General features: G+C 34.1%; 13 protein-coding genes, 1 long non-coding RNA gene and 2 pseudogenes across 17 annotated transcripts; 7 read left to right on the forward strand and 9 right to left on the reverse strand.

Annotated features, from left to right (window-relative positions):
* Positions 1-6,311: 6,311 nt before the first annotated feature.
* Positions 6,312-7,771, reverse strand: LOC145634243 (uncharacterized). Its single transcript, XM_081685663.1, has one exon. The coding sequence runs from the start codon at positions 7,568-7,570 to the stop codon at positions 6,680-6,682; it is 891 nt and encodes a 296-aa protein (XP_081541789.1). The 5' UTR covers positions 7,571-7,771; the 3' UTR covers positions 6,312-6,679.
* A 17,500-nt stretch (positions 7,772-25,271) lies between these two features.
* On the reverse strand, positions 25,272-30,647 carry LOC145634244 (uncharacterized). The gene is made up of 9 exons (XM_081685664.1): positions 29,920-30,647; positions 28,970-29,057; positions 28,522-28,783; positions 28,286-28,390; positions 28,035-28,163; positions 27,466-27,515; positions 27,263-27,360; positions 26,783-27,067; positions 25,272-25,929 (listed from the first exon to the last, which is right to left on the reverse strand). The coding sequence occupies exons 2-9, from the start codon at positions 29,037-29,039 to the stop codon at positions 25,420-25,422; spliced, it is 1,509 nt and encodes a 502-aa protein (XP_081541790.1). The 5' UTR covers positions 29,040-29,057; positions 29,920-30,647; the 3' UTR covers positions 25,272-25,419.
* A 1,601-nt stretch (positions 30,648-32,248) lies between these two features.
* Positions 32,249-36,548, reverse strand: LOC145634245 (putative glycosyltransferase At3g07620). The gene is made up of 5 exons (XM_081685666.1): positions 36,429-36,548; positions 35,029-36,060; positions 34,749-34,885; positions 33,976-34,324; positions 32,249-33,190 (listed from the first exon to the last, which is right to left on the reverse strand). The coding sequence occupies exons 2-5, from the start codon at positions 35,776-35,778 to the stop codon at positions 32,522-32,524; spliced, it is 1,905 nt and encodes a 634-aa protein (XP_081541792.1). The 5' UTR covers positions 35,779-36,060; positions 36,429-36,548; the 3' UTR covers positions 32,249-32,521.
* Positions 36,549-48,110: 11,562 nt separating this feature from the next.
* On the forward strand, positions 48,111-50,368 carry LOC145636197 (putative flavin-containing monooxygenase 1). The gene is made up of 4 exons (XM_081687687.1): positions 48,111-48,539; positions 48,821-49,058; positions 49,365-49,528; positions 49,705-50,368. The coding sequence occupies exons 1-4, from the start codon at positions 48,111-48,113 to the stop codon at positions 50,125-50,127; spliced, it is 1,254 nt and encodes a 417-aa protein (XP_081543813.1). The 3' UTR covers positions 50,128-50,368.
* A 1,248-nt stretch (positions 50,369-51,616) lies between these two features.
* Positions 51,617-59,851, reverse strand: LOC145634246 (putative glycosyltransferase At3g07620). 3 transcript variants are annotated; one of them, XM_081685668.1, is made up of 6 exons: positions 56,340-56,471; positions 54,270-54,994; positions 54,038-54,168; positions 53,194-53,542; positions 52,229-52,993; positions 51,617-52,115 (listed from the first exon to the last, which is right to left on the reverse strand). In XM_081685668.1, exons 2-5 carry the CDS (start codon positions 54,918-54,920, stop codon positions 52,325-52,327), a joined length of 1,800 nt encoding a protein of 599 aa, XP_081541794.1. In that variant the 5' UTR covers positions 54,921-54,994; positions 56,340-56,471; the 3' UTR covers positions 51,617-52,115; positions 52,229-52,324. The 3 variants fall into 3 exon arrangements, with proteins under 3 accessions (XP_081541794.1, XP_081541795.1, XP_081541793.1); XM_081685667.1 differs by lacking the exons at positions 51,617-52,115; positions 52,229-52,993; positions 53,194-53,542; positions 54,038-54,168 and adding exons at positions 57,718-58,066; positions 58,381-58,517; positions 58,748-59,503; positions 59,812-59,851 and having other exon boundaries at positions 54,861-54,994; positions 56,340-57,064; XM_081685669.1 differs by lacking the exon at positions 51,617-52,115 and having other exon boundaries at positions 52,131-52,993.
* Positions 59,852-60,006: 155 nt separating this feature from the next.
* LOC145635544 (protein FAR1-RELATED SEQUENCE 6-like) lies at positions 60,007-64,450 on the forward strand. Its single transcript, XM_081686850.1, has 2 exons — positions 60,007-61,512; positions 62,711-64,450. Exons 1-2 carry the CDS (start codon positions 60,296-60,298, stop codon positions 63,765-63,767), a joined length of 2,274 nt encoding a protein of 757 aa, XP_081542976.1. The 5' UTR covers positions 60,007-60,295; the 3' UTR covers positions 63,768-64,450.
* Positions 64,451-65,145: 695 nt separating this feature from the next.
* On the reverse strand, positions 65,146-68,870 carry LOC145635545 (sugar transport protein 14-like). The gene is made up of 4 exons (XM_081686851.1): positions 68,403-68,870; positions 66,854-67,176; positions 66,102-66,731; positions 65,146-65,851 (listed from the first exon to the last, which is right to left on the reverse strand). The coding sequence occupies exons 1-4, from the start codon at positions 68,542-68,544 to the stop codon at positions 65,402-65,404; spliced, it is 1,545 nt and encodes a 514-aa protein (XP_081542977.1). The 5' UTR covers positions 68,545-68,870; the 3' UTR covers positions 65,146-65,401.
* LOC145635546 (uncharacterized) lies at positions 67,064-68,475 on the forward strand. Its single transcript, XR_014113855.1, has 3 exons — positions 67,064-67,194; positions 68,181-68,238; positions 68,346-68,475. It is a non-coding gene; the product is annotated as an uncharacterized LOC145635546 (long non-coding RNA).
* An 11,151-nt stretch (positions 68,871-80,021) lies between the features above and the next one.
* Positions 80,022-84,330, forward strand: LOC145634247 (ninja-family protein mc410-like). The gene is made up of 3 exons (XM_081685670.1): positions 80,022-80,193; positions 81,703-82,568; positions 83,377-84,330. Exons 2-3 carry the CDS (start codon positions 81,713-81,715, stop codon positions 83,826-83,828), a joined length of 1,308 nt encoding a protein of 435 aa, XP_081541796.1. The 5' UTR covers positions 80,022-80,193; positions 81,703-81,712; the 3' UTR covers positions 83,829-84,330.
* A 1,406-nt stretch (positions 84,331-85,736) lies between these two features.
* LOC145634248 (putative RING-H2 finger protein ATL12 pseudogene) lies at positions 85,737-87,360 on the forward strand (annotated as a pseudogene).
* Positions 87,361-98,442: 11,082 nt separating this feature from the next.
* On the reverse strand, positions 98,443-107,743 carry LOC145635547 (protein phosphatase 2C and cyclic nucleotide-binding/kinase domain-containing protein-like). The gene is made up of 15 exons (XM_081686852.1): positions 107,320-107,743; positions 105,722-107,028; positions 104,100-104,231; positions 103,780-104,007; positions 103,546-103,671; positions 102,857-103,002; positions 101,952-102,183; positions 101,552-101,868; positions 101,359-101,446; positions 101,177-101,243; positions 100,347-100,624; positions 100,135-100,200; positions 99,895-100,016; positions 99,309-99,465; positions 98,443-99,216 (listed from the first exon to the last, which is right to left on the reverse strand). The coding sequence occupies exons 2-15, from the start codon at positions 106,748-106,750 to the stop codon at positions 98,971-98,973; spliced, it is 3,234 nt and encodes a 1,077-aa protein (XP_081542978.1). The 5' UTR covers positions 106,751-107,028; positions 107,320-107,743; the 3' UTR covers positions 98,443-98,970.
* Positions 107,744-110,205: 2,462 nt separating this feature from the next.
* On the forward strand, positions 110,206-118,679 carry LOC145635548 (putative lactoylglutathione lyase, chloroplastic). Its single transcript, XM_081686853.1, has 9 exons — positions 110,206-110,575; positions 111,389-111,590; positions 111,672-111,796; positions 111,926-111,990; positions 114,607-114,819; positions 114,900-114,947; positions 116,200-116,307; positions 117,294-117,434; positions 118,327-118,679. The coding sequence occupies exons 1-9, from the start codon at positions 110,446-110,448 to the stop codon at positions 118,366-118,368; spliced, it is 1,074 nt and encodes a 357-aa protein (XP_081542979.1). The 5' UTR covers positions 110,206-110,445; the 3' UTR covers positions 118,369-118,679.
* An 8,268-nt stretch (positions 118,680-126,947) lies between these two features.
* Positions 126,948-131,421, reverse strand: LOC145635549 (casein kinase 1-like protein 3). Its single transcript, XM_081686854.1, has 15 exons — positions 130,990-131,421; positions 130,826-130,866; positions 130,524-130,593; positions 130,240-130,388; positions 130,039-130,134; positions 129,885-129,955; positions 129,714-129,775; positions 129,571-129,634; positions 129,393-129,477; positions 129,171-129,297; positions 128,963-129,045; positions 128,818-128,872; positions 127,767-127,903; positions 127,487-127,654; positions 126,948-127,400 (listed from the first exon to the last, which is right to left on the reverse strand). Exons 1-14 carry the CDS (start codon positions 131,063-131,065, stop codon positions 127,493-127,495), a joined length of 1,278 nt encoding a protein of 425 aa, XP_081542980.1. The 5' UTR covers positions 131,066-131,421; the 3' UTR covers positions 126,948-127,400; positions 127,487-127,492.
* Positions 131,422-133,380: 1,959 nt separating this feature from the next.
* LOC145636207 (uncharacterized) lies at positions 133,381-133,788 on the forward strand. Its single transcript, XM_081687699.1, has one exon. It carries the CDS (start codon positions 133,381-133,383, stop codon positions 133,786-133,788), a length of 408 nt encoding a protein of 135 aa, XP_081543825.1.
* Positions 133,789-135,740: 1,952 nt separating this feature from the next.
* On the reverse strand, positions 135,741-138,616 carry LOC145636217 (AAA-ATPase At3g50940 pseudogene; annotated as a pseudogene). Its single transcript, XR_014114088.1, has 3 exons — positions 138,087-138,616; positions 136,613-137,096; positions 135,741-136,163 (listed from the first exon to the last, which is right to left on the reverse strand). The product of XR_014114088.1 is annotated as an AAA-ATPase At3g50940 pseudogene (transcript).
* Positions 138,617-140,105: 1,489 nt separating this feature from the next.
* LOC145634249 (putative xyloglucan endotransglucosylase/hydrolase protein 26) lies at positions 140,106-142,045 on the reverse strand. The gene is made up of 4 exons (XM_081685671.1): positions 141,872-142,045; positions 141,395-141,495; positions 141,128-141,321; positions 140,106-140,720 (listed from the first exon to the last, which is right to left on the reverse strand). Exons 1-4 carry the CDS (start codon positions 142,038-142,040, stop codon positions 140,300-140,302), a joined length of 885 nt encoding a protein of 294 aa, XP_081541797.1. The 5' UTR covers positions 142,041-142,045; the 3' UTR covers positions 140,106-140,299.
* Between the last annotated feature and the right edge of the window lie 2,134 nt (positions 142,046-144,179).

Here is a 144,179-nt window from a genome sequence, read left to right on the forward strand (position 1 = left end):
TTTGCCATTGGTGTTAATTAACTATTCTGTCCATACTTGACGGGTGTATGGAGAAAATCGTTACGTACATTCCCGAAACAATAGATTGAGATTGTATATATTTACTTGTAGATTATAGGTTTTTTTTTAAAAAAACAAAAAGTTATAAAATATGCAAACAACTGAACAATGCGTGTTAGCTTGGTGGTAAGAAAAGAACCTTCTAAATTTGAGGTGTGGGAGTCGATCTTCACTAGCCAAGGACACTTTGAGGATGTAAGTATATTCTTTAAAATAGTCCTATGCTGCTAACTCGAATCAGGTTCACCTATGAAAAGTTTTGAGCTGGTAAAACAAGTTCTTATCCTGTTATCCGAATTAATTTCATGTAGTGACTGATCTTCTTAATAGTCAATCAGTTTAACTAGACATAATAATCATCAAACCTAGAACAAGTTAAATGTTTTTCCTCTTTTAACTTGTAAATATATATATATATATATTTTATTTATTTATTTTTTAAAAATCCCTTCTCACTAGTATATACATTAAAACTCGTTGAAAGATTTTTATTTTATTTTATCATCAACAAAATAAATCAAAAGGCTTTTAACTTTGAAATAATGATTACTTGTTTTTCCCAATTTGGAATTGGAAGCACATATAGTTGCATTCTTAAATGATGTAACAAAACGACTAAGTCTCGTCATTATTTTGGTGAAAAGATGATTGGCTTTAGGGACCCATATATATTATATACTTCATATATATTTTATCGTTACAAAAAATAAAATAAAATAAAATATAGATTTATATAAATAAATTAAATGGAGTGTGCATGGCACCTTGGATTTGCATTGATCTCCACATGTGGAAAAAACAATAGCATGGGTGCCCAATATTTGTCAACCTACACCATCATGCACAACGTGTAACTTGTTCTAATTAATAAATTAAGGGTTTGGTTAGTGAGTTTGACTCTTAATTAATATTGTTACCTATAAACCTATTTTAATACTAGAATAGTACGTGAATATTATTGTTGATGAATTAGGTATTCTAAATATGAAAGTGTTGTTATTGTGGAATCAATTTGGATTTGGTTGATGGGGGAATAAGGAAATTAAGTTAATCAATGATGATTTGAAATTAAATATGTGAATGAAGAAATGAAGGAGACCAGTTAATCAAAGTTTCTAGAGATATATGCATTGATAATTCCACTCAAGAATATTTGTCATGTATATGAGTATACAATTATTATATACCTAATGTATAATTCACCTTGTATGATTCCATGAAATGCATAACTAATTTTGAAAACAAATACTTATTTATAATTAAGCGTGTATATCCTAATATCGTCGTTCAAGTTAATTAGACTCGATGGTGACAGGATAATCGGAGACCTTTTTTCAATGAAATGTTAGACTAATTAATTAAAAGAAGTGAGATAAATTCCAAAAAATTGAACCTTTTTCCTATGCTTTAGAAATACCAAGTTGCAACAAGCTAGAAAATTAGTTTCAATGATATATATGGTGTGCCCTTCAAGAGGCACCATCCAAACTTTTATCATACTATATAAAAAGTAAATGGAGGAAAGCATAATTATCAAGTTGAATATAACTAATTAAAGTGGCCACCTTTTTTGTGCTGCTAAAGCCATCAAAGATTAATTACTATTTACTAGCCATAATGTCAAAAGAGCTGAGATACATATTATGTAACCTTGATGATCACAAAATAATTATGATCTATTTGAATTGAATTGTGTAACACAATAGCAAATTTGACTTCTTTAAAAAAAAGCCTAGATATATTTATTATGCAATACTACTTTTTCTATGTGATGGATAATATTTTTTCTATGCCATTGATGGTTTTGGGTCTCCACTCCTGCATATTAATTAATTATATCAAAAGATATTATGAGTAGAGGACCATACAATGAATTCGACCTACAAATAAAATTGTTTTATAATGTGTTCATAGTTGATATGATATGTTTCTATAGGTATGATATAATTTATTGCAAATAGTCAATTTTCCTAAGTTGCTTTCCGGTATATTTACATAGAAAGGTATCGAGCAGCAGACTATGTAAGATTACTTCACTAGCTGGGTTATTCAAATAGATTAGGATGTACAAAGTATAGCTTGTAACTATTACGGAGTATTTTTTTTTTTTTTTTTTTTTTTTTTTATCATTTTTATGATATTTTAATATAATAATTTGTATTATTTTATGCACAAAGTAAGGTGTATAACAATTAATTCCGAATAGAGAAAGTACTATAGATTTTCCTTAATTAGCCAAAGACGCAAGTACTCACTTGGATGTACTCTAATCTAGCATTGAACCATTTTCACGAAAAAAAAAAAAAAAAAAAAAAAAGCAGCAAGTACTCCATTATAAAAGAGTATATGTGCATGATTATGAGATTTCTGTCAATAATAACAAGCTAAGCTGTTTTTCTTTGTCTCTTTTATATATTTGGTGCATAATTTTGTGATAATTGTACTGAATATTCTCTGTGCTCCAAATTGATAGTGATTGTTTGCGTGATCAATATGTAATCCATTGGCTTAATAAGCCTAAAAGTATATATATAGTTGCTTATATTAAATGATTAAATGATAGCAAGCAATCATGTATGAAGTATATATTAGTATTATATACTTTCACCAATTAGCTAACATCTTTACCTTGAAACTAATTAATTCACAAATCTCCTTTATATGTCAAAAACTAGTTATTGTTTGTTAAAAGCCTGTTTTGATTTACTGAACTGAATTGAATGAAGTTGAATTGAACTGAAATGAATATTTTATGAGAAGGAAATTAGGTACCGAACTGAAATGAACTAAACTGATTGAAGTTGAACTAAACATAAATTAAAGTGAAGAGAACAAGCCCTAAGACAGTTATGTTTGGTAACACAAATTAAAATAAAATAGAGTCAAAACTAATATTCCGTAATAAGTAAGTAAATAAAATAAAATGAAATGAAAATAAAAATACGTGAAATTGGTAAACTAATAAGACATCTTATATGTATGACTGAATGTAATTCTTTTGTAGAATTAATTGCTTATGGAAAAAAAAAATAACTTATGAGTAATGAGTGGGGGCTCAGATGGTTTCTTGGCTGCCCGCTAAATTTTATGTAAATCTTTTGAGTTTATACTAAAATTCTTTTTTTAAAAAAACAACAATATAATAATAATATACACAAAATTTCATATATAGCTACATTGTGGGGCTAGGGTTATTTGGTAAGGGGCTACTCGATTAGGATTACTCGATCGGTTAGAGGTTACTCGGCCAAGGTTACTCGATCGTTTATCGATGATTCAGTCGGTGAGGAGTTATTCAGTCAATGTAGTTTTTTTATGCATATGTGTCAGCCGCCCACACGGTAAATATGTTGTTTTAATAATAATAATAATATATAACATGAAAGTTTGCTTATTTTTTGTTCTCTACCTACTTGTAAATTTTTTCAAATTCATCATTAAACCTAAATTTAAACAACTTAATTAATTCATCATATCATCTTACCCCCTCGTACTATTATACCTTGAAATTATTATTGCAAAGGAACATTATTGGCATATTCTTGATTAGTTATGTTGAGTGCATAAACCTTCCATATATAAAAGCATGTTCAACCTACATCCAAAATACACTCAACAACACATACTAAAAAACAGGCTAGTAAATTAAATAACTAATAAGCTATCTATTGATCCACATTCACCCAACAAGGTGCAATCTGCATCAGTCCATCCCCTTTCTTTTGAGACATTAAATTCTCCTATTACATCACCTTTCATATTTTTTTTGCAAATCAAATCAACTATCTATTCTGAATTCCTTCTTTTTTTCAAAAAGTTTTGTTCATGGCCTGATTTTCATTTCTCATACTAGATTACACATCATCGCTAGGAAAAAAAAAGTCCAAAACCCATTTATTTTCGGACATTGTACAATCTTCATTTTGTAGATATGGTACCATGCATTTGCGCTTTTACATAGTTCACACACTCCACTTTAACTATATGAAAGGAAAATCATAGTTTATCATTTGAACTTTTGTTACATTATTCCCTATTGTAAAATGTGAATCACGAAACTCTACATGTCAAGATATTTATGAAACAAATAGAAATCGGAGAGGAACCGGACCCTAAAAAACCATTTTTTTTTTTTTCCACTACACATCATATCTTATAAATGAAGTAGGATGAGTAAGTAATTAATCAAATACCACCATTATATTAAATATATGTATAATACACCAACCACCTAATAACTTAAAGAGAAGATGCAAAAATTTGGAAGAAGGAATAGATGTTAGAGATGATATAAAATGGGCCCTTTGAAAATTAAAATAAAGAAACCAATAATTCAAAATCCTGTAGTTACCACTTATACGTGTAACACTATCATGTGCCACTATTTAATTGACGTGTTTGTTGTGACCATTAATAGTGAAATATTCAGCAGCCATTTAATTTAACGCTCTCTTAACACTTTGTTTACATATTTTCTGTGATATAATTATAATATTTCTAGCTGTCTACCACTCTAATATTATCTGTCTCATTTTATGGTAGCCAAGTAAAATAAGCTATGACATAAAAATCAACATTAATTAGCTTCTTTTAGATTTTTTTTTTTTAAATTAAATTAAATTTATGGAGTACATACAATTAAAATGGTGTACGGAAAGACAATTAATTAATCTAGTAGGAGTATTAGTTAATTTGGGTTGTTGCTTAAGAGGTGGTATGAAGTAACATTATGTGTATTAATTTAATTAATTATAATTTATTCCATTTTTCCAATAGTAGTTTGGAGATTTTATTTAAAAACTATCATTCAAGTAGCTAGTCTAGGTTATTAGTTACATATGGGATTAGATATTTGCCTATATGTATTCCTTTACAAACTCGGATTGGACATATTGGCGTATATTTCGTAGTATAGGTGACTATTTAGTCCTGCCATTAACTTTAGTATCCGAAATTAATATTAATTGACCATGAAAATTATTAAATCGGAGTATGGTGGAGCCAAAGAACATTACCTTTACGGTGGAACGGTATCGAACAATTATTGTTTGTATTATTGTCGTCGTCATTGTTGGTTCATAACAGGTACAAAGGGCTATGATAAAAATTGACATCGATCAAACTCTAGTTATAAAAACTTTGAGAAAATGGTTAAGATCTTTGGCTCATTAATTGATGTAGTCCTATATATATACATATATGGAGTAAATTTTAATCAAAAGTGAAATTGTAAAGTTATCTAGTTAAAAAAATGTAAGATCAATTCAAATTTTAGAAATTGATGTGTTCCAACAAAATTAACTAAGCTACCAACCTTGTCCCTCCTAACACCTATATCAAGTTCTATATATTCTAAAAGAGATCAAACACATGAAATTTACATGCATCGACCAAGAATAAAAAGACAAAATTACCCCTAACAAAATGGAACAATCACAAACGTAAATTGATTTTTTACAAAGATTGAGTTCCGAGGTTAAGGGTAATTTAGTAATTTACTTCGGCATTTATTATTTTTTCCCCTACACAACAATTACAATTATGTTTGTGCAAGTAATTAAGCAAACAGTTTTTGACAGACGTGACAGTTCTATAAAATGAACCTCCACATGAATTTTATTGCATTTTTTTCTTTCTATAGTAATTTTGTATTCAATTTTTAATTTCTTTTTTCAGTTTTTAGTTACTACTACGGAGTAATGTACTTTCACATGGTTAAATTCAAACAAATGTACGCGAGTAAAAGATATGGAAAATACGGTAAAATGATCCTCATTTTAATACTCTACCACTATTAATGAAGCAAGAGAAGTAAATACTTTTTGCCATTCATTTATTCAATACAAATGCAATAATATGGTACAAGTACTCTGCATCTATTAAAATCATAACAGACTATATCACCTTTATATGTAAGCTACTTTCTTCGTCACCTTATGTACACTATTGGTAAATTGATAGTGCATTGTAATAACAACATGTTGTCCTTACCTTTCAAGTTTTGGTCAAAATGTGTAGCAAAAGAGGGATGGTAGGAGAATGGAGATGATTAATAAATGATCGTGTCAACCCATATCAAACCTACTTAGTCAGGCCAGTGCTAGCTATTACTCGCTCTGTTTTCATATATTTGCCTGTTTTAGAATCTATAACTTACCGAACCTAAAGTCTTTTGATATTGGAATAGTCAAATATATATCTCGAAATTAGGCCGGCCGTTGAGTAACATAATGTAAGTTTTTAAGTTGATATGAGAAAAGATATATACTAGAAATAATAATGTGTCATCACAAATTGCATTATGAAATATAAGTAATTGCATACATACATACACTAGACTATTGAGCAGTTGAGACTTGGTAAACTCCGTGTTAAAAAAAAAACTCATCGATAATCACAATCACTAAAAATTTTCCCTGGAAAAATGGTGGGAAGGGAAAAATTTATAAAATAAAAAGAAAAATTAAAAAAAAAAAGTATCTCTATTTAATTCCCTAAATATATATATCTGCCATCACTTAAAGGCAATTTAAGGAGGAGGGAAGAACATGTCTCTCTTTTTTTACTTTTTTTTTTTAGAAAAAATAAAAATTATAAGAAAAAAAAAATGCTTTTGCATTTAATGATGCCATAACAAAGCGTCAAAAGAGGTATTATAGCTCAAACCTTGTTCCCCAAAATACCCCTCAGTAGCACTTGTATTTTCATTATTTACCCAGCATTGAAGCAGTGGATCCGAGTCGTAGAACTCGTACATTAACCACGTTCTGTCCACGAACTCCGCCGAGTCGAACCCGAACTCATCTTCCAAACTTGGCAGCTCTACTATTTCTCCTAGTAGTTGTTCCTCGTCCCCTGACACGATCGTGGAGTCTGAGGACAATGCGGTTGTTGATGAGGATGTGGAAGGCGAGGCTGGTGCCACATCCGCAGTAGCAGCACTGCTGCTATTCGTTGCATGCTCCTGGGTGGTGGCACCAGCGGGAGCAGCAGCAGTGCTGCTACTGCTGCTGCTGGTGCTGACAGTAGCGCCATTGTCTTCCGTTGTAGTTGTTGTTGTGGCGACGGTGTTTTCTTCTGTTGCTGTGAAGTTGAACTCGAGGGCGGCTGCCTTGGCAGCCGCAAACTGGACATCGCGAGGGGAGTTGGAGAGAGGGCGGGGGAGAGAAGGAGCGAGATCAGGGAAGTTGAGCACAGCAGATGAACCCTTGATACTCAAGGCGGCCACGTCATGTGCACGAGCCGCCATCTCAGGGGATGAGAAAGTCCCGAGCCAAATCCGAGACTTCTTTCGAGGTTCTCGGATCTCGGAAACCCATTTTCCCCAAGCTCTCCTACGAACACCCCGGTACACGGGGTGCTTCGTATCCCTCTGTCTCTTCTTACTATTACTACTACTATTACTATTATTATTCTCATCTACATTTATCGCCATCGCCTCATCGTTATACGTCGATGAGGCGTCCGATGAGTTCTCTGGGTACATATGTTGATCATATTTTGGTGCCATCTGAATAGATTAATATTTGAGAGTTGAAATTATAAATAAAAGCCAATTAAGAAGGAAGGGAGAGAAAATAAAGTTAGTAGAGGTTTTTGGGGGGAGAAGGGATTTATATAGGGAGGGAAAAGAGTGAAGAGTATGGACAAAGACACGAGGTTTACGCCTATAGAGGTGAGGCGGGGCGTGTGGGATACAGGACTTGGAGGGAAATAACTCAAATAAGGGGAATATCTAGTTACTTGATTAGTGTTAATTAATCTTAATTATTCTTCGTTTTAGTTTTTTAATCATGCTTTGAATCTACAAAGTCAAGCTCTAAATTTTCATTAATTAAAAAACTATTATGTGATTGTATAATGTAGAATCTCTTTGCCGTGTTATATTTATGTACTCTGTATATTTTATTGTTCTGATCATATAGTGTGATCTTTGTATTATTTTATTAATAATAATATATTACTTCCGGTTCGTATTTTATGCAACTTTTAGTGCATTATTTGTGAGGTATAAAATATTTCAAAGTTGCATATAATACGAACCGAAGGTAGTAATTAATATACTCGTTCTTTGATGCTTTATACTCCCGGCCTCCTCTTTCATACACCGTAGTTGACCTTCTGTAGTATCGGATGCAGGTAAAAGTTAAGGTTTGTAAGAAATTAAAATTTTGACTCATGATATTACCTAGGAATCAAAGATCGAGGTTTGATTACAAGAATAATATGTACTACAATATTTATTTGATCATAGATTAGGTATAAAAATTTAGATAATTTGGTTTAACGTGTTTTACTGATTCGATCAATGCATTTTTAGAAGAACTCGACAAGCTGTTAATGTTATTTGTACAAATAGATGTCTTAATACTCCGTACTTCATAATCCGTGTTAAGATAATACATTTAGAAAAATGTACTTCAGTTTTGACAATTCTTCAATACCTTTTTTTTTATTATATATTATGATAAATGTCTTAATATGAATACTTGTATATGATTGAGTTGAAAAAGTAAAAAATTAATTTTGTAATGGTTGAAGATATTTCCTTTATTATTTGCTGGAAATAAGTACAACCTCTTACTTTATATGGAAAATCAGAGAATAGTAAGATTCAGTCCAAATAGAAGAAAATAAAAAACAAGAAAAACACACCTTATTACAATTAAAATTGTTGGAGAGATTAGGTGCTGCCGGCCTGTTGTTTGTAAGGAAAGAGATGTGCACTTTCAATGGAACACCTTATGATACACCCCAAAGCTATGTTTTTTTAATTGCTAAATAATAAATTTGATAATGAGAACTTATAAATTTGGCCTTTTTTTTCTTTCCCTTTTTTAATTATTTGGTGTTGTAGTATATATTTTCTCTGTTTTTTTTTGTTAGTACGTTTTGAGTTTTACACTATAAACAAACTTTTATTTTGACTATGAAGAACGAGTAATATTTTTGTGATTTATATATATATATGAAAAAAAAACATATATATGTGAGATTTTTTTAAAAAAACATGTATTATTTTATATTGGTATAAAAAAACGTACTATTTATACAATAGCAAGTGTTTATAATTTTTACACATTTATAATTAGAAGCATATATAAACAGTTGAATTTGTGCATGACACATAACAAAAGACGAAACTTATCAACTAAAACAACAAAAGGAAAGTCTTTATCATTAATGAAGGAGCACACAAATTAAGATGTACCATGAGTAAATAGTAAGGGACCTTATACAGTAATTAACAGTGAGTTTATTTAAATTTTTATTATTTTTTTATTAACTATTTTAATTGTACGGGTTGGCCCGGTGGGCCGGGGTGGCTACCCTACAAAAGTGTGGACTAAGATGTGGGGGGGTCCCTAATAGAAGAAGCTGAAAATGAGTACCCCAAGAATGTGAGAGAAGCTTCATGCTTACAGCTGGCACACGTTTTTTTTTTTCTTTTTTTTTTGTTCTTATAATTTTACAGTCAATAAAAAAAAATTATTTTTTACATCCTTTTTTTTTCTTTGACTGAAAAAAGTTTTGGTAATTTTGGTTTTTGTTTTTTAGTAGTGATGGTTATAGGTCCATCTTGTCTAGATGGGTCGGGCTTAGTATTGGGCTTAATTGATTCGACAAATGAATTAAATTTTGATTTATATCAATCATTTGTCAAGAAAAGTTTATGGTTGCAGCTTTGTGGGCCTCGTTTAATGGTAATTAAATGAATTGAACTAAACTTTTTAATTGGATTATAAATTTTAAAATTTTAATTGTTTAGTGTTATTAAGACTTTTTTTTTGAACGGTAGTGTTATTAAGACTTTAGTTGTATTGAAAATCTAGATCTCGTCGTAAAGGATGGTTATAAGTGTTGTATGATTTTTAACAAATGAATTCTCCCCTCTTCATTCCATTTGAAAAAAAAAACTTTAATTGGGTTGGTTTTGGGTTATTTTAAATCAGACAATGTTGCATGAAATATAAAAAAATTTTATATAATTAAAATAGGTTCATGACTTTCTGCTACGTTTTGAACACATGTAATTCATTTATATGTGAAGATTCCAACTTGGCTTAGTGTTGATTTTACTCGAGTTTGCTTTCCTTATATAAATCTAGGTTATAGGTACAAATGTAACGAACTATGTAAGTATTGCTAAGAGGGGCATAACAAGTGTAAAGGCTTGACTATGGGTAGATAAAATTGGAAATGGCACATGCTATAATTCACTTATTAATTTATTATAAAATTTTGATGTGGTACATTAAGTTATTTCCTTGGTGTCCAATACTTGTATATTAAATTTCATGAACTGTTTGATTAATTTGCTAAATAAGAATATATTATGCTTTATTTTTTTTCATCTTTTAGAGAAAGTAAGTTTATATAATAGGATCAATGAGTCCATATAAGATCAAGACCTATAAGATTAGCCAAGTGTAAGGCCCTGTTTGATTCACCTTAAAAAATTAATATTAAGTAAAAATAATTTCAGTTCAGTAAAAATAAGTTCAGTTCAGTAAAATTAATTTCAGTTCAGTAAAAATAATTTCAGTTCAGTAAAAATAAGTTCAGTTCAGTAAAATTCAGTTTTATTAAAGAAGAATTATAATAGAAAATCAGTAAAAATAATTTCAGTTCAGTTAAAATAATTTAAGTTCAGTAAAAATAATTTCAATTCAGTAAAAATAATTTCAATTCAGTAAAATTAAGTTCAGTTCAGTAAAAATAAGTTCAGTTAAGTAAAAATAATTTCAGTTCAGCAAAATTAAGGTGAATCAAACAGGGCCTAAATCTTAATTAATGATGAAAGTTTGGAAATTTTAAGTTCAAGACCAACAAGTATATATCATATAGTCAAATTCGAGATTAATATGTTTAGACAAGTAATATAAATTCAGATAAGTAGTGCAATTCTAGTGAACTGATTAAACTCACCATGCATGATCATACATCAGTTCATAAACTTAGGGCATGTTCTCTTACGTTGAAATTCAGTTCGGTTCACTCCAGCTCAGTTCATTTTAGCTCAGTTCAGTTCAGTTCAGCTCAGCTCAGTTCAGTTCAGCTCAGCTCAACTCAGTTCAATTCAGTTCTATCAATTAAGTTCAGTTCAGTTCAGCTCCTAATTTCCTTCTATTATAAAATATTCAGTTCAGTTCAGTTCAGCTCAGCTCAGCTAAGTTCAGTCAATGAAAACAGGCCCTTAGTATTAAGTTGACACATTGACACATGATGTGTGAGTTCATGAACTTGTATTAAGTGGGCACATCATAGTGATGTAAGCAAGGAAACACTAGTAGAAATTCACAAAGATGCCCAAGTTAGTGTATAGTCTTATGACATACAGAATATTTGAAAACAATGCAAAAGTACAAACTGAACCTTCAAATCTGATTCACCTTGTTTGGAATGAGTGAAAATTTAAAAGAGAAGAAAAAACTTTATAATTGACAATAAGTGGTACATAGTCTGCTAGCACTGTCTATTTAGGTTTCACTAATGGTACTTTTAATGTTGGACAATCAAGTGAAGACAATATCTAAATATCAAAAAAGAAATTAAGCATGTGTTGAATACAAAGTACAAGTACATAATCAATGTTTTTCGTGTTTAATCTCTTTTTCTAATGTAAGTCAATTACGTGAAAGCATATCAATAAGTCATGCAAAGTATTTTGTTATAATAAGGTGCTTAATATAAATTTCTTATGTATATATTAAATAAACAAATGCATCTTATTTATTTCATCTGCTTCATATCTATCTATTTATGTACCGTTGAATATTTCATGAAATGAAACACAAAAGTCGATAGAATGAAAAAAAACAAAATCAATTACATTATTTTGTAGGATCGGATCCAATGGATTATCTATTAAGATCCAAATTCACAATATATTGTACCTTTATTTCTTCCCTCAGCTCAATCTTAATGAGAATTGATCGTGGAGCCTAGCTAGATCTTTGAAGATGTAGTAGTTGCTGATTTTCTTGATTTCTCATTAAAATATGTGTAATAAATTAATTAATTAAGGCACAATTGAGATGATGACCAAGATTTTTTATTTATAATATGTTTGCAGTTTGCACGTATGGTAGGTCCAAAATCACATCGTACAATTAAAAATCAGTACTACTAGTGACTTTTAAGTACCATTATTAACATACATAATTTATTTTTTTTGTGGTTGATATTTTACAAAGCGACGTATTACCATCTCCCTACAAAGAATTATCCACCGTCGTACGATCTAATCGTAACAAACATCAATAATTTCTATTTTAATTTGAGTTTAAATGTGTAAAGTATGTGCTAGATGCACACATAATTTAATTTACTTTTTGACTATAAATTAATTTTGATAGTAAATTTTACACCATAATATTTGCTTAGGTAATAGATGAGTAAATTTTATACTTTGTATATTGTTCATTAATTATTTAAGGTAAAGTTACCATGAAAATGTATAAACATGAATTGTGTGGAGAAATCACGAAGCATGCATATAGTACACATTAGTACATTACACACAACACGTGTTGGGCGGCGGGTGTACATTATGAAATTTTTATATTATAAGGGTAATGTTTTAAAGCTACATATAATCATTAAATATACTCTTAAAAATTGTATAAAATTAGGAATTTATGACAAAAACACACGCAAATCAGTGTTTTTTTTTTTTTTTTTTTCCTAAATTTATACGATTTTCTAATGTAAATTTAATTCTTATATATAGCCCTTATGACTATATATAGCATCTTCCTTTTTATATTTGTTTGTTTTTTCTATTTATTTTTTACACAATTTTCAATACTCATATTTTGAATACTCCCTCCGTCCTTTTATTACAGTCTCAATCTAACATTTATTACTCACATAATAAAGAAAAATGGGACTCTAATATAAAGACGAATAAAATATTAAGTATCTTCAATTACCTATTATTAAAAAGTTCATAGAAAAATAATACATCAAAGAATACTCAAAATTAAATTTTCTCTATTTTCAAATGGAATATCCTAATCGAGACATAAAAAGGAACAGAAAACAAATATCAATACTATCTATACATTTTTTAAAAATTTTCAATAAAGATGATGCAAAGTACTAAAGGATTCAGCAATTACATGACATCATTTAATTTATGCATGTAATAAAGCTTGCATTTATATTTCATACGATCTTAAAATTATACTAAGATATCTCTGCTTGTTCATATCATGGGATGCGCTAGAAGTGGAGCATTAGACCATACCTCATTAATACTACTAATTTAGGTTGAATTAATTGGTCTCTGCAACAGAAATGTATGTTATATCTGGAATTCATTAATAGACCATTATTTCATGATAATATAATCTACCTCATCCATTCTGAACGATTAAATGATAGTTTTTTTTTTTTTTTAAATAAATGTTAAAAATAATACGGAGTATTAGATATTTTGTACAAGGGGATAATAAAAAATTAGGGTTCCGGTCGATGATACGAGTTGTTACGTGCCATGATCTTCTTCTTAATGAGAAAATAGTTGTTGTGACAAGTGAATGTGATGAGTATTAGAATTCTTCAAAAAAAGATTGATGAGGTAATAATTCAGAAGTTCTTTTTTTATTTTTTTAAATGAAAATTTAATACAGAGTAAATCTTGTGTGTAGTTAGTCGCAGAGTGTGATCACATTGATTGGTTTATTATAGTTTTATATATATTTGTATGTATAAAGCTAATGTGACACAAAAGTGACACGTTGAAATTAAATATCATCTACTCCTTTCAAGTGAAATATAACGTGCTAGATTTAAGGAGACCTAAGCTAAGCTATAATGATCCACATTTCAACCCCAATTGACTCTCATCGAGCGAGGGACGTGATTGAGTATCCAATTCTGGCCTGGACTTCAACCATAAACTTAAGCTTTGGTTAAGATGATCCTCTAACGCATCCTCATTTAATTTATTCATAAGAGTAACCATATTTGTCCATAAAAGTAACCCATATATGATTATATATATGTTACACAAGTAATATCAAGATTAAAATATAAGTAACCTCATTAATTCATTTGAGTAGCCCGTTTCTTTTATTTTGACTAATGAAGGAGCAACTCTACTTATAAGAATAATTCTATTTTCCCATTAAAGTAACCTCATATGCATCAATGGAACCCCTCTTGCTTATTACCATGACCCTAATATTCAATTAATCATCTTATATAAGAATTTGTGAATATAATACGGAGTATTAATTTACGCTATTTAATTCACAGATCATTATATCCAAATTTTTTCGTGAAAGGAATGAATTAAAAGCATAGTATCACTATTAGCTAGATTAATCTTGATTTCTACTTTTGAAATATGAATGATAAATTTTTAAGTAAATCGCTAATTATCAACAATAAAATTGATCAAAACGCCAACATATTGTGTGGAGAGACCTTTATACCCTTACTCAAGTAATCCGTAGTACTTATTTTATTTATTTATTTTTTAATTGCATCATCTTTATTTTTACACTGTATTCACATCACCTCTTTTTACCATCTTTTGAGATTTATCTATAAGAGAAAATGTATTCATGTCAAATCTAGTTAGATACGTCTCAACATCACTTTTCAAATATTAAATATAGTTAAAGATATTGATGACCAAAGAATTGCATTGATTAGCGTAAAAGCCGTAAACTCGTAAAGTGACAAAATGGTGCTAAAAAAATGTAATTCTTTACGTAAAATATTAAATGTATTTCTTTATTTGGTACTCCGTATTAGTTTAAGAATGCATGACAACAATACGCTTAAATCAGTGTAAGTAATGTTTATATTTCATTAATACTCTCTTTTTTAAGCTTTTTAGAGCATCCACAATGGCTAGCTACATGTATATGTAGTTTTGGGATGCCACATCATTAATCCCCAAATTACATGATTTAAGCTACAACCTCTACAATGATAAGCTACATCCTTTTATAATAAATAAACAATAAAAAAAAAAAATAATAACAAACAAACATATAAATGCATAAAAAAATATTATACAAATCAATATATGTGTATTGGGTATTTGGGTGGACTGAAAACCTAGCTATGTAAGGCCCTGTTTGATTCACCTTAATTTTGCTGAACTGAAATTATTTTTACTGAACTGAACTTAATTTTACTGAACTGAAATTATTTTTACTGAACTTAAATTATTTTTACTGAATTGAAATTATTTTTTACTGATTTTCTATTATAATTTTTCTCTAAGAAAACTGAATTTTACCGAACTGAACTTATTTTTACTGAACTGAAATTAATTTTACTGAACTGAAATTAATTTTACTGAACTGAACTTATTTTTACTGAACTGAAATTATTTTTTCTTAATATTATTTTTTTAAGGTGAAGAGAACAGGGCCTAACTCCACAATGGCTAGCATGTAACTCTACATTATTTAGAAATTGCAAGCAAATCCTTCTATACAACCATTGTGGATGCTCTTAAATGTTATACTTCGTATATACATAGCCCTTAGAGCTTTGTATGACATTTTCCTTACAAAATATGGAGAAAATATATTGTATCTCATACATCTTTATCTTTTCTTTAATGGGGTATCAAGGTTCTTCTTTAATCGATTCCCTATGAACAAATGGAGTATCAAAAGTTATGAAATAATTACAACATCTTTATTTCTTCTTTTTAAGCCAATAATTACCAAATTAATACTGTAACACCAGTCCTAATCACAGACATACATACACTTGCCTTTGTTTTTATTGTCAAGTAACAAAATTAATTTCTACCTAGTCGGGGTGTCTAGGGTTGCCCTCGAAACTCAAGGAATATGTTGGATTGAGCAAAGATTATTTTGTTTCCAATTTTTTTGGGATTTTATTTGCTTCTATTTTGAGAGTAATATATTATATATACATTCAATTCCATTAGTTTTAATAGCTAATTATTTTAACATAAGTTTGACGACATGAAAACGTGTTAAATAACATCCACCATGCAATGCATGAGAAATTGGAAATTAATTATTATTAACTTTAAAAATGAAAAAACTAGCTTCATAATTCATAAAGATAAAGAAAACAAACAAACAAAAATTAAAACGTAATCTTGTCTAAAGTTTGTCTTAGATTTTCCACCATTTTAGAGAGGAAAAGGAGGGACCAACAACACAATATTGTATGCTCCACAATTAGCCTTTTTTTTTTCTTTTTTTTTTTTTTTTTTTTAAAGCTGTGTCCTAAGCCGTGTTGCCATTAGCATACCCCCCAAAAATGCTATTCTATGTAAATTTAACGTGGCGGAAGTAAGTTCCTCTTACAAATCCCCCCCCCCCCCCAAAAAAAAAAAAAAAAATCTACTCCATACTAGCTTTATATATATATTTTTTAAAGAAATAATAAAGTCAATTTATTGCTCTACATCTGTTAATTATTATGTACAAGTTTTGAGTATTAGTTATGAGGTATAAAAAATTTTAGACTTTTAAAAATTCTACTCCGTATAAATTTAAAAAATCATGACAAAAACAGACTAATTACACTGATCTACGCGTGTTTTTGTCATGAATTCTTATTTTATACAATTTTAAGAGTGTTTTTAATGCTTATACATAACCCTAATGACTATGTATTGCATTACCCTTTTAGACCTGTTGCTGTAGTAAAAATTAAAGAAGCATACTCAATGCGAGATCATTGGATCTCTCTATAAGAATCACTAGTAACAGAATAGATGCTTATATTGTGTTTATTAGATATGATAGTGATAAATTATATATCTACTACTAGTATTATTTTTTTTTTCTTTTTTCTTTTTTGACAAAGAGATCTATTAATTAAAAAACAAAATTACGACCTACACTAAGTAAAATACAACACATACACTAAACTCTAGCACATACAAATCGAACTGAAACAAAGCAATAACAACTAGTAAAATGTGGCTTTTGTTGTTGATGTATGTCTGATTGTTGGACGAAATCCACAAACAAACTATACTTGTGGTATGCATTGACATCTACTACTAGTATTAGGTTTAACAAAAAACTGTACTTTGTATTTGTTAGTGTTTTTACTCGCTCTTATAATCAAATCTATTTTGTGTACCTTGTAAAAAATTTTTCCTTAACATCATTAATAATAAGTTAAAAGATGATTATACATGTTATTTTATTTCACAAAATGGGTTCTTATATGAGAAAGATTTATAATGACTCACAATATTTTTAGATGCAATACATCTTACTCATTTTTTTAGGCAGCAGTTACAACTAACATAGTAACATTACAATATATTGGTAAAAAGGTGCAATAAATTTCTCTAGCTACTTGAAGCAATGATTGAAATTTGCTCATCACTAAGGTTAGGGCAATGTGTTACACGGTGATCGACTAGTTACTTTCAATAAAGGAAAAAAAGTTTCATGTTTAATGACCACCAATGGATGCAATGAGACAATTTTTGTTCATTTTACATGTGTTTACTTTTAATTATTTTTTATCGGAAAAGAAATACTCCATACTTGATAAAGTATTGTATTATTGGATTCATTGCTACTTAAAATTAGTTTGAGGTGGCCCATTCTTTTCTCTTATTTTTTTTAGTTTAAACTGTGTTAAGTAGATAAGAGTAAAGAATAAGAGTGTTTTCTATTCATTCGACGTATATTTTATATTTTGAATTTATTTGTGCTTATTAAAGCTTATTTTAGTTGAAATTGAATTTAAGTAGTCTTATTAATAATTTATATAACCCACACTTATCTAAACTTATTTTTCTTGTTTGTAAGGTGAAAGATCCTATTGAACCAAACATATTTTACAAGTTAAGTCAGTTCAGCTACGCAGATCAACACTTGAGAGTAGAGAGAGGAAGATAAGGTAAGATAATCGATCTCCCTGCTCAAAAGCAAATGTAGTTAATTGGTGTATTATGTACTTCCTCTGTTTCTATTTAGTTAACGCGTTTGATTTAGACACATATATTAAGGAGAGGAGAGAGAGTGGAGCTAAGTGGGGTAGCTTGTAAATACAAGGTAAAAAAGTTACACCAAAAGGAAACATGTCAACTAAATAAAAACTTTCTAAAAAGAAATACGTGTCAACTAAAAAGCAACAGAGGTAGTAGTATATGATCAATCTGATCACTAAGTGAGAGCATGACTCATGAGTGCATGAATGATATGCATGTATACTTGACCATGACGTTGATGTGTACGTAGTATGCGTAATATTTGGCTGGTAAGTGGGCCGATGAATTTAACACTCTTCTGGACTGAAGCTGTTATGGACCGACCTTCTTTACCACTGATTATTTTTATTTATGTCCAATATCAAGTACTCAACCCGTACTAGTGTACAAATACAGTTGTTCTCTCTTTCCTTTACGTGTTTTTTGTAACAACAAAATACTTATCAAGTTCTTACTATGATATTTGGTGAATTTTATCAAGTACTACATATTACTCGTGTCGCACGGGTTGTTTTTACTCCTTCTGTCTTGATTTAATCGATATCTATAGCTTGATTGTTATGTTTGCTAACGTGTTGTTTAGCTAGAGGTTGCTCGATAGAGAACATATATAAAATATTCTCATTTTTTGGTTAATTGGATGAAAAATCCAGAGCTTTGATCTCATATAATAATATAATAACTATTCTTTTTCATTGACCACTATCAATCTGCCTACTAATTTAATGATCCGCATGACCCAATTCAACTTGTTATTGGCTCATATACGAGGCAATCTTTTATCGATCAGTTATTTTACATTTTTACCTTACTACTCCGTATATATTAAGCTATCCGGGCCACCCCAATCAATAATTAGGTCTAGTTACAAAAGTTAAAAAATAGGAAATTGCTAACTACGTTACTTCACTATAAATACTACGAGTATGATATAGCTAGCATTTAGATTTTGCTGTAATAAACTTTTTTTAAAAGCATTGGAATTTCCATATATGTTTAATCTAAGTTAAAATACTGGCTAATGATGATAGTACAAATTTAAGATTTCAACACCTAAATTCCTTTTAAATGTGGTAGGACAAAATCTTAATTATATATGTTGCTTGTGATATATCAAATGAGTACATTTGAAGCACATTTTTAGCCATTAGGATAACTCGAATAATTGAATTGTTTTGTTCCCAAAAACACCTTTGAAGTTTGGACACTCTATTTCCTAAAATGCATTAACATGATTGGGTGATCATTACTTCAATGTTCTTCTTGATCAAGGTTGAAGAAATTAAAGTCACTAAAAAGGCTAAACTTGTTAGCTAGACTAATATTTGCGATTTTCTTTGTTTCTTTATGTTTTTTTTTTCTATTTGAAATTTTAGGAAGAGATCAAAATTAGTAAGAGTTAGAAGAATTAAAAGAAATAGACCAAAGTATAGATTACATCAGGATCATATTGTTACTTGGCAACGGAAAGAATCACCTAATATACACTATGCAGAGTATGCACAAGCAAATAATGTACATGAAGAATATTATAAAAAACACTCGTAAATTTTGTTAATACTACGTGCAGTGTAATTTTAGGGGTAGATCTATGAGACATAGCAATGGTTCGGGACCTTACAAATAAAATTACAAGAACATATCCGTACATAATCGAAGATTTAAATCGACTACTTGAAGTTTTTCTCCTTTAGGTAGATTAATAATATAAACTCTCTTTATTGAAGGTGATAGGCAATTAAAAGTTAATACTACATACGAGTAGTAGCAATCGAGACTTTGATGACATGAAAGAAAAATAAAATCTTAAGTACGAAAGTGAAATGTGGTTGGTTATCAATCAAACTTAATCACTAAAAAACAGTACAGTTTTAAGTTTACAAAATTTATTGCGATATTACGAAAGAATTGAAGATAGATTGATCGAGGGAGTAGCTAACAAGAAACGTGGTACGTAAATAAACCAAACAAGTACTATTCATTGTGTTTAAAATTGATGGAAGTTGTTATTATTATTATTAATATTTTTATGTTTCAATTCAAAAACAAATGATTTTATGTTTCAATTCAAAAACAAATGGATTAAATTAGACGTACACTTTGGGAGTGACAGACAAAGTAAGGGACCTTAAGGTTGGAAGGTGACAATCTTACCACAAGACCAAACTTAACTTGGTTCTGTCTCCATTTACTTGAACAATGCAACAATATAACAATATTGTGTGCCTAGCTATACGAGTGTACGTATTAGTATTGTTCTTAGTTGCTTGTTTCCAGGTAAATCTTTAGTTAAATTAGGTAGTGGCGTGTATATATATACTTTAGACATCTTTAGTTTTCTGTTTTTTTTTTTTTACTAATTTGCTCTTTATTTTGATATAAACATGGTTAATACGTATTGAGATTTGAGTATAACTTTCCCATAACAATGCAAAATCACCATAGGTTACGGAATACTTTGTAAGTTTTAGTAAAAAGAAATACTTCGTAATACGGAGTGAGTGAATATTGTTAATTTGATGAAATCTAGACTACAAGAAAGTCATAGTTTCATCCTTTTTTATTTTATTTATTTATTTATTTTAATTTTTTTTACAAATTAAATTTTCAATTCTTAAACTCAATGCAAATGTGTGAGCACATTATTCACCGTAGGAGAGTTTGGTCCACAAACAAGGCTTTAAAGCTTCCATACTAAAACCAATTGGCAATAGTAGGAGGTACTCCTCTACCTTATAAAGTGAAATCATCTCTCCTCTTTCTCCAATGTGGGTTACAATGGGTTTCAAACATTAAATGCAAAATTTGTTCATTACTCCGTAATTTCGTATATTATTATTTGTTGCATTAGCCAGCCTTGAAAATCAAATTACTTGTGATAAAGATTGTGGTGCATCATTATTGATATTCCAAAGTCAACCATTATTAAATTAGAGTCCATATAATCAACAATTCTAGTAATTGACACTATTTTTAATTTTTATTTTTATTAATTTATTAATTTATTTTTTTGTGAAAGAAATAATAGTAGCTGTATCATTAGTCAATTAAAGAGAATCCATGTTCGCCAAATCTGCTTTGGGGAAAAGGACATTACAAGATATACACATATGAGCAAATGTACATGAATCAAAAAGCAGACTATCATTTCTAATATCATTGTAGACAAGGTGTTTAGGATTCAAACCACTATTTTTCGAAAATAAATAAATAACACGCGGGGTACATTTTATGTTGGATATACTTTGTATGTTATATAGAGTAATTTAATAGAGTAGGTTTTAATGCGTTTAATTTAATACGAATTCTTTTATTCATGAAACTTATAATAGAAAATTACGGAATCAATTAATTAGTACAAGCATTCATAATCCTGACACATCCTTTAATCAAGAAACCAAATCCCTTCTTAACCATGCAATGCAAACCACATACTAGTTGATACTTGTAAACCTCTAATTAAATAATTATAATTAATTAATTAATTAACTAAAACTCGATTGAGCTTGATCATGATGAAGAAGAACCATCGGTATAAAATTCTTGACGATGAAAGCTCCGGTTGCAGCCACAAACCGAGCAAACGAGTGCACCATCCGTGCCCTCGGCGCTACTAGCCATAAACTCTTGACATCCATCTAACACAAACCCTCCATTCTTAGCCGGGTGATTCTTCTGGCACTCTAAATACCTTACTCTATATGGAACCGTGTTAGTCTTTAGGACTACTTTCTTAATAGGCTTCATTCTCAATCTAAACTCTAAAGCAACAAAATTAATACTCTCAAAATTATTACAAGAAATAGTAGATGTAATATACTTTAACCTTAACTTGCTTTATATATATATTAGCCAAAATTTGCATCTTATTACTTATCTATTACTCCATATGAAATTAAAGGATAACTTGTAAATTAATTAAGGAAATAAGATTATTAGAGTTATGGCAAATATATGTTTCCTAAGTTAACGTGTATGCTATACACACATTAGGAAAAATTAAATATCATATCATATTGCAAATTAATTAGGAGAATCAAAATAATCTTCTAAATATGTTAGCAATCACAAACTTCCAAATTAATAATATTGTTTTTTTTTTGGTATTATTCGCATTCCTAATCTGCCACATCATCATCCTTACTTAGCTTAGACTTATTTTGTTTTTTTTTTACTCATTTGCTCTTTATTTTGATACATGGTGTGTACAAATTGAATATTGAGTATAGGTTTTTTCGTCCAAAATTACTATAGGTTACTATACAGTTAGCTAGGTTTAATAAAAAGATAAATTGTACTCTGTATGATGTATGTAGTCATGTAGATAATATGAGATGACGTATAAGGAAATGGAAATACAGAAATAGCGAATAGGGAAATCTAGACAACTTGTTGAAATATTTTCATAATTTCGTGTCGTCCTACTACAAAGCACAACTTGCTTGTTAACCTTCAATCCAAAATTCGATACATATATACTCCGTATTAAATAAAGTCACCCATTAGATCCTTCATAAAATAAACAAATCAATAGATCAACACTATTTTTTGAAAATGAAGTAAATTGATCAAGCCTCGTATATCAAACCACACTAGTGCAATTTATGTCGAACATACTTACGTATGTTAAAATATTGCACCAAAATGTTTCATAGGAATTCTTTAATTTCTGAAATTTATAATAGAAACCAATTCATTCTTAGCCATGCAAACAATATACTAATTAATACTTTACGTACACCTCTAACTTTTTTTTTTTTTTTGTTTTTTTGACGCAATAATTAAAATAAATTAAAGGAACTCTTTTTTTCAAATTGAAATTTATAATAGAAAATTATGGAATCATTTATTCAGTACAAGCCTTCATAATAATCCTAAGTCCTATTTTTTCAAAAAAAAAAAATAAAAAATAAAAAAAATGCTAAGTCCTAACACAACCTTTATTGAATAAACCAAATCCCTTCTTAGCCATGCAAACAATAATACACTAATTAATAGTTGTACTTTTCTAATTAATTAATTAATTAATTAATTTAAACTCGATTGAGCTTGATTATGATCACTAAGAACCATCGGTATAATATTCTTGACGATGAAGTGGTGCACCCGGCGCCACTCGACATAAACTCTTGACATCCATCTAACACAAGCCCTCCATTGTTAGCTGGATGATACTTCATACACTCTGCATATCTTACTCTATATGCAACAGGCTTCACTACTTTCTTATCAGAATCCATCCTCAATCTTATAATTAAAGCACTAAAATATATAACTACTCTCAATAAATTTATTACAAAAAAATAGTAGATGTGTTAAAACTTAATAGACTTTAACCTTAACTTGCATGTATATATATATAGAGTAGCCAAATTTTGCACCTTTAACCCTAATCTTATTACTTACCTATTACTATAATCATATATTCATATGATTATTAATTTATTAGAGTTATGGCAAATATATGTTCCTGATGTTAACGTACGTGCATGCTATACACACATTAGGAAAAAATGAATATCATACCAACCCCTTGGCTCAAAATATTAATTAAATTTGCTCTTCATTGTCATTAATTTAAGTGTAGAGGAGTTGGTTTTTTCCATGTGATAGTATGCAAGTTGACAAATGATCAAATCTTGTAGCTAACAAAATTTGTGTGTTTTTTATTTATTTTATTTTATTTTTTTTTATTTTAAGTAAATGTAATACGTATAATCTTGGCCCCCCTCACTTAGAAATTCTGGCTTCGCCACTGATCGTACCATGCATGTTGCAAATTAGGAGAATCAATTTTTTCCCTTTTTTATTTTAACATAATCGTCTAAATATGTTAGCAATTACAAATTTGCAAATTAATATAGAGTATGTTTTATTTTTGGGTATTATTTACATTCTTTACCTGCCACATCACCGTCCTTACTTACCAATTCATCATACTTACTTTGTATTATTTACCAGCATGCAATTTACCAAATTTTATATGTGAAATCCTGTGGCCTAATATTTTTGGGTATTATTTGTATTCTTTACCCGCTACATCATCATCCTTACCAATTCATCATACTGACTTACCAATTTACCATATATTATATGTGAAATCTTGAGGCCTAATATTTTTGTGTATTATTTGTAGTGTTATTTGTATTCTTTACCTGCCCCATCATCATCATTTCTTACCAATTCATTGTACATTCATACTTACCAATTTACCATATATTATATGTGAAATCTTCAAATCTTGAGGCCTAAGAAATATACATAAAGAAACCACCATATATTATACACAATAAACTAATAAAAATTGTTGTTTTCTTTTGTTCGGGTTTTTCCCTCTTATGCACAAAAAAAAAAAAAAAAAAAAAAAAAAAAAAAAAAAAAACTAATAAAAATTTTATACGAGTGGGTCAAGCAATAATTTAGGAGAGAGTGAGGGATAGCTCAAGTGGCTATTAGAGCTTCCCTCCCGATTTTAGGAGATCCTGGGATCGATTCTCACCCCGCCCTTGTGGCTCTCTAAACACCAAAAAAAATAGTTTAGGACCACGCAATAGCCTTGTTAAAAACTTAAATGCAATAGCCTTTTTATTTCTTTTATGAACAAACGTTATAAAGTTCGAGATTTTTCAACTTTATGTAGCTAGAATCGCAATATTACTTTTGAATGTTGTTTATGGAAGCCGATGATAGATTTACAAATACTCGGATTTGTAGCCATTCTAAACCATCCATATAAAATAACATCATAACATGTCTTCATATTCCATCATCTTATAACTTGAGGAAATGTTAGTTAGACATTATTATAAATCAGAATCCGCTAAAATTACAAGACTTTGCGAAAACGGACCTATATATAAACAAACTCTGAACAACTACAATATACCTTCTTATCAAAATTAAATTCTTTTAGGCCGAATATATAGGATATAGAAGTGAATAAAAAAAAATGAACTCCTTTTCCCTCAAATCCCTCAGGTAAAAAACTCATAGCAAGAAGATTTTCCAAGACATGATGAGCCACTCAAATCTCCTAGAACCTTAAACATGATTTGCAAAATGAAATGAACCTAACCTCCTTAAAACAAATACTAGTAGTAAATAACATACTATATAGAAACACAATTCAGTAATTTTTGTTCAATTCTTGTTCTAATATAGTGTTTCAAGGTGTAATGATCCAAGAGTTTCGAGCTATAATCCATACAAAACAACAAATCAAAGAGGTGAACACTAAAACAAATGAAAGTAATTAACAAACACCCTTTTTTTTTGGGTACTTTTCATTCATTCATTCTATTAGGCTATACGAGCATTGTTAGCAACATATAAGAGAAATCAAACTGATCTATACTCGTGTACTCGTATAGTCATATGAGTTTCCGTTTACATTAATCAACTTTCTTGTCTGCCTTTTTCTGCTCACCAAGTTCTACAAGCAAGGTCAAGATAGCTTCACACATTTCACAGCAATCAGGCTCACTAGGATTCTTTTTCCATGAAGAGTAAACAATCCAAGCATGATCAAGCTTCTTATCGGGCCTAATCACAACAGAGCCGGGGACTTCTGCATCACGGCATGTAACAAGTCCATCACTCTTTTCCCCATACCTTAGTTTAAGGTGGAGAGCAGTCACGGCCATGGTTGCTGATACGGGAATCATTACAGGTACTTTCCGTGATGGTTGGACATAGTCATCAGATGGCACACCACAGAATGTTGGGAGAGGAAACCATGGGAGCTCGGCGTGGGCTATTTGAGTCAATGTGGCAAGAACACTTGGGGCAATACTTGCTTCGGAATGGAAGGAAATGAGTGGGATTTCTTCAGGAAGTTTGTGGCTTAGGATGAACTCCTTCCGTTTCTCATATGTGAGGTCTTCCAGAGCCTGAAAGTCGCCCTAGAAACAGAAAAACAGGTTGCAGTAGCATTATTTTCAAGATATCATAAGCGAGGGATTCAAACACGAAACAATGAGCATGTAGTAAATATTTGCAAATAGCCTAAACAGAGAAAATCTTTTCTGACAATCATGTTTATTACGTTGAATCTTTACATGAATTTCTAGGATTTTATCATCTAAGCTTTCATCATTTGTAGCGAGCTTTGAGCTAGTTAACCACGAGTTGTTGCAGTATTTTAAGGTCAGCTGACATTGAAAGGTAATAATATGTAATTCTGTATAGTTTGGAAAGCAGATCATTCACAGCAAGGTTTGTTCAGCTGGGAAAAATTCTGGAAAAGGAAACAGAATAACAGCAGAACCCAGTTCCAGATTTCTCGTACAAAGAAGCTGTTGCGTATTGGACACATAATATTACAGGATGTCTGGAAGAAGTTACCACCTTCCTACGTTAGTAATGGTTTATGATAAACCTTATAAGCCTGACTTACATTAAGTGATGGGAAGATGACATAAATAACACGACAAAAGGTATATATGTCTAATTTTGTCAATCTCTCTGACAATGACAGGATTGAAACAATGTGACAACTGATTCTAGACAAAAAGAATTTATCTTTTAGCATAGCTATTAGAGCATTAACATGAAACAGATTAACACACTACAATCACAGACAATCAAAACAGGGGAAAATAAACAGGTCTATTAATACCAATATCAGTTATGTACGTCAGAAAGTTAATACAACCTTCTGAAATAGCTTTTTTGATGAGCTCAACCAATGTGAAGAATTTGGGCTATCGTTCATGTTTAATATTAAAAAGAAGATATCTTAAAAGTAAACTATACCTTAATCAATCTGCTAATGAGAAGCTCTATAACTCTCCTAGCTTTCTTGTCAGCAACCTGGCCTTCACGAAGAGCATCAGATGCAATGGGAGTCCCACCATATGGACTCTGCACAAGGGCCAACCCTGCAACCTTGCCTCGCAAATCCTTCCAATATTTTGACAAGGCAGCTGCTGCATCAACTCCGCCTTTGCTGTGACCAAGAAGCATCACACGCTTTCCTGATCCCCAGTAAAGCTCCTCGATATAGTGTTTCAATACCAATGCATTGTGCTCCACTGAGGCCTTCACTTAGGAAGCAACAAACATGTCAGGAGCCAAATACAAATGAGGAGTGAAAAGAAAAGGCAAAGACATACGAACAAAGGTAACATAAAAAGATGTTGAAACTTTGGAGATGAAATTATTGTTGAAGACTTCTTATTTGTACAAAAAAAATCAATTTTTGACAGGAATTAAAGATAAGATAATTCTCTTCACCTCGCTATGAATCTTGGCAATGTGGCAAGCGAGGCCCATCTTAGAAAAGAATCTCTTGGTGGCAACAAAGTACAAGGGGCCATGATTACTAAAGAGGCCTAATAAATTAACACGAGAAATAATAGAATATAAGGAATCATGCTGAATGTGTTAATGTCAGTCTTTTAATAAACACAACTAAGAAAATCATCCTAGGAATTTACCTGGTATAAGAAGGTATATAAATGAATCAGGCAGCATATGATTCCCGTTCCTGAGAAAACATAAGTTGAATGAAATAATGAAATGATCTCCTATTAGAGCTTGAAAAAAAACAGAAACAAACAAGAAACCTGGTTTTTGCAACTTAACTGCAGGGGAATCCAATAGGCAAAAGTTAAAAGTGAACCAAATTGTTCTGTAGCTTGTCTAACATCACCACATTTAATATAGCCATGATTTAATTTAATTCATTCACGATGGAGCATGCTTCTTAGCACTTATCATTATTTCACAGGAAACAAGAATCTGATGCAGCTGTTATTCGTATTACAGATTACACTGATACAATCTAACTACATGATATTCACGATGAAGTTTGAATTTAATCTGTTAATATGTATGAGCAAGATGTTAGCACATCAGGAGAACACAGCCAATATACTCTAAAAAGATTGTAAACCATGCTAAGTAATGAACATCATAATACAGCAAAAATAAAAATTATGAGTTACAATGGTAACTCAGAAAATCAAACAATAAACAATTTGATCATATATGCATCAGTATGTACCTGACATCCTGAAGCACTTCCAAGAATCTAGAAGTTCCATCTGTAACGGGAGGCATCCCAGGAGTGCGCTGCAACCAACCTATATCATCAGCTGATCCACGCACACCCTTATGCACTCGGGATATGGTGCTGCAATAATAACAAGGCAAAGAAAAAAAGATTAGATAGAAATCCAAAAGAACGCCTTTTTGGTGCTACTACATCTAGAACTAAAAGGCAATGATATCAGAGGCTTCATTAATTATGCTTACCGTTTAACATGATCTATCGTAAATCTGCAATACCCTAGAAAATATCTCAAAGAAGCCAATGCTAATCTCTGAAAAACCCTCAAACCATATAATGGGAGAGTCAACCTACAGTTATGAAAAAACTTCAGGTAAGAATACATGTAATATAGCAGTAATGATTTTTTTTTTTATAATCAAAATTGTAATTTAAGTGAATAAGAATAAGAAAATAGGAACTGGAGAAAAAGTAACATCACCCTCCAAAAATAAGGGGCACTCCTCCATGAGTCTGTCCTGTTTCCGTTTCTGTACTTGTATTTACACACAAAGACTCTTTGACATTTAGAGCTCTTCTCTGAATTCCTCTAGATGTGGCAACGTTACGTTTGGAAGATGATGAGCATTCTCCAAAAGCAGATCTTCGCTCATGATGAAAACTTGCAGAGCTTGAATACTCTACTGAGCAAAGAGCCACAAGGCTTTCCAAATGTCCATTAAAGATTCCGGAGTACAAATCCTCTAATGAAAAATAATGACATGTAATTATAAAAGCACACAAATGATGACTTACAAACATTTTAATTTCATGAATCTAAGGCTCAGAGGAGAAAGTAATCTGGAATCCTTACTAAGATTGCAACACCATATAATAGCATCAAATTATTCACATATATATACGAAAGTACGAAGTAACAAAGAACTTACCAAGTAAATGAAGAAGTGGAGTGCTTAGGTAAGATGTCAAATCCAAGATCCTGGTAAATATGTCATCCATTGATCTCCTGCAAACAGGCTGTTACAAAAGATTGCTCAAGTTACTCAGGGAAAGAGATAGTTATGTAATTTTCGAGATTGATTCAAAAATTGCCCCCCCCCCCTCCTCCACACGCATTCACACACACGACACATATTTTAAGTTTTCACCAAAAACTTCTCCATTAAATCATGGAGATAACAAGAAATCCCACTAAGATTGTCACTAACTACCAATCCTCACGATGGCAATAGGCCAAGCAGAGCTAGCAAGAATGGTATAATCAAGCTTCTCATAAAAGTAAAGGCATAGACATATACAAATAACCTCAACAAACAGATCTCAAAGTTATAGACATTATAGCAATTTCTTAGATTATTAAGCAAATAGCCGAGTTCTTAAAACCAAGATATACATCCAATCCAATCCAATCCAATCAAACAACCCATCCCATATTATCTTTGCATATATAAGTTCACTAACCATTAGATTAACAAAATTCAATCTTTCCACACATTTAACAAGTTTGATCTATTTGATCTCTCACAAAGAAGACAAACACATCAAAATACCATTATAATGCTAAAATACCAATTCTAACTTAAAGATCAAGCATGTATATCTAGTAAGAAAAAAAAAAAGTTCCCATTATCCCATATAGTAGGAGTGGACAAATCCACATGAAAAAAACATCACCTCATTCACTTCACCAAAACATACATACACTAATATTAGGAAGTTAAAATCTATGTTTATATCCGAAATTGATCAATCTCACACACTTGAACAATAAAGCGAACACTACTATAAACTTCCTCCCATAATATTAGGAAGCTTGCAACATTGAAGCACTAAAAATAATTCTTAACCCAATAACAAAAAAGGCAAAGAAAATACATACCTGCAAAACCCATAAGCAAATTGGCCACCACTAATCAAATTAAATCCCAGAATTTATCAGAGGATTTACATCTACCACAATCCATGTCCACTGTACTGAGTAAATACAACTTGTATATATATTTATACAAATCAAATTTCTTAAATAATTATATAAAAAAAGTATTATTTTTTAAAATAATAATTAATAATTTCTAACAGAAAGTAGAAAAAGATAGAGTAGCCATGAAATGGGAATGGCGGTAAGAGCTGACCAAATAATGGTTATCTGTTACAGAATCATCCAACTCTGACCAAAATGACCTCATAAAAAAACCCACAATTATTATTAAATAAATTTAAATATTTTATAAATTATCAATTGGGTAATAAATTAACATTGTTTTCTAAACCTGATTAAAATATTGAAAAAGAAAGATACAAACTTTAAATTTAATTTCCACTTCCAATCTCGAACTGGGGAGCAAAATCTGATTCTATAGTTACAGTCAGACTGTAAAAAGAACAAATAAAGAAGAAACAAAAATTCAACTTTCAAGGAAATATATAAATTGGGTAATTTCTATGAATCAATTTTAAAATCAAACCGCCATTTTTGGAAGTAATTTGATTCTCACGCTTTAACTGTGATGTCTGCAAAATCTTGGACCAAAATTTAAGTTTAGAATTTCTGATCCAAATCACCTTCACTTTTTCCTCCCTTTGTGCTTTCTCACCCAATTGAAACTCAAGACATAAGGAAAGGCAAAGTTTATAATTTATCCGAACTTATTTAAACTTATATTCTACTGTGTACTGTGTAAAATTTTGGGTCGAAGTCTGTAGAGAAAAATGTTGTGGGTTGAACTAGGTTAATTGGTTTAAGATTTAAAAGTGACACCAATCTGAGATCGAATCCCGTCTATATCATTGTCTTTACAATTCTTTTTACGTTAAAAGAACCTAGTATACATGGGGTATTGTACACAAAGACGTGTTCACGATCTAATTAAATTTAATTCATCGAAAATAAGGTAAGATATTAGATAAATTTAATATGAGAAAGAAAAGAAAACAATGCTTTGCTTAAAAAAAAAAAAAGTAAACGTTCAACTTAGCATGTAAGATCCACAAAATGGGAGCAATTTCGTTAAAAAAAATAGATAATTGAATATTTATTATTTATTTAACCAAAAACCATTCTTTTATTGTGATAGGATTAATGGAATTAAAAAAATGTTTCTTGGAGAATTGGTGATAAAAATGGTGGGCTTAAAAAAATAAAGATACGTGGCGCAACGGAGACGAATGTGTTGTTCCTAGAATTGCATGAAAATAGTGTAGTTGGAGGGAATTGCTGTAAAGTCTACTAGAGTCTTACGTTTGAAGCTAACGTACAACATATCGACAACTATTGTAGATAACTAGATATGGATTGTTGCATATGGGCTCGCTTTGAGGGACCGGGTGCGGGTCAATTCAGGTCGAATCATGTTTTGGTAAAGAATTAGCTAGATAGACGAAGTATTTAAATAAATAATTTTTGAGATAGTTTCATATGTGGATTATATAATTTTTGATTGAGCTTAGATTGAAAATTGATCATACGGGTTAGATAATCGAGTATTAACCAGTTTTGTTAGGTATAGCTCGGCTTTAAAAGGATGTTTACAATTTTACATTGAGATGAAATTAAGAGTAATTAGTACGACAATAGGTCTTGTACACAACGAACTTTTATTACATAACAATTTTTGCCTGTTGTAAAGTAACATTGCATCGACACAATAAATAGACACGTTATGGCATAGTAAATATAAGCAACAAATATTACTTCCTTCTATGAAATGAAATAAACAGAAGTTGTTTGAGTGACGGAATAAGTAAACATACCTTTATTGGGATTGAATTATAACATTAATGTTTATGTCAACCAAGTTGAGATTTGCAGGAATTGAAGGACTGCATTGTCTTTAATCTCCAAACTTTTCTTCCTGTAAGTGTGGGTCGGCTTATCTGTAACGGTGCAGAATGGGTGAGTCGGATCACAAAGAGCTTGTTTGCGAGTAGTTCATAAACATATTAGCTCGTTTGTACTAATATTATATTACGGATTATTAATTTCAAAAGGTAACATCGATGTTTTTGATCCATATACTTGTATTATGGCTATCAGATCACTATATATGTTCAGGTAAAAGGAAACATCCTTCTGAACTGGAAATTGAAATAAAAGGACGTCCGAAAGCAGTAAGCATTAACAAAACGACACTTATAATTAATGGAAATGGCTTGAGCAATTCAGTGTGTAGGTTACCCATTCCACGTGACAAAAAAAAAAAAAAAAAAAAAAAAAAAAAAAAAAAAAATATTAATAATAATATTATTACAAAAAATGAGTTTGTAGAATTGAACACAGCTACACAATATATATCAAGATGGCTAATTCATGAGTAAAATACCTAGTGTAATATGTTGTATAAGGTCCTGGTATAAGTATAATCTCCCTTTTAATGCTGTTCAGAGATAGAGCGAACAAGGTTGCAGCTCCATCATCCAGTGCATCTCTACATCATTTTCGTGGCAAATCCTTGGCATAAAATGGTTGGGTCTTGGATTTTTTGTTATTGCCTTCGGATCTGGAAAACTCTGCTATACCATATAGAATGAAGGATCATATGGAAAAGGTCATACTTCACAGGTCTAGAATGCCAGAGGAAATGTCGCTGGACCTTTTTTACTGCAAGCTGCATTTCAATATACCTTTCTTCTGGTATCGATACCAAAATGTCTTTCAGGTTTGGAATGTCTTTCTCTGCAACAATAACTGAGAACGCCTCCCAATTCAAGATCTCAAAAAAGGGAGGGACAAAATTATCAGATATTATTACAGGCACACATTCGTAGAAGATGGCTTCCACAACTCTCGGGCTATTGACCTCGTGGCCCTTGGGGCATATGCAATACTTGCTACTTTTCATGTGCTGCATATAGTTCATCCTTCTTGAAACACTAGTGGGCAATAGACCATATATTTTCATATCAGGGTCCTTGCCCTTCCAATGTTTTAGCAGGATTGGACGTAAATACCCATGGCTGTTTCCAGCATAAAAAGCCAGGATGTTTCTCTTAGAAGGCGGTTTTCCACCAATGTCTCTGAGAGGGTTTCTTGCATAACGAACAAAGGTTTCTGGCAATGACACATCCCTGCCTATCTTGAATCCTACAGTTACATCAGCATTGCAAAGGGCTTTGATGCTTTCCTCCATATGGTGCCTTGTTTCATATGGGGCCTAAAAGTACCCAGCATGAAAATATGCAAAACACCGATAGATCACTACAAAATGTCGATTTATGAAGTGCTAAAAACAATAAAATTGTCAAGCATGTGCAAAGAAAAACATTTCACAAACTGCTCATGCTTTTCCAACAATAATTCAACAGTATGACAGGGCAGATTAGCAAACTTGTCAGATTTTATCACCTAGTCTCATCGGTGCACCTATCTTGGGTTCTCACTAAGTATTTTGGGTTAACTTTTAGCAACAACAATCCTGCCTTCATGTAATTCTTGATCCAAATTGATTTTCTCAAGGACCAACCCAGCTACCAAAGTAAGAAAGATGGGTACAAAAGTTCTGGTCATATCCAAACATCACCACATCTTTAGCAGCAATTAATATCACTACATCTTTAACAGCAACTATGGTCACATTGATTTCAGAACCTACTCAAGTAAATGATGTACTCAGGTTTCTGCACTACCTTGGCTATTAGACGTATCCTAAAAAGAACTACTCCTTACTAAATAGAGCATGTAAAATTTTATTTCTCATTGCACCCATTAGTTACTAAACCGAAGCCTCTTATGATCTTAAAATAGCAAACAAACAAACAGAACAAACATATTATGTTAGGGTTAGGTCTCCTCTTAGTTAAATTGGGTTAGCGCATCATTTACAGTGATATAGTATTACTTCTGATTCTAAGTTTTAATCAGTCATTTAGATGGAAAAAAAATGCCAACAAAGAGAAAAAAGGGAAATAAAATTAGTCGCTAGAATGATAAGGAACATACCCAGTCATGGCAAGCAACAATGAAGTGATCCGTTCCCCCAGTTCTATTCCAGAAAGGATACTTTGCTGCAATTGCTTCAGTATAACCTTTCATAAACTGCCTTAAATTAGTGCGATTGTGAGAGTTTGGCACATACAGTGCATACTCTAGCATTCTTGAGCTAAAAGGCATATAGAATAAGTGAGCTTTGTTTGGATTTTTAACAACGAAGTGTTTGTTTCCCTCCATAAGTTTCATGAACCACCCCTCCGAAGCATATAGTCCCTTAAGTGTTGGTTGATGGAAAATGGGCTTTTTTCCATCCTTATAGACATACACTTTCAATGTTTTCTCCATCAACTCATAGCTCCTGCAATGCATGGATTTGTTTTTTTGATGAGCAAGCATATACCTATCCGGATTACATAGGGAATAAACTATGCAAAAAAAATAAGGAGGCCGTAATACACAGGTATAAGTATTTATTATTAGTATAATTTAATAGTATAACAAAGCATCATAAATTTATATTCGATGACAGCATCAATATTCAAGGAGCAGTATATTGATGTTATAGTGTTATACATTTATAGTTATTTCCTCAAGTTTCAGATTGATTAAAACCTAGTATGACTGGCGTAATAATGTAATAGCCTATAGCTTTCCTCAAACTTCTGAATGTCAAGTGAACAGCTGATGCAAACAACAACACACGCGGAAAAAGTTCTTCTATCAAACCTTTCACTAGATATGAGAGGATTTATCACAATAACATGAACAATTTTAGCCCTTACCTCATAAACGTAGAAACATTTCTGAAAACAGGAGCATGAAGTGCCTTGTCAACATCAGACACAGCAGGATTGACAATCTTTGATTTTGCATCAAAAATTTCCTTGTCACAGTCATGGAGAGTCGACCATTGAGGTTTCTACTATATCATATATAAATATTAAGTTAAAAATCGATTCCTGGAGAACATCAAGAATTTGAAGAATAAATCCATTACTGTTGTAGACTTATAGTCTCAATAGGCTGGGGCTACCAAGAAAATGGGATAGTCAAAGGACATACCATTTTGCTAGAAGAGGCAAGGTGCCGAGCTAATATCTGATTCATCTTGACTATGGGTGTCACTGATAATGGAGGCATTCCAGGTCTCGCCTTCTTCCTCCGACGAACACTCATCACTTCTGAATCATTCTTTGGAACAGCAAGATCACTATCTGGGAGCTTCTTCACATTTTCAGGTTGTATATGACTTGCTTGGTTCCAACTCTCAACATTTTCATTTCCGTGAAAACTAGAACTCTCATTCAACTCCAAACCACTGTCAAATGAATTCCGATCTTCCAGTCCCACTATCAGCTCACTTTTTCCAGCATTATCCGCCTCCACCTTGGAGCTATTATCCACCATGACATCCAAAAACTTCAAAGGCTTGTCAGGTCCTAGAGATTCATCTTGGTCATTAGCCTCCGATGCAATATCTAACTCCTTTGACACATTGTCATCCAGCTCATCCTCACTAACATTATCATCATCATGACTCTTATCATCTTCTCTAACCGCTTCTATAAAGCTTGAAGGATTAATCTCACCCTCCTTTTCCGCTTTAACCAATGATTGGTTAGATGAAAAGCCGCTTTTGGCACTAAGAAAAACTTGATTATCCGGAAGTAGGAATCTAAGTGCATTCCCATAGGGCAGCATAAAGAATTGAAGCATCACATAGGCAATAGCAACAATACCCACTATAATTAAACTCCTCCTAGCTTCGATTTGACAAAGCTTTTGGAATTGAACAGAATACTCAATACCCATTAAAAATTCTAAAAATCAACACTAGCAACACCACCACCACCACCACCAAATCCTTAATCCCAAAAGGACGAGGCTCGGGCACGAACCAAGAATCTATCTCCTATGGTTGTCTATAGAGATCCTTTTCTTCCATTAGCTTCTATAATAGTTCTAAGTTCACCAATTAAGTTCAAGACTAGCTTAACATGTTTTCATATGGTGAACCAATTAACTTCCCCACAGGAAGTATTAATTTTCAGAAATTGATTCATCAACAAACCTTAATAATCAGTTCCCAGTTCACTGCAAATACGCACAAAAATTTCTTATCATACATATGAACCAAAACCTAACATAATTAAATGAAAATACAAAGCTAATCATTAATTTTCCACTTCTGCCAAGAACTAATTCAGCTAAAAACTAAAAACCCCAGAAAAATTTCTGAAATTATAGGCATTCAGAATTTAAAGACCATAGCATAAAAATGGAAGCATATGAAGCCAAAAATCACAATCTTTAACAGAAATTAAAGCAAATTTGCTAGCTTGTTCTTCTAATATTGACAAATTATAACTTGCAATTTCAAAACTTTGCACTTTCAGATAGCAATTACATGATTGACGGCGTAAATTCTTCTAAGCAAAGCATAAATTAAGGAAAAAACTCACCTTTAGAAGGTTAAAATTAGCTTGAAAACCCCAGTTCCCAGAATTATGCAGTTATAAGCTTAAATTTCAAAGGAGGGATGTGTTTTTGGGATGTAGAAAGTTTAACTTTTTTGGTTTGTTAATTCCCACTTGCAAGTTGCAAACTTTGGAATACTTTGATTACAAAATTAAAAGGAAAAATTGTGGAAAATAATACAATCTTTGGCCGGTTCTTTTTTAATAATACAACCTTTTGATTAATTCTTAATAATATAACTTTGGGGGTGTCAATATTAAACAAGACATTACCTGTTGGTAACCTGTTTTTGTATTATTAAAAAAGAACGGGCCAAAGGTTGTATTATTTTCCGCAATTTTTCCAATTAAAAATCAGTATCACTAATCACTATTTACTGGTCCAGTTTTTCTTTAAATTTTTAGGGTAAAAAAACAAAAATATTCTGTACTCCCTCTGTTTTTGATACGAGTACTTGCTTTATTTCTCCATGCGTGGAATTTTAGGAGAAATTGAAGAAAGTAATAAAATATGAAGGTAGTGGGGCAGGTAAGAGAATAAAAAATTGTAAAAAACTAAGTAGTTGAGAGAATTGAAGGAGAGAGAATATGAAATTAATAAAATACGAGTATTATTTATGGTGGATCCTCTAGGTGAGAGAAATTAATTGATATTGTAAAAGCTTTCCAAATATGAAAATGGAGCAAGTATTTAAAACGGCCGGAAATAAAAAGTGGAGTAAGTATTTAAAAACGGAGGGAGTATTAGTATAAAATAAAATTAGTTATAATTACTCGTATCATATTTATGTATTGCTATTGTGAATAAATAATCCTTTAATAGATTGTTTTATGGGAGAAATTTTTTAAGTAAAAATAATTCCAGTTTATCAAAATTTAAGGTAAAGTGAATGGGGCCTAAATCTCTTATCAACCAAACCTAAAATATATACATACTTTTTTGTATGTCGCCCGCTATACCGTGCGGCAAGGGTTAATCAAGTTACTCGGTCAGGGGTTACTCGATTTGTCGGGTTAACTCAAGGTATTCGGTCAGGGGTTACTCGAGTTATTCCCGACCGAGTAACCCCTCGAGTAATCCATGATCGAACCCCTCGAGTAATCCATGATCGAACCCCTCGAGTAACTCCTGACTAAGTAACCTTTCAAGTAACCCCTAACCGAACCCTTAATAACCCCTAACCAAACTCCTTAAGTAACCCATGATCGAATTCCTTAAATAACCTCTAACTGAGTAACTCATGACCGAGTAAATCGAGTAATAATCCCTGACCAAGCAACCCCTCAAGTAACCCTTGACCTAGTGAACCCCTCGAGTAACCCCTATCCGAACCCCTCAAGTAACCTAACCGAGTAACTCGAGTAACCCCTAACTTAATAACTTGGGCAACTCTTAACAAAACAATTCGAGTAATCCTTGCCACAGGTAGAGCTGTCAATTCGGGTAAACGGGTCGGGTAAGAGTGGGTCGGGTCAACTCAGGTCGGGTCAATTCAGGAGAATTCCATAACCTATGCGGGTCGGGTTTGGGTTGGGTCATGCTAGAGTCGGGTCATACTTCTTACTGGGTTTGGGTCGGGTTTAGGTCGGGTTATATTCGAGTCGGGTGAACAATAGGTCGGGTTTAATTCGGGTTTTCACGGGTTAGGGTAATTTTCGGGTTCAAGTCGGGTTTGGTTTAAGTCAATAATTTGTGGGTTAGAATCAGGTCGGGTCATTCTCGGGTTTGAGTCGAGTTTGGTTCAAGTCAATAATTTGCGTATTATAATCAGGTCGGGTCATTTTCAAGTCGGGTCATTCTCGGGTTCAAGTCGGGTTCGGTTCAAGTCAATAATTTGCGGGTTATAATCAGGTTGGGTCATTTCCAAGTCGGGTCATTCTCGGATTCAAGTCGGGTTATGTCAAGTCAATAATTTGCAGGTTACAATCAGGTCGGGTCATTTCCAATGCAAGTCAGGTCATATTCGGGTTCAACTAACTATAAATAAATAATTATCATTTTTATCAAGCTAATTATTTTCTTTAACTATAATATATATGGCAATATACTAGGAAACTATAGTCTATAATTTAGGAAGATAATTATCTCCTTTGACCATACAACAAATATATACAATATTTAACTCTTAAATTGAGGATGATGCTCCTTTCTTTTGTTGGCATGGACACCCAGAGGGTATTAGGGACCATGGTAAACATTTCGGCAATTTTTATTTCCAGGCAAAAAAAGTAAAAAAAATCCCTAAATTGAAGGCTAATATCCAAGCTTTTTGAGAAATTTAGAAGGTTTCGGGCCAAGTATAAAAAGAAATGAGATTTTATTCGATACATCTCGGGTTCATATAATGACGTTTGAAACCATAAATGACCATTATATGTTGTCATAAATGTTCGTGGTAGGCTTGAGTTAATGAAATAAGTACAAGTTCTAAACCGGTAAATTGGACGTTTAAATACAAATTGGATGGTTCCACCCACCCAATTGGACTACCGGAGGGTATAAGGGACCATGGTAAACATTTCGGCAATTTTTATTTTCGGGCGAAAAAAAGTTACAAAAATTAAAAAATTGAAGGCTAATATCCACGCGTTTTGAGAAATTTTTTATGTTTCGGGGCCCGATGTCAAAAAGATTTGAGATTTTAGGGGATACATCTCAGGGTTATATAATACTGTTTTAAACCATAAATGATTATTATATGTTGTCATAAATGTTCGTGGTAGGCTTGAGTTAATGAAATCGGTGTAAGTTGTAAACCGGTAAATTTGCCATTTAAAGGCAAATTGGATGGTTTTACCCACCTAATTGAACTCCCGAATTGTCTTAAGGACCATGGTAAACATTTCGAAAATTTTTATTTATAGGCGAAAACAGTTAAAAAAATTCCAAAATTTAAGGCTAATATCCACGTTTTTTGAGAAATTTTGGAGGTTTAGAGGCCTCGTGTTGAAAATCCTTAAGATTTTGAGGGATACATCTCGGGGTCAAATAATGTCGTTCGAAACCATATATGATCATTATATGTTGTCATAAGTGTTTGTGGTAGACTTGAGTTAACGAAATCGGTGCAAGTTGTAAATCGGTAAATTGGTCGTTTCAAGGCAAATTGGATGGTTCAACCCATCCAATTGCACTCCCGGAGAGTATTAGGGAACATAGTAAACATTTTGAAAATTTTTAATTTCAAGCGGAAAAAGTCAAAACATTCCAAAATTGAAGACTAATATCCACGCATTTTGCGAAATTTTGAAGGTTTTAGGACTCGATGTCAAAAAGTCTTGGAATTCCAGAGAATACATCTTGGTGTCATATAATTCCGTTTGGAACCATATATGATTATTATATGTTGTCATAAATGTTCTTGGTAGACTTGAGTTAATGAAATCGGTGCAAGTTGCAAACCGGTAAATTGGTCGTTTAAAGGCAAATTGGATGGTTCCACCCACCAATTGGACTCTCGGAGGGTATTTGGGACCATGGTAAACATTTCGGCAATTTTTATATCCGGGCGAAAAAAGTCAAAAAATTCCAAAATTGAAGGCTAATATCCACGCTTTTAGAAATTTTGGAGGTTTCAGGGCCCTGTATCGAAAATCCTTAAGATTTTAGGGGATACATCTTGGGGTCATATAATGTTGTTTGGAACCATATATGATCATTATATATTGTCATAAATGTTCGTGGTAGGCTTGAATTAATGAAATCAGTGCAAGTTGTAAATCGGTAAATTGGCCGTTTAAAGGCAAATTGGATGGTTCTACCCATCTAATTGGACTCCTGGAGGGTATTAGGGACCATAGTAAATATTTTGGCAATTTTTAGTTCCAAGCAAAAAAAGTCAAAAAAATCCAAAATTGAAGACTAATATCCACGCATTTTGCGAAATTTTGAAGGTTTCGAAATTCGGTGTCGAAAAGTCTTGAAATTTCAGGGAATACATCTTGGTGTCATATAATGCCGTTTGGAACCATATATGATCATTATATGTTCTCAAAAATATTCGTGGTAGACTTGAGTTAATGAAATTGGTGCAAGTTGTAAATCGGTAAATTTGTCGTTTAAAGGCAAATTGAATGGTTCCACCCATCTAATGGGACTCCCGGAGGGTATTAGGGACCATGGTAAATATTTCGTCAATTTTTATTTCCGGGCGAAAAAAGTAAAAAATTTCTAAAATTGAAGGCTAATATCCACGCTTTTTGAGAAATTTTGAGAGGTTTTGGGGCCCGTTGTTGAAAATCCTCAAGATTTAAGAGGACACATCTCGGGATCATATAATGTTGTTTGGAACCATATATTATCATTATATGTTGTCATAAATGTTCGTGGTAGACTTGAATTAATGAGATCGGTGCAAATTGTAAATCGTTAGATTGGTCGTTTAAATGCAAATTGGATGGTTCCACCTACCCAATTGGACTTTGGGAGGGTATTATGGACCATGGTAAACATTTTCGGAAATTTTTATTTTTAGGCGATAAAAGTAAAAAAAAAATAAAAAAAAAATAAAAAAAAATAAAAAAAAAATAAAAAAAATTGAAGACTAATATCCATGTTTTTCTTAAAAAATTTAGATGATTTCAGGGCCCGGTGTCGAAAATAAATAAGATTGTAGGGGATATTTCTCGGGGTCATATAATGCTGTTTGGAACCATAAATGATCATTATATGTTGTCATAAATGTTCGTGGTAGGCTTGAATTAATGAAATCGGTGCAAGTTGTAAACCGGTAAATTGGCCGTTTAAAGAAAAATTGGATTGTTCCACCCACCCAATTGGACTCTCGAAGGGTATTAGGGACTATGGTAAACATTTCTGCAATTTTTATTTCCGGGGAAAAAAAATTCAAAAATTGAAGGCTAATATCCACGCTTTTTAAGAAAAATTGGAGGTTTTAGGGCCAGGTGTCGAAAAGGCTTGAGATTTTAGGAGATACATCTCGGGGTCATATAATGCCGTTCGGAACCACATATGATCATTATATGTTATCATGAGTGTTCGTGGTAGACTTGAGTTAACGAAATCGGTGCATGTTGTAAATCGGTAAATTGGTCGTTTAAAGGCAAATTGGATGGTCCAACCCATCCAATTGCACTCCCGGAGAGTATTAGGGAACATAGTAAAAATTTTGGAAATTTTTAATTCCAAGCGGAAATTAAAAAGTCAAAACATTCCAAAATTGAAGACTAATATCCATGCATTTTGCGAAATTTTGAAGGTTTCAGGACTCGATGTCAAAAAGTCTTAAAATTCCAGAGAATACATCTTGGCCTGGTGTCATATAATACCGTTTGGAACCATATATGATTATTATATGTTGTCATAAATGTTCTTGGTAAACTTGAGTTAATGAAATCGGTGCAATTTGTAAACCGGTAAATTGGTCGTTTAAAGGCAAATTGGATGGTTTCACCCACCCAATTGGACTCTCGGAGGGTATTTGGGACCATGGTAAACATTTCGGCAATTTTTATATCCGGGCGAAAAAAAAGTCAAAAAATTCCAAAATTGAAGGCTAATATCCACGTTTTTTGAGAAATTTTGGAGGTTTCAGGGCCCGGTATCAAAAATCCTTAAAATTTTAGGGGATACATCTCGGGGTCATATAATGTTGTTTGGAACCATATTTGAACATTATATGTTGTCATAAATGTTCATGGTAGGCTTGAATTAATGAAATCATTGCAAGTTGTAAACCGGTAAATTGGTCGTTTAAAGGAAAATTGGATTGTTCCACTCACCCAATTGCACTCTCGGAGGGTATTAGAGACCATGGTAAACATTTCGACAATTTTTATTTTTGCGCAAAATAAAGTTAAAAAAAATTCCAAAATTGAAGGTTAATATCCACGCTTTTTGAGTAATTTTGGAGGTTTAGAGGCCAGGTGTCGAAAAGGCTTGAGATTTTAGGAGATACATCTCGGGGACATATAATGCCGTTTGGAACCATATATGAATCAATATGATCATTATATGTTGTCATAAATGTTCGTGGTAGGCTTGAATTAATGAAATCGATGCAAGGTGTAAATCGGTAAATTGGCTGTTTAAAGGCGAATTGGATGGTTCCATGACAGGGTGAAGTCGTATCCCCTAATAAAAAATAATTACCTAATTCACTAACTAAAGTAGATAGGGAAGTAGGGTCGATCTCCACAGGGAAACAAGTCTTTTTACTCCTAATTAAATATTATAATCTAAATTATTTAAGTAACCAATATTAAAAGTTGAATATGAAACTAAACTAAAAAGAGTAGGAAAAAGGAGAAAATAATATATAAAGGATCTAGGGCATAGGTTCACCAATAAATAATATTCCGGGGTAAAATAGGGTAATCAATCATTGACATTGCATAAATAACATGATTAACAGGCTCTCGCAATTTATTAACCAACATAGATCTAACAGGCTCTCGCAATTTACTAGATCTAAGTTCTTATCGAAAATAGCCTTTAATATCAAATTAACATCTGCTCGATTCATCAATTTAATATTGTTGTACTTTTACAAGCCGCAATTGTAAAACATTAAAACAATCCAATAAGAAATCATCATGCAATACCAACAATCAATAATAGTCAATCATCAATGCATCAATTAATCAGATTGTAAAGGGCTCTCGCTACTTATTACAATCACACAATTAATTTATCGGTATTAAATCTCATCTCTCGAATCTTGACTTAACCATTTATAAATTAACTTGCCTATTGAAACTAGACCTAAACATTAATTCTCATCTCTCGATTCTTGAATCAATATTGTCAAACTCATGCATAAAAGATAGGCCTAATCTAGTCACAGAGCATTAAATCAATCAATAGGAAATTAATCTAGCATTGATAATCAACAACAATATTTTACCCCTTCATATCATTTATTAGATCCCCATAAACCCTAGAAATTAAACTACTCACACATAATTAAATATAAACTAAGCAAAGCAATAAAATAAATCATGATCAAAGGAATAAAATAAATAACTAAGATTAAGGGAAGAGAAATCGTCACCAAAATAATTCTGGAATTAATCAAAGAAATAAGAACAAAGGTTTAGAGAGAGATTAAGAGAGAGAAAACTAAGTAGAGAGAGAAAGTCTAAGAGAAAAGATTAAGGGAAGAAGAAGTGAGAAAAGAGATGATCTAAGGAAAATTGTCTCACACAATGATCCAAGACAACTAAAACTAGCTCCACAAAAGAGTATTTATACTAATCTACGAAACCTAAGCTAAAGCAAATAAAACGAACGCTTAAACCGACTTCCGAAAACACGCGCCCGATCGGGCGCGCCTTTTTCCTCGACTTCATAATCTGGGCATAACTTCGACAAGCCTTTTTCACTTGGGCTGAATTTTTCTTTTCTTAATTTATCTTGGACTTGCAACAAAATTAATACTCCAAACAAACCGAGCCCTTAATCATCGAACCAAATTTAATTAGCTCGACCTTGGGCTTCAAAAACTCGTCATAAGGTACGATCATCTCTAATATTTTCATAGTGGCTCAATAAGCTCGGGAATTGTCATAATTCTTCAAATTCCTACAAAATAATACCAACTCTACAAAAACGCTAGAAAACGTATATTAGTAATAAAAATAGCTCCGTAGAGCCCAAATAAGCACAAATATGACCGTGGGACGGGGAATAAATATATATATAAAATAGACTCATCATTCCACCTAACCAATTGGACTCCCAGGGGGTATTAGGGACCACGTTAAAGATTTCTGTAATTTTTATTTTCGGGCAAAAAAAGTCAAAAAATTCCAAAATTTAAGGCTAATATCCACACTTTTTGAGAAATTTTGGAGGTTTCTGGCCCCGTGTCGAAAAGTCTTGAAATACTAGGGGATATATTTCGGGATCATATAATTCCGTTTGGAACCATATATGATCATTATATGTTGTCATAAATGTTTGTGGTAGGCTTTAGTTAATGAAATCGGCACAAGTTGTAAACTGGTAAATTGGCCATTTAAAGGTAAATTAGATGGTTCCACCCACCCAATTGGACTTCCGGAGGATATTAGAGACCATGGTAAACATTTCGGCAATTTTTTATTTTCGGGCGAAAAAAGTCAAAAAATTTAAAAATTGAAGGTTATATAGCTTTTTGAGAATTTTTTAGTCTTCGAGGCTCGGTGTCGAAAAGTATTGAAATTCTAGGGAATACATTTTGGGGTCATATAATGTTGTTTGGAACCTTATATGATCATTATTTGTTGCTATAAATGTTTGTGGTAGGCTTGAATTAATGAAGTCGGTGTAAGTTGTAAACCGGTAAATTGGTCGTTTAAAGGAAAATTGGATGGTTCCACCCACCCAATTGGACTCCCGGAGGATATTTGGGACCATGGTAAACATTTCGGCAATTTTTATATCCGGGCGAAAAAAAGTCAAAAAATTCCAAAATTGAAGGTTAATATCCACGCTTTTTGAGAAATTTCAAATGTTTCGAAGCCTGGTGTCGAAAAGCATTGAGATTTTAGGGGATACATCTCGGGGTCTTATAATGCCGTTTGGATCCATATATGATCATTATATGTTTTCATAAATGTTCTTGGTAAGCTTGAGTAAATGAAATCGGTGCAAGTTGTAAACTGGTAAATTGGTCGTTTAAAGGCAAATTGGATGGTTTCACCCAACCAATTGGATTCCCGGAGGATATTAGGGACCATGGTAAACATTTCGGCAATTTTTATTTCCGTGTGAAAAAAGGTCAAGAAATTCCAAAGTTGATGGCTAATATCCACGCTTTATGAGAAATTTTGTAGGTTTTGGGTAGAGCTGTCAATTCAGATAAATGGGTCGGTAAGAGTGGGTCGGGTCAATTCGGATTAATTCCATAACCTATGCGGGTCGGGTTTGGGTTGGGTCATGCTTGAGTTGGGTCACATCGGGTCATACTTCTTATCGGGTTTGGGTCGGGTTTAGGTCGGGTTAATAACATGTCGGGTTACATTCGGGTCGGGTTTAATTTGGGTTTTCACGGGTTAGGGTAATTCTCGGGTTCAAGTCGGGTTTGGTTCAAGTCAATAATTTGCGAGTTAGAATCAGGTCGGGTCATTCTCGCGTCTGAGTCGGGTTCGGTTCAAGTCAATAATGTACGGGTTATAATCAGGTCGGGTCATTTTCAAGTCGGGTCATTCTAGGGTTCAAGTCGGGTTCGGTTCAATCAATAATTTGCGGGTTATAATTAGGTTGGGTCATTTCCAAGTCGGGTCATTCTCGGATTCAAGTCGAGTTATGTTCAAGTCAATAATTTGCAGGTTACAATCAGGTCGGATCATTTCCAAGTCAGGTCATATTCAGGTTCAACTACTTATAAATAGATAATTATCATTTTTATCAAGCTAATTATTTCCTTTGACTATAATATACATGGCAATATACTAGGGAACTATAGTCTATAATTTAGAAAGATAATTATTTCCTTTGACCATACAATAAATATATACTTAATTTAACTCTTAAATTTGAGGATGATGCTCTTTTCTTTTGCTGACCTGGAACGACTTGGTCTCCCTAGACAAAATGCTTTTATCAGCAATAATAAGGTGGTCTAAATTGCATTTGAGGTGATTTGAAATCGGGTCAGGAACAATTTGGGTTGAACTTAGGTCGGGTCAATAACAAGTCGTGTTGATTTCGAGTCGGGTTAGTAATAGATCAGGTTGAATTTTTAGGTCGGATTAGTAACATGTCTGATAAAATTCGGGTTGGGTCAATAACAAGTCGGGTTGATTTGCACCAAAAAGTTGCTGAAAAATATAAGTCAGATTTTTTTTTTTTTTTTTTTTTTTCAAATTTTTACATTATAAATTTATTATTTTTGTTTATATATGTACTAGTATTACGCTCTCCATCCACAAATATGTTTTCATGCTATTATTTTGTGTTGTAAGAAAATTTTCTGCACATCTAGCTAATTTGATGTCGATCAATTCAAGACAACAGTTAATCTTAGGAAAAAAAATTCCTCCTCATGAGAAAGTATCAAGTTTTTTTTTTTTTTTTTTTCATCATGAGGATTGAGGACATCCAAATCTTAGACATAATTCAAGAAGTTCATGTTGTCCTCATCTCATGTTTCATGCACGTACAGTCTTACATCCTTTAATTATGTATTCCTTTGTAATTTCTTCCCTACACTTCGACTAGTTACTAATAGTCTAATAATCTGTTAGGTGAAGTGTCCATGTATCATAGTTTTACTACTAAATCTAATCTATTGTGTGAGTAATAAATTAAACCTTTTAATTTCTGTATGTAACTTTGCAATAACCGAAGTGTGTGTATCCTAGCTTACTAATAATCTAATCTATTGTGCGAGTAATAAACCTTTTCTAAGGTTCCTCATCTTATGTTAGCCTACTCAAGTAGAGCTTAGCGCCTAAGTATCCTACGCATACACAACACGATTGAGTGATAATCGTAATTCCGTTCGAAGTACTACACACATTCATTATCTTCATCTGTCGTATACTTGTTATTTCGTTGACTTGAGGTAATTTAGCTAATCAAGTAATCATTGCTTGCTTCATTCTCACAGTATAGTTACGTTTAATGGTTGTTCTCTACATATAGAAGTTAAATAAATACTTGTATGTCAATGTTTTTGGGTCAACCAAAATGTTCTCGTTTTAATGCAAGATATATACAGTATCAGACATGTTAAAAAAAAGAATTGTATGAAAATTATTGAAATTATACAACATTCGTTAATTATTACTCCATATATACAATAAAGGATCAGAATATATTATGTTTTACAAATAATACCTCTTTGTTGCACGCAGAGTAATAATTAACGAAGGTAGTATATCGCTTTAAATTAAATTTGCTACAACTATCATAATAAATGCTTCTTTGCCTACCAAGTTATCAAGTTATTTCAATTTTAGGCGACACAATATACGAAGTATGTACGTATAACGTATGAGCCAAGGTCAATGACTTAAACATCAAGAGAAGAGAATTTCTTAGTATCTCTTAGCTTAGTGAATAATTTTGCATCCTTGTAGCAGATTTCTTCAATTGTAACAAATTTTTAAGGTTATACTAACACCATATATACTGTACTTCGATTTCTTAATTCATTTCATATTATTTGACGTTTTGATTTATGAGAGAAATATATATAGGCCCTGTTTGGGAGAAAGCTGAAAACTGAAAGCTGAAGCTGATTGAGTTAGCTGATTTTGACTAGCTGATTTTATTAACTGATTTGACTAACTTATTGTATTAACTGGTTATATAAAAGTGTTTGGTAAATAGCTGATAGCTTAAAGGTGACCGAGTATGTGAAATGACCAATAAGCTAATTGTGGGGTAAGTAGTTTAGATAGGATTTTAAATTAAATGAGGTTATAAGTGTCATTTCACAATAATTAATGAATAAGCTAATTGAAAAAGCTCCTAAAATGAGCTTTTTCAAAAAGAACTTATTTAGTGGAATAAGCTCTTTCAATAAGCTTTCTACCAAACACTTATATTAGCTTGTTTGACTAGTCAATCAGCTAAAGTTAGTCAAATAAGCTAATATACCCCCAATAAGCTAACTACCAAACAAGGCCATAATATTTTTAATTATCGATCATCTATATAAATAGAGGCCGGGTTTGCAATTGAAAGAGAGCCACATACACATGATAGACTTAACAATGGAAAGAAAAGTAGGCATCATAGGAGCAGGAATTAGTGGTCTATTAGCATGTAAATATGCCATTTCTAAGGGTTACAATCCCATAGTTTTTGAGTCACGTAGCACCATTGGTGGTGTTTGGATCAAAACTTTGGAGGCTACAAAGCTTCAAACTCCTAAACAACTTTATCAATTCTCTGATTTTCCTTGGCCTTCTTCTGTTGAAACAACTTTCCCTAATCAAAATCAAGTGTTTAGTTACATTCAATCTTATGCTAAACATTTTGATTTGCTTAAACACATCAAGTTTAACACAAAGGTGGTGAGTATAAAGTATGATTGTTTTAATAATGAAGATATTCTATCTTGGCCTCTTTGGGGTAGCAATGAGGGTAATAAATGGGTTATTACCATGCAAGACCTTACTCAACCAACTCGAGTGAATCAGGTAAGTAAATATTATTTATCGATCTATAACTATCTTATTTAAAATATAGAGATCTCGTGTGTCTGAATGCTCTCTTAGCTTTCTACCAATAATAATAGTCACATATTTTGCACTATTTTCAAATGTATGAAAAAAGTTGTCACTTTTCTGAAAGTAATAATGGTTTCTGATTGGTATATTTTCTGACAATAATACATGAATACGTTAATTGATTTGTGAATGATCGACTAGCTAGGGTGACAGTTTTTCATAGTAATGACCAATTTCAATAATTTATACAGGTTATGCAAGTAGATTTTGTGATATTGTGTCTTGGAAGATTCAGTGATCTACCAAATATACCAAAGTTTCCCTTAGGCAAAGGGCCAGAGGTTTTTGAAGGGAAAGTGATGCATTCTATGGACTATTCTAACATGGAAAATGAAGATGCTAGAAATTTAATCAAAGGGAAGCGAGTTACCGTAGTTGGCTTCAAAAAATCTGCATTGGACATTGCTATGGAATGTTCAGTTGCTAATGGTAAGACCAAAATCGCGTACATATGCTTAATTGCATAGTCTTAATTTGCCCATATATAAGTTAAAACCATACCATCGTGAGATCAGGACAATATGTTACACTAAGAGTTATGTTAATATGTTACGTTAAGAGTTACAAAGTCTTAAATAAAATTATCACGCAACAATAGTCTTAAATAAAATTATTACGCAACAATAGTTATTGTGAGATCAAAATGACTTGTATTATGGTTTTATGACGGACAACACCAAAATGAATGATCATGCATGTTTTTGTCTTCTTTAAATGTGATGTTGATTATTGCAGGAGTAGAATTTCCATGCACAATGATATGTAGGACTCCTCATTGGAATGTAGACGAGTCCTTCACTTGGAAAAACTTGTATTTGAACCGATTTTCCGAACTCTTGGTACATACACCAGGAGAAGGCCCTCTAATTAATCTCCTAGCCTCATTGCTCTCTCCTTTGGTATGTACTCTTTCTTCGAAGTTAGAGTTCATATCCTTAATTATAAGAAATTGAAAAGGCACTCTTTTTTCGAAGTTAGAGTTCATATCCTTGATTATAAAAAATTGAAAAAGTACATAATGTCACGTAACATCTACGTAAGGGAATACTAATCATATGGTTGTGATTACATGTAGAGATGGGGATTGAGCAAATTAGTGGAGCGCGAAATTAAGAAGAAACAACCTCTAGAAAAATTCAACACGGTACCGGACTACAACTTCTTACAAGAGATGAACTCATGTATGATTGTAAGAACTCCAAAAGGGTTTTACAATAATGTTGAGAAAGGAAGCATAGATTTGAAAAGATCAACAAATTTTAGTTTTTACAAAGAAGGTGTTGTACTTGATGATAGTAGTGTTGGACATCCCACACAATTAATTAAAAGTGACTTGGTTATATTTGCTACTGGATTTAAGGGAGATCAAAAGCTCAAAGACATTTTTGCATCTCCCAAATTTCAAGAGTGTATTACCGACTCTTTCAATGAAACATCTCCATTATATCGGTTTGTACTATTTCTCAATTTTGTATTGTATTATGATGTACTGTACTAGTTTTATATGCACGTGATGTGTAAGTCAAACAGTAATATCATGTAGGTAAGTAAGGGCCTGTTCACTTCAGCTTAATTTTAGTTCAGTCCAGTTGAGTTCAGCTCCTAATTTCCTTCTCATATAAAATATTTATTTTAGCTCTATTTAGTTCAGCTCCAATCAGTTCAGTTCCAATCAGTTCAGTTCAGTTCAGCTCAATTCAGTAAATGTGAACAGGCCTTAAGAAATTTTTTTGAAATAATGTTGCATATAAATTGATAAATATTTTGTGACATACTTGTAGGGAATGTATCCATCCAAGAATTCCGCAATTAGCAGTAATTGGATCTACAGAGAGCATTGCAAACTTGTACACTTCAGAGTTAAGGTGTCGTTGGTTATTTGAGCTACTTGATGGTAAATTCAAATTGCCAAGCATTGAAAAAATGGAGAAAGAAGTCTTAAAATGTGAGAAAGTTATGAAGAGATACTCTGGCAAATATTACAAAAGATCTTGTATTGGAGCAGTACACATCTGGTATAATGACCAGCTTTGCAAGGACATGGGCTTGAACCATAAGAGGAAAACGGGACTTTTGGCTGAGTGGTTCGAGCCATATGGCCCGATGGACTATGCTTGAAATGTAGCCTTGTCGCCTTGAAAACACTAGGATTCGAGTTTAAGCCTTATTTCATTCTGTCGTGCTTAGCATTTTGGTAAAGAGTTGCTGTGGAAGTAAGGATTTGAAGGTAAAGGGACAAGAATAACTTACAACATCCAAAGAATTTTATTAGTATCAGCTTTGAATTATGTACAAGTGATTGATTATATACTTCTCAAGTATTTAGGTATGTAGTAAAGTATGCTAGTTTTAACATAAAGGCTTGTTCTTTCTATGAAGTATGACTGTTGTAACATATGTTGCACAAATTCTTGATTTAGGCAAACTTTGATTTACTTATTGTAAGAAGATTTAACCTAAAAGTATCTAAAGTTACACTTATATATATAAGTTATTATTTTGCTAACATAAGATTTAACTTAAAAAAATTCTCATTATGTATTAGATTAAAGATAAAACATATTAGCCTCTGTGCATTCCTTGATATAATACACATTAAAATGCAATCCAACTTATTACAAATTAAAAGTTATCCTTGTTTTCAAAAAAAAAAAAATTAAAAGTTATCCTTAAAGGAATAAATCTTACTGTAAAATTGTAGAAGTTACATTTAAATTGACCGTATTTAAATAAGATCAACTAAAGTCTATATTAAATACAAGACGTATTGGGAACTTTGATTTTTTTTTTTTTTTTTTACCGTTTTTAAATTGACCTTTACTTGGCATAATATTGTGGAAAGCAAGACGTTTTTGGGAGTTTGGGTGTTCTCCAATTGTGTGACATTATGCAAGTCATAGAGTGATACAAGTAGATTCAATCGATAAGCTGCAAGAAGTGAACTCAAAATTCACAGTACATAATTATAAACTACAGGGTATGATTCAACTTTTATTGATGACTCTAAGCACCATAATATCAACTTCTTAAAAGTTATCAGTACATAATTTATAAATCCTGTACTCTCATTTCTTATTTGTCCTCGTAACAACAAGCAAAATCGAAATAACAAGTGATCAAGAACACGATTTGGCACGAGAATAAGAAGAGAGGTTGCGTGAAAAATGAGTCCTTTAAAAATTGTTGTATGTTCAGATGTTCTAATATGCCAAGTTGCAGGAGTAGATAGACCATCTCCACCGTTGAACCGCAAAGAATACAATCTCCTTTTATGTGATGATTGGTCATCAGAAGAGAATTTGGCCAGGATACAGTCTGTGTTTGGTTGTGAGAAAATATACTGTATTTGTAGTTTCCATCTGAATTCTAAATGTTTAGGCAAGGAACAAAAGAAAGGATAATGAAGTTTGAAGCCTAATTTCCAATGAAAATAAACTTCAGTTCAAAGAAATTTCCTTTCAACCAAACATAGCTTTATTTATTCACCTGCATCGACGGAGGCATGTACATATGGTTACTGAATTATAACAGCAGACAGGCTAAATTTGGCAATTCACAATAAATTGCAATTTATGGCAAGTTCAGAATGACAAACTTACAGTTGATGAATTGGTCTGCTAGATTGTTATCACTGGCTCTTGTTGTTTGTGGAGTTGCTAGATGAGAGTCGAAAGTATGGGTGCAACAAAGACTTGCTACAAGGGCCTCATCCGAGAAACCCGGCTAGACCAAAGTGAATGAAGGATCATGTGAAACAAGTCATACTTCTGGGGAGTTTTGTGCCATTTGAAATGCCTTTGCACCATTGTCAAACTGTGGTGCATATCTAGATACCTGTCTTCTGAGATAGATAGTAAAATGCTCCTCAGGTTTTGGATGTCTTTTTCCTGCACGAAAACAGAAAATGTTTCCCAGTCTAGCACCTCGAAGAAAGGGGGCACATAATTGTCAGCAATTATCACCGGAATACACCCGTACAAAATGGACTCCACCACCCTAGGGGAGTGAACTTGGTATCCCCTGGCACAAATGCAATACTTGCTGCTTTTCATGTACTCTCTGTACATTGTTTCTCCTTCTATATCAAAGGGCAAAGGACCGAATATCTTCATGTCTGATACCTTATTCTCCCAATACTTGAGCAATAATGGTCGGAGATATCCATGCATTTTACCAGCAAAGAAGGCTAATATATCTCTGTCTGAAGGTGGTTTTCCTTCCATATCTCTTGAAGGGTCATCTTCATTGTGAATAAATGTAACCGGTACACTAACATCCTTGCCTATACTAAATCCTCTTGCTGCATTGGCATTGCACAAAGCTCTTATGCAGCTGCTCATATGCTTCCTCGTTATACGTAAAGCCTAAGGATCACATTTTTGTCAGTAAAAAAAATGAAGTTTACCAAAAAAATCCCTCACATACAACAATGTTCCAAATACAAGAAGATTTTCCTACATTTGTGTTACCTTGTTTGATAAACAAAAAGTCAAAAACTGAAGCACCCAGAATAGACCGAACAATAAAGCGAAATTAAGGTACAAAGGGATAGGATAAAACATACCCAATCATGACAAGCAACAAAAAAGTGATCTGCTCCCCCGTTAGCATTCCAATAGCTGTATTTATTCTTGATCAAATCCACATAATCTTTAAGATAATCCTCCAACTTCTTGGGATTATGAGACTTCTCAGCATTTAAGGTCCAGCGTAAAGTTGTGGAACCGAAGGGTAAATAATATAGATGAGCTTTCTTAGGGTCCTCTACAGTGAAGTGTGAACTTTTCTCTATCAGTTCCATAAACCACCCTTCTCCTGCATATATTCCAGTCAGCTCTGGTTGGTGAAATATGGGCTTCTGCCCTTCTTTGTATACATAAATTTTGAATATTTGTTCCATCAAGTCATAGCTCCTACATACACAGTCCTTTCGGTAAATAATGCAATAAGATATGGCACATTTGTGTATATAGGCAAATAGACTATGTATTATACAAATTGCTAATTACATAATTTCATACTTATGATTGAAACTTTTAAATAATTATTACACAGGGCTAGCTGCATAATTAAGCATATATAGAGCTAAAAAAATAGTTTAGTAATAATAGCATTAAATTTCTTGTAATAGAAGTAGACAAATTGGGAAAATCAACAACAGTCAGACTCAATTGTGGCCAAGTCTACAAGAAGGCCACTGTCCAATAGGCCTCAATAATCAAACAGAGAAAATGTGTCCTCTAATTTTTTAATTCTACCAAGATCAAATTCATCCTGAAGCATACGCGTCAACTTCGTATGCCCTCATCAGCATGCTCTCATAAGGAGGAAAAAAAAAAAAGATTCTAAGCACTTGGCAAAAAGACATGAACACATATATCAATGAAGATATCTTCAAACTGGCTTACCTTTTGAATATAGAGACATTCCGGAAAAGAGGAGTGTGCAAGTCTGCAACACTTCTTAAAATGGGGGCGTCCCTAATCTGTATACTAGCAGACTGAAGCTCGTTATCACGTATTGCTGACCATTCCTGCCTCTGTTATAGATCAACAAATAAGCATTTCATTAAGTTGCAAGACACAAGAAACTCTACTTAGTTGTAAGATAATAAAAAAAAATAAAAAGAGCCCATAATACCACAGAATTGATATACTTGGGACTGGTAAGCAGCATGGATTTCATCTGAGACAAGGTTATCAAGCTAACCCTCCTCATCCTTCTTAAATACTTCTCAATGTTGAACGATTCATTCAAACTACCCTGCAACTCCACTGGCCAGTTTGAACTGTTCACCTTTGAATTGCTTACGGATACAAAAGTATTTGATCTATCCATGGGAAGTGAACTAGCTCCAGTTAAATTATTTGTAAAAACAGATGCACTGCTATACTCCACATTTAAGTCAGCAGTATGCTTCTTGTTGTTGTTCTGAGTAGTTTTATTCTGCAGGATATATGATTGATTTGCCCCGTTCTCCATGCTAATATCATTTGTTGTGACTGAAACATTCTTACTGAAAACATCCCTTCCACTTCTTTTGTGATAAGGCTCACCCTCTTCTATCGGTTTACTGGTACTGATATCAACTCTGTTCCCTGAGTTGAAAGTACTATTCATCATCGAATTTCCAGAACGTATACTTTTGGGCCACAATTCTGATAAATTGTTTCTCCCAGAAGGAAATCCCCAAAACTGATACAAAACTGTCATGGCGGCTAAAAATACCACCACAAAAAGAGGAGCTACTGGTCTCCCAGGATAATGTAGTTTCATGAATTGGGCCATCATATTCGACCTTGAGATACTATGTATCAGGAAACCCCAACATAGTGAACATACCCAAATTAAATCCAAGCAATCTCCTGAATAAACAAGTGGATACAGACAAAAGGCGATTAGCTAAATGAATTGATGTTAATTTCTTTTACCAATCTAACCCAATATCTCGCTCTCTCCATACCACAAAATCAACGAAGAGAAATATAATCTAGCATACATAATAAATACTTGCATAACTAACCTCACTTCTATAAATGGAGTTTCAAAATAGACCCGGGAATAATGAAAAATCTTACACAGTACAGTGAAAGCAGGGGGTGAAGAGGAAGATCTTCAAGCTAAAGAGGGAGAAACATAAGCAACTTCAACTCATAAAATATTCCATATGAGATTGCAGAATAATATAATAATTTTCAGTATCAAACTTTCAAATCATGAGAGTGCATAAAAAGTGCTAGTTTGTTGACTTTCTGCAGTCCACATGAGAGACCACGTTTGAGACTGACAGTGTGAAGTACTATTTTATACTCCTTATTATGGTTAACACAAAGTTAATTAGAGAATCTCAAGGAATATTAATAGATTAATTGTCCCATTATCTTGATATATGAACACTGTAATTAACAGTAACTAATAAATTAATCTCCTCTTTCCTCTCCCCTTAGGCCTTTAACGGCAATGTAATAATATAACTTCTCCTCCATTTTCTACCCCAAAATCTTTCACCTTCTTTCTCGTCTCTTCTTATCTATGCAACTTTGGTTATGAGCTTATGGTAATGGCACGGCCATATATGGCAGCATCCTTCAACTATCATGGATAAGGTACGGAAATAGGGCTCCTTCAGCTGTCAACAGCCAGTTAGCAGGACTCAGATGATAAACTCACTTTACTGTCCTCGTCCACGATGACAAAAAAAAAAAAAAACAAGAAAAGACCATTTTTAATCATCTAAGCTTCAAACATCTAGATAATAAGGCATTCGTTCATAGCTGCTACAGTGAGAACAACAAAGAGAAGCAGCTAAGGATGAAGTTGAATAAAATTTATTCTACTAGTAATAAATAGATCAGCAATTCATCCAAGGTGAATTTAACTCATTCCCTTGTTCAGAAACCACACACAAAATAAAGCTACTCTGATTTGAAAAGATTTTGTATGATGAGGCATGATCTTATTCATGTGTGCAATGTTGTTTAACAAACAGATCAAGGATATGCCCCAAGTACTCTGTAATGTGAAAACAAGTCAACCAAGCAAGATCATGAACCATATATATCAAATATCATGGTCAGATCAACCAGGCCAGATCATGAGGATACCAGATTCATCGCATCAGTAAAAGGAAGAACTATTAGTCTTTGAAACGTACTACAAAAAGTCTAACCACAAAACGGAGTAATAAATAGAAAATAGTTGCTAACTTACTGTTTTTGAAGATGCAGACAAGTCATAGATTCAGCTTCAACTAGCAACAAGAGATTTTAAGCAGGCCTTATCTGAGAAACTCGGCTGTACCAGAATGAGTGAAGGGTCATGTGAAACAAGTCATACTTTTCTGGTGTTTTATGCCAAATGAAATGTCGTTGCACCTTTCTTATCCTTTGCTGCATATCAAGGTACCGTTCTTCAGGGATGGAAAGAAGGATGTTCCTCAGATTTGGGATGTCTTTCTCTTGAACGAACACGGCAAATGCCTCCCAATCTAGCACCTCAAAGAAAGGAGGCACATAATTATCAGAGATAATTACAGGAATACACTCATAGAATATGGATTCAACAACCCTAGGGGTGTGGACCCCATAACCTCGGGCACAAATGCAGTACTTGCTGCTCTTCATGTACTCCCTGTAGACTGCTTTGCCTTGGATATCCCGCTGCATTGGACCAAAGATTTTCATATCTGGTACCTTATCCTCCCAGTATTGCAACAATAATGGACGGAGATAGCCATGCAGTTGTCCGGCAAAGAAGGCTAATATATTCCTCTCTGAAGGTGGTTTTCCTCCTATGTCTCTTGTGGGGTCATTTCCACTGCGAACATAAGTTACAGGTACACTGACATCCTTGCCTACGTTAAAGCCTCTTGCAACATTGGCATTACATAATCCTCTAATGCAACCGCTCATATGATTTCTTGTTATACGTGGGCCCTGAAAAGGTCAGTGTTTTAATGTTTTATCAAGGGGATAGAATGCGAGTTTGGATATTCAAACCAAGGCAATATACTATACAGCATTACAGCTTGTCATATTTAAGTTTGGGATTCTTATACACATTCAATTTCCCTTCATTCTACTTATGGTACTTAAAGTAGCAGACTTTGTAATTTTGTACTCTTGATTGTTACCTTCAGCCTTACTGAATTTGAAAAATGACTTTCACACCCTAAACTATTCTTTAAGGATTCTTTGTACATCACTCAGATGAGGGTAAAAGGGCTGGTTAGAGGTGTAGGTCCAAGGGTAGAACTTGCTTATATTGAAGATTCTGACCTGTTCTTGGTCTACTTTGAAGTGTACAAATGCAATATACTATCTCAATTCTCAAACTTGGTATTCACTATTAAAGGATCAAAAATCAATGCTTTCACTTAAAAACTAGAAACAAAAGTGCTGCTGAGCTGCATATACAAGAGTTTTGATGTGGACCTATGGCACTGACCAAATAATGCAGAGATTTGGTTTGACTAAGAAAATAAATAAAAATTAACAAAAAGGAATATAGAACACTCAAGTAACAAACATCTAAAAGATATACAAAACATTGACATTTGTTTATATGGCTTGGAAATTGGAAGACATACCCAGTCATGACAAGCAACGAAAAAATGATCTGCTCCCCCAGTCCTGTTCCAAAAGCGGTATCGCGTTTTAATCAATTCCACATAATTTGTGAGATAATGCTCCAAGTTCTTGATACTATGAGACTTGTTCTCGTACAGGATTGTGCGTAGTGTTTCAGAACTGAAAGGCAAGTAATAAAGATGGGCCTTTTTAGGATCCCTTACATTGAAGTGTCTGCTTCCCTCTATTAGTTTCATAAACCATCCTTCTGCTGCATATAATCCCCGCAGTCTTGGGTGATGAAATATTGGCTTCTCCCCTTCTTTGTATACGTAAACTTTGAGTAGACGTTCCATTAGGTCATAGCTCCTGCAGAAACAGTTACACTTGCACTTCAAATTTGGCTCTGATAAACACAATAAACCCTTAAGATTATAAACAGAATAATGAAGGTTTCATGTCTGGTTGATATTTGTTATTCCAGTGGACATATTTAATTTATGCTAGTATGGTGGACAAGGTTTCTACCAATATCTGCTTCAATCTGTGCTTCAAAAAAGTCTTTGAATTAGTAAGAACATAGGCACATAAAAGTACCTACATCATCTGTTTGCAAGCAATCAAGCATCCTTGGCTTCTCAAACAATCACAAAATTTAGTAAGAAGATCATAGACAGACTTACCTTTTGAACACAGACACATTTCGGTAAAGAGGAGCATGCAAGTCAGATATATTCCTTAATACAGGAGCATTCCTGATCTGCAAGCTTGCAGAAAGAAGTTGGCGGTCACGTGTTGTAGATCCTCTTCCTCTTCGCCTCTAGATTCAGTCAAAAGAAACAAGAGATTAATGTGCAACATCCAGCATGTACTTTTTTTGGTGTTAGAGAGCCACAAGGTGGGTGATGAGAATCGTTTCCAAGGAAGCTCTAACCAACTTTGTTTTTTCTCACTCTCACATACCCACATTGGCCACATATACCAAGTAAATAAATTAGAATTATAAATAATAATAAAAAAAAAAAAGGAAAAAGAAAGGCACTACCATACCACTGAGGTAGTTAATTCAGTTCCATCAAGCAACATTGATTTCATCTCAGATAAAGTAATCGTAGCACCTCTCATCTTTCTTACATATCTTTCAATCACAGATGTGTCATTCTTACTGCCAGCCTCCAACCCCACTACCTGCTCGATTTTGTGCAATTGTGAGCTGCTCGTTGATGTTGAAGCAATTGATCTAGTACCCAAAGGTTCCATCGTATCCATAGAAATTTGACCAGAAATAGTCGAATTATTAGTCAAAACATCCATACTTCCAGCATCCTCAACACTATCCCCAGTAGAATTCTTATGCAATGCATAAAATTGCTTTCCTCCATCCTCCACACTACTAGTTTTCCTCATTAATAAGTCCTTACCAGAAGCATCATCATGTTCACTTCTACTAGCTCTATCACGGTCCAATATAAGTCCACTGTCAACGCGCTCCTCCCCCAATTCACTTGCATTCTTACCACCTACTCCCTCCACCATATCAAAATCACCATCCTTAACCAAAATCCAAGAAGATGGACTCCTTATCACTGCTAGAGGCAAAGCCTCTTCGCCAGGCGACAAAGTAGATATGTATCTACCAGAGAGCAATGCCCAAAATTGAGCTAGAACTATCATAACTACTAAAATTCCCGTCATCGAAACGAGCAATCTTCGCCCATAATTGCATAATTTCATGAACAAACCAGCCATTTGTTATTCTATAGTCTATACCCTAAATAATCTAGTGAAATACCACCTTGTGATCACCTGGTAAATGCAATATCAAACTGAAGAATCAAAATAGCCACACCAACACATAAACAATACTAATTATTGAAGAACAAAGCATAATTAAACCCCATTTATAGAAAATTCAAATCAAATTTTACCAAAACTTCCCAAATTACCAAAATTTAAGACCCATAAACTAAAAGAGAAATCTTTCAGCTAAATTTTACACACCCATTAACAATTTAACATAAAAGTTGGATAAAAGTAAGCAAATTATACTTCTTACAATAAAAAAAATTGAATTTTGAGTAGCAAATTATAGTGAAGTGAGAGAGAGAGTGTACCTGTTGTACTTGTTGAGTATCATCAGCCAACATAAGCAATGACAAATGAAAAATGTCGGTACATATACCAAGGTGTACAAGAAGCATCAATACGACGTCGTTTTATGGATAAAATGCATCATACGACGTCGTTTGTACTGAAATCATCTTTCCGAATTTTACCCCAAAATTTCTATTCCTGTACAAAATTTCACTCTCCTCTGAAGTAAACACAAAAACACTCTCTTGTTCTTTCTCTCTCCTCAATACCACGACGTTTCCTTCATTCGCCGGAAAATTGAACAAAAATGGCGCCTCTAAAAGTTGGAATTCGGCGGGTAATCTGTAAAATTGTTATTTAATGTGATTATTTTGGTTTTTTTTAAAAAAATTTGGGGTTCTAAATTTGGCATAATAAATTTATTTGATTTGTGAAATTTGATTATTTGGAATTGTTGTGTATAAATTTGGGGTGTTCCCACGTTTGAATGTTGCATGATTGAATATGAATATGAGTATGGATTGTGAGGAATTTAGTGGTGATGTAGATGTGGGAGTGTCTTTAGAAGCTCTAGAGGTTGATAATGGAGTTAGTATTGTTGATGAATTGGAAGGAGTGTCTTCGACAAACGAGTCGAAGGCGGCGGAGTCGAGTTTATTGCCCGTGACCCCGCCGAGGGTGGGGATGGTGTTTGAGAGATGGGAGGTTGTGGATGAATATTATAAAAGATATGGGATGGACCAAGGGTTTGGTGTTAGTAGGGTGTCAGGGGCATATAGAACTGGGAAGGAGAGTGGGAAGGTTAGGAGGTCGGGAACTTGGCGGTGTGAGTGTTATGGTGTACCGGATACTAAGATGAGGAGGGAGGCAAAGAGGAGGGCTAAAGGAATGGAGATTGGTGGGAGCATGGAAGCTCAAGATCAAGGTATAAGAAAACGTAAGTCGAAGAAGTGTGAGTGTCCTGTGATGGTTTATGCTAGTTTGAATGCGGAAGGTGGGTGGGAATTGAAGAAAGTTGTGTTGGAGCATAATCACAAGCTGACCCTAACCAAGTCAAAGGTAGCGAAAGAGGGTATGATGAAGGGGGTTGGGGAAACTCGAAATAGGAAGCTATCTAATGATTTTAATGATGGGTCATGTGTCCTACAAATTCACGGGAGTTCGACGGTGAAGAGGGAAGTTGTTGAGGATGTGCCAATGATGGAGAATCACCCCCGTGTAGTAGAGCATGTGAGAAGGCTGAGAATGGAGGGTGGTGATGCAAATTCTATGATGGATTTATTTGAGAGAATGCAAGGAAACAGCCAAAATCTATTCCATGCCCATAGATTTGATGAATTTGGGGTGTTGCAGGATGTGTTATGGGTAGATGCAAGGAGTAAAGCAGCATATGAAGAGTTTGGGGATGTTGTTTGCTTTGATACAACATACTTGAAGAATGAGTATGAGTTGCCACTTGTTAATTTTGTAGGTGTTAACCATCATGGACAATTAACCTTGTTGGGATGTGCTTTAATTTCCCATGATGATGCTGACACATATGCTTGGATATTCCAGCAATGGTTGGTATGCATGGGAGGAAAGGCCCCTAATGCTATTTTGACGGATGAGGATGAAGCAATGAGGAAGGTGATTACGGAAGCCATCCCGGATACTTGTCATAAGTGGTGTATTAGGCAAATATTGCAAAAGTTGCCGAAAAAGATGTGCATGTATGCAAGGTAACAACTTTTAAGAATTAATTAATATACATGTTATAGATGAGAATTTGCATTGTGTTTTGGTGTGTATGCAGTTATTATGGTAGTTATTCTAACTTCTGTTAGCCCCAACCTGATATGAAATTATGAATGTGTTTCATGTTAGTTTTTATATGATGTGACTGAAAAGTGAAAATAATGTATGTAGAAGAAAGTTGAACAAAAGTGTGATCTAGTAAGAGCAAATATGAAGTTCGGATGTGTTGAAAAGGGACCTAGTATTTGATGTAACTGAAACTATAAGCACCTAACCAGAAAGCTGTGTTGAAAGAAAAGTTTGGTTAACATCAAATGCTCAGATAACAAAAGGAAACAAATAAAATCGATAAAAAATTGTATGCTTGACAACATTGCTCCCATCGATTTTCTATTTGATTATGTTGTTTGTGACTTTGGCATGTAATGATCCAAAAAAAAGGGAAAATCTAGAACTCCGCTACAAATAATGATAGAGCTTAACACAGATATGTACATTTTGAAATTATAACGCTGACTATCAAGCTTAGTAACCTGTCATTCTTGATCAATTCTGAGTGAGATCCTTTACCATGACTAATGACCACAGTAACCCAGCCAAATCCCCTGTATGTCTTGCGGGGAAGACGAATTATACCCCAATTGAGGTCACACAACCATTACCCTTGCTTAAAACCCTAAATCTTCCTGATGCTTTCTTTGGAATTGACAACAAACAGAGCTTAATTAACCTGATCTGTGAGCCAAAACACTCATCTCTATCATACTTGTTTGAAATTTTGATGAAAATATTATTTGTAAAATTGCATTAGTTATTTTAGAACCTTCTATTCAACTAAACCAAGTTTTTCCCAAAAAGGCATAAAGATGTGGCTTAATGGGGGAAAGCCTCAACAGCAAGAAATAAGAATACAGAATCAGCTTGTTCACTATATGAAAAGTAATTTCATCATGAGAAATGAAAGATGGTAATGAAAGACCTAACAATTTTGACTAGGGCAAAGACAGAGATCGAATTCACAGCAAATTCAGTTATGTGTAAATGATAATCATTGAAGTCCAATAGTGGTATAAATGACAGGAAACCAAAACTTTCACATTTAATCTCCCTTGATTAAGTGTTGAACTACATATCTGAAATGGTTGGTTGTGTCTTTGACATTTATAGATATAATTGTTGTAGGTACCAAGAATTAGAGGATGAACTCAAGGAAGTAATTTATGAAAGTTTTACGATTGACGAGTTTCAGAGTAGGTGGGTTCGTGTTGTCGACAAGTATGAGTTGGGAGATAATGAGTGGTTGCAGAGACTTTATGAGGAGAGAGCGATGTGGGCCCCAGCATTCATGAAGGATATATTTTTGGCAGGTATGCAGAGGGTTGGAAGTATGAACAATTTTTTTGACAATTTTGTGACAAGGCACACAAAGTTGTTTGAATTTGCCGAGAAGTACTGTGCAGCAATGGAGGATAAGGTATCCATTGAGAAGGATGAAGATATAAAGTCTATGAAGTATGTAAGGAAGTTGGTAACTGGATTCAAGGCGGAGGAGGTCTTCCAAAAGGTTTATACCAATAATAAGTTTAGAGAGGTTCAAAGGGAGTGTGAGAGAGTTATTTACTGCTATGGAAAGGGGGAGGTTGCTGGAGACACAGTGGTGCATCTCATGGAGGATCGTGTTTGGATTGTTTTCAAGGGTTCAAGTGAGGAGGTCATAACTGACAGGAGGAGGTTGTACCGAGTAAGTTACAGTGTTAAGTCAAGAGAAGTGGAGTGTGATTGCAAGTTGTTCGAGACACATGGGATATTGTGCAGGCATTGTATTAGGGTGCTAGATCATCACTTGTTTGGGGAAGTTCCTGATAAGTACATACAGAAGCGGTGGCGTAAGGATGTATCCCGGAAGCATGCACGAGTGAAGGTGGCATACCATGATCCATCAAATTTGATCGAGGTGAAAAGGTATGACAGTATGATGGCTGTGTTTGAACCACTTTGTGATATTGCATGTAATGCAGAGGAGACAATGGCAGTTGTGATTAACGGGTTGAAAGATATTCAAATCTCACTAAATGAATGGCTGGGCAAGAGGAGTGTTAGTAGTATGGGTGACACTGATTTAAAAGATGTGCATACTGTTATCGATGGCATTGTGGAGAGTAATGGTCAGTCACAGATGACACTGTCATACCCAACACAAGGCACCAAGGCTTCTGTTGTGGTAGGTAGATATGGTTAGGCACATAACATGTTAGATAACATTGATGCTGACTAGAAATGGCAGAGAGCTTGTAAGTTAATATTGTAGCCTTGGATACCGTGTGCCAAGAAGTGGTTATCATGCTAAGATTTCTTGAGAATCTAAGATGCTCCTATATTTAAAAAAAAAAAAAAATCCAACTTTTCTAGTTGTTTTGGCAAATTGCTGGTGTATAGCTCTAAGGTGCCAAATGTAAACTGAAAATCTTAATTGACTTGTAAGTTTTGTAACCAAAAAACTAAACCTGCCTTTCCTCTTATGCTATGAAAAGTTGTTACACCTATATATGGTGGATGTGGAAATTTAGAGGGGGGGAAAAACAAATTGGAAGGGAGGCATTTGAAGCATGTAAATTTGTCAGAATAAATTGACACCCAATGACAATTTTAAAATTGGTGTTAACTCAGAGTTTGCTTATATCTTATTTTCTGCTCTCTGTATTCTTGTTGTGCTCTTCCTCTTAGTGTTAACTATGTTACGTGTATTAACGGAGCCCTTCCCTTATTTTCTTCTGTAAGTTCAGGATCTTGTCCTATGTGTGCTCATCTTATTTGAAAATGAAAACATATTTGGAGAGTAAAAGATCTGCATCTCATGTTATATGTAACTAACATACTAACATAATGTGATTCTAGTCCTATCTGTAATCACTTATTATATATATATATATATATATATATATATATATATATATATATATATATATATATATATATATATATATATATATATATATATATATATATATATATATATTGAATTGGTATGTGTAAATTTTATCTAAGCTTTACTTGAAGCAAATTAATTTTATGTGTTTATATTGTTTGTGAGCTGAAGTGGTTAATTGAAGGACACACACACACACACAATCAAACAAACAAACAAAACAAAACAAAGAAAATCGCTTTGTGCTAGAGCAGAGATTAAATCATGGGAAGATATTCAGCTACCAGTTGGTTCATTGGTGTATGATGAAAAAGGTATTATCCTCATTAGACTGATGCATTCATGATATATATATAAACTATATAAATGAATTTTTTTTATTTTTTTTTTTATATTTAATTTTATTATCTCTTTCAGATATATTTGTCCCAGAACTGATAATGGAACTGATTAAATTTTGGTGTATGATGCTTGCAATAACAGTGGAGTACATCAAGAAAAACAATCCACAATAAGTAGGACATTTTTGTCAAGTCCTACACTTTGTTTCTTGGATCTACAGAAGTGTAAGTCCTGCTAAAGCATCTGATTTTGAAAGCTTTTTCATGCTCTGATATTTCGGTCACTGTCAACTATCTATATCCGTTTGAGGATTCAGATACAGGAGGGAATCAGACATCTATTTTGAGAGGGAAATCAAAAACCTGCTTTTTTTTATATATATAATTTCTATGAATTCTCAGTTAGATATGGATAAAAGATGATTGGGGAATTGGGGTAACATAGCTGTAACAGCTGTTGCTATTTGGTAAATGTCAAAACATACTATTTGCTAATTGCATCAACTTGGTTATTGAATATGACATGGACATCAAATAATAGCTGTGATCCTGGTTTGGAAAATACACACACAACTTATGAACATTTAGCTTAATAATATGCTCTATTTATGGGTGTAATTTGCCACCTGTATGAGCTTTCACTTCCTCTTCTGATACATAGTGTTTCCAGAACCAGTGATTCCTCCACAAGAAGATGACTTCCTCTATCGGAACCTGTTTTGTCTCAGGAAGGAAGAAGAACACGAAGCTTGTCATAATCAAGATCAGCCCAGCAAACAGAAGGAAGATTCCGAACTTGAGGTGACAAAGAGCCACAAGGAAACATTGAGCAATCAAGGCAGTGAAGATCATGTTGACACAGACAACAATACTCTGACCAGCTGACCTTGTTTCTAACGGGAAGAGCTCACTCGGTACTAGCCAACCTAATGGACCCCATGACCTTCCATATGCCAACACAAACAAGCAAATCAAGATAACAAGGAAGTACCCAATTCCATGTGGTAATGTCTTCCCATCCCCAAAGTAGAGGCCAAGAATGATGCCAACAGTCACCTGAAATGAAAAAAAAAAAAAAGTAAGTTTAGTGCACAGTTACTTTTCAGCAGTTCATTTTGATTATTTAATCTTCAATTTTGTTCTCTTCTGAGTACCAGAGATTTGTGTTTGTTTCGGGTTGATTTTATCTAAGAATGGTTTTGCGCTGTACAAACAATTTGGGGAACATTGGAATGTTTTTTGAAAAAATAATTATCCCCATTTGTTTCTTTAGGTAGCCAAAAATCTATTAGTATTTTGTTCTTACCATTTCAATCAGCATCTCTACACCAGCTTCAATGTAGAAGGCTCTTCTTCCAAACTTATCTACCAAAGCCATGGAAATCAATGCAGCAATTACTAGTGCTCCATTGGTAATCGTTGATGAATACAGAGAAACATTATTGTTGAATCCCAAACTCTGAAAGAAAACTGGAGCATAGAAGAGAATGGAGTTCATGCCAGTGAGTTGTTGGAATGCCGGAAGTGCTATAGCTCCAATAATCAACTGGGGGCGGTTTTTCCTCTGAAGAAGGTTCCTGAAAGGATGCTTGATAGCCCTTGCTGCGTCACTGGCATCGACAAGGTCAGCAAACTCGGCATCAACATTTGTGGTACCTCTAACTTTTTCCAACACTCTTCTTCCCTCATCTAGCCTGCCTTGTTCTACTAGACTGTTTGGGGTTTCCGGAAGGAAGAGGCCCCCGACAAACATTAAAGTTGCTGGAAGGGTGGCCAAACCCACAGAAATTCTCCATCCGTGAGGATGAATTTTTGAAGTCCCATAATTGATGAAGTTGGCTACTAGAATTCCCAAGCATGTTGTTAGTTGAAATAGTTGATTAACTGCTCCTCGGATCTTTGCAGGTGCCATTTCAGAAAGATATAGAGGAACTGCCTGTAAGATAAACAAAAATTGATAATCAGTTATCAGTACAGAGTATTGCAGTGAGTGTTTTCCAAAAGCCAGTGCATTATATGAAAAAAACTGAAGACAAATGTATGTAAGTTGGGGCTTACTTGGTTTCCAAATCCAATGCCGAAACCAAGGAAAACTCTCCCTATGATTAGCATGGCAACATTTTGGGCAGCAGCATTTATAACACCTCCAATAAAGAAACTGGCACCGCCAACCAGAATACTAGCTCTCCTTCCCTTGGTTCGAGTCAAATAAGAAGCCCCGAATGTAGACACCAGAGCCGCATAGTACAGGGAAGATGTGAAGAGAGTCAGAAGCTGGTTGTCGTATTTGCAGTAGTCAGTCTCAAGCAAGTGTGCATGCTTCCTTCTGTAAACCTTTGGGAAGAATTCTTTCAAAAAATCGTCCATTGAAGTGACTCCTCCTATCAAAATATACTTCGGTAAGTTTACAATAACTTTGTAGTGGTTGATTTTTATTGATAGCTTTTGGACACAAACTTATAAGAAAAAAATGAAGAGGAAAAAATAACATTCATAAATTATATCTGAAGAGAAATTTTACTGGTAAGCTTGTTGTCAGTATTCAGTAGAGGTGGTCAATGTAATTAGCCTCTCTGGAATCAGCCAAACATTAAAAGTCCTAACCAACATATAGGAACAAACCGGATCAGGTTCGTCGAAGAGCTGGCTGTGCTTGTTAGTAATTATTGCATGGTCCGGAACCAATGCTCACTTTCCTCCTAATAGTTTGGTTAAATGGTTACCAATTTATGTTAGAATGGTAATCATCAATTCTTTGGAGAGTTAGGAGCAATGGTTCGGGACCATCCAATAATTTCTCCCTGCTTGCACCAGCTCGCTTACAGTTTGACTTTTTAGAATGTCAATGTGAAACTCCAACATTATGAATTTACGATGAATGTTGGCTTTATTCCAATTTTTAATTTTATATGATCCCACCCTATTATTGTCGTTGCTTCACAAAAAGTTTATTTTTTTTTTTTGAAAAATCAGAAAAAGTTCTTAATCACTAATTAGTTCTTATTTTACATTCCAATTTTTAAACCATCCTTTTCCTTCACTAATTAGTTCAAAGGTCAAAGGTCAGGTCTGATTTGGCTCGATCCAGTTCCTGTTCAAACATAATGTGAACTGATCCGATTATCAGCTAGCAGCATATGGCCAGGCCTGATCGAGCCTCTTCAGTGACCTCCAGCCGACTAGCCGTCTCAGACTCAGCCCATCACCATCTCTAACTCCCAAGTAGTATTTTTACATTGGATCATTGAATGTGGTGTGTGTAAATATCATATAGTCAAATTTGTGTAAATGCAAGAATTCAAGTGATATAAAAACCAATTACTCATATTGTTTTCTTTTCAATTCTCATATTAAAATCAATTTTCTTTTTCTACTTTATTTTCAGATAGCAAATAAGTAATGATAAATCTATCTCCGATAACAGACTAATAACCCAATCTCGGGTATGAATTTTCACTGACTAAAAAAGGGCATTTTTGTCCACTTTTTTCTAATATTTTTCCCATCTTTGAAACTGCACAAGCGTTACCCTTTTCACTCTGTATTGCAGAAACAAAGAAGAAAAACAGAACAGAATATGTGAACAACAGAAGAAAGAAAAACATACCAGAGACACCAAGATCATAACCAAAGAGCGATCCACCACTCGCCGCTACGACGCAAGCAAAGATAAAATACGGTGTGATCTTGTACTCGTACAAAGCTGCTCGCCCGGCTGCTGCTCCATCGACAAATGCACCCCCTGCCATTGTTTCTGATCACGGCGACAAATCTGTATGTATGTATCGCGCTCTTTCTCCTTATAATCACGACGTTGATATGTGAAACTACTGCCTTAAACAGGTGTTATCTGTTATTAAAAACAACACAACTTCCTTCAAACTTTTCCAGGATCATTCCAAATTGTAGGGAAAAGGGGTACCCTGATAATGATTCTAAAACAACTTAGCAAAGAATTAATGAAAACTATATAGTATTATTATACTATATAGTTTTTATTTAATAACTTTGGTTTTGTTTTATGGGATAAGTTGAAGAAAGTTATGTTTTGGGGTCTTTCAATCTCACCTACAAAAACTAGTATTTTTTCTTCTTGTTTCAATGTTATGTCATGTTGTATTTATAAAGGAACATGCATAATAGGATAAGAGAGAGAAAATTAAAAAGAGGATGAAGACTTTCTACAGTTGTACTTTACTGGCTAAGATTTTGCTAACAATTTGATCCTATAATGACGTATTTGTTAATGGTCTATTTTTTTCCGTAGTATATTACGCGTAATCATATATAAGGAGCTAAAACTGAAAACATTAATTACATAACATAAAATCACCAATCGTTGTGATTGTTGTATGTATTCACTTGATTTTTTTTCATATTGTTATGATTATATTACCATTTTTAGGTGATGTAGTTAATGCTTAATTTCCTTTTTTAAGATAATTTTGGATTAATTAGCTGTTTTTTTTATAGTTGGCTTTTTTAGCTTTTGTGATTGGGAGGCTTTATCTACTTCACTAGGTCCAGGTTGGAAGTTAAATTGTTTTTTGTTTTTTAAATTATTGTTATTATTATATGTTTAGTAATTTTTTTATTATTGAATTTGTCAACTTACTATAATTAAATAATTAGGTATCCTAAAAATATCTTTAAGTGAGCAACAACTTCTATGTATTAAGCCGAAAATACTGAAATTTAATTGGTGGTCTCTGTCAAGTTTCAAAAAGAAATGTATATACTATAATTTTGAGTCAATTATGGCAACCTCAGTGAGTGTGACTTGTTTTAGTTGTTAAATGTCTCCATGAAGAGCATTGCATTGTTTGGTTTTTACACCATTCTTGTTAAATTTGTTTCGATATATTTTTAAATATACATACGATAAAAATTATATAGTTCATGCTTTGATCCATATACACACGAGTACATAATATGCTCGTGTTTACATGGATCAGCGCATTAATTATGATTAGGTAAGTTGTAACAAACTAAAAGGAGTAGTTTGAAATGGACATAATAATACTCGTGTTTACATGGATCAGCGCATTAATTATGATAAGGTAAGTTGTAACAAACTAAAAGGGATTAGTTTGAAATGGATATTAAATTGATAGGTTTTAGTTTTTACTAGATTGAATTATGAAAAATGGGCTGTTGTTAACGTGGAAAAGATAAGGTAGATTAGATAATTATGATTATTAAGCAAAATAAAAGGATGTGTAAGTTTTATCTTCCAAAGAAGATCCAAGTCAACCCAACAAACTTATTGAAGTTCCATTTTTCTCGTGCCCCATCACCTTTTTTACTACAGTACCGCTTTTAAATCGCACCTTACAAATTAAATGGTTGGATAATGCTAATCCAACGGCCAAATTCAAATTCATATTTTTTTTCTTTATTTGGTACTATAAATGAAGAATTATAAAAAATTAATTTGATACAATTAATTAAATTAATGTAATATTGATGAGATTGGATATCATATCCTCATCATAAAATAAAAAATTAAAAAAAAAATATCAATATGACAAGAACTCCATGAAATGATATTAAAATAACTATCTATTACGGAGTAGAACATAATATTTGCTCTTATTTCAATTTATCTAAACGTACTTATCAATCTATAAGGTAGAACTTATTAATCTTATCTTTATTTTTTATGAACTTATTATTAGCTTATTATTCTAAGGGTGTGTTCAATTTAATTACGGAGTATCACTTATCTGAAATTTATCTTATCATATCTTATTTAAATTTAAATTAATATATACACTTACTAGAACTTATCTAAACTTATTTTAATTGTAGTTTATACTCTATAAATTTTATCAAAACTTTTTTTTGGGAAATTCCCAATGGTAACCCTATATTTTTTTAATTTCTCAATGGTAACTTCCAATTTTCAAAATTATCAAATATAACCCCAAATTAATAATTAATCATTAAATGTGACATTAGTGGGTTAAAAAAAGGGAAATTACAATATTTTCCGTTAAGTTGTGGGTGAATGAGTTATTTTGCTAACCATGGTTAAAAGTTAAATTATCATATATGTATTACTACTACTATATTGACTTACTGCTAGTGCCGCCAACCAATTTCCTGCTATAGACATTCTTCTCTTCGTAAAAAAAAACTAGCAAATTCTCCATTCAAGCTTTTGTGGAAAACGATTGAAAACGAGGGACACAACATATTCAAAGGGTTTTTTTGGGTCTTGGTGTTTTCATTCCAACTTTTTACCTTCAAATTGTTTAGGGCTTCAGATTACAAGTAAGTGCATTCTCTCAATTTTAGGTTAAAGTGTCAAAATTTTTGGTAGAATTCTAGATTGGGTTTGTATAATTTGTGTCAATTTTGCTAAAAATTTATTTGATTAAATATATAGAAATTAGTGGGTGGATTATGACAATAGAAATTGACAGAATTGTGAGAAAATTCTTGTAATTAGCTATTAGTTTTTATTTATAATTTTTATATAGAGTACTCTTTTGGTCAAATTTGTGATCTTACCTGAAAATTGATAACTTGTTGGACCCAATTGAAGAACTAACGATATGTTGGTAATCAATTTACACTGCCTAACCAACTAGTGTAGAGTCATTGACTAATTGCAGTAGAAGACGAGGCTAGATAATATCAGTAAACTTTGACATAAAACAAAAGGTAGTGAATGGCAAATACAATTGAATAGAAAGGGAAAAAAATGTGTTGGCATATGTATTCTCTGATTGATATGTGTAGTGTCTTATATACAAAATAGTCATATGTTTGGAGTAATCAATGGACAAATGGCAAGCTAAATTGTACAAGTATATATTGAATGGATAAATGGCAAGCTAACTAATACAAGTATATATATGATGCAACAGATGCTAATTAGGCTAACAACTAACAAGTAGATTGCAAAAAATTTCTACTTTTTATGTTGCTACTTTAATATATATTGGTTTTCAATCTACTACAGTGAATTGCTACTTTGCTAAAATATTTATTGGGTTTTATTCTTCGTTTCTACAGATAATTTAGCCTAAAATATGGGTGATAATGTAGTTTTGAGGTTTCAATACTCTGGTAAAGACACTGACATCGTTGTGCAAGATGTTGACAAGGTCAATTTAGTTGACCTTATTATCGAGTATTGGGAAATAGCTGAGCGAGAACAAACCCCAATGCCTAAGCATCCTGAGTTTACATACATTCACAAAATGAAACATGTTGAGCTCAAAAATGACATGGCGCTAATGAAGATGTTTGTTGACTTACCTGGGAGAGATTTGATTTACATATGGGTGGGGGAGCTTCAAAAATCAACTCCAATAGTTGAAATTGCACAATCACTTAAAGCTTCAAGAAGAATGAATGCCACTGAAAGTAGTGATCATATTCAACCTCAGCCCACTCTAGACCAATCTAATGAACCTCGCCTCACCAAAAAACAAGAAATTGAAACTTTAAAGCAAGCCGAGGTTACATTTGACATGACTCCTCCTCGCTCTCCTATTAACACAAATGAGTTGATTGTTGATAACATGGAATATTGGAACAACATTGAGATCACTGCAGTTGAGCCTAATAGAGGGAGAGGGAGAGGAAATGGAAAAGTAAGGGGTGGGGGCATGTATGGGGGAAAAGGAAGAGGAAGAGTGACTAGCACACCCATTGTTGAACCCATACCCGACCCTACTCAAGCAGTTCATATAAGAAGAAGTCCTAGAAACCACCCGACCCAAACAAGTAGTGCATTTCAGGTGGGAGAGTCATCAAAATATGTTAAATTTTCACCGTTGCTGAAGAAGAGAATTCCTAGAACTACAGCAAAGAGGAGGGGCTTAATCACTACCACTAATGTGGGGAGAGGGAGTGCTGAACAAGGTAACAATAGAAGGCATGTTGCTTTTGACTTGACAGCTAGCCTTGACACAGCAGCTGAGATGGACTTGGACTTGGATGATATTGAAATATACTCTCCTAGTGGACTTAATGACAATGACAATGAGAGTGCTCTATCAGATGATGATGACGAAGGTGAGGGACAAGATGATTGGCTTATTCCCATGATTCATGATAACTTTGACCCATATGAAGACCCTGTTTGGGAAGATGACTGTGATGACTTGGATAATTATCTCCAAAGGCTTTATAAAAATGGTGAGTTTTACAAAGACGAGGACTTTGGTAAAATTGTTGTTAAACCATGGCAACTTTACACAGACAAACAACACCTCAGAGACGTTGTAAGGAATTATTGCATTCAAAATGGATTATCTGTGATTGTAGAGAAGGCCAGCAACTTTACTTACACTGTGAGGTGTAGTGATGAGAGGTGTCTTTGGAGATTGCATGCATCAAGACTTGTTGATGGTGTGACATGGGCTATTAAGTCAATTCAAGGATCTGAACACACTTGCATGGGCTTAGAAACTAGGAACCCGATGGTGACAACAAAATGGGCCTGCAAAGTGTTGTTAAAAGACATTAGGGCCAACAATGACATTCCAGCCAAGGCCCTTAACGAGCTTCTATGGTCAAGATATAGGGTTCAGATGGCACAAAGTTCGCTTTACAGAATGAGAACTATGGCATTAACTGAGATTCATGGGGGGCATGACGTTTCATATAGTTACTTACCAAATTATTGTGAAGTTATAAAAGAAACTAATCCAAATTCGTTAGCTAACTGTGCTTGGAACCCCCCAAATCACCCTGAAAAGCCTCTTGCATTTACTAGTATCTTCATATGCTTTAAGGCTACATTGGATGGGTTGTTTGCTGGATGTAGGGGCCTAATTGGTGTTGATGGAACATTCTTGAAAGGTAACTATGGAGGTGTGTTGCTCTCAGCTGTGGCACTTGATGGGAATAATGAGATGTTTCCAGTGGCTTGGGCTATAGTGTCAGGAGAAGATGAGGAAACATGGAAATTTTTTGTGTGGCACTTGAAAAACGCTCTACATCAAGGTGATAGAGGTGATGACTGGTGTATAATTTCTGATAGGCACAAGGTAATATTATATACTAATTAATATATTAATTAAATTCTATTAATGAAAATTGTTTATAACTACTTGCTTTTGTTACACTAACTTGTTTTATTATTTGATTTTTTTTTTTAAAAAAAAGGCCATTGAAAAGGCTTGTGCAGAATTATGGCCAAAAGTTGGAAGAAGGTATTGTTGTAAGCATCTAAGTGTTAATTGGAAGAAACCCTACTCAGGACCAAAGATGTTGCAACTATTCTGGTTAGCTTGTGGTGCATATTCAGAATTCACCTTCAAAAAGGCAATGACACAAATTCAGAAGGTTAAACCTGCTGCAAGAATTTGGTTGGCCAATTTAGGTGACCAAGAGAGATGGACAAAGCACAAATTCAATCCAACACTAAAATGTGATGTTAACAAGACAAATTTTGTTGAAAGCTTCAATGCCACTCTTGGGATTGATAGGTGTAGACCTGTTTTAACCTTACTTGAAGGTAAATAATAGTAAAACCATGTATATGTTATTAAAAATTGTAAATTTATTAAACTACTGTTGACTTGATACTTAAAATTGTATGCTTTTGTTTTTGAATTTTGAATAGGTATAAGGAGGGTCACTATAGTTAGGCTGGCTACAAGAAGAGAAATGTGTGAAAAATGGGATAGGCGTGATGTATGTCCAAACATTGTTAAGAGGGTTCAAGTACTTTGTAGTGATTCAAGAACTTGTAGGGCATACTTATCAAGTCAAGGGGAGTATGAAATTGTGGATGGGAAGTCATCTCTTTCGGTGAGTCTTAACAACCACACATGCCTTTGCAATGCTTGACAATTGACTGGAATACCATGCAAGCATGGCATGAGGGCCATATTACATGCAAGTTTGGACCCCTTAAGATTTGTGCACGAGTGGTACTCTGTAAAAAGGTATAAGATGGCATATGCTAATGGTATAAAATCAGTGCCGGATAGAGAGCAGTGGCCTCAAACCGATGTGCTAGTCATTCAACCTCCCGTGATGAAAAGAGGAGTTGGAAGACTAGTGAAAAATAGAAAAAGAGGTGAGGAAGAGCAGAGAAAAGGGAAAAGATCTAAGACTTTACGGTGTGGTAATTGTGGTGATTTTGGCCACAATATTTTGACTTGTCAGGGAGCCCCAACACAAAAGCAAAAAAAGGCACAAAGCAAGAAGAAGAATGCAATGTAGAGCATTGTTGATTGTCCCATTCAATAAGAACATTAGTTTTCATTATACTATTGTGTTAGTTTCCGCTAGTTTATTATTGGACTACTTTTGTGTTTAAGCTTAGATTTAGTTTTAATCTTAATTTAAGTAGTTTAGTTTAAATTATTTATTTAAGGGACTGGACATGTTATATATCACCATTTACATTTTTTTTTTTACTCTTTATTATTATCATATGTCTTACATCATATTCTACTTCGTACTATTATAAGTTGGAGTACTATTTTTTAATATACTAATACAAAATGTATGTAAAAATATGGGGAAGCATGTTTTCCACTTACTCACATAGTACTCCAACTTGATTGATTTTTTTTTTAAAATTTTTTTTTGACGGGAACTTGATTGAAATTCTAAATATACTACAATATTTTTATTTGCCTTTTAGGGGCCTATTGCTAGTTGCTAGTAGCCGCCACTTTTTCTTTCATTTCATGGAGGCAAAGCATAATCAATTATCATGAACGTAAGATAGTTTCTGGTTAGTTGGTCAATTATCATGGAGAAAAATAGATTAACTATAATAATTAACCCAAGGTTAGGACTATTTAACAGAAAAAGGTTCATTAAACATGCATATAACCTACTAATGTCACATTTAATGATTAATTATTAATTTGGGGTTATATTTGATAATTTTGAAAATTGGAAGTTACCATTAAGAAATTAAAAAAGTAGAGGGTTACCGTTGAGAATTTCCTCCTTTTTTTTTACTGAAAAAAGTGACAACAAGGAAAATAGAATGGCCCTATTATCTTATTTTAATCTTATTAGTCTTACACTTATTTTATATGAAAATATATCTGTAAAAAAAAATCTTATATGAAAATATATGTGATGAAATTAGCCTAACACTAATATACGATATACATAGTACATACGGAGTATTTTGGATAATGTAATATATTATAAATTCGTATATTGACTTTTGACTTATACATTGAATAATTGAATAACATAGTCTCCCATGATTTAGGATGAGAATAGCATACTTAAAAGTCTATGCCAATAGAAAGCGATAGCCAAATCAATTAGAAGAGCAAACTTGAAAATAAATAAAGCAATCATTGAATTCAAATCCATATTTTAATCAAAGAACCACAAATAAATTTTACTCACCGTTGCTAGCGAAATCAAATGACATACCCCATTTGGTGGTAGCGTTTGAGATAACGATTAGCGTTTAGTCAAAACACTATTAGAAAAAAAAAAATTGAGAGTGTTTGGCAAGGTAGCGGTTCTAGTAGCGGTTAGCGATAGAGGTATCATTTAGGTAGCTTTTCTCAAACGTTAAAAATAGTACTTCCTCCGTCCCTAAATTAAAAGTATCTTTCTCTTTATGCTAGAAAGAGACTTTGTATTAAGGGACAGAGGGAGTAGCGTTTAGAAGTAGCGGGTAGCGTTTGATAACTTTTTAATTAATATTTTTATGAATTTTGATATATTTTAGTATTGCATCCGCTACTTTTGCCAAACACCTATACTATTAACCGTTACCTTGACAGCTAACCTATACCCACTACTAATTGACAGTTACTTGCTACCTTAATTAACAGCTACCTGTTACTCGACCGATAAAAACTATCCGCTACCACTACTTTTGCCAAACAAGACTTAATTTTTTTATTAGAGATAAGATACACAAATATTTCTCCAGTTGGTCTTAATTAAAAAGATAAGAATGTACATTTTTTTTTTTTACGATGGCAAATGAAATCAACATGATGACAATTAGCATAAAGTCCCTGAAAATTACATAGTTTATCTGAATTCAATCAATATAAAAACGTTAAGAGCAACTACAATACAATCCAATGACAAGCTAATTGTCAAATTAGTTTGTCATGCCACATAAACTTTTAAGCTAATTATCTTTCTAGCTAGTTTGAACACATTTACTATTTAAATTACGAGTATTTATTTATTATATTCATATTAATTACTAATTAATTTTTTTGACAGAAATTACTAATTTGTTTTTAGCATTTTCTTTTTGACAAGTTATTTCAAAAAAAAAAAAAAATGGTTAGTCAAGTTAATTGCATATTTTTTTTTTTTTTTGAACCAAAGTCAAGTTAATTGCATATTCTAGCTCTAATGGTCAAGCTAGTAGCCTAGTACTATGTAGCTCGGATCTACAAGTCCCTAGCTAATATAGCTATAATCATTGGAATTGCTCTAATTAAGGAGCTTTAAAAATTATTACTTGTAGCATTCCTCATAATAAATTTTGTTACCATTTAATTAAAATAATCATTTAAGTAGTATCTATCAATTATTTAAAAATATACGTAGTATATATTATAAGAAAATATATCTAGTACTCCCTTAATCAGATCACTGGGGGTGAGCATAACAGGGTACCCTGTAAAAATTCCAGGAACCGGAACCTGTTGCAACAGGTTCCTCAAAATGGGAACCGGAACAAAATTGGAAACCAGACAATTCAGGGTACCTTGTATTATAATATAATCACTAACTTTTTCACGGATTTTTTAATAAAAAAACTGCTTGGTCACTAATTTATAATGTTTGCAACTTGCAAATAAGACAAACTAATAGTAGTTGTCTAACAAATTTAATATATATATATATATTTATAATTGTAATTTTGATATTTATTATTTAAAAATTGAGTAAGAATTATTGTATAATATGAATATAAGTGATACTTTTATCAGGTACAGGGTACTCTACAGGTTCCGGTTCCAAAAAATTAAGAACCTGAACCGGAACATGTTACAACAGGTTCTCCAGTTTGCTACCCGGAATCGGAACCTCTTGTACAGGTTACCCTGATTTTTTGCTCACCCCTAATAATCACCATGCACAATATCAAAAGTGGAACATATACGCCGTAATGAAAAACCTTTGATTGTCATTTCCTCCTAATGGGCCTATATACGAAGGTTCAGAAATGTATAAGTTGTTAATTGTGACGCCTTTTGTGGCTCATTCAAACTTATACGAAGTATAAAAAGTTTTTTTTTTTTTTTTTTAATATTTTTATTTTGGTGAAAGTGAGATAGTATTTTATCTGTGCATGGTGCACCCCATACAATTAAAAAATGGCGGAAAAAAAATATTAGTGTTTTAAAAGGAACATACTAGTTTCTGAAAACGAACATACATGTATTTGACAAAAGAAATATATTTGTGTTTGATAAAAAACATGACATTACCTATTTAAAAGAAAAAGGAACATGACATTACAAAGAATATAAAGTCTATACAAAAAAAACATGATAATACATTAAAGATTTTTTTTTTTCATGGTTACTCAGGTTGTTGAATTTAACTTGTTTTTTATGCACATACATCAAAGAACCTATTATATACTGTAAAGAACAAATAGTTCAAACTCAAAGAACATAATGATTTATGATCAAACGCAAAAGGCATATTATGCTCGCATTCTTTATAAATGTCTATAATATTATTTTTTTCGCCCATTTCTTTGAAATATACATAATATTCTTTCCGGGTGCACCATGCGGGTGTGCCATAAAAATTTCAAAACTGAGATAATTTGCTTCAAAAAAAACTTTCTAGGGCAACCTTAGTTTTTAAATAACTAAATATCAGGGGATTCATTATACTACTCCAGTCCAAATTACTTGCAACTTTGGGGTATTATTTGTGAGATATAAAATATTCCAAAGTTGCGAGTAATTTGGACCGGAGGTAGTATAAATCAATGCTAAATTTCATGCAGCACAAATTCTTGGATATTACTCAATTTAGTGGTTGATAATTTGACATTTAGTGAATGAAGTTCCCAATCGAATATTGGTGAAGAATAAAACCTTTTTGTTGTGCTATGAAAAGTTGTCAAAGGGCAGAGGTGGTGGCTGTGCATGGTGTACAAGGGATGACTGGGTGGTGGACTAGTCATAGACGCATGGTTTCACTGAAGTGTTAGACCACGCCTTTGCTAATTGTTGTTCATTAAAGGTTATGCGTGGGGTTATATTGGCTCCGTCGTCTCATCAAACTTGTTATGAGTCCTACTCGTTTAATATTGATTGATACCTTATTGTCTTAGCCTTTTTTTAAGTTTGTAGCACCCAAGTAGTATATCAAACACTCGCTAGTATCAACTCCAAGACAATCAACTAAGAACAACAATCTCAATTGACCACAAATTAGTAAGCGAACAATTCGCCACGTAAACCAAACCATATGAACAACAAGAACAAGAACAAGATGGAAGTGACAAAAGCACAAATGCACAATGATACACTATATATACGTGGAAAATCCTTTCAATGTAAAAAGTAAAAGCCACGAGACTTATGAGAAGTACACTCTTCTCATCTTGTTATGATGATATTATTGTGGACAAAATAAACTCAAGTCAGTCTACAAAGGTTTTACATCCCACAACAAGTACACACGTAACACATTAATTATAAACTACTACTCCTTAGAAGAAGAAAAAGTGAAGTACATCACCAAAATGCAGGTTTTAGAATAGAAAACATGGAAAATGAAGAAGCTTCTCAAACACCCTTTTTCCTCTAGGTTTTGATTTTCTTATTCTTAATTAGAAATATTTTTTTTTTTGGTGAAAGAAATATTAAAACAATAAGAACAATTACGATTCTCCATCATCTACTAGCCCCTTCAATTGTGACTTTTAACATTATCGTCTCACTTAGGCGCACATATATATTGCCTCAATTGAACTTTATCCTTCTGTATGTTATAACTTTTTTTTCTTATTATATTCACATTGCACGATCATATCTTATGATTTTATCAACGAGTGGACAAGGTTTCATCCTATAATCCGATGTCAAAACATTCAAATTATTACTCCTCACATTCACACCTTGATTGGAAATTTGGATAGAACAAAAAATAGCACGAGTGGAAATTATAATTACCAAGTAATTGTAAGCTACAATACAACAGCTGACTTCATCAACAACCTCCACAACTCTCACGCCTGCTTTTTCTTTTATCAATTAAAAAAACCATAACTATCACGTTTCTAAAAATAAAACAAAATCTTACTATTATTTTAATCCAAAAATTCACCATTTTCTCTGTAATTTCCCCCTTCTTCTCTCCTTCAACCTCTTCATTCTCTTGCCTTTTCTCTCTCTCTCTTCTTTCTCTCTCTACCCTTTTCACTCCTAAGCTAGGGAGGGCTACAATACCAGGTACTCCTTTTCTTTTCTTTTTTTTTTACAAAAAAAAAAAAAAAAAAAAAATATTAATCATTCTATATTCTGTTTATATATGCTATTTTTTCTGGGGTTTTTGATATCCTTGAATCTGAGTACATTTCATTGAGGTTTTTGACCTTATGGGTTTTGATTAATAGTGATTAAATTGAAGTGGGGTTCTTTTTTTTCTGGATGTTTGCTTTAATTTGTGTTTGATTTGTGTTTTTGAAGCATGGTTTATTGCTGGGTAGATCGGATTATCTTATTTGGTTTGTTAATTGGTTATGATTGATTGGATTGTTAAAGTTTTCCTCATTATTATAGTGTTGAAATCTGTGTGATTTAGGTCCTAATTATCTTTGTTTTCCCAAAAGTTTCTATTTTTTATAATTTATGTTTTGGGTTTTTAGCTGTTTTAGCTTGTGGTTTATGGAGTTATTGCTAGTCATGTGTTCTAGTATCTCTTAGGCATTAAGGTCTAATTGGTATGGTCTGTATGCTAGAAAGTCAAAAGCTTGGTTTCCCAAAATCTATGTGTAAGAGGGTTTCAATTAGTGGAAAACCTGTTTGGATCTTCTAACACTATAACTGGTTGCTAGTTTATAGCAGTACTGCTTATCGCCAAATGCTAACTGAGTTACTCGGTAAATGTATGATTTGGTTGCGTATATTACGAAGATTTCTAGCTGAATGGATTTGATTCTTGAGTTTTAACTGACCTTTCATTTTAGTCTCTGGATTCTATGTATGTTTTTGCCAACATTGAATAGAGTGATAGTTGATGAAGGATCTTTAATCAAAAGTTTAAATATTGTACCAAATGGTTTTGTATAGGTTTCTGATGTACTGTTGGCTATAATTCCGTTACAGTCAGTTCATCACTATTTGCTGAAACACTTATGAGATTGATGTAATTGCTGCTAGGCTTGTATAAGAGTTAAGGAATTGAGAAGCTGTGATATATTCTTTAATTGAGGAGTATCTCTCTCTTTTTGCCCTTTGCTCCACTCTCTTGAGAAACAAAGCCCCTTCTTACTTAGATGTTTGGATATAGCTGAAGGGAACCACAAATAAGATTTGCGTAAAGCTACCATTAAAAACGTCCATTAGCCCCTTCAATAGTTAATTGTCACTGTGCTGTTCTTTTATCACAACCTGGTAGAGCTGTAAACTTGTTCTCGACTTGGTAGCAGACAATCACAAAATGTTAAGAGTGTTAGACAATGTTGCTTGCAGCTTTTTTCTATTGTGTCTGTTGTTCTATTTGATGAGGAGAGAATGGGTTTAGAAATTAGAATGCATTCATGTTGTTCACATCTCATTAATTTGTTGCTAGATTTTCTGCCTGGTAAAAATTTGTCCTTGTCATTTTATCTGTAAACTCTGATTACTTTCCTCGCTGAGTGTAAACGTATCTTTAGTATTGCATGGTTAAATGATGTTAAATTAGAAAGGGGTGGATAGGATCATAGGAGCTAAAATGACTTATATTTGATGCTGTAGGTCTCCTAGCATGGATGATGATAAAGGGCTTGAACTCAGCTTGGGATTAGCATGTGGTGGTTCATCTTCCACATCAAAGGATAGGAGCAGTAACTCAGCTGATGCTAAAACTGATCCAGATGAAAGAACCAATAAAATTCTAAATGATTTCAAAAATTTCCTAAGTGCTGTTCCACAATCATTTCCCAGAAATGATGCTGTGAAACCTCAAGAGCACTTCTTTAGTAATTTGCAGCAAAATGGTAATGGTGAAAATGTCTCCGGTGATGAACCTAGAGTCGGTGATAAACGTAAAAGTACGTTTGAGGAGATGAATGACCAGAAGAAACAAGAGACAGATTCTCGTAATTCTGGCATACATGATAAAGACAAAATGTCTCACATATCAATTACGACTGATGAGGGATCGACCGCAGATAATGAAGATGTGGCAGAATCTGAAGCTGAGGGTTCAACATCCAGATTGGCCTCTCACCATGAAGATGGATCTAGAACACCTGGAGGAAGTGGTAGCTCTTCTCAGGCTCCTAAGGAACTTTGTGGAAAACCAAATAACAGTGCTCCTTTTACTGTGCAGGCAATGAATAACATGAATGTTCCTTACTCTATAACCATCAAAGAGCCTCCTTCAGCTAGTGCTCCAAGTACACCAAGTTACCCACTACCAGGAATGATGCAGGGCATCACTTCTGCAAATGGAGAGCGGCCTAGGCTACACGCTACAGCTCTAGGGAGTTTGTCAATGTCATTTGGATACTCTCCTGTCCAGCTTCCAGTGTTGGACAATAAGGATAGCCCTTGGAGAATGTCTACTCAGCCACAATCCATCCCTGCAACTTATGCTGGAATATCTATATCAACTTCAGGTAAAAAGGATATATATCATCATTAATCCCAGTATGAGCTCAATCTTTACTTCGTGTTGATTGTGTTTCAGTTTTCTTGTACTGTATGATTATGTTTTTTTAAGATGCCATCTCATATCAATCGAAGACTGCATGCAATGGCTTGTTAGTGACTAATGGTGTTGATAGCTGGCTATCAATATAGTTTATGTCCTTTTGAAGATCCTAAAATTTGTTCCTCTATATGCTTTATATGTGTGATTATGAGCTTAGTGTCAGGTGCGGCATGATACTTCAATGAGCAAAGCTAAACTTACAAAAGGCTCCCGTGTAGGCTTAAAGTTAAATTCATATTCCTTAAATTAAATTGAAGGGGATAGCTGAGCTATTGACTTAGGAAAAATAATTTACATTTTACGGAATGCTCATAAGGATCCTAACTATAAGAATACTGTGATCTGAAGAAATATAATCTTAGTTGTTACTCTTTAACCTGATCTCAGATAGGGTTGTGCTCCAACTCTGCCAAGTCAGTCCTGAATTTTTCGAGCTTGAGTTTGGGTCAGTCAATTTGAGCTGTGCAAAGCCGAGCTACCCTAAGCTCAATATCAGCTTGTTCTGTTATCAAAAGTTAAACATCCCGTAGTGGTTACCAAACATCAAGCTTTAAACTGGATTGCTTATGTGAAAAATGATGTTGTGGGTTATAATTAATTAAATAGCTCTTCTCAATTCCTCATGGTTTAGGAACTGCTTACTGTAATTTCTTTCAACTTCATTGTTGACTAGTCTCCTTATTTTTAATGTAATATCCTCCATTATTATACAGTTCCAATGCAAGCTATCAACAACTCATCTGAATCTGTACGGCTTGATGTGCACCCTTCAGAGCAGCCAAAAGGCCAACCTCTACTAGTAGCTGAGGAAGGTTCCTCTTCTCAGGTTGAAGGTGATGCAAAGGGACGAGGAAGCAGCTTTCCATCCGAGTATCCAGCCATAAGGCCTGGAATTGCCTCCGAGATGAACTTTGGTGGATCCGGTTCCTTTCCGAATCTACCTTGGGTATCTACAACAAGTCCAGGACCAAATGGTAAGACGATTTCGGGTGTCACGTATAAGTACAATACCACCCAGATAAAGATAGTATGTGCCTGCCATGGAGTCCATATGTCTCCTGAAGAATTTGTACGGCATGCTACAGAGGAGGAACAAACTCCTGTCACCACCCCCAACTTAACATCCCTACGAAACACCAATCCCACAACTTCTGCGAAATCCTGAATGTTTGTATCTGAAGTAATGGATAGAGAAAAGAGTAGGAGTGCAATTTTCGTGAAGGTATGTAAAATCTCCATAGCTCCTAATAGAGATAATTTATGCGCTGCCATAGCAATTCATATTAACAGCTGGGTAATTCATCAACACATTTTTTGGAAACAGTCTTCTCTGCTAGTCGATATCTGTGAGAGATAAAACTTTGTACATCTAAGTCTCCTCATCTGACATGAGAAGCAACTATTGTTTATCAGGGTAGGTTGAATCTAGGAAGCAGCGTTGTTACAATGTCGGATAGTACTGAGTATGGTCTTAGCATTCACTTCTGTAAATTCTGTAAGGCTAAGCTAGCTGCTTGTGAAAATACTAAGTATGAAAATCTTGAGCTAGTTTGGATATTGTTTTTCCTCCTAGATCCATGTAATAATATTGTTGTATGTTGTAGCAGTTTTCTGCAAGGATCTGTAAACCATCTACTAATAAATGTCAGTTTTAGCTGTTTTGTTGCTACCAGTGTAAAATTCAGATCTGTTTTATTGACAGTTTTCGCTCAAAAAACCAGAGATATCTTAATAGAAGTATCAATATGTTACAGTAGTACATGACTGAGTTTTGAGTCTATTCAGAGCGTTCCCTGCGCCTTTAGCTTTGTAATGTCTTAAGTTATCCACGAATTGGCGGCATGCATGTGTGTTATTGTACTTAGCTCCATCCGTATTATTGCCCGATCCTAAACAATGTATTACATTTTGATCGTCGTAATTCTCCTTAATACCATCCAAAAATACAACACCCCCTCCCCCCCCCCCCCCCCAAAAAAAAAAAAAAAAAAAAAAAAAAAAAAAACAAAAGTCGTGTTTAAATTTGAATGTAACGAAACTAGCTCATAATAAAAACCGATACCAATATAAAGTAGCGATAGAAAGAATCGTTGTGGAAATGTGGATTGACAATGCTCATAATTTGATGAACAACACACACAACAGGCATTCTTTTGTGCATATGCTTAATCTAGAAATCCAAGCTGTAAGAAATAATAATTCACATTTCACATTACAAGATATCCGGCAACAATTCTTGAAGAGTAGCACATGGAAATGATAAACATAGTGTTAACGTTAAACCACAATATGTAATAATTTACTAATGGCAAACACTGAGAGTCGCCTTATGATAGGCCACATGTTCTAATCCTTCCTTTTTAAAATTATAAACTATAATGTCTTTGTGGCTTATTCGGATAATCCAGTTCATATTACAGTATTATTTTACTATCTAAAAACTAAAAATGTATTAAAAAAATAATTTAATAAAAACAGGAATATGCTGAATAAGTTGTCAACACGTACAAAACATATGATATCATTAGTTTTAGGTAAATTATTAAATAAATTAGGGCAGTTAGTTTATGACTTCAATACTTCATATCCGCTAAATTTTTATTACAAAAATAATCAAGTCAGCTGCCTCCATTTCATGAGTTGGCTCTCAAATTATATATTTATTCCCAATATAATTAGCACAAGTGCAGCCTCTACCTCTAATATGTTTCCCCACTAAACTCTATTAATTAATTAATTAATTAATTAATTAATTAATTAACATCTTATTATAAAATTAATCATATAATTGTAATAACCTAAGAGACAGAACAACTAACCATACTCATCTTCATGTAAAAAGGTCAGCATCTCTTTAGATAAAGGAACCAACCCAGAAAAGTGACAAATAATATATTCAAAGGAGAAAATTAAGGAGATAATTATCACATAAATTTAATTAATTATACTTTATATAGTATCTATAAATATATATTAGAAAGACTTTCTTGCACTCAAACTAAATTCTTCCCATTTTTTTTCCTACAATACAATGCTTTCCTACATAACAAGTACATGAACAAGTAATCTTGTTTGTTCATCACATATTTCTCCTTTTGTACTAGCCTATAGCCCGAAAAATAAACTATAACCATGATTTTCCCTCTTATGATCGCGTTAATTAGCACGCGATTAGTTAATGCTCAAGACATTGATCAACACACCTCTACCTCTTCAAATTTCCAACCAAGCCTATTTGTGGTAATAGGAGTACTTTCCTTCATGTTTGCCTTAACACTAATCTTACTGATTTACGCGAAATTCTTCCATAGTCCACCCTCCGCAATCCATAGTATAAGTCACAACGGAAACACTCAACAAGGCGGTATGTTTGGTACCAATACAAGGTTCTCAGGGATTGATAGAGCAGTGGTGAATTCCCTTCCTTTCTTTAGGTTCGCGTCTCTTAAAGGATCGAAACAAGGCCTACAATGCGCTGTCTGCCTAGCAGAATTCGAAGAGGTTGAGATCTTAAGACTATTACCTAAATGTAAACATGGGTTTCACATAGAGTGTGTAGACTTGTGGCTTGAGCATCACTCAACATGCCCTTTATGTAGGCAAAGAGTAACAGTTGATGATCTTACGATGTTTACACACTCGTCTAGGATGATGAGCATGAGGTTCATTATTGCAGGGCAGAACAAGCCTGCAGAGGTTGATGCAGGGGAGGCTTCATCAAGTTTCGAGCTTTTTTTAGAGCGCGAAACTGATGGGCAAAGCTCGGGTTCAATGTTTAGTATAGGAGGAAGTTTTAGGAGAATTCATAGTGCAAGAAAAGAAGAAGAAGAAGAAATGAGTTTAAAATTAGAACAAGAAAGTAATAAAGAAAATATTTGTCTAGGAAAAGTTTTGCATAGACTAAATCATCAGATTGTTGTATCAGATGTTGTGTTCAAGAATCGTTGGAGTGATGTTAGCTCTTCAGATTTGATGTTCTTAAACTCAGAAATGCTCGGCGTAATGACAAGCAATAGGTTTTCTGAATCCAACTTGTTGAGCTATCATAGTGGTGAACATGATCAAGAAATGGACAAGAAATGGAAATCTGATCATAAACTTAGTCAACTTCAAAGGTCTAATTCGAATCCTGGATCGAAAAACGACATGGGTTTCGAGCATTTAAGTGACACGAACATGAATTTGAATCCTCCTCGACGAAGCAGTTTGATCCCAGCTGATAAGAGGGCAATGTCAGAGATCACTGCATTTTCGAGGTTTAAAGATTTGATGAGCATGAAGAATAAGCTAAGACAATGCTTAGCAAATTCAGAGATTAACAATAATTATAATAGTGATAATGATGATGATTATGTTAGGGAAGATGTAATTAATAGGAGAAAAAAATGGTTTCCAATTGCTAAAAGAACAGTTCAATGGTTTGCTAATAGAGAAAAAAACAGGTCTCAGCTACAGCACTTTCAGGATAGTCAGACATTGGATGTATAGTTTTTTTTTTTTTTTTTTTTTTGGATTTTTTTTTAATCCAAATTATAAAATAGAGATAGTTTTTTTATTTTTATTTATTTATTTTTTTTATTATTAAAAGAAATACGTACACTTTTTGACCTTTTGTCATATCAGAATACTCTTCTCTTTACATTAAGTGTCCTTTAGTTCCTTTATTTATAATAATAACATCTATTAGACTACTACATATTTATTAAGTAAAAGCCATACAACATATACAAATTAGATTAAGTTAGTTGATGTTAGATTAAATAATGCATAATATGTATTTCAAAAATAATAATAATAAAATAATGCATAATATGAGTACTTACAAAGTTCTAAATTAAACGGTTTTTCTAACAACTAATGGGGCAAATGCTTGAAAACTCGAGTATTGTATTTTTAAGGAAATAAGGTGACAATTAAGTAAGGAATCTTTTCAAGACTTAAATAGTGTAAAACTCAAAAATAAAATACAATCCCTTTTTAAGTTCATTATTCCTCTTTTTTGACAACAAAACTATGAGAAAAGAATATATTTAAAGCTTAACAGACACTCATTAAAAAAATCGACTTTATAATTTATAACTTTTCCGATATCTTATTTTTGACGGGAGCTTTATCGGAAATAAATTCTGGTAGATGAATAATAAATAACCTCCATTATTTCCATTCATGGAATCCTTATATATACATTATACAAGCACACCATACAAATATTAATATGTACGAAGTATTTAATATTACTAATATGATGATTAAGGGGGACAAGAAGCTGCAGCAGCCAGAGCCACCCTGGTTTCAAGAGTCAAGTAACTAAATAATCAAGTCATACATGACATTGTTGTCTTTTAGACGGCCAAAAAATTGATTAATTAAAAGATTCTCTTTATTAACAACAGAACTATTTTTAATTAAGATAATGACATCTACAACAAGGTGCTTAATTAAACTTAAAGATTATATTACAAAGTTCGTGAATAGGACAAGCTATTAGTTAATGCACTTGACCTATTTAAAACCAACCCTACCAATACTCGGATTTCTTTTTGGCATCTATAGGGATCCTCTAAGGACAGTGATATAGACAATATTCGATCTCAGATCAAACAAACGTCAATCTAGCAAGTGGCCGGTACCACTTGTTCACTTTTAATCTTTGATGACTCAAGAACCAATTAAACAACTAGTTACTACGGAGTATGTATCTTTAATATAACTACTATTTGCAATAGTTAGATTTACATACATTGTATAAATTATGCAAAGTTTAATTGTGTCAATTGTTCTACAACTGAGATATGACGTAATTGGTACATGCTCATAGCCCAACCCTACCAATATATGATCAAGCATATGAAAGCAAGTTGTTTTTCCATAAAATAATTATCTAGAAAAAGAAGATAAGAAGAATCATAAAAATTAGCACCTAATTTAATGCATGGTTCGTCAATTATTATTCATTAACCCCAACTTCTCCATCGATTTGTGTTGTTTAAACATCAACCAACTTTTTCATCTAAGGAATTGAATAATCAGCTGAGTTTAGATTTTGGCCTATTTGATTAGCAACTTGTTTAAAATAGTCACAAGTTTATAGTCATAGAGAACAAACCAACAAGTGGAAATTGAGGTGGTTTGAATGAATGTCTTTAATAAAAGAATTGAAAGTAAAGGATTTGAGGTTCTTTGGTGTAAGATAGTTATTGTCTTTTTCCTCTTAATTGGTGTTCATACTCCTCATAATTAAGGATAAACTTTTTGATAAAAAAAAAATGAAAACCTTTCAAATAGTTGGACTTCTTGCAATCTTTACATGAGTAAACTAAACTAGTTAATAAGAATATTTGACAGCTTTATTTGGACGCATTTAGAGAAATACACACAGCTATGAAAAAAACAGATCAATTTTAATCAACTAAACTAGTTAGCATCCACTTGGTAATCAAGCCGATTAATGCCCTAATTACTTCATGGACTATAATCATGAGCTTTTGAACAGAATTCATAATCAAAAGTTCTATCAATGTTTCTTTTTTATAATTAATTAACCAAATCTTCTTCTATTAAATTTGTAAAATTTAGAAACATAGAATAAGATTCATTTAATTGAGGGTGCCATCCTGTCATGTAGCAATGTGGAATGAAACGTTTTTTTTTTTTTTTTTGATAGATTTGTATAAACGAATTAATGTTATGATATGATGTTTGGTGTAGATAGTTGGATCATCCATGAGGTCAACGGTTGAATATTCCATTACTAATGCTCATGCATGAAGTGATGAAATTAAAGCATACAAAATTTGAGACAACTAACGTTACTCATTTGTCTTGTTATTAGATCTTATGTCATGTGCTTTGTCTCAACCACAATTTGGGTGATCCCTTTAAACCTACATACACTTTTTTTTTTTTTTCTAATTAAGAGGGCTATAGAATAATACATATGTATAAAACAAATTATAATTATTTTACTGTCATGTTATTAAACAATAAACATTGTTATATGCAAGATTATATAGCTCATAGTGTCACAATAAACATTGTTATATCCAAGATTATATAGCTCATAGTGTCACAATCCACATTGTTAATGTCAATTGGAATTACTTTTTAGGAGCACTTGCTCAATCGGCTTTGGATTTTAATTTAAAATAAGGCCTATGTCAAGATAAAATTTTAATTATATTATATATTGATCGCCAATATTAAGATAACAACAATATTTACGTAATAGTAGTTTGAGTTGAAATATAGATTTAAAGGTCCTAACCTTGTGAGTAATCATCATACCCATTCTCCTTTTTCCGTTCTACTTCTTTTTTCTTTCTGTATAATCGTAGTAACATTAAAGAGCTATTCATATATATTCCTAGTTAGAATTAATCTTTGGATTATTTAGGGCTACAACTAAAGGTGTTAAAAGTTGACCCGACTCGAAGTATTGATTCAAACCCGATTATTAACCGACCCATCTGAACCCGAAAAAATGGTGACCCAAACCTAACCAGACTCGACCTTAAACCAACCCTAGACCCGAGGTGACCCGAGTATGTGAGACCCGAACCTGAACATAAACTGACCTAGAGATGACCCGACCCGAATGTAACCCGTAAATTATTGACCTGAACCGAACCCGACTTAAAACGAAATTGACCCAAACCTGTTTTAACCCGTAAAGAAATTAACCCAACTTGATACTAACCTGACCTAAATTCAACCCGACCCGTTCCTAACCCGACCCGAATGTAACCCAACCTATTACAAACCCGACCCGAAATCAACCCGAATTGTTATTGACCTGAACCAAATTCAACCCGACTTGTTATTGACCCGACCCGAATTTTTCCAGACCTATTACTAACCTGACCCAAAAATTCAACCCGATTTGTTACTAACCCGACTCGAAACCAACATGACTTGTTATTGACCCAACTTAAATTCAACCCAAATTGTTCCTGACCCGATTTCAAGTCATTTTAAATGTAATTTAGACCACCTTATTATTGTTGATCGAAGCATTTTGTCTAGGGAGACCAAGTCGGTCCAGGCCAGCAAAAGAAAGGAACATCATCCTCAAATTTAAGAGTTAAATATAATTTATATTTGTTGTATGGTCAAAAGAGATAATTATCTTCCTAAATAATAAACTATAATCCCCTAATATATTGCCATATATATTATAGTCAAAGGAAATAATTAGCCTGATAAAAATGATAATTATCTATTTATATTTAGTTGAATCCGAATATAACCTGACTTGGAAATGACTCGACCTGATTATTACCTGCAAATTATTCCTGACTTGACTCTGAGAATGACCCGACTCGGAAATGACCCAATCCGATTATAACCCATAAATTATAGACTTGAACCGAACCCGACTTGAACCCAAGAATGACCCGACCTAATTATAACTCGCAAATTATTGACTTGAACCGAACCCGACTCAAACCCGAGAATGACCCGATCCGACCTGATTCTAACTAGCAAATTATTGACGTAAATCGAACCCGACTCGAACCCGAGAATTACCCTAACCCGTGAAAACCCGAATTAAAACCTGACCTATTGTTCACCCGATCCGAATGTAATCCGACCCGTTATTAACCTGACCCAAACCCGATAAGAAGTATGACCCGACGTGACCCAACTAAAGCAAGACCCAACCCAAATCCCACCCGCATAGGTTATGGAATTAATCCGAATTGACCCGACACGAGTTTACCCGAATTGAAAGCTCTACCCGAAAACTCAAAAATTACTCAAAAAGGCGTGGATATTATTATTGAATTTTTTGAATTTTTTTCACCCAGAAATAAAAATTGCTGAAATGTTTACCATGATCCTTAATACCCTCCGGGAGTCCAATTGGTTGGGTGGAACGAACCATCCAATTTGCCTTTAAACAACCAATTTACGGTTTCACAACTTGCACCGATTTCATTAACTCAAGCCTATCACGAACATTTATGACAACATATATTGATAATATATTATTTCAAACGCCATTATATGTCCCCGAAATGTATCCCTTAAATTTTCGAGGTTTTTGACATCGAGTCTCAAAACCTCCAAAATTTCTCAAAAAGCATGCATGGATCTTAGCCTTCAATTTTGGAATTTTTTGACTTTTTTTCGTCCGGAAATAAAAATTGCCGAAATGTCTACCATGGTCCCTAATACCCTCCGGGATTCTAATTAGGTGGGTGGAACCATCCAATTTGCCTTTAAACGACCAATTTACTGGTTTACAACTTGTACCGATTTCATTAATATAATTCAAGTCTACCACGAACATTTATGACAACCAATAATGATCATATATGGTTTCAAACGTCATTACATGACCCCGAGATGTATCCCATAGAATTTCAAGACTTTTTGACTCTGGCCTCGAAACCTCCAAAATTTCTCAAAAAGTGTGGATATTATCCTTCAATTTTGGATTTTTTTTTACTTTTTTACGCCCTAAAATAAAAATTGTCGAAATGTTTACCATGGTCCCTTATTTCCTCCGGGAGTCTAATTGGGTGGGTGGAACCATCCAATTTGCCTTTAAACGACCAATTTACCGGTTTACAACTTTCATCGATTTCATTCATTCAAGCCTACCACGAACATTTATGACAACAAATAATGATCATATACGGTTTCAAACGACATGATATGACTCCGAGATGTATCCCATAGAATCTCAAGACTTTTCGACTCTGGCCCCGAAACCTCCAAAATTTCTCAAAAAGCATGGATATTAGCCTTCAATTTTGGAATTTTTTGACTTTTTTTCGCCCGGAAATAAAAATTGCCGAAATGTCTACCATAGACCCTAATACCCTCCGAGAGTCTAATAGGGTGGATGGAACCATCCAATTTGCCTTTAAATGACCAATTTACCGGTTTACCACTTGCACCGATTTCATTAATATAATTCAAGCCTACCACAAACATTTATGACAACAAATAATGATCATATATGGTTTCAAACGACATTATATGCCCCCGAGATGTATCCCATAGATTTTCAAGACTTTTCGACTCTGGCCCCAAAACCTCCAAAATTTCTCAAAAATCGTGGATATTAGCCTTCAATTTTGGAATTTTTTGACTTTTTTCGCCCGAAAATAAAAATTGCCGAAATGTCTACCATGGTCCCTAATATCCTTCGGGATTCTAATTGGGTTGGTGGAACCATCCAATTTGTCTTTAAACGACCAATTTACTGGTTTAAAACTTGCGCCGATTTCATTAATATAATTCAAGCCTACCACGAACATTTACGACAACAAATAATGATCATATATGGTTTCAAACGACATTATATGACCCCGAGATGTATCCCATAGATTTTCACATTTTTTTACTCTGGCCCCGAAACCTCCAAAATTTCTCAAAAAACGTGGATATTAGCCTTCAATTTTGGAATTTTTTGACTTCATTTCACCCGAAAATTAAAATTGCTAAAATGTTCACTACTAGAAATAGGCTAAATTGCGACGGAATACTTACGACGGACCTGTTTTTCCGTCGTTAAGGTGGATATTTTAGACGGAAAACATTTCATCGCAATTTAGCGACGGAAAAGTTTAATTACGATGTATTTTCCCTCGTAAATTTTACGACGGAAATAAATTCCGTCGTAATAATAAACTTCCGACGGAATATTCCGTCGTAAAGTGTTTTTGGATGCGAATTGTTGCCACCGATCCAGATTATAAGAAGCGGTCGGAACAAAACAAGAAGAACCGAAGAGGCGGATCCATGGAAAATGTCGTTGAACCGACCCACTTTCAAGCTTCAATGTCATCTGTACAACATGCTAAAAGGTTGGTAAGGTTCCTACAATATGTCCAGTAACAATTAAGTCATTTGTCTATTAATGAATTTTGGTGGGCTAACATGTTTTCATTGATTTTCTGCATGTATATATAAAAGCTGCAAAAAACCAAGGCCAATTACCAAATGCCCATGATCTTTTCTTGAAGACATACTTCAAGGAAGTGCCTAGAAAAGGCCAAGTGGCTGCCAACAACAAAGCAAAAAGGATTGCGGTAAACACTTATTATATGAGTTGATATATGGCAAATTAGCAAAGTAGAACTCATTATATGCTTATTTGGATGATTTTGGATGAGTTAGGGTCGAAAATTGACATATGTGCTTATTTATCTTAATTTCTATCCTTATGCACCTAAAAGTATGTGATATTGGAATGTTAGAAGAAAGAACGAGTCCATTTGCTTGAAAACTTAGAAAATAGGCATGGTTTTAGCCTTATAGGCCAAATTTGGATGAGTTAGGGTCGATATTTGACATATGTGCTTATTTCTCTTAATTTCTATCCTTAGGCACCTAAAAGCAATTGATATTGGAATGTTAGAAGAAAGAAACCTTACATTTGCTTGAAAACATAGAAAATAGGCATGGTTTTAACCATATAGCCCAAATTTGGATGATTTTGGATGGGTTAGGGTCGATATTTGACTTATGTGCTTATTTTTCTTTATTTCTATCCTTATGCACCTAAAAGTATGTGATATTGGAATGTTAGAAGAAAGAAACCTTACCTTATATTGTTGGTTGTTTTTTTAACAATATTTTTTATTATCTTCAATATTTTGTAGGAGACCTACCAGAAGAAGCTCGAAGAAACAAGGAGTCAGGGGATTCAGAAGAGTCCCAATGAGTTGTACTGGGAGACGGTGGGTGGGCGCAATAAGAAGGGGCGTGTGAAGGGACTTGGCCAAGGTGCAGAGCTCTACTATGGCAAACAGATGGGTCGAGGTTCCCGTTCTTCACAGCAATACACGCCGTCTGTCATTTCTCAAATGCAAGACCAGATGGAACACAGGGTGCAAGCTCTCCAAACTCAAATGGAAGCCGAGATGGAAAGGCGAATTGACTCCCGAATGGCTGAAATGGAGAGGAGATACAAGGAGAGTATGGATGAGATGATGAGTCGTTTGACCAACAACGACTCATGTTCCACCATTCATCCTCAGCATCGAGACCCAAGGAACGACCCGGGTAGTGGTGGAGCAGGCCAGGGTTTCCAGGCGATTGCGTAGCTTAGCTTTAGTCTAGCATAGAATCACTCTAACCTAGCTTTTGTTTGGTATAGATACCAAAATGTGGACTATCTTTTGTACTAGGACATAATTATTATATATATATATGTACATAAATATAATTTCGTAGGTCGGTAATTAATTTTTTTAAAACAACAATTTCAGGACTCAATATTTAGTTTTTTTTTTTTTGTCGATTTATCATTAAAAAAATTCAGGTTTGAAAATGCAGAAAATTACAGAAATTTGTTTTGGGCTGGAACTATAATTTACGACGGAAATTCCGTCGCAACCTATAATTTACGACGGAATTTTCTGTCGTAATTTATAATTTGCGACGGACAATTCTGTCGGAAATATATAGGTTGCGACGGAATTTTCTGTCGCAAACTCTAATTTACGACGGAAAATTCCGTCGCAACTTATAAATTTCCGACAGAATTTTCCGTCGCAAATTATAGGTTGCGACGCTAATTTCCGTCGTAAATTAGAGTTTGCGACGCTTTTTTCCGTCGTAAATTATAAATTACGACAAAAAATTCCGTCGTAAATTATAAATTACGACAGAAAATTCCGTCGTAAATTAAAGGTTGCGACGGATCTGTTTCCGTCGGAAGCTTGCGACGAATCTTCAATAAAGGCCAATTTCAAGTCCGACGATATTTTTTCCGTCGTAAATTCCGTCGTAAAGTAGGTTTACGACGGAAATTCCGTCGGAATATGGCCATTTTCCTACAAAGGGTTTTTCGACGACCAGTTACGACGGAATTCCGTCGTAACCCTACTTTACGACGGAATTGACATATGTTACGACGAACTTTTTCCGTCGCAATTTTGCTGTTTTCTTGTAGTGGTTTACCATGGTCCCTAATATTGTCCGGGAAATCTAATTGGGTGTGAAGAACCATTCAATTTGCTTTTAAACGGCCAATTTACCGGTTTATAACTTGCACCGATTTACCGGTTTACAACGGCCTATTTAATTAATTTGCACCGAACCCGACTTGAAACGTAATTGACCCTAACCCGTTTTAACCGTCAAAATCTGAATTTAACCTGACTTGTTACTAACCTGACCTGAATTCAACCCGACTCATTCCTAACCCGACCCCAATTTAACCCAACCTGTAACAAACTCGACTTGTTATTGACTTGACCCAAATTTAACCCGACTTGTTATTGATCCGACCCGAATTTTACCAGACCTATTACTAACCGACCCAAAAATTCGACTGATCTGTTACTAACCCGACTCGAAATAAACACGACTTGTTATTGACCCGACCTAAATTCAACCCAAATTGTTCCTAACCTGATTTCAAACACGTTAAATGCAATTTAGACCACCTTATGATTGTTGATCAAAGCATTTTGCCTAGGGAGACCAAGTCGGTCTAGGCCAGCAAAAGAAAGGAGCATCATCCTCAAATTTAAGAGTTAAATATAGTATATATTTGTTGTATGGTCAAAAGAAATTAATTATCTTCCTAAATTATAAACTATAGTTCCCTAGTATATTGCCATATATATTGTAGTCAAAGAAATAATTAGCTTGATAAAAATGATAATTATCTATTTATAGTTAGTTGAACCCGAATATGACCTGACTTGGAAATGACCCGGCCTGATTGTAACCTTCAAATTATTGATTTGAACATAACCCGACTTGAATCCGAGAATGACCCGACTTGGAAATGACCCAACCTGATTATAATCCGCAAATTATTGACTTGAACCAAACCCGACTTGAAAATGACCCGTCCTGATTATAATCTGCAAATTATTGACTTGAACCGAACCCAACTCAAACCCGAGAATGACCAGACCTGATTCTAACCCGCAAATTATTGACTTGAACCGAGCCCGACTCGAACCCGATAATTACCCTAACCCGTTTTAACCCGTGAAAACCCGAATTAAACCCGACCTACAAATCACCTGACTTGAATGTAACCCGACCTATTATTAACTCGACCTAAACCCGACCCAAACCCAAATTGAAGTATGACTCGACGTGACCCGACTCAAGCATGACCCAACCCAAACTCGACCCACATAGGTCATGGAATTAATCTAAATTGACCCAACCCGAGTTGACCTGACCCACTCTTACCAACCCAAACCCAATCCGTTTACCCGAATTGACAGCTCTAGTTAGAACTAGTTACAAGTCTTACAACCTTTTAACTATCTTAGATCCAATGTCTCTTTAGTCCATTATATATATATTTTGTTTTTTTTTTAAGAACATTATATATTTTGGTTAGGCACAACACAACATGAGCAATTATTTTTCCACAAACATGTAGGCCTATCATGAGATCAAAGCCTCCATACTTAAAATTCTAGCCAAAAGAAACATTAAGTTAAAAAAAAAAAAAAAAAAGAATCAAACTCCTCAAATTTTAGAATACCTTAATTAGTTATTGTAATTGAAGTGTTAATGGAATCAATTTCAGGGGCCTCACTTTGTGACTTTACCTCTTTTGGAAAACGACTCTTCCTACCTCTTCCCCCCCCCCCCCCCCCCCTAAATAATAGAGAGTATCAATTTCCCAATTTGTCTTCTCTCATAGTTTGATACTCCCAAAAAGCATAGGGTGCCCATGAGGTCTAGCAAAATGAGAACAACAATAAATTTTAAAAACATAAATCCTAAAAAACAGCATCAATGTGTTCCTCAACATATGCTGTATACAGTATTTCCATTACGAAGTCATGAAATTAAATATTACTCGTATTTTATTTATCCGTTCATACTACTTACAACAATAAAACTTGAGAGTGAGGAATAGTTCAAGTGGTTAGAGTTCCCCTTTTGAATTCAGGTGATTCTGAGTATGTTAATTTTGACCATTTTTTATTGAACAGTAACACACACATAATCAAATGTACAGTGAAATACTTGTATTTTCCTCGTATTAGATTAGTATTGTCATTTAATTTTCAAACATTAGATATTTTTATATATATTTTTTCTCATTAATATAGAATTACATGTATATATATAGTCACATTTATGCATTTACAAGTGGTTCCGGCCATAACAAGTATTTTAAAACGAAGTAAATAGAACAAAAGTATTTTAACAGGAAGTGAACAGAACAAAAAAATGGGAACATGGACCATGCAATTGGACCACAAAAAAAGGATCATCTCCTGCTGAATTTTCGTCACATATATCAACTGCTTCAATAGTTGTTCAGTCATCATTTTTCTTAGTTTTTGCAAACTATCTGCAACTGCTTCTCACACTTGTCTTACGGCACATCACCATGAATTATGTTGTATAAACAATCATTCTATACATTTTTTAATTACAAGAAAACAAGGTAGATTTCATAATGCTTATTAGAGTATATTAGACTGCTAATTTTGAATATATCTATGTTTATGGCCTATTATTTTAGGCTTTGGTAAGCATAAAGGTAAGCGCGATAAGTTGCTTACATTATAGTTTATCAAAATATTCAAAGACGGTGGCCTGTGCATCAATCTCGTCCCCTAGACTAAATAAAGATCGTATTTTTTCTGTTTTACGAGCTTATTCTCATGGATTTTTACGAGTTTTCAAATACCTCAAGGACTTGTTCTTTCCATCTTAGCTCTAGAACCAATAAGATCAAGTAAGTTCAGATAAAGATTATCAAATACAATCATGACTACAAAAACAATGCAGATATAGGGCTAAAGAGAGTGTTTGCTCCAAGAACACAAAGATGAAGAAATTTTAACATGGTACTTCAGTCTAAATCAAGCAGCAGGAAAGGCACAACTTGGTAGAAACATATACATAATTACACATCCCTTCAATTTCAATGGACTGTCAAAACAAAAATAAATCTGAGTAAATCTAACCATTTTTTTTTTTTGGAAGGGATCCGAGTAAATTTACCCCCTTTTTTTAAGGGATCGAGTAAATCTACCTACATCCACCATTGAATTACGGTGGGAGGCTAAATTCACCTCTAAAGGAATTCGTGAGAAAGTGAAAACTCATTCCTTTACAAACTATACTTATTTACAGGCATCTAGCTCTGCTTAAAGGTACTAAGGTAAATCCAAAAAAAGAGGATGATTTCGGCACTATCATTCCTCTTGTACTGAACAAAAAAGGAAGGGGGAAAGAAATGATAAGATTTTGGACCTTAGTAAGTGGAATCAGTGCAGCTTCCCCCTAGCAATTTTACTATACGATCATCAAAACGACAATATAGAGTGAAGTTCACACCTTGAGTAGAGCATTGGTTACCAATCTTCAAGCCACTCCGGTGTGTTGAGTTCTTCAAAATTCCGGCGGGGAGAAGATGGTGGCGGGGAAGTATCACAAACGTAGCTCTCTAAATGGTGACTTATACGAGAAACAATTTCATGAGGGACGGGGACAGTACGATTTACTAGCCCTTCCCAATCAACTCCTTCAAACCATTGATGATTTTTGACAGAATCGGATCCATTGTTTCCAAGTCTCTTAGTTTCATCTACTTCAAGTAGCTGAAAGATCAAAAGAGTAGTTCAGATAAACAGAAACAAAATTGAACCAATGTAGCTCGAGGGATCAAATAAGAGAGTATAATATGAAGGACCTTGGTTATAAGATCGATGGCTTCAGAACTGCAAGACTGAGAGAAATTAAAATGCCCTTTTGCAATCCTCGCAACTGTATCAAGCTCATTCTCTCTCCATGATCCAAAAGGCATTTCCCCTTGCAGCATAAAATAGATCAAAACTCCCAAACCCCACCTGCAGAAAAACTGTATTAAAAGCGTATTATAGAGATAGGAAACAAAAGTTCTTCAATCAGCATAATATTGAAAGAAAATAGCGTATACATGTTCCAATAAAATACAATAGCTTCGAAATATTCAAGGCGTAATGTTATGGCCATAAATTGAGTAGAATGAGTATACAAAATTATAATTTATTATCGAAAGGTTCATAATTGGTCAGGAAAATACATATCCCTGCAATTTTCTAGAGAAGTTTTACGGCCAAGCCTCTACAAAAGAAGAGGAGAAACATAGCTTCAGTTAAATTATAGATGAGGATTGAGAAAGTGGAGAAATTCTTATACATTTCAAAATAAGGGAAAAGGAAAATGCTTCTGTATCTTCATCTGCAGAACCAAATGTTTAAAAAATAAAGAAAAAGTGTTCATCATATCAGTAATACCAGTCAGCAAGGAAACCATGGCCTTTTCCCAGTACTATCTCCGGAGATAGAGAATCTGCCATTCCACAGATTGTGTTTGTCCTTTCGCCAGATATCTGCTTTCCAAATCTGAAATCTACTAACTACAAACACAAATACTATATCATAATATACTCTAAGCTATCTTCAAGAGAAGCAAAAAAACACTATTGCTAAAACTAAAGTACTAAACCATAAAACTTGGATTTTTATGCAACTGACCTGTAGGCGTCCAGCTTGATCGCACATCAGTACTTCAGGAGAAACTCCTCTGAATAGGATACCCTTCTGTAAAAGCATGTGAATACAAAGAAAATTCAACAACTGAATCCTAAAGTTCCTCAAGAGAAACAAGACAAGAGTAACTTCATGAATAACGAACACACACACACACACACACACACACACACACACACACGAATTAGCTAATGGACCTTGTGGAGCTCTTCCAATGCTATTACAACAGAGGCAGCACAGAACCGTGCGGATGATTCATCAAGTGGTTTATTTAAAATTGAAGCCAAAGGACAAGCCAAGCATGTATCCAGTAGTATTCCAACATGTGTTTCATCAGCACAGGTGCCTATAACATGTGGTACACATACTGAATCACTTAAACTTTTCATCAGGTTCTTCTCCTTTAGAACCTGATCTTCCTTTCCAAGCCTTTTAACCTTCTGCTTCAAAAACCTTTTCAAGCTAAGGAAATTTTCTGCAAACAAAACCAACATAGGGTTACGTAAGAATGTACATAGTATTAATCATTCTAAAGTTCTTAACGCCGCCAAAAACTTCAATAATCTATTTTTAGTACAATACCGTAAATTGCTCATGTAGAAACTACGTAGCAAGGAAATGACAACAAATAGACAGATATCACAAAGAACACCACTGGGATGGCAAAGTCCAATAAATGAGCAAAAACTTATGGTAAAATTGACTATGTAGATACAACAGCAGTAACCTAAGTTATAAAAAGTTATTTAACTATTGCAGATAATTGTAGCAATAATAGTATATACAAGTATAAGTTATAAAGATGGTCATGATGTGAATTCCAGAGTGAGGGAACAGCCTAAAGATAAAGGCCAGTAAACAAAATAAAAGTTCCCCCCAAAGCATTTAGAAAACTCACAAACAAGATGTTATGGAAACAAAAAACAGACTTTTACGTGATATTCAAGCAAGATAATCACCACAAACAACCAGAGAAAGGAAAATTGTAAAAGACAAGGCTCAGAAGTCAATTAAAAGCTTCTCCCACCTGAATCTTTCAGAAGTACAAGTCCAATCTCACTGCAGTCAGTTGAATACAAGCACCTTCTCCATTCCTACAAGGCAAAAGATCCATGTTTAGAGAAGAAACACCCATGTTTAGAACAGAAATTATTGATTTTTTTGAGATATTAAGCACCCAAGCCTGGAACAGAATCTAATGATCCTCACCAAATCAGAGAGTTGAACTCTATTTGGGACCAATGGTCGAGCATTTCTTTCATATTCCTCGCCTAAGACCACAGGAATCTCCTTTGACCTGAATCATATCAAACAACCTTGATTAAAAATTGTTGGCTGCACAGTTATCATTAACACAGGAAATCCTATAATATGTACCAAGTACAAAAAGTAGCAAACATACTTTTGATCACCCAGTGAAATTTTTGTCAGTGGACCAGCAACTAAATCGAACTGGTCTTTTGTTAAAACAGAACAGACAACATCGCCAACAGCACATACTGCTAATTGACTAATTTGCTCACCAAAAAGTGCCCACTCCCCAAAATAACTTCCCTCGGATTTCTCTACCAACATTCTCCTGTTACCGTGTTTCAAATCACTTTGGATTGAACAATCACACTTCAGGCTGCAGACATTCGGACTTGTCAAAACGTCGACATCAAATTCTATCCTTACTCTTCCCTTCTGGATTATGTACAATGCAGATACACAATCATGCTGCAAGGATGTGTGAGATTAAGAACGTAAGACAACTTACTAACCTAACAAAATGCAATGAAATTTACCAACAGAAGTTATACCTGTTCAACTATTGACTGCCCATCAGAAAAAGAAACTTCTGACAGAGAACTTGCAATCTGACTAAGTTGTAGGATTGTTAATCTTGAAAGAAGATCCACTGATCGTAGAAGTTTCAAAGATGACAGATTCGAAAACTCTGACATGAGAATTCCTCTAAAATCTTCTCTTTTCAGAGTCCACAGAGTTCCACTAGTCACACAACGCACAGAGGCCTGTAGTGGTTTATTATTCCTGAAGAACAGAAGCAACAATAAGTCAATAAGTGGTTTTGCCAAACTGTTTAATGTCAGCATGTCACCAAATTAATCAAAAAAATGACAGAAAATAGAACCATCATCCAGATATTTCTTTCAACAGTGAATAGCAACACAAAGAAGACAACCTCAAGCTAATCTTAGTTTCTCCTGTAACTATAACAAGGAATAATACCACTTTACCATGCTTCTTTACTATTTATGCACTATGCATATCAGCATGATTTGCAGAGAAAAGTGAGGAAATTGGCAAAGAGTTTCCCTATAAAATTTTCATTTCACTTTCTATCTTGGCGACATTTGGATGGTAGCATCTTAATTTCCTATCAGGCTATCACTGTCCTCCTATTCCTTTATAATCAGCTGGCTAACAAAGAATTCTTGCAAGTTCCTACTTACTAAACCAAACAGAAACACTATTTTTCCTTTCTCTTCTATTTCCTTTTCTTCCTTTGCAATCATCTAAGAATGTTGTAAGCCATCCAGGCGAGGAAACCAACAAACAGCTAATGATCCACATACCCTACATCTAACTTATCCTACAAGAACACTGCACTACTCACTGATGAACATCACTAATTTTATCCAACAAGTTAGCGAGTTACATTGGCATGGCACGATGTATTCATGGGAAAGGAAGAAATTCTCACATTAATGCCAGCTCCCCAAAGCATGATAACTTTTCAGCTGTATAGCGCTGCAAAACTCTTGGTACCTCACCGTGTTTCTCCTCTTGTGTTGCGAAAACTTCAAACTCTCCACTTCCAACAACAAAAAAGCAATCACCTTCACCACCCTGCAAAATATAAATATGCCTCAAACATGCATCATATGTTTAGGTCACAGTCCCTCCATAATTCAAAAATGCCAAATTCAGAAAGTTAAAATATTTGCATGTCTCCTACTATTCACCCATCTCTGTTAAATTTGTTATCTTTAAAATGCTGTAGCATTTACAGCTAGAACCTTCAGAAGTATTTTGGGCATCCAAAAAGATATATTTAAGTGTTGAGGAGAGTAAAATTTTTTCCCAACGGTAAGATTCACATCTATGCCTCTCTCAAGTTTGGTTTTACATACCCTACCCCACCCCCCTTCTCCCTCCCAACACAAGGAATTGATCCAGGGTCAAGGCCATAATCAGTTGAGTTTCTCACTAACTGAGCTATCCATAGTTCCAGACTCCTTAAGGAATAGAATACGTAGAGATCTAACACAAACCAATTACTACTATATTCCACTAGCAGATTGTATTAAAATTAATCTATATGCAACGGCTTTTTAACCAATCATATAGATCCAAAATCTCTCCGATTATCTGTAAGAAAATGTGGCTTACCTGCTGGACAACGATTTCCCCAGCCTGAACCTCAACTCTTTGCATGCAATCCAACAAGACCTGGCACTGAGAATCAGTAAGCTTTCTGAAGAGGAAATGATCATGTAATGCCCGCTCAATATGTGCCTATAACATTGACACAAAAATATGACCAGATTATAACTCCGAAAAGAAGAGTAATCCAGAAAGCACAAGAAAAGCTTCATTTATCAGCACGATTATTTACAAAAATACCTCTTCTTCCCAAGTCTTCCTGTGGGATGGAGACGAAGGCACCCAAACATTTCCATTCTCCAAGGAACTTTCAATGGCACGAAGACGAGCTCGAGATACATCATGCCTTACGCGTTGATTCCTAGAATTCCAGCTAACAGTTGCAGGGGACTCGGATCCAGTTAACTCCAACACTTGAGGAGCAGAGGAATTCATAGTGAAACCAGGACTTGCAGAGCCCCCAAAAACCTAGAGACATTGTAACAAACAGCAAAATAAGCAAGGACCTTCCATAGTTAATCGCACAGAAAATAAATCCATCAACATGATAGTAATCTTACATCATTAAGCCCATTAACATGCACTACTATTATAGTTATATCATCAGTACGAGTTTCAAATTGCAACCAAAGGCGGTATGATTCAGCAACAATTGCGGCACAAGCATCACGAGGGTCTTTATGTAGTGCTACCTGTAAAGCAAAAGGTCAAATCCAGCGACGGATAAATAGACATTAGAATATAGTCCTGAAAGTAACTAACAAAATAATAATTGTAAATTTGTTAGTTAAGACAAGGATCAAAGTAGAAATTAATAGTCCATATCTGAAAATCTACCACCAGTCCAGCAACCAGTGCAACATATTAAGGAAGTCAAGGAAGTAAAATCAGAAGCCAGCAAAAAAACTAGGGATAGTTGTTCAGAAGCATAAAACGTTGTGGTCATGGACAAAATGAAAAGTATACTCAAGAACTCGAGGAGTGAAAGCAAACTTTACAATAAGTCAATAACCAGAAAACTGCCCATCTAAGAATAAGCAGAACAGTTGGCAGGCCGGAAAGGTAGACACAGAAATTACAACTCTCATGGTGAAAAGTGGTATAAAAGTCATCACTTCAAAGTTCTTATATCAGACCTAACCTACAACACATTGCGTTATGCAATAGCGAAGCAGAAAAGATGTCTCCAGAGCAAAGATCATAAATGAACATGATATTGAAATTTCAAAGAAAAGATACATAGATGACATCAAACGACAATGCCGTAATAAATATGCGGAGAGAGGTTATTGTAAAAGCCACTATATCCATAAAATGAGATAGGTTGGATACATCATTTGACTTGTGACTTGTGAGGCTTGTTCTCTCAATTACTCTATGCAAAGTTCAACTAAAGAAACTCTCAAATAATATTCAACCCTCCTTATTTTTTTCTCGCTGGTCTTTCCTGATTCTATTCCCCACTCTATCTACTCTAACTAACTAACCAACTTCCTTATTCTTCAAGCTATTGCCAACATAATAATAACGCAATTCCTACTTTACTCCCTCCTTGATAGACCAGTTCAATCCAGTTTTTTTAAAAAGGGCCAAAGTTTCCAAGCCGTTTACACTTAATGATTTCTTATAAGAAAATAAGAAAAGGATCATCAAATATAACTCCAAGTTCCGGCAGATTACACATGAAAATAGTGAGCTGGTGCCATATACTTCCTCAATTATTTTTTAACTGCAACATTTGGAGTTTCGTGCTTAACAATAGAAAACATTAAACATAAATATCTTTAATTATCTTTTAATATATATAAAAAAAAATTAAAAATTAGGCTGATAATAGTATGTATTGAGCTGGGTCTAACAAGAGCATGAAAATATTTTGCTTATGTATAATAGTAGTGTAAAAGTCCATATGGTGCAAGTATTAAAGAACAAAGGAAGTACTCGTAGTTTTCATAATTCATAATTAAAATGCCAACACTACAAATTAAAATTTATATCAAAACCTGCCAAGTAGAAAGCAATTTACAAAAGATCTCATTTGAGTATTTGACATTAGCTAAAAGATAATTCTTTTTTAAAATAAAACTGCCAAGTTAACCATCATAAAATGGTACTGTGTAAAATTCTTCCATGACACAAAACATAACCATAATAACAAATGGAAAAAAGAAAAATCACTCACCATATCAACCACAGTTTGACTTGAAAGAAATTCGAAGACACCATCACTAGCAAGGACAAAAAAGGGATAATCTGGTGAAAGCTCCATGACAACTATCTCCGGATTGGCAACCACTCCAATTGTTTCAGCAATTGAATCACCAAGACTTCTAGTGAAAGCAGTACCAGGATACATTCCATTCTGCACCCATAATCTAGGAGGATCACCATCATCATCCTCTTCAGTGCCCCAAGACTGTACATCTGGATTCTTCAACCCTTCAATCTGATCAAGGGTAAGAACTCTTGCTCCACTAAGCTTAACTCGCTCAAGCTCATCATTACGGAATGGAGTTTGATCAATCGAAAGGTCAACAGCCACTAAATCCTTTCCTCTCCTCTGAGCTACAACAGCTCTTGAATCACCTGCATTGGCCACATATATAGTCCTACCCCTAACCAATACTGTAATAGCAGTGGTACCACTCATGCTATCATCTATACTATCAGCATGCAACTGTGAATTAGTTGTTAAGAAAGCAGCATGACATGCTTCAACAGGATCAACATGGAATCGGCTACTCCTCAACAAATTTTCACACAACTTGCGCTTTACAAACTGCGAGCATTCAGCCCCAAATTCTCCATGCCCATCAAACACACCAAAAAAATGATCATTCGGATCTGTACCAAACGGTGTATGTATACAGAAGCTATCCTGGTTAGCCTTATCAAGAGCATCAGGATAATAACCCCTCTGAGATAAAAATGAGTACCTCAACTCATAATTTTCAGACGGAACCTTGACCGTCTTTCCTCCATCAGGCGGTAAAAACTGAGCAGATACTCTAGAAAGCCTCTTAATACCAGCTTCAGTATCCCTACTAAAGCTCAATTGGTTCAATTCCTGAATTTGATCATCCTCCCCTTCAGAATGAGCAGGAGAAAACACACCAATCTCTGAACCCCTCACATTTTCTACCTGCTTAATTCGCGCTTCCCTAGGAATACACACCTGGCCTATACAAGATCTTGAATAAACACACCCCATCACTCAAAAACTAAAATTGAAGAAACCCCAAATACTGAAATTTCCAACACATTCATCAACTTCAACATCAGAGAACTTTGGTAAACACAATTATGCAATTTAAACTAACCAAAAATTCTCCACTAACCCACAATTTCTTACAAAACCCTCCTCCTCAAGTTGGCAATATGATCCTTCAAATAGCCAAATCAACGTCTGTACACTACACGGCAGTCGATTTTTGTGTCGGGTCAGTTTTTGACAGCTCTACTTAGAAACAATATGTGATGTTATCCAAACTGTCCAAAGCAAAATCAAACATCAACCCCATAACTAAAACTTGCTGGAAAGATTAATCAGTAACTACCCAAAATTCAAAACAACTAGAATCAATGTTACTCAACATTACCAAATTTAATTAATTAAACAGAAATACTCAATTTTGTATCATATCCGATCAACAAGCGTGACATCTTATCTATAAACAATTGAGAACAAAATAAAAAAGACCCACATTCAGAAAGTACAGCAGAAAAAAGCAGAAAAACAGTTGAACAAAGTTGCAATTAAAAATAAATAATTGGACTTACCATAATAATTCCTTCTTCTTTTAATGAAATAGATTACTTGATCTGACACCCAGAATAAAGAAATGTAATCAGATTATTATTATTACAATATATACTTTAAAAAGGAAACAAATTTAACAAAAGGGTAGTCAAAAAATGAAAAAAAAAACAGAGAATTTTGCAGGAATTTGGTCACATTAAAAGTTGTGAAATTTATAAAACTGAAAAATGGGGGAAATTGGGATTTTATTTAATTATCAGAATTATAAAAAAAAAAAAAATGAAAAAAAGAGAGAAGGACGTGTCGAAGTAGGGATCATAGCATGTAATGTGAGAGATTGGGAAGAGAGAGAAAGTGAAGAAGAAGAAAATGAGTGAAAGAGAAGAGAGAGAAAATGGGAAAATTATGGTACGGAAAAAAGTTGTAACATTGCATGTGTGAGAATGGTCAGGAGATTTGAGTGGACTTTGGACTAGACGAAACCTATCTTATTAATCTAATCTTTTGCTTGGTTTTTTTTTTTTTTTTTTTTTTTTTGCATATTCTAGGGATTTTCCTTTATTTAATGTTTATCTAGTAGTTCTAAATTTGCCACTTTCGGGCTCGGTCATTTCACATTTACTGAAATGAACCGAGTTGATTGAAATGAAATGAATATTTACGAAAGAAGAAAATTAAGAGCTGAACTGAACAAGAAAATTAGGAGCTGAACTGAACTGAAATTAAGTTGAAGTGAACAAGTCTTTCATTTTCCAATATTCCATATTACGGAGTATTTCATTTTGACATCCGACACTATTCATTTGTTGTTTATTTAAAATCTGTTTATGAGAGTAAAATGATCAAAATATAACAAATAAAAAGGAACGAAAAGATTAAACAAATTCAAATTATTAAGCGATTAAAGTTGTGCGTTGATAAATATGTCAAGTCCAAAAAAGAACAAAGGAAGTACTTTGTGGAAGTACTTTGTTGAAAAAGTTTTAAAATATTTAACCTAAAGTTATACTATGGAATTGATTAATCTTGCTTTCATGTTATGTACTCTGTTCTTATACTTTATTGAACCTAATAAGCCTTTATTACTCTTTATTAGCTCTTAAATATTTTTTTTAGTGTGAAAAGATAACCATAAAATTATTTGTAAATTTGAGAATTAAATTTTTAAGAGAATCGTAAGATGTAAGTAGTAAGTTAATCGCCTATTCAAATAATTCAATATTTAAACTTAGGGCATGTTCTCATTAATTGAACTGAACTGAGTTGAAATGAATATTTTATAAGGGAAGGGAATTAGAAGCTGAACTGAATTGAATTGAACTTATTAGAGCTTAACTGGACTAAAAATAATCTGATGAAAACAGGGCCTTATTCTTCCTCCACTCTTCCTCCAATACAACTAGAAGTATTGAAATGAGTGATCATAGTTAGATCAAATACTTGATGACATTTTAAGACAGTAATATGTTTCTTATTAAGGTTGAATTTCCACAATTATTTACTCCAAGTCCCCAACTAATAAATTAATGTATGCTATCAACCAATTATAGTTAATTAGTCACATTAGAATGCTAAAATCGCACAAAATATAACTCTTTTTTTTACTTTCTCTTTTCTTCACTATCTTTGCGTCAAGAATCATTGTAAACTACTAAAATTCACCAAACCACTAATTACACAAAAGTCATCTTAATTATATGAAGTACTATAAATTGAACATTTAAGTATTGTAGAAAGAAATCAACTAATATAATATAGAAAGTTACTACTTTACATTTTGGATTTCCACTTTATAGCAAGCTAATTGAAATGCATTTTAATCGGCCGCCCTTCAACCTTTTAATCCTTATTAATCATATGAACTAATGACTCATTAAAATGACATGTATGTATATTGTCACCTTTCACTCTTTTTAAAGGGAATGGATTAGGTCACAGACCAGTTCATAAATTGGCCACAAATGTGAATTCTATCTTAAAATCTACAAACAAATCAACTTCAAACCATGTAAGAATTAAAGGTCTCATTTTGCAATTCGTATATTTGTTTCAATAGTTGCAAAATCACAAGGACTACAATGAACATTGAGAGATGGACTAGGGTCCAGTAATTGATAATATTGGCTTAAGTATGGACTATATTTTATGATGGGCCACACAAAAAGTCCAATTGAGATACAAGCCTCACAACAAAAGGCCCACAAACCAAATGGCACTATAGCCCGTAAATACGTACGTGACAAAGCATAGCAAGTGTTCGGATGAAAACCAAGTATGTTTTGGTAAAGTCGGTAAGGAACTCACCTTATGGCAGGTCACAAATTTGAGAGGCTACTAACAACATTCGCATGGGAGTAGGGTGAATCCCTCCCTCCTCTACTCTTAAGCAATGACATGCGAGGGTTTAGTGAGGTCCTTTATTTTACCTTTAAGAAAAATCTTCCAATGAAGAGGTATCGTTGTATGATGACACTTCATAAGTAAATAAATATTTATGTTAGGCCACATACGTAAAGCGGTAACGTTATCAGTTGCCTTTTGAAACGCTGCTATTATTAAAATTTGAGACAAACTATCAAAAATGCTACCAAGATCACTAATCAGTACTCGAACCACTATCTTGCCAACACCTTTTTTTTTTTTTTTTTTACACAAAGAGTTAGCACTTGTAATAAGCATGTTTGACCTGAGCAAAACATTAAGCATTAGCTCGAACACTACAACCAAACGTGGGCATACCGTCACAATATAATTTACTTTTACTCCGTATATAAGGTAGTTTGGAACAAATTAACCCGAATACAAGGTCCCAAAACTTTGGTTGGCACAAGCCAATAAGCCATCCATCCGAATCAAAGAACCTCAGCTCACTACACTCCACAGCTTCCTTATTCCTTATTCTAAAGCCTTTGCTTACTACCAATTACAACTTTGCAACTCATTGCTATTTGATGAGCATCAACACCTCTTCATTCCTTTTTTTTCTAGATTTTCTCCCTCAGATTTTTGCGCTTCACCCACCGATTTTCCCCCAGAAAAACATTCAATAAAATCATCAGAAATTACATAAAAAAAAAGGGTCTTTTTTAATTTTTATTTTCTGGGTCTTTTGTAAAATTCAATATAAATTGCGCAAGATTTGATAAATGGTAAGAATTCTACCAATGGCATCCACTTTGAGGCCATCTCTTACCTGTTTCAGGTTTTCTTCAAATGCTCGTTTTGGGGTTTCTCTCTCTTCTCAAAGGCCGCTTTCTTCTCTTCACCTGGGTAGTGGTATGTAATTTTTCCCCAATTTATCAAAATTTTGATTATTTATTTTGGTTTGTAATTGAAATTTCAGGTTTTAGCTGAATTGGGTATTATTGTTTATGGTTCAAATTTAATAATTGGGTTCTGGGTTGTTCTATATTATGTTTAGAGTGTATAGGGAGCCAAAGGCAATGATGTTGACGCGATTCGATCCCGGGTTTTGGGTATTATAGAATTTTTGGAGTGATTGAATTGTGTGGCTATATAATCTTGTGGCATTTTATCAGTAACTTGTAATTGGCCTTATTTTTTAGTTGTTAAAGGTTAAAAGTTAAAACTTTGTACTCCGTATTATGTTTATTTGATGTTATGTTATGTTACACTTGACATTTATAGATGGACTGAAGGATTTACCCCTTTACAATTTTGAGTATTTATGTAAAATGAGGTGATTCCAATTGATCGTTTGTTTATTAGAGACTATATCGAAGCGTTTTCAAATGGAGTAGATATTTATTATTACCTAGTGAAGAGCTAGTTTTGGGTAAGAATTGATATGAAAGAAGATAATTATTTGTGAGGAATGCAAAGAGTTTGTTTTTTATTTTTAGTATCACTGATGTTATTGGAGCTAAGCTGTAAGTCGAAACTCGTAATTATGTAAACCTTGTAAAAGAGTGATGTGTGAATGTGGTGTATTCAAGATTCAGATATTGAGATGGGAATGCCTATGATTCTTGTTGAATCCATATACATTGATGTTTGTGCTCAATAGTGAATAGTTGTTACTATAGGAGTATAGGATTTTGAATTGATATTTCTTCATTTTTTTTTCAGCTGTTCCGCAGTCATATTCCTTCGGTCTAAGAGCTTCGAAATTGTTGAGAGAGGGCAATGGCTTGTCTGTCAATGCAGCTGGAAATGCTGCACAAGCCAGCACTAGTGCTGTTGAAGAGAATGTTCTGGAGTGGGTCAAGAAAGACAACCGAAGGATGCTCCATGTTGTTTACCGTGTTGGAGATCTTGACAGGACGATAAAGTACTTCCATGTTCCTTCACAATGTAGTTTTATACTCATTTAACAGTTACATTCTTCATGATTTTAAGTTGATGGTTTCAGATTCTACACGGAGTGCCTTGGAATGAAACTGTTAAGAAAACGTGACATACCAGAGGAGAAATACACTAATGCCTTTCTTGGTTACGGGCCAGAGGATTCACATTTTGTCATAGAACTAACTTATAGTAAGCCACATTATTCCTTATGAAATTGTTATCTGTTTCAATATGCAAGTTTCTAATCGCCCCCACTCCCATTTCTTTTTCATGCTTTTATAATATTTATTCATGTTTATGTTCATATGGTGCTGTCAGATTATGGAGTTGACAAATATGATATTGGAACTGGTTTCGGTCACTTTGGCATCGCAGTTGAGGATGTAAGATTCTATATCTACCTTTAAATGTTTTTCTATATGAAATAGACGCTACACAAACCAGAGATAATTTTTATTTATTTAATTATGTTATGTATTTTGATTATATGAACTCAGTGATCTTCGATGCTCCTTTTGTCTTTGTCTTGACATATATCAAGTAATTTGAAGTTTGCTACTGAAAAATAATGCTGCACTCCCTTAAGATAAGTTGAGTCGTTCCATCAGATGGCAACGATGCTGCAGTCCTTTAATCAGTTAATTGGATGACAAATTGAGTCCAGTTTTTTCTTTCTTTCATTTGATTAGTGAATAGTCCCATCAGATGGCAATATACACTCATTTCAAAGTTTTAAATTTGATTGGAGAGATTATACAAGAAGGGATTTTTGGTTTTAAATGTATATAAGTGTGCATGTTTAATGTGGGACTTTTAGTGTGTGTGCTTAATTGTCGTGTAGAACACTTCTACTCAGGCTATCACCATTTCCTATATTCTTTAGATCTAATCTTTAATACAGGTTTGGCACATATTTGTGAGTGTGGAAGCTCCTTAGACCTTAGTATAGGTTAAAAATTGGCGTAAGTGCACACTATGAACCTGACCATACTTTTAGCCTATTAGCTTCCTGGCAGCATGAGGAAAATATCTCCTGCATGTGCAGTTCGATACCAGTGCACACCAGTATATCCTTTTTCTGCTGCTTCTTTTCTCTTGTTTCTTTGTAGTCTGTACAGTTCTTCATCCCTTTTCTAGACGTCACCAGTGCCCTGTGCTTTCACTTTTCTCTTGTTTTTTCCTTTTCATTCTCCTTATGTCAATTGTTTCCATTTTCTTTCCCCAGTTTCCTTCTCCTTCTTAAATTTTTGTTCTTAATTTTTCTCTTCTTTTCATCTCCTTATTGTCGCACTGCATACTATATGTCCTGTAAAGAAATTTTCGTATCCTTGTAATTTACTTGGTGCCTTTTTTCCTTCTAATCCTACCCAAAATACTTCAAAGCTTACCTATTCATATTTATATACTTCGTATAACTAATATTCTAATAACATATAGTTGTATAGTTATAGACCAATTCCAAAATAGCCATGTAACTGCACTAAACTCATTATTGGGACTTTGTGGACCTATTAATAGGCCTCTTATAGCGCCAAACCAACTTAGATGACCCCGATGGACACCCTACTTATTTTCTTTAATTTTGGAAAAAATTCCCAAATTAGCCCAAAAGCATGGTTTATAGCCTTCAATTTTGAACAATTTTTGACTTTTTTGGACGTGGAAAGGAAACAAGTCGAGATGTTTCCCATAGACCCCAAGATGCATTGGGAGTTCATTTGGGTGGTTGGAACCGTCCACTTTGCCTTTAAATTATCTTTTTACCACTTACGCCCCTATCATTGACTCAAGGCCACCATGGGACTTTATATATTTGATTGGTCATCTAAGGTTCCAAACAATATTATATGACCTTGATATGCATCCCCCCAAATCCCGAGTTGTTTTCGACACCTAAGAGACCGAGGCCTCCAAAATTGATATCGCCTTCGTTTTGGACAAATTTGGACTTTTCCAAATCTAGAATGGAAAGTGATCGAGGATCTTCCCATGGACCCCACGATACCCCGCAACTCCACGAGGCCATTTAGGTAGTTAGAATTGTCCACTTTGCCTTTAAACCGTCAACTTAGCCATTTATTTACACGCCTCTCTTAATTAACTCAGTGCCACTACGGGTCTTTATGTGATCGACTCATAATTAGTTAAAAAAAACCAGACAAGAAAGAGGTATAGGTGTTTTACATGGACCGCACAAGCCACAACACCCGGAGGCCATTTGTGTGGTTGGAACTGTTCACTTTGTCGCCTTTAAACAATCAATTTAGTCATTTTCGTACGAACCCCATTAAATCAAAGCCACCATGGGTATTTATATGACGGTCATATATGCTTCAAAACTATATTATATGACCCCAGGACACCTCTCCTTTGATTACGTGAGTTTTTTACTGAAACTGCCAAAATTGGTCCAATTTCATGTAACTCACTCTCCAATCTGTTTCTTTAAATTAGGTGATTTTTAGAATTTATAAACCATTATAGTTTTACATGTGGCATTTTGAGGGGCAAATGGTTTCTAAAGCGGGGCATGATGTCATATACATCATGTTCATAAGGCACACTTTTTGCAAAGCCTTACAGATCATTATGACTCAAGCGCTCAAGTGACAATATGCTCTAATTTATGTTGTTTAATATGGATAGGTGGTTTTACAGGAAGACCAAACTATCAATACATCAACAAGCTTCTTAATTACTTATAAATAGATATAGTATGATTTATATCCTTTGTGTTTATCTTCCTTCACATTGCCATGGAACTCTGGTCGAAGAAATAATTGTATGGATAATTTATGTGAGTTACCTTACTCCACCTCTTTGATCAGAAGGGTTAAAACACTGTGCATATTTATTATTGGCTTGTGTAACGAGGATGTTATCCTACATAGCAACTTGATTCTTAGGAGAAAACTTTTTCTTGTGCATCTCTGGTTGTGTGCTCTCTTTTTGTTTGAATGTGTTTCTGGGTTTATGTTCATTTGTCTGTCCTTGTACAGGTGGCCAAGACTGTGGAACTTGTAAAGGCTAAAGGTGGAATAGTAACTCGGGAAGCTGGACCCGTTAAGGGTGGAAATACTGTCATTGCATTTATCGAAGATCCTGATGGTTACAAGTTTGAACTTATCGAAAGGGGGTCTACTCCTGAGCCTTTGTGCCAGGTAATGCTGCGAGTTGGTGATCTTGATCGATCTATTGAGTTTTATAAAAAGGTAAGAGGTGTTAATATTGACCCTTGACTGGTTGGTACTGGTATTTTATTTAAAGGAACTAAAAAGCATTTTGTATTTAGGCATATGGCATGGAGCTTTTGCGGACTCGGGATAATCCACAGTACAAGGTAACATATTGCATTTACTTTGTCAAATGTCAATTGCAGCCAAAAATTATACCTTAATAAGAATTGGTTCAATCAGCTATGAGTGTACAGTGACTTGTTTGGTTGTTATGGCTTAAAGTTGAAAGTAGTTTGATTCTGTTTCAGTGTGAAATATTGGCCAAATCTCTTTTGTGGAAATGAGTCCCATTTCCTTGATGTGATGGATAACGTAACTATTTGTCTGATCTTCTATCACTAATTAATTCCACTAATCTTATGCTTTCTCATTGTGTTTCTATTCTTAATTCCACTAATCTTGATTTTGAACTATGAATTTACTAGGTACTACCTGTGGGGATTCATGTTTAGGAAAAAAATTGTCATGTGAGATCATTAGATTTGTCTCAATATATGCTTTCAAAATATCAACTTTTAAAATTTTTTACTTTCTAAAAATGTTAAATGTTATGCATTAGTATATGTGAAAGTCAAAGTGTTTCAACTAAGAAAAAAGAGGAAGTATACATCTTCGTGCTTTCTGATTTCAATATATGCTGATCCGATTGGATTTGATTCTGCCCAAACTTTATTCTTCAAAATTCTTTCTGAAGGTAATTTGGTACATCAGTACATGAGCATGTAACTTTACATGTTAATATATTCTTTCAGGATTTTAGACGGACAATTAATCAAGCTTCTATGTAGTTAAATACTTTTAATTTACATTTTGTATGTTAGGAAGTAATTAAGTAATTTTGGTCTTGCCTCTTGCTGGTTTTTTTTATCAGAGTTTTCTTTTTTGTTGTACTTTTCTTTTCGTTGTTGTACGCACAGAATACTGTTTAAAAATTACTTGAATTGCAATGGTGTAGTGGAATATAACAACTCACCTATGCACATTTTGAAAGCCATGATGTGTGATGTTGCAACTGGGATGTTCCTTTCTCAACTTCACCATCTTTAAAATGATGTTCGGAGCCACTATCTCCATGATTAAAGCTATCAAACTAGGAACAAAATGCAGGATTGAAAAATGAATATAGGATTGTAAAAAGTTAAAATAAGAATGAATTTACACCATTATATCGAAGTCTGAACACTTCAGGGTATAAGCTATTGCAGACACTTTACAGGCTATACCTAGTACTATTTTGTGGCACTTATTTTGGTTTCACTAATCTGTTTAATATTCTCTCCCTAATCTCGCTACTGCAACTTATGCACTATGTTAAACCTTTGGGCCTGCTATTAAATTCTCTGCTGTCTATTTCAGTATACAATAGCAATGTTGGGTTATGGTCCTGAAGACAAAAATGCTGTTATGGAGTTGACTTACAACTACGGAGTTACTGAATATGACAAAGGAAATGCTTATGGTCAGGTATGAATAGTTTGTTCTTCATTCACTAACTTTTGCTTTGTTGCTTTGGAATCATGATGTATGAATATTTAAACATGCTAATTGTTAAAATAATATTATATTGACTTGTTTTTATCACCTTTTTGGCTTTATTGCATTGTTTTGTTCGGAGTGCTAGCTACTTGCAATGTTAATTAGTGATCCATTAAGTTGATCATGAGAAGTTCGTCTTGGACTTTAGGTATATAATTTTTGATAAGGTGTTTAGAAGTAAAAGCTAGAGCTTGACCTCTGATATATGTTTTTTTTATGAATGAAGATAATTCTTCTAGGAGCTTAGAAACCAAGAAAAAAGAATGAAAACAAATTTCTTGAAAAAGAATTAACATGCTTTAAGTTTAGATCCCTAGCAATGTATCCAGAGTAGAACAAGGTATGCAAAGCACTCGCTATTCATAGATTTATTCTTCAATCTTCCTAACTCTTTGTTTATTCTTAAGAATCTCCCATCTTGCTGACCAAATGCTTAGAAGATAGCTGAACAAGCTGATCACCAGAGGCATTTTCTTCTCATCTTATTCCCAAACCTCAATTACGATACTTGCATATGCCCTTGGGTAAATAACGTTTATTGGTTTCCAAAGAGGTATGAAAAGAGGGACTCATGCTTTGTATAATGTGCACTTTTTCCCTGGGGGAGAAGGCTCAGGAGCTGTATTGTTTTTTGTGTGTTAGGTCAACTCATCTCACTCCTTACCTGAATGGCTGAACCATATATATTAGTTTAATTTGTGGTGTTCTGGATGTGAAAAATCCGATATTTATGTAGGTCTGACTCGAGCACCTTTGAAATCTAAGAGTCTGTCATTAGTAAACTTCCAGATATTCTGCACTTAACTCTTTTTCTTGCCTTCTGGCATTAAAACTTACGACTTTATGAGTATATATTTTTCTTTTTAATGACCAACTAAGTCTTTTGGGGTTAAACTGTAACCATGGTGCTGCAGATTGCAATCGGAACGGATGATGTTTATAAAACTGCTGAAGCAATCAAACTCTGTGGAGGAAAGATTACACGGGAGCCTGGACCATTGCCTGGCATTAACACCAAGATAACAGCATGCCTTGATCTTGATGGTTGGAAAACGGTACGTCATTTAAACTTTGGGAATTTTAACATCGTGAACATATTAGCACTATATTGACCTAGATTAACTGATGCCTACATATTTTAAAGAAATATTTTTATTTTTATTTTTTTTAATTTTTTCTAAATTTTATTTTATTTATTTATTTCTCTAGAGCTTAATCTTTATTTAGTACAGATGATGGCTTACAGTCTAGCTTAGAGTGCAGATGATTTAGTTTGAATTTGGAATCACAACTGTATTTCTAAATGTGGTTTCTTTATTTAATCTTGTAATTTAGGATGGTTGACTGCTTAAATGTGCAACCCTGATACAAACTTGTCGCCCCCAACATCTATGCGACTATGCCTACTTAAATAAACCCCCAAAACAATAAGTATATTCCTGCCATTGAGCTAATTTTCTTCATACATTTGGGTGATAAATTTGCTGCTGTGTTACAAGATATTGACCCTTCTAATCTCACTGCATAAGACCCTGTAATCGTGTTAATAATGGAGTGTATTTATAATCTTCTAAACTTGATTATGTGTATATAGAGGAGCTGTTTTAGAGTTATAAACAATGGGACTCCTGTAGCTTCCTCTTTGACTCGTTTTAGGTTCTTCCAATTAATACTCTTGAATCTTCCAATCAATCAATACTACTAGGCTGAGGTTGACCCTTCCAATCTAACTGAATGGTGTACTACCATCAACGTGTAAATGATGGGGCATTCTTGTAAGCTACTAAAGCTTGATTGTAAAGCAATTAGAGGAGCTGTTTCTGAACTGAGTTATGCGCTAATTCAGCTTTGTGTTTCAGAATCCATGACCTTATTAAGTTCTTTTTCAGCTTGCGTCTGTAGCCCTGCCCTCGGTGCAAAGTATCTTACAGTATATTCTCTGTGCAGGTGTTTGTTGATAATATTGATTTCCTGAAGGAGTTGGAATGATGTTCATGGGTGTCTCCAGATTTCCAAACTTATGTTTACGTTAGTGTAAATTATTTGTAGCATTTGCTTATTTAGTTTAAAATCTATAGCTCTTCCACCCAAAAAACAATTCTTTCGTCAAGTCATCTTTGCATAAAAGAGTATGTCCAAAGCTCTTTTAATCCTTTATTTTGGGTTGTAGATAAAATTATAGTGATCGTAAATCTTGCTCAATAGCTTTGTAAATGACCCTTAACTGGTCATTTCCCCAATGTTTTTGGGAATAAGGACTTGCAACAATCCAAGAATTTAAGAGCCATTATTTTACTCCACTTGGCTCGTGGTGTAGAGTGCACCCGAGTAGATTTTTTTTTTTTTTTTTTTTTGAGGAAAACAGAGGGCATTTTATTATATTAAATCAATCTCCGCCAAGTCAGACAAACTTTGCGTATAAGAACCAATATTATATTAAATCAATCTCCGCCAATGTTTCTCATATGGTTGCTAGATGGGATACCGGTAGTAGTCATGAGTGCACCCGAGTAGATAGTTTATGATATTCCTGTCATTTTTTCTTAATTTTTATTTATTAATATTATAAAAATTATTGGTTAAAATTTTGTATTGGCATACATGTCTAAGAGAAGAAATAAATTTTAAGGGAATAGGTTTTTATCAGTATTCCTTATATTACATGACCTCACTTATTGATAATAGGTACTCCATAACCCTAAATTAATCAATTACGCAATAAAGTCAATAATCCAAAGCCAATTAGGGTTAGCAATTATCATATATCAATATTCCAACTCCAATGTTTTCATCTTAAGTAATTTTTACCCAAGGCTGTATCCCAGCTTTGATCATTGTACTCCAGTTATCAGCACGAATTCTGAGGGAGTCAAAAGAGTCCTCTTTTTGTTTGCAAACAATCTTATGAGCCTGAATAGGGCAATGCTTGTGGACGTGTGGTGAGGTTAGGCCGTTTGGGTAGAGCTGTTAATTTGGGTAAATGGGTCGGGTAAGAGTGGGTCGAGTCAATTCGGAATAATTCCATAACCTATGCGGGTCGGGTTTGGGTTGCGTCATGCCTGAGTCGGGTCACTTCGGGTCATACTTCTTATCGGGTTTGTGTTGGGTTTAGATCGGGTTAATAACAGGTCGGGTTACATTCAGGTCGGGTGAACAAAAGGTCGGGTTTAATTCAGGTTAAAACGGGTTAGGGTAATTTTTGGCTTCGAGTCGGGTTCGGTTCAAGTCAATAATTTGCATATTATAATCAGGTTGGGTCATTTTCAAGTTGGGTCATTCTCGGGTTCAAGTCGGGTTCGGTTCAAGTCAATAATTTGCGGGTTATAATCAGGTTGGGTCATTTCCAAGTCGGGTCATTCTCGGATTCAAGTCGGGTTATGTTCAAGTCAATAATTTGCAGGTTACAATCAGGTCGGGTCATTTTCAAGTTAGGTCATATTCAGGTTCAACTAACTATAAATAGATATTTATCATTTTTATCAAGCTAATTATTTCTTTTGACTATAATATATATGACAATATAATAGGGAACTATAGTCTATAATTTAAGAAGATAATTATCTCCTTTGACCATACAACAAATATATACTATATTTAACTCTTAAATTTGAGGATGGTGCTCCTTTCTTTTGCTGGCCTAGACCAACTTGGTCTCCCTAGACAAAATGCTTTGATCAACAATAATAAGCTGGTCTAAATTGCATATAAGGTGATTTGAAATCGGGTCAGGGTCAATTTGGGTTGAATTAAGATCGGATCAATAACAAGTCGTGTTAATTTCGAGTCGGGTTAGTAAAATATCGGGTTGAATTTTTGGGTCGGGTAAGTAATAGGTCTGGTAAACTTCGGGTCGGGTCAATTACAAGTCGGGTTGAATTTGGGTCGGGTCAATAACAAGTCGGGTTGATTTCGAGTCGGGTTTGTCACAGGTTGGGTTAAATTCGGGTCGGGTTAGGAACAGGTCGGGCTGAATTCAGGTCAGGTTAGTAACAAGTCGAGTAAAATTCGGGTTTTGACGGGTTAAAACGGGTTAGGGTACGTTTTGGTTCAAGTCGAGTTCGGTGCAAGTTAATTAAATTGGTTGTTGTAAACCGGTAAATAAGTGCAAGGTGTAAACCGGTAAATTGGCCGTTTAACAGCAAATTGGATGGTTCCACACACCCAATTGGACTCCCGTAGGGTATTAAGGGCCATAGTAAATATTTCGGCAATTTTTATTTCCGGGTAAAAAAAAGTCAAAAAATTCCAAAATCGAAGGTTAATATCCACACTTTTTGAGAAATTTTGGAGTATTTGGGGCCCGGTGTCAAAAAGTCTTGAAATTCTAGGGAATACATCTGGTGGTCATATAATGTCGTTTGGACCCATATACGATCATTATTTGTTGTCATAAATGTTCGTAATAGGCTTGAGTTAATGAAATTGGTGCAAGTCGTAAACCGGTAAATTGGTCGTTTAAAGGAAAATTGGATAATTCCACTCACCCAATTGGACTTCCGAGGGGTATTAGGGGCCATGGTAAACATTTCGGCAATTTTTATTTCCATGCTAAAAAAGTCTAAAAATTCCAAAATTGAAATCTACGCTTTTTGAGAAATTTGGGATATTTCGAGACCCGGTGTCGAAAAGTTTTGAGATTTTATGGGATACATCTCGGGGTCATATAATGTCGTTTGGAACCATATATGACCATTATATGTTGTCATAAATATTCGTAGTAGGCTTGAGTTAATTAAATCGTTGAAAGTTGTAAAACGGTAAATTGGCTGTTTAAAGGCAAATAGAATGGTTCCACCCACCCAATTGGATTCCCGGATAGTATCAGGTACCATGGTAAACATTTTGGCAATTTTTATTTCCGGGCGAAAAAAAAGTCAAAAAATTCCAAAATTGAAGGTTAATATCCATTTTTTTTGAGAAATTTTGGAGATTTTGGGGGCCCGGTGTCTAAAAGCATTTAGATTATAGGGGATACATCTCAGGGTAACATAATGTTGTTTGGAACCATATATGACCATTATATGTTGTCATAAATGTTCGTAGTAGCTTGGTTAATTAAATCGTTGCAAACTAAATTGTAAACCGGTAAATTGGCCGTTTAAAGGCAAATAGGATGGTTCCTCCCACCCAATTGGACTCCCAGATGGTATTAGGGACCATGGTAAACATTTCAGCAATTTTTATTTCCGGGCGAAAAAAAGTCAAAAAATTCAAAAATTGAAGGCTAATATCCACGCTTTTTAAGAAATTTTGGAGGTTTCGGGGCCCGGTGTCGAAAAGTATTTAGATTATAGGGGATACATCTCAGGGTAACATAATGATGTTTGGAACCATATATGACCATTATATGTTGTCATAAATGTTCATAGTAGGCTTGAGTTAATCAAATCGTTGCAAGTTGTAAACCGGTAAATTGGCCGTTTAAAGGCAAATAGAATAGTTCCACCCACCCAATTAGACTCCAGGATGGTATTAGGGACCATAGTAAACATTTCAGCAATTTTTATTTCCGGGCGAAAAAAAGTCAAAAAAATCCAAAAATCCACGCTTTTTGAGAAATTTTGGAGGTTTCAGGGCCCGGTGTCGAAAAGCCTTTAGATTATATGGGATACATCTCGTTGTCATATAATGTCGTTTGGAACCATATATGATCATTATATATTGTCATAAATGTTTGTGGTAGCTAGACTTGAGTTTTATGAATCGGTGGAAGTTGTAAATCGGTAAATTGGCCGTTTAAAGGCAAATTGGATGGAAACTCCCACCCAATTGGACTCCCGGAGGGTATTTGAGACCATCGTAAACATTTCCCCTTTTTTTATTTCCGGACCAAAAAAGGTCAAAAAATTCATAAATTAAAGGCTATTATCCACGCTTTTTGAGAATTTTTGGAGTGTTCAGGGTCCGGTGTCGAAAAGTCTTGAAATTTTTGGAAATACATCTCGAGGTCATATAATTTCGTTTGAAACCATATATGATCATTATTTGTTGTTATAAATGTTCGTGGTAGGCTTGAATTAATGAAATCGGTGCAAGTTGTAAATCGGTAAATTGGTCGTTTAAAGGCAAATTGGATGGTTCTATTCACCCAATTGGACTCCCGGAGGGTATTAGAGACCATGGTAAACATTTCGACCATTTTTATATCCGGGCGAAAAAAGTCAAAAAATTCCAAAATTGAAGGCTAATATCCACGCTTTTTGAGAAATTTCGAATGCTTCGGGCCCGGTGTCGAAAAGTATTGATATTTTAGGGGATAAATCTCGGGGTCATATAATGTCGTTTGGAACCATACTGTCATAATTGTTCGTGGTAGGCTTGAGTTAATGAAATCGGTGCAAGTTGTAAACCGGTAAATTGGTCGTTTACAGACAAATTGGTTGGTTCCACCCAGCCTATTGGACTCTAGGAGAATATTAGGGACCATGGTAAATATTTGGCAATTTTTATTTCCGGGTGAAAAAAAGTCAAAAAAATTCCAAAAATTCAGCGCTTTTTGAGAAATTTTGGAGGTTTCGGGTAGAGCTGTCAATTCAGGTAAAAGGGTCGGGTTTGGGTCGGTAAGAGTGTGTCGAATCAACTCGGGTTTGGTCAATTCGGATTAATTCCATAACCTATGCGGGTCGGGTTTGGGTTGGGTCTTGCCTTAGTCGGGTCATACTTCTTATCGGGTTTTGGTAATAACAAGTCGGGTTGCATTCTGGTCGGGTGAACAATAGGTCGGGTTTAATTCGGGTTTTCACAGGTTAAAACGGGTTAGGGTAATTCTCGGGTTCGAGTCGGGTTCAGTTCAAGTCCGTAATTTGCGGGTTATAATCAGGTCGGGTCATTTTATGGTTTGAGTCGGGTTCGGTTCAAATCAATAATTTGCGGATTGTAATCAAGTCGGGTCATTTTCAAGTCGGGTCATTCTCGGTTTAAAGTCGAGTTCGATTCAAGTCAATAATTTGCGGGTTATAATAAGGTTGGGTCATTTTCAAATCAGGTCATTCTCGAATTCACGTCGTGTTATGTTCAATTCAATAATTTGCAGGTTACAATCGGGTCGAGTTTGTAACAGATTGGGTTAAATTCGGGTCAATTAGGAGCGGTTCAGGTTGAATTCAGGTCAGGTTAGTAACAAGTCGGGTTAAATTCGGGTTAAAACGAGTTTGGGTCAATTTCGGTTCAGGTCAACAATTTACGGTTTACATTCGGGTCGGGTCATCTCCAGTTTAGATCATGTTCGGCTCTCACATACTCGGGTCTAGGGTTGGCTTCAAGTCGGGTTTTGGTCACCAATTTTTCAGGTTGAGATGGGTCCGTTAATAATCGGGTTTGAGTCGGTAATTCGTGTTGGGTCAACATTTGACAGCTTTAGGTTTGGGTACATCATATGGCCTAAAACTTGGCAACAATTACCATAATTATTTAATAAGAAGTACTCTTAATATACTACCTCCGATTTTTTTTAGTTGCACTTTTGGGGTATTTTTTGTGAGACATAAAATATTCCAAAGTTGTAACAAAAAAAAAAATCAGAGGTAGTATTAAATTCATTGGGATCCAACATGATTCCAGTGATCAGAGCCTCTTATCCGCCAAAAAATAAAAACAAAAAACCAGAGGAGTTTTGCAGCTATGTAAGGGAACTTGCTCCCACTTTAAAGAAAAGTAGAGTAAATAGAGAAATAGACAAGACTTCATGCAAGTATTGACGGCCACAATCAAGACTTGGCCTGTGTGTTTCACAAGTCTGATCCAGGAGGAACAAGATCATACAGATAACGAAACGCCAACAATAAACCAGGACATTCTCCTGGTTGCAATGGTTGAAACAAATATACAACAGCTTGAAATCAATATCCATTCTTGACTAGTATGGCACCAGTTATCAAGTTCGGGCAAGAAAAATTAAGCATCATCTATCTTTTCTCTTCATGTCATTGACAAAGCTTGCATTATCGCTGTACATATTTCAAGTTTCAACCAACACAGTTTCAACTCTCTTGGAGAAATACAAGATGAGAGGGCCATAATGTAATTATCCTCCACCCCTATGAACTTGTGCCCCACATCCAACAAGAAGAAATTTCCGTTCAAAATACTCAACTAAATCTAGCTGGCATTTAAGCTAAAATCTAGAAAATTTGACACCAACCTGCATGTTTTGGCTTTTTCTTAGCCAACCCCTTCTGTAATAACTGCATTCCATGTGTGTTGTGAGGTGTGTGTTGAATGCACGAAAGTCTACAATCCCAAAGAAACGAACATAAGCCATTGCACAAACAGATCATCCAAACACTTCAAAGTAGCATGTGTGCAAAACGCATGCAAATCATCAAATTCTAGTCTCCAACCTTGTAACCACTTTCTCCACGATGAACGCTTGGTGCTGAAAGGAAGGTAAATCTTCTAAACACATAGCAAATCTAAGTACTGTGTTTAGCTCGCTAGAAGGTCACAAATATCACCTTCTGCACATATATGTGCATTAATGGGTGGAGGTACAGTTGCTACAAGGTCACCTGGAATGAAAGAAGTGGCGGGGGTAAATAAAAAAAGAAAAGAGGGTCACAAGGTCAGAATTTTAACAGAAGAAAGAAGACTGGTCACGACTCATGAAGTTGACTCAAAGCCGGTGATAGACCAGTCAGGCCGCTAACAAACTCAGGAATCCTTCAAGAAAAAATTCAACTAGTTTATCCCCTAACTCCAAGCGCTAGAATATACTCATATAGCTCCTTGCCAATTAACAAAGCAAATCAATTCAGCTTCTCAGAAGCAAAAGTTTAGCTCACCCTTTAGAAAATCAATTCCACCCTAAAAAAGGAAACCGGGAACTAGGAAGGTAACATGTGCAGGCTAGCTCACAAAAAGAGAAATTACAATAAAATTCAAACTTCCTATGAATGTTAACATACCTGGCACCTTATAAGTAACAAATCCCAATGACAAAATTGACTTCTGGAATCAGACGAAGGACATCAGAATCAGTCAGCCACAGCTGTACCCCAGCATAGGGTGAACAAGATATTAAGAAAATGCAGTAGCTTAAAACTGCAATTGTAGTCAATCCCAAAATCTGTTTTTTAGAAACAAATCTGTGTGATCTTCTAGTTCCGGGGAGAATTCACTAAACTCTGTTTCCCATCCATCTCTTGGATAGAGATAGATAGAGAGGGTTTAAGCACACCATATCCCAGCAGGCTTGCATACGGCAGGCAATACATGAATGGGCACTGCTCAAATTCTGACACACCCTTCAACATGAAACTATATTTTCTATGAAAAAATAGGAGTAAACTCTTCATATATGTAATCAGAGCTTTGTCGCTTAAACTCCATAAACACTGCTGAGTGCTGGCAAAAGCTCAGGTGGCTAGAGCAATGAATTTGCAGACCTGGATTTTTAGCCCCACAGCTCCGACAGATGTAGCAGTTTAAAAGAAGAAATTACACCTCCCTACACTACAGTGCTACATATCCTTGTTCCGAAGCAGTTATGATCAACACAAGATCTTGGAGAGTTCGCCAGCAGCATTTGACCGGGAGCTAAATAGTACTTCGTAACAAAAATAACTTCCAAATACAGAGACCAGTAGACTTCATCCTTGTGCAATCACAAGACGAGGCATGTTGAGATGTACTCGGAAGTTGGAACACCAAGGACCTTCCATATCTTTATTCTGAAAATCCCTACAGAGCATAAAGTGTGAACTCAAAGGATCGAATAACTATGGGAGCAGTTAATAGCAAGTATCATCAATATGCAGCATGCTCCTTTGTCAAAGTTTTTCATAAAACAGAAAAGAAAAAAAAAGAATATTGCACGTAAAACTAAGGGATTTGGACCCATTTGGTTACATGAAGATCCATAAGAAGAAAAGATTCAATACAGGATATGGTTTCACTTTCAGACACGAAAGAAAAGGTAAAAAACAGCTTTAGGCAATAAATTTAATACAGAGCATTCTTTAATTGATACAAATACAGAATGATTAAAGCATATTTATGACACTGAAAACAGACATGAAACAAAAATCAAGAGATTAAAAAAAATCAGGGCGAAAAGGAAGTGGGACAGGAAGCATACATAATGCCAGAAGTAAGATAAGAAGAAGACCTTATACTGCAGAATGATTCCGGGGACTACCAAGGAACTCAGTAAGACCAGACAATAGATATGCAGAATGAGGTCAGATAACAGAATACATTCTGAAAGTGCATTGTAGAACTGATGTTCAAAATTTTAACAGTGAAACATGGAAAACAAAAGAAGTATATATAATTGAAGATGTTGAAAGATAACCAGCCAAGATTATGCAAGAAGCACAGATACAAAATCCATTAGTTTAGACAATGTAATAAAAGAAATCAAAGATATTAAAATTAATTTGAAAATTGCCCATGAAAACAGGATTCAATAGTATCAATTTGCCAGTAAATAAGAAAAAGTTTTTTGAAAAGGGAAAACAGTGACAACAAAATTTTGCAAGTAAAGTCTCAATAGAGCACTTGCATATGAGATGTTATGTAAACTTCCTTTTAACTGACAGCTTCTTTATAGAGTAGCAAGAATGAAGAGGTACAATAAACACCACCAAACTTTTTTATTAAGATCAGAAGAGAATTAATAATAGTCAAGCTAATGTATGTTGCTACTGTCACATACACCTGATTCTCATAAAAGTACAAAATGCAACTCACAAAACCATGAACCAAATAGATGAACGCTGTTGAGGACAACCGTGTGGCAGAGAGGATTCTGCAACCTTTATGGAACACACACGGATGAATATGCCACAAGTTGTCATATTACACAGGATTGTAAATACAAGAGTGATGTGTGCGATTCATGGCATCAGCACACCAGTTGCACCAAGCTTTTTTAGGTCATACACTGTAAGTCCAAATATATTTGCCGCACTTCTGAGAATGTCTTGCATGGTACAAGCTCAAATAGCAACGGTAGCGACAAAACTGAGGTGCAACAGGTGCCCAGAGATTTGCATTAAGAGATCATCCAGCATAATCTTCACCTGGAGGGAGGATAGGTAATCCTTTTTAACATATGTAAATACATTGCACAATAACAGATTCAGCAGTCCAGAGATAATATTACCACCTTCAATCACTTTGCAGATGAAATTCGCATCAGGGGAGAAATCCATCTGCTTGATGGACCAGTTTTATTAACATGTTCTTGATTCGAGTTTGTAGCTTCAGTGGGCCTAACAGGATCAGCAGCATCTTTTCTCAAGACCCCTTGTGAAGAAAATGAAGTTGATGGCAACTGAACATTCACAAAAGATTAAGTTCAGACCGAAGCAAATGTTGGAGATTATTACAAAAATAAAAATAAAAACAGGCCACATCATTATATTTTATTGTTGAAATAGACTTACATCTTTGTATGCCATGGTTTCAGATGTCCGGTTTTTCTCAACGGCTAAACTAGAATGCATGCGGGCATCAGAAGCTGCACCATTGCCCCCTCTAGCACGGTCAGTGATACCATGAGCATGCGTGGCATATTGACCCCCTGAAAACATTATAGTAATTAAAAAATGAAGTGTAAATCTTCCTTCAAACACTCAAATATAAAGGGTTTTAAAAAATTGGACAAAACTGAACATCTACAATAAATTTTTTGTTGATGACCACAATTTGACTATCGTCACTATTTAACCTGAAATTTCATACAGCATTAATCCAGCCCATGTAATGACTACAAAGACTTCAAAAAGAGCACTCATTTTATAGCTATTCACAATACCAAATAATACAACAACAAAGCTAATATACAAAGAATGTTACCCTGCCTCAGCTTCATTAGGCAGCATAGAATAGGCCTGGCTAGTGAACTATGAAATTGCCTCTTAAGAAGAGGGAAATCACAAAATCCCATAGCATAACATTGAGATATAATCAAGTACGTAGATAATACAAACAGAACTTGAAAAGTTCCTAGACTACTGATGATAGAAATAAACAAACATGCTTTTCCTCGCCTTCCCAACAGCAACAACTTAAGGAACATAATTTGCTACTCTTTTGTATGATTTTGGATTTAAGGGTTGGGAGCAGGGTGGAGTGGCAGAGGTTAAGAAAATGATCTTCCACAAGCGTCATTCTAGAAGAAAACAAAAGCTATGATGTTTTGCCTCATGAAGACTCTAAAGGGCCTAAGTTTCACAAATTTTCACAACATAAATATTTCAGAATCTTTAATCCTTTTAAATTTACAATAGGTAAACAGAAGAAAACTTTTGACATTATTTTTTTATTAAAGCAAATAAAAAAAGGCAGCAGTAACTAGTGTACCAGTCAACTAACCAACAAATGAAGCAAAACATCAAGAAAGAAAAAGACGCTAATGAGCCAAACTTAGCGACTGCTTCTAAACTACTCCTAAAAGAACGACGAAATAAGAACACACAAGTAATGAAAACAAACCTTGATTGTCCACATCCATGGGCATTGCGCGACTGCTACTACCTCCTGCAGCTGGCTGCAAATATATGTCAATGTACATCACCACAGAGGTACAAATAAATGAAAATTACACCTAAATTGAGCAAAAATTAGTGTATGAACTCACTGATAACTGAGGCTGATTTCTACTCTTTTGAACCTGCTGATATTTCATAATGGTCCAATCAAAGATGTAATCAAAGGAATATCCTGAAAATACAGAGAACATCATCAAAGCTCAAATCAGTTCAAACTTAAGCATAAAATGGGACACAACAAAAGTAGATCCATGGCACTGCAAATAATTAAGACCGAAGACAACTACCATAAAGTACCTTCACGAGTAAATAATTCACGAAACAAGCGCTTCAAGAACCCATAATCAGGTCGCTGATCAAATGTCAATGAGTGGCAGTAATGCAAGTATGAGGCAAATTCAACAGGATGTGACTTGCATAAGACCTTTGAAGGAAAAAAGACAACAGGATTACATATAGTCACAAGTCATCGTACAAACCATAAAAAGAAGTTAGGGACAGTGGACAGAGCTGACATACCTCTATTGGAGTAGCCAACTTCTTCTCACATATTTTGTCATATTTTTGCTTCTTGGTTGCAGCTTTAAGACCTTGCCAGGGTAGGCTGAATAGAGATAAATAAATAACAAATTATGACCAGTACATTGTGTAATCCTTGAGATTAACAAATATTAAAAGATGTAGGAAAATAGCTCACCTTCCTCTCAAAAAATAAAGGAGAACATATCCAAGCGACTCTAAATCATCACGCCGACTTTGCTCTACAATGAAAGACTAAATTAAGAGACAGTAACCGAAGGCCAAAAATTAAAAAACCAGAACCATAGACTTCAGACTTACCAATGCCAAGATGAGTATTGCAACTAGCATAACGTGCAGTCCCAGTCAGATTCTTGTTCTCCCTGAACAAATGAAGCAGATAGCTCAAGAGTTACATGTAGGTGGAAATTTTTAAAGAGGATCATAAACCGTAGTTCACAGAAAGAAAACGTATCAGCCTGAGGGACTCACCTGTATGGAATATGGCGATTCGTTGTTGGTTCACGATATCTTTTAGCAAGTCCGAAATCAATAATATAGACCTGTTAAGTACAATTAGTTTAGGGCGATAATGTATGGAACAATAATACCAGGATAAACAAAGAAGGCATTACATATGACCTACCTGATTAGCTTTTCGACCTAGACCCATGAGAAAGTTATCAGGTTTAATATCTCGATGTAAAAAGCCTTTCGAATGAACATATTCTATTCTTGTAATCTGGGAAAACAAAATAACAACACCAGTAAATACACACATATATGATTCTTATATCCTACGAGCTCGTATAATCATGTAAAGCTGGAAAATCAAAGATGTTTGTACCATTTGATCAGCCAACATTAGGGTAGTCTTCAACGAAAACTTTCTCCCGCAGTATACAAAGAGATCCTCCAAACTAGGCCCCAACAAATCAATAATGAGGATATTATCGTTTCCATCAACCCCAGACCACTTCACACTTGGAATTCCACCTAAAATGACACAATATAAATGGAAAAAACAACAAAATTAAACATATAGCTGAGTAACAACACCTAACACACACAAATTTGAGTTGGATATAATGGTAGCAATAACACTATACATGATTATAAATCGTTACGTACTTCCTCCTTGAAGAATGTCGTATACCTTCGCCTCATACCGTAATTGTGGATGCTTCGTCTTAGTATTCTCCTGTAAAACATTATCAAATTCAACAAGTATATGAATATATCCATTCATCTAAGTTTGAAATTGAGCTAATCATCAAGGTTTTAACTACTTGAAAAGCAAAATTTTAGGCTAGCTAATCAAATCAACAGCTACCAAGCTACTTCCACCACTACTCTCAATCAAAATGAACCTCAAAATTAATCAATTCAACAAATTATATCAAATTAGGTAAAACAATTGAAATCAAACTTACGAGCTTCACAGCGACAATTTCGAAGGTATCAATATGAGTAGCTGCAATTGAAAGGGAAAAAAAATCAGCAATCAACACCAGAAACAAATTAAAGCAAAAGTTAACAAACCTAAGTAAAAAAAATTAGAATTGAAAGATCAAATTAAACAATAATTGAAGCTAACCAACGAAAATTTCGCCGAAAGAACCACTTCCGATCTTACGACCAAGCTTGTACTTGCCGCCGACGATCCGATCCATAAGAATAATCGATGAATCAAACTTCAATCAACAACAAAATTGATTGAAAAATTAATCGAAATTGAGGATATAATAGCATGAACTTGAAGAATTAAGGTAGGGTTTAATCCAAAAATTGGGGGAAAAAGGAGGAGAGAGAAAGGATTCCGATGAAAGGAGCCGATAAAGTGAGGTGAGGAGAGAGAAAATTGAAGCCACACGCGGGGGTTGTTTGGGGGAAGAGGAGAGAGAAAGTAGAGAGAGAGTGTGTGAGGTTGGTTTTTTCGGCGATTTAATTTAATTTATTTTTATTTTTTGGAGAGAGAAATAATGGAAATTACAGTATAATTTGAGTTGGAAGTGGATAAGCAAATGAGAGAGAAATGTGTTGTTATTATTATCGATTTTTTATTTTGCAAATTGTGGTTGACTTGTTGACTCTCTTGGCGTCTTTTTGTGTAAAATAATATTAAAAAAATAAAAAAATACTACGTAATAATAATAATACTCCCTATATCTCTATTTTTTTTTTTTGCCCCATGTAACTTTTTATGATCTTTAAGACGTATATTAGAACACACATATGTTCATTTCTATGCACGTAAGAATTATAAAAAAAAAAAGGTATTAATATCCTATGTAATGAGTTGAATTTAACAAAATTATTCATAACTATGTAATCTTTTATAAATTAACGGTAATTTACCGTTAAAATTTACAAAGTTTGGCTCTAAAAATGACAGTGGAGCAAAAATAAAGGACAGAGGGAGTTTTTTTTTTATTTATTTTTTATTTTTTATATTTCTCATTTTGTTAATTTTTAAAAAAGATTTATTGATTGGAAATAGTTGCATGACTTTTCATCTAGAAGTGTGGGATGTGTTAGGTATGTGATTGTTATATTTGTGTCCTTGTGGGTTATAGTTGAGTTTTCTTAATAACATGGATTAAAGCGGAATAGTTGGATATAGTGTAAAGTTATTATGATCTTTAAGTTTAACCTGATTGTTATATTTTTGCAAATTAAATCTTGATTAAATAGGTGAACACTTTAGTCACATTTTAATTTGTAAAATTAGAGTTTCTTTGGTAACAAAATTTTTGCTTATATGATCTAATTTGAACTTATTTGGTCTGGTTTATTTTGATCAAACATGATAATGTACAAAGAAAATATATACTACCTCCATCTTGACACTATTCATACACTTCTCTTGACCATGTTTTGTGATTCATACATAATAAAAAAAAATTAGATTCATCACGATGTATATTTTCAAAATATCAATTTTTTATAATTTTTGGTAATCGGTAATTAAAGGTATACAAGGTTGAATTTATGGAGACAGGATTGTCAATTCGTATGCTTGAGTAAGGGTATAGATGTCAACAAAAAGTTTGGCAGATATCAGTTTTCCGGTAGTTTCCCCTAACAAATTAACAAGGATTTTTCTGGTGAAAGATATGGGAAATCATTAATTACGAGTAGATATCACTCTTATCTTCAAAATTGTTTTTATCAAAATACAACTTTTCTTTTTGCCTAACAAATGTATGGGTCACAAATGGAGTAGTTTTAATTATGAGCTTACATATATTATATACTTATGTTTTGGGGTCACAACTTGCAAAAACAAGAATATGCAATTTTTTTTATTTTTTATTGAATAAATGCAAGGGTATTAGTTAATCTAATTTCAAATCAACTTATTTATGTTAAAAAATAAATCATACTAAAAGTAAGGGATAGTTTAAGTGGCTAAAGCTCCCTTTTCGGTTTCAGAAGATGTTGGGATCCTTCCCTAATGGCTCTCTAAACACCAAAAACATAAGATAAAAAAAAGTCTAGTTATGATCATTAATGTTATACTCCATCTGTCTCAATATAGTCGACATATTTTCTAAGGGTCATTTCTATAATCCCACTAATTTATTATACTTTTTCTCACTTTTTATTTTTTATTTATCAGTTTCTATAGAATTAATTACATAACAAAATATTAAAATCAATGACAATATCCAAAATTCTACGTCGGTAAAACCGTCTCAGCTTACAACAAAATGACTCAAGCCATGTAGAAACTCTAATCGATCAATTCCGAATGGTTTAAGATCATTTTTGTTAGTGTTCATCTCGACCCTTAAACTCCGTTTAATTCACCTAATTTCTACTTATCTAATTTCTCGACTAACTTTGATCTGATCTTAATAGCTTGATTCGATTAAACTTTGACCTCGACTCTTTTCATTTCTCTGTAGTCTGTAATAAGGTAACGAATACTAGTTGCAGTAGTGCCTTCTTCTGGAGCTCACATCAAATCAGCAACCAACCAACAATGGCGATCGGCGACATAGAGAAGATGATAGCAGTAGGCCTAATTTGGGGAGCAACAAACGCCTTAATGAGAAAAGGCGCAATAATCTGGGACAAAAAATCACTCAAATCTTCACAATCAAATCAAACCCCACTTCACAATCGAATCATTCTCTCTCTTCAAAACTACCTCAATCTCATTCTAACATGGCAGTACTCAGTTCCCCTCTTCCTTAATCTCTCTGCTTCTGCTTCTTTCTTCGCCATTCTTGGTCACACCCCCCTTTCTCTTGCTGTTCCTGTTACCAATGCCACGACTTTTGCTGCTACTGCTCTTATGGGGATGCTTTTAGGTGAGAAAACTCGAATTGGGTATGCTTTGTTTGGTACTCTTTTCATTGTTTTTGGTGTTTGGCTTTGTGTTATGTGATTATATTTTTTCTGGGGTTTTCGAGTTTGGATTTGGGATTTCTCCATTTGATTTGATTCTGTAAATTTGATCGATTTTGTAGGCTTTTTTGTTATAATATTGTTGATCTTATTACTTGATATTGTACAAATTTTGATTAAATTGTATAAGATTGAGATCTCATAACTGGTCAAATGTTTGAGGTGATGAGAATGGTGTGGTGTGTTGATTTTTTCCCCTTAATTAAAGGATGCTTTCATGCTAAAAGGTTGAAATATTACTTAATAGCATATCAATTATCTCACTTTGTGGTTCTGAATTTTTTGTTTCACTCCAAATACATGCCCATGTTGAATCTTCAACACTGATAAAGTGATAATTGACACTTCATAGTTCATATTATTAGACCATAAACATGTAAACAGACCTTAAACAGGTAAACATTTTGTATGATTACCTGAGAATCATTATTTGGACAATGGACATATACCGGAAAGGGACACAAGCACCCGAGTCTGTGTATCGTAGCTCTGTACTCTGTAGTTAAGGTTTGAAGGTATTAAAGAGTGTGAGGGGAGGACTAGCATTGTGGAATACTTGTGAGGAACTTAAAACCATTTTCACCTGTGGAGGTGATAATCTATGCCATTATGTGTATTGTTCTATGGATCATTTCTGATATACGGATTGATTAATCCTTGTCTGATGATTACATGGATGGCCGGACAGGCCGGTTGTCATATTAGCCCTATGGCATCTGAAACTGTGAAGCATTGAAAATTTTGGATATGGTAGTGATGAGCAATTCATACTCATTGAAGAATTTTCTATACTACGTATCTACAATATGAAAATAGTGGTGGGTGGGGCTCTGAGTCTCTGACCCTTTGTAGGTCTGCTAGTATTAGTCTTGGTGTGCAGAATTTTCAAGGGCCGTTGTCTGAAATGCATAAATAGTTGAGAATTTATTAGTTGTCTGGTAAGAATTTAGAGTGAGCATAACCTTTAGCATGAATACTAACAGAGCTCAGATTCTGCAAGCCTATATACTATTTCGCTTATGCCAGAATAGTGTCCTGACATAATCAAGGTTGATATGTATCACTGTATCTAGTTGCCTGGATAACTTCAGAGCAATAATCGGCAACTTTTTGTTTTTGAGATGCGTGTTCTTGACTTAAAATTAGCGCTGTTTGAGAATCATGAAGTAAAACATTCTTCAACACCACTTCTCTCTGTTCTGTTCCCTTGTTAGTTGTCAATTTCCATAATCCTTTTAATACTTTATAGTTTCGACATCTTATGACAGCAACATACTTGCATTCATGAAATAGTCAGTTGTCATGGAAAATGGAAATGGAGGAGCGAAAGAGCTTTCTATATCTTAGATCAAAACAAAATTTGCTGTGTTAAGTTATACCGTACATGTTAGCTTATCACGTGCTTTGTTATTTTGAGCACTTTGGTTTGTGCTAGTTGTTTTTATACGAATTCCTTCATTATCTTATTGTAGTTTTCCAACTCTTAAGTTCTCTAACCCTGCTTATCCCTTGATCATTCAAATTTCAGTAGATGCACCCTATCACATAAGGAGCTCTACCAGTTAGAATTTGGAACGGAGGGAACCATTAGAGCAGGCATACTGAGTACTGACAGAGTGATTGAGCCATTGACCTGCATATTGTTTAATTTGCTTACTTATTTAAGTTCTTGAATTATGCTATGCCGTTGATCTTAAAAATCATTGAAATTGAATAAGCTTGATAGCCTCGATAATCTATTAGTTTAGGGTTAGTACAGAATGCAATGATGAACAAAAGAAACTTTTTGCTGGTAAACTGCAGAAATTATGAACTTTTCCGTAAACCTTTTATTCACTTTTCATCAATTATAACCATTGATGAACAAAATTAATGCCACAATTCTCTAAGTAATGATTATAAAGAAATAAACTCCCTATCAAAATTGAAAAACTACTGGCTCACCTCTTCAAATCTACCACTTGGCATCTGCACAAACATTTTGCCACGACACTTGCTCATATTATCTCTGATTCGGTCTTTTAGAAAACTAGCAAGGCCTTGAAGTGCGGCTGCAGGATCATTGCTCTTCATAAGCTCGCCAGCAACTTCAGCAGGCGTAGCTTGAGCTTTGTCAAAGAGTTCCCCTATCTCTTTAAAAAGTGGGTGATCATTAATTTCCAGATAGTTAGCTGCAAGTAGCTTGAACCCACTGAAAGTACAGTATGACATGTGGATTTGCACATCCATGCGGCCAGGGCGTAGCAGGGCAGGATCAAGACGGTCCTTGTGATTTGTTGTGAATACTATGATTCGTTCATCCCCACAAGTAGACCATAGCCCGTCAATGAAGTTGAGCAATGCTGATAAAGTCACCTATTGTAAGAGAAGAGAAACTTAATACTACGTATAACACTGTCAACTGAGTCTCACAAACTTCATATATATACACGTGTAACACTATAAGAATTTCAGATTGTATATGATTCTAAGATCTGACTGAATAAGGGCAACATCTCATGTATATGACGCTCACAGATGAAGCTTAGTAAATAGCAATGTAATGGTTATTGACAAATTATCATTACCTCATCAGATTAATTTACGATATCAGTGGCAATTTACAGAATACATGACAGACTTCTGTTGCACAAAGACCTGAAGTATCCATGTAGGATACTTAGATAGACGGACACTAACCACAAACACTTCAAATAGACCACGGATAGTAACACGAATCGTACTTGGACACAAAGCCATATGAACTAGGATGTGCACTGTTAGTAAAACAGACCCTGTAAGAAATTTACAAAAAGAAACCAAACCTTATCATCATCCACAGCTTTAGCACCATCCTCTGAGGCATCCCTGTTCTGCAACTCTATAGAGCAATCAATATCCTCAATCACAAGAATCGACTTGCTTGCAGCTCCAATCAACAGTCTCCTCAAGTCAGAATTACACATAACCTCCTTCAAATCCAAATCATACACATCAAACTTCAAGTAATTAGCCATGGCAGCAACCAAACTCGACTTCCCTGTTCCGGGAGGTCCATACAGCAAGTAGCCGCGTTTCCATGCTTTCCCAACTCTCCTATAATACTCTCTCCTGCTTATAAACCTCTCAAGGTCCTCAATCAAATCCCTCTTCACATCTGGATCCATCGCAATCTTGTCAAATGTTGCTGGGTGATCCAAATTTATACAACTCCAATAATCAGTCCCATTATAATCCACTGTATGTAACTTAATCTCTTTGCTTGACTGCTTTATTTTCTTCGCTTCTTGAAGAACATGACGCAAATACCTATTAGATTCAGCAAAACGAAAAATACCCATTAATTCTAAACAAATTCCCATTCTTTGATGCAATATGTTAGAGAAAGCAATGAACATATGGCAAAGGTATCTAACAAGGCTGCTACTGTTGTGTGTCGTGCACCAAGTACTTGGTCTTGCCCCACTGCAGGAAAGGTGAAAGTGAACTGTGATGCTCACTTAGGTGCCAAGACAGGGCTCGGGGTGGTCATTAGAAGTGAGCAGGGCTTACTTCTTGCTGCTGCTGTTCGACAGGTTGATGCAGGGTGGGATAGCTGTGTGGCAGAAGCTGCTGCCTGCAGGTTTGGGCTGCAAATTGCAAGCAGACTTGGTTTCACAGAAGTGCTGCTGGAATCGGATGCTGAGAAGGTTGTGAAGGCTGTCAAGTCCAAGGCAAAGGGTTTCTCTCCAGTTTTTCTGATTTATGAAGATATTAATTGTCTTGCTTCTAGTTTTATTTACTTCTTGTTTTCTCATATTAAATGTGCGGGTAATACTCTAGCCCATCACATTGCTAGATGGGATACTAGAGGTTGTAACGAATTTGTTTCCCTCGGGTCGTTTCCCCAAAGCTTGATTACTTTGGCGGAAATTGATCTTCTTTAATGATACTCGCAGCGTGTTTTCAAAAAAAAAAAAAAAAATTCCCATTCTTTGATTGTTGTAAGAAATAGTCAAGTGTCACATTCTTAAAAACACCCTAGTAAAATCATACAGAATCCTAAAGTACAAAATTTAAGAATCCACACAAACTTATTATTATATTTTTTCCCCAAGACACTAGTTGCAATGTTTTGATTTTTACGCTTCACATGTACTTTTGACAAGTGTAATTTTTTGCTATGCGTTAGCAACTTGTAAGCACATAGAACAAAAATAGTTTGGTTGTAAACATTGGAACTTAAAAACCAAGCATTGCAACCTAAAAAACGCAACTAATGCAAAAGTCAAAACGTTGCAAGTAAAATACACGATTTACCTTGTGATCACCATATCTTTGTGCTTCTTATTAAACCTGAGTTCATAACTTCTCATCTCCAACTTCTCCAACCCACTACTCCCATTCCCTCTCTTCTTCTTAGAACTCCCCTCATTATTAGTTACATTAGAACAACTCTTAAGAACCCAAGTAAGCTTAACACCATCAAAACAATCAACAATCTCTTCAGCAACATCAATACACAAACTAATATGACTATCCTTGACATTCTTGTTAGCCTTAATGCGACGAGTGGAAGGGGATACCTTAGTCCCCAAGTAACCATTAGAAGCCTCAAACATATGATTAGGCGTTAACCCATTAAACTCGTCGATTACAACGGTGAGTTGAGAGGAGAGAGACTTTGATATGCGTTTGGTGCGGGTTGAGAAAAAAGATTGGACTTGTTCGGGGATGAAATCGGTTGCGAGTGTACCTATGAGCACGGCCGTGGCGGCGAGGGATGCCGCGGTTGAGATTATGGTGTTTGCTTGCGGTAAATTCACGGTGTCGCAACTAAAAGTTACCATTTTTGTTTATAAGAATAATTTTGATTAGAGAAAAATAATAATTATGTTTATGTTTTGTGTTTTTGGTAGGAATTTATAATGGCGGTGCTATGGTGGCGGTGATGATCATGAGTCTAGGTGTTTCTTGGAGAGAAAGACAGGGGATTTTGGAGGATACGGCGTCGTTTGAAGCTAATGTCAACGGGTAATTTTTTTTTTTTTTTATATTGACTGATTTAATTGTAAATTTAATTTTATATTGACTGATAAGAAATTAAATTTAATAAGTGGCTTGCCGCACTGTGTGGCAAAGGACAGGGTTACTTAAATTACTTGGTCAAGGGTTACTCAACTTAGTCCTAATCGAGTACGTAAAGTAAACCCTAGCCGTGTGACAAATTTTACATTGACTGATTTATGGGGTTGGTAAATTTAGTTGGTAACAATGCGTTTTCTAATTGTATAAATTTCTTAATGCGAGTGACTGAGTGAGTATTTTTTTATGGGCACAATGAGTAATACGCCACTAATTCTATAAATAACTTACTTTGATAGTTTGGTGCAAATTCTAATAGATGATGGAAGTTTATTATGAGGTGAAATTATAACTTACTCAAATGTCAAATCCGACTAGTAAAGAGCTAAGGACTAAGGAGTCACCCTTCAAAAAAAAAAAAGTTATTTCATACTCGGAATTTCTAATTATAGTAAAGAAGCTAAAGTTACACCCAAGCGTGACCGTGTGAGCAACAGTAACTCCGATAATTGTAGCTAGGGACTTGCTTGCAATACTAAATAATCCTTAGCTACTAGCTTAACCATTGGATCTAGAAAATGCAATTAGCTTGGTCAAATAAATTTGCTTGGAAAAAAGCTTGCTAAAATAAAACAAATTAGAATAAATAAATTGAAATTTATCAACAAAAATTAAGGAGGTTTGGTCCATTTAAATAGCAAGCTATTAGCTAGCCATTGGAGCTAAAATGACAATTAGCTTAAAAGCTTATATGGCATGGCAAACTAATTTGACAATTAGCTTGTCATTGGAGTTGCTCTAAGCACAACATAGGCGTCACGTATTAATTTTTATCAATTATTAGAAGTCATCTAAACTTAAAAGTAAGACAGAAATAAGATAATATTAGTTGAAACAAACAAACCCTTAATGCTCGTTTGACTTAGCATATTATTTCCCCAAATGAGTATTACTAGTTTCTGTTGTTCTTCAATTCCAGGCCAGCAATTGTTTGGTCTTAACTGCTCATTTTCCTTTTGCAAATGAGCTAAGGTGTTTGAAATGAGTACCTATAATCTTTCAAAACAAGTATGGTTGTTGTTTACTAGGGGGGCTGGATGCACCTTGTACTAGAGGCAGATGCAATTGGCTTGAATTGACGATTTTATAGTCATATTTGATTGACATATGTAGTTAATTTTCGGAGGAGAAGGTAAAAAACACCATAATGTATTTGATACAAAACAATAGAGTGAAATAGCAAACCAAGAAACCATTATTTGTAGGTAATGTATGTATGTATGTATGTTGTATAGAATCAAGAATTCATAATTGAATAATATTACTGAAATGAAATATTAAGGATGAAAGCATGGAACAAAATGAAAAAAAGAATCGTGTAAGGCTCATAGCGTCAATTCTGCTGTAGACGCCTTGCTTTGTTGAGAGGTTCATTCATGATCGTCATATTAATACTGTTGAAGGTCACAGTCCTTTGGTCTAGGGAATTCTGCATTGAATCTACTGTAATCAGTGCAGTAGTTATAGATCATGTAGTTGTTTCTGATCTCAGTCATCTGTTGTTTCTGACTGTCGCTGAGCTGAGTGTAATTCTCTTGGGTCCACCAGTTAGCAGAATCTTCTGCGTTGCTACATGTTTCCACACAGGTTTCGGTATTCCAGCAGTAGCAACCATCTACGTTGTAGTTTTCTAGGCTTGCTGTAAATGATGCGATGCTCCAGTCAGTTTTGACAGCCCCTTTTTGGGTTGCCCAATCATCAGCATTCCAAAAGCTGGAATATGTATTCATGGGTTGTGCATCTGGGAAGTTGATTTGGGAGTCATGAAAGTTTTTGAAGACTCGAATTGGTACACCATCTACCATCCACCTGATAAATGCAAAGGAGAAAATTTTAGCTTCTAGGATATAATCTAAATCTAGATTTTTTGGGGATTTTCTTCTTTGTGTTTCTGTTTGACTAAGACCTTAGTTTGGTGATTGACTTTTAATATATTTTTTTTTATGTGATCATCAAAAAACCAAATAATATGTTTGGTAAATACAGAAAAGCTGTTATCTGGTTTAAAATTAATAGCCAAGTTTTAAACTAATCTGGAAGACATTGGCTTTTGGTTGTTTCACAAAAAAATTGGTGAACCTGCACATAGAAGCTACAATAATAACATCTTTGTAAATAACTAATATATACAAACAACCTGCCATGAATTAGAGAAGAGGGTGGGGAGGGAGAAGAGTAAGTGTTTTTCATTAGTAATTTCAAGATTTGTAACTTACACAACTGCGTAGGTGTTCCAGAAAATGGTGTAGAAGTGATAACCATCAGAAGGGTTGAACCAAGGCTTGAATTGTTGTTCACGACTACCATTTCCTTGGGTGAAAATATTTGTGTGGATTGTGTAAGGCTCCCCTGTAGTGTTCCCAAGGAACTCGAAGTCTATCTCATCATGTGCCTTATTAGCAGAAGACAGCTGCAGGAACACAAATGTAAGCGGTATGTATTGGATACAACGCTACGACAAATTTGAATAGGAGGATACTTACATAGAAGGTGGTGACAGTTCCAGCTGAATTGCCAGAGGGCAGCTTGAGTCCCAAGGTAATAGATCCATACATGTAACTGACATTTGACCTTATTCCAGTTCCTGATAAAGAAGCAGACATTTTTATTGTATTAGACGGTTTCAACTTTCAGGCCTTTAGCAAGTAATTTTCATGCAGTATTAAGATTGTGACGAAGAGATATTCGTGCTGCCCTTAATGGGGGCTGACAACTATGCTACAATAAGTTTCTAAAACTAGGATTAGAGTATTAGCTTGTCAAGTTGTCTACTAATATTATCTTTTGTTCACCATAAAATTTCTGATATACAGATTTCAAAAAACTATCTGATATCTTGTGATTGAATGGAATGCATCCTAAACGACACAATTTATTTTACTGAACTGGTTTGCTTGCTAATCATACGTATGCTGCATGAGATATCATTAATGAAAGCAGAATTTGCTGCAGGTACATACCTCCTTCTTCTGTCAACACTAGATCAACACTGTCTGGACCTGTATATTTGCCACGGGTTTCACCCCAGTAGAAATTGGTACTGTCTGATAATGTGGCACGAACTGAGCATGCTTGAAGAGCAATTGCAGAGGCAAAGAAAGCTATGAGAATTGCTTTCAGGTTTCCCATCTCTCTTTTTTCTTTTTTTAATTTTTTGATTTTTTTTATGCCTTGAGAGTTGTTATTGTGGGATGCTTCTTCCATTGGTATGACATTGTTTATATAGCTTCTTGCAATGCCGTCTTATTGAATGAATACCATGTATACAAAATAACAAAAATATAGTTTATAATTTTCTTTGAAATGGTCCTGATCCGCGTCTCACTGTCTCTAATATTTGTTGGCCTCTCTATTTCATTTGACTGTTCTTGACAATTAATCGTAACGACTAGTCTTTTACTTTTTAAATTAATTTCAAAGGTCAAGCCACTTGTGTTTCAGTAATTTTCTCTATGCATGTAAAGACTATTACTTCGAAAAAAATAACTGGGATGAAACACCAGAACTCCTGTACCTGTGTTCGTTTTAGGGGGTTATGAAATTGTTCTTATCATGGATCTCGTTGTTCCTTAACCTTTGTGTTTTTTGGGTGGTTGACTGGTTGTTGGGGGAGGAGGAGGTTTGTTAAGGTAAATTTATCAAGAACTTAAGCTTGTGACTCTAAATTTCAGAGGCAGGGGTATGGTCACACCAAAGTGTATTGATTTAATGTCACTTAAAGGGTCATCAGGTCATGGTAATGTGAATGAATTTGTATCGGTTTATATCTACTTATTATTGCACATTGTTGGCCTTGTGTTGTTCTTGTGAAGTCTTTTAGGTTGCTTGCAATACATTACCTCCCTATACAACTTGAGAGAAATATTAACTTGTCAAGGTACGGTTGTGGTATGAAAATCTGGTAGACTCGTAATAATTCTATCCATCCCTGTAATTTTCTACAACAGTTGTACCACATCAGAATTACAACGTGTTTGCCAAGTATTCAACCTGCCATTTGCATTGTTCTTTTATTATTTAAATGCCTAGTCTCAGCTTTTATGTTGATTTTCTCATGCTACAATTTTTACTTGATGAAAAGCCAATGAATAATTACTATTATTATGAATTTAATTTGGATGACAATTGTAGCTAGTAAAAAAGAAAAAAATAAAACTTGTGACAGTAAATCTCTGATGGACAGAATATTACACCATGAATTATTATTATTTTTCTTTTCAATCTAATAAGCCTTTGACAAAAATCCTGTTTTTTGAAATTACAAAAATATGATTCAAATTATTAATTATAGTTGTTTCAACTTTCAAATAATAAAAATTCCCCTGTACATTGAATTTATTCAATTGCAGAAAATCATCTCCGTACGTTTCATATAAAACTGAACAAGTACAAGGTTACAACATCGTTGCAAAGCTGGAACGCGGTGATAGACGTGCAGAGGACTTAAATTTTATGTGCTAGGATGAATTGAAGACATGGAGTTGTGGTCTTTGGGGTAAAAACGTGCATCAGACATTGTAGAGCATTAGATTCTCTCTTAGCTGTTAGTTGGTCAAGTACTTTATAAAATTATTCATGCTATGCTTCTATAAATCTAAACTTCTATTATTCTTTAATGCAATTGGCCAAATGAAAGAGACTAATATAGTATTATGTAATGCAATGAACATATAAAAGAGATGCCTATATTTTTATATGATTAGTGGAAGTGAGGGGGTATTTATCTGATCTGTTGGAAGTCATTTTCCCTTCTGTATCACGCTTCTATTTATGAAAGCGCGATGTTAACTTCTTTCCCTGCATGCGACTGATTGTTTTTGCTAGGTCTTTGAGAGATTCGTTCACACTAGGTGTTTTCGTCATGGTTTTTACATTCTCCGTCTTCAGGTAGTTTTTGTCATGGTTTTTACATTTGCCTTCTTCAGCTAGTTTTTCTCATGGTCTTCACATTCGCCTTCTTCAGATCGATAATTTGGTTATGTTGTTTACTGCCACCTTCTTCCAAAGCAGAGAGGAAGATATCTGCCTTGGCGAGCAGGCTGTTTTTGTCAAGTGGGCATGACTCCGTTGAGTACAAGAGGTTAGCCAGGTGATTTAATTTATATGTATACAATTTTATTTATTTATTTAGTTTTTCTTCATTGATAGGAAAAAAGTATTATACACAACTATCTTAGACAGCACAAATAGTTGCATAAAACTAATGCAGCTGATATCATCAATATTTTACGCGCTTTCCTCTATTTAAATTTAGTAGACTTCTCAAGA

Source organism: Chenopodium album, chromosome 6 (assembly GCF_948465745.1).
Source record: "Chenopodium album chromosome 6, dcCheAlbu1.1, whole genome shotgun sequence".
Classification (NCBI taxonomy): Eukaryota; Viridiplantae; Streptophyta; class Magnoliopsida; order Caryophyllales; family Amaranthaceae; genus Chenopodium; species Chenopodium album.

Coding starts and splice junctions, on each gene's coding strand:
- LOC145634243 (XM_081685663.1), bottom strand. CDS start 7,570: ATGGCACCAAAATATGATCAACATATGTACCCAGAGAACTCATCGGAC.
- LOC145634244 (XM_081685664.1), bottom strand. CDS start 29,039: ATGGATGACATATTTACCAGGATCTTGGATTTGACATCTTACCTAAGC. Junction 28,391..28,521: donor GTGCCCCTTATTTTTGGAGG/GTGATGTTACTT, acceptor TCATAACTGTAG/GTTGACTCTCCCATTATATG. Junction 27,068..27,262: donor TTGCCAAGATTCATAGCGAG/GTGAAGAGAATT, acceptor TCCTAAGTGAAG/GCCTCAGTGGAGCACAATGC.
- LOC145634245 (XM_081685666.1), bottom strand. CDS start 35,778: ATGGGTATTGAGTATTCTGTTCAATTCCAAAAGCTTTGTCAAATCGAA. Junction 34,886..35,028: donor TTGCCTCTTCTAGCAAAATG/GTATGTCCTTTG, acceptor ATGATATAGTAG/AAACCTCAATGGTCGACTCT. Junction 34,325..34,748: donor AATGTTTCTACGTTTATGAG/GTAAGGGCTAAA, acceptor CATGCATTGCAG/GAGCTATGAGTTGATGGAGA.
- LOC145636197 (XM_081687687.1), top strand. CDS start 48,111: ATGGAAAGAAAAGTAGGCATCATAGGAGCAGGAATTAGTGGTCTATTA. Junction 49,059..49,364: donor GGAATGTTCAGTTGCTAATG/GTAAGACCAAAA, acceptor TGATTATTGCAG/GAGTAGAATTTCCATGCACA. Junction 49,529..49,704: donor CCTCATTGCTCTCTCCTTTG/GTATGTACTCTT, acceptor GATTACATGTAG/AGATGGGGATTGAGCAAATT.
- LOC145634246 (XM_081685667.1), bottom strand. CDS start 59,446: ATGGCTGGTTTGTTCATGAAATTATGCAATTATGGGCGAAGATTGCTC. Junction 58,067..58,380: donor AATGTGTCTGTGTTCAAAAG/GTAAGTCTGTCT, acceptor CTGTTTCTGCAG/GAGCTATGACCTAATGGAAC. Junction 57,065..57,717: donor TCGTTGCTTGTCATGACTGG/GTATGTCTTCCA, acceptor TGACCTTTTCAG/GGCCCACGTATAACAAGAAA.
- LOC145635544 (XM_081686850.1), top strand. CDS start 60,296: ATGAATATGAGTATGGATTGTGAGGAATTTAGTGGTGATGTAGATGTG. Junction 61,513..62,710: donor AAGATGTGCATGTATGCAAG/GTAACAACTTTT, acceptor TAATTGTTGTAG/GTACCAAGAATTAGAGGATG.
- LOC145635545 (XM_081686851.1), bottom strand. CDS start 68,544: ATGGCAGGGGGTGCATTTGTCGATGGAGCAGCAGCCGGGCGAGCAGCT. Junction 66,732..66,853: donor GCATTGGATTTGGAAACCAA/GTAAGCCCCAAC, acceptor TTTATCTTACAG/GCAGTTCCTCTATATCTTTC. Junction 65,852..66,101: donor TAGAGATGCTGATTGAAATG/GTAAGAACAAAA, acceptor TTTTCATTTCAG/GTGACTGTTGGCATCATTCT.
- LOC145634247 (XM_081685670.1), top strand. CDS start 81,713: ATGGATGATGATAAAGGGCTTGAACTCAGCTTGGGATTAGCATGTGGT. Junction 82,569..83,376: donor AATATCTATATCAACTTCAG/GTAAAAAGGATA, acceptor ATTATTATACAG/TTCCAATGCAAGCTATCAAC.
- LOC145635547 (XM_081686852.1), bottom strand. CDS start 106,750: ATGGGGTGTGTTTATTCAAGATCTTGTATAGGCCAGGTGTGTATTCCT. Junction 99,466..99,894: donor CATGGTTTCCTTGCTGACTG/GTATTACTGATA, acceptor GTTTTTCTGCAG/GTGGGGTTTGGGAGTTTTGA. Junction 99,217..99,308: donor CCATCGATCTTATAACCAAG/GTCCTTCATATT, acceptor TTGATCTTTCAG/CTACTTGAAGTAGATGAAAC.
- LOC145635548 (XM_081686853.1), top strand. CDS start 110,446: ATGGTAAGAATTCTACCAATGGCATCCACTTTGAGGCCATCTCTTACC. Junction 116,308..117,293: donor AAGGAAATGCTTATGGTCAG/GTATGAATAGTT, acceptor ATGGTGCTGCAG/ATTGCAATCGGAACGGATGA. Junction 117,435..118,326: donor ATCTTGATGGTTGGAAAACG/GTACGTCATTTA, acceptor TTCTCTGTGCAG/GTGTTTGTTGATAATATTGA.
- LOC145635549 (XM_081686854.1), bottom strand. CDS start 131,065: ATGGATCGGATCGTCGGCGGCAAGTACAAGCTTGGTCGTAAGATCGGA. Junction 130,867..130,989: donor TTTCGGCGAAATTTTCGTTG/GTTAGCTTCAAT, acceptor TTTCAATTGCAG/CTACTCATATTGATACCTTC. Junction 127,655..127,766: donor AAACCATGGCATACAAAGAT/GTAAGTCTATTT, acceptor GTGAATGTTCAG/TTGCCATCAACTTCATTTTC.
- LOC145636207 (XM_081687699.1), top strand. CDS start 133,381: ATGGCGATCGGCGACATAGAGAAGATGATAGCAGTAGGCCTAATTTGG.
- LOC145634249 (XM_081685671.1), bottom strand. CDS start 142,040: ATGGGAAACCTGAAAGCAATTCTCATAGCTTTCTTTGCCTCTGCAATT. Junction 141,496..141,871: donor AGTGTTGACAGAAGAAGGAG/GTATGTACCTGC, acceptor CTTCTTTATCAG/GAACTGGAATAAGGTCAAAT. Junction 141,322..141,394: donor GAACTGTCACCACCTTCTAT/GTAAGTATCCTC, acceptor GTGTTCCTGCAG/CTGTCTTCTGCTAATAAGGC.